We start from the raw sequence: 144,179 nt of genomic DNA on the forward strand, positions 1-144,179 counted from the left end.
GTGTAAAGAAGGTGGCTAATAGAATCACTCGTCGCAGCTATTCCTCAAAAGGGTAAACAATCAAACGGAGGCATATGATCGGATAAAAAAGAATGGAGGTGACAATAAGAACACGACCAAGGTTCAAAAGCTGATAGCTATGCGATTGCAAAGGTTATTTACCAAAGATGGGTTCATTTTTTAATGAGCTTGAACTCTGGGGGAACATATGCTCATTGCTAGGTTTATTTTTTAACGAGCTTGAACTTTGTGTAAACCTGCTCATGCTAGTCGTATAATAAGGATGTCTCTCATTAGTAGGTTCATTTTCTAGGGAGCTTGCCCCATGCAAAACTTTGCTTCGGAGCCTTTTGTATGCAAGCTAGGAATGACCAACTACTGTCCTAGGGGTTAAAGAACTACTGAGGTTAGGTAGGATAGTTTCTTGGTGGGAAACAATCTCCTTTACTTTGTCGGTGCCATTTGGCCCTTGCAAAGGTGAATGGTTGATCAGACCAATCACCTAACTTAAGCAGTTGAAGTTAGTAAAACTATGGGGTTAGAGTTACGCTGGTCACTTTTCACTTGCGTAAAAAAGGTTTGCATGCCCCCAGGTATAAAGAAGAGTAAAGTTTCTAGGTTACCATACGGAATTTCTTGCATTAGCAAGATTGTTTCATCCGCGTAGCGAACAAAACACTTCCTTGGCTTTATCCATCGAAATGGACAAAGGTGAATGTTGTCAGTTCCAATCACATAACCTTCGACGAGGAAATGATATTTCCAGACTGATCCCATTTTCCTAAACGGACAGGTGTGTCAGATTGGTCATATATCCTACGAGGAAACACATCTTATATCTGGGGTTTTCCTGCCGAAGCAGACCAGGGCACATGCCCCCTGGGTTTAGTCACATTCACCGAATCACTCGCACTCATCAGGTGGACGGATTGGAGGTTGATGAGACATTCCTTGTGCAAAGAGACGAGTCAGGGATGGCATTTGACTAGTAGCTATGTTTGAACCGGGGAATGAAAGCTAGTCTACTAGTTGGACCATTCGACCTTCATACGGAAAACACATCGCTCGAAAGAGTGAGGAAACAATAGCTCCCATGCTGTAAATGTAGTCACGCCCAAGGAGTAGATTTTAATCTAGAGGCCCTTGGACTACCATTACATTTAGATGAACGATTTTCCTTCTCAAAGTTACAGGAAAAATTGGAAGGATCCCTATAGGTCGACTAGTTCCTTTGTTGAAGCCTGGCAGATTTCGAATCTCAGGCAGAAGCAATGGTGAACCAAGCGCTTTCCAAGAAGTTGAGGAAAGGATACTCATAGAAGCCCCTTCATCTATGATAGTACCAGCCATGATCATTCTGTAAGCTTGTACTATGATTCAGAATGGTACATTAGACGGCAGGCGGGGTCTCCTTAGTAGATTCCAATCAAAGGAAACAACTAGATTGCTTAGAGGAGGGACCGAATAAACGACCGGATGAATATCTGACGAACTTCCTTTCTACGGTAAAGGAACGGGTAGATTTCCCCCATGTTCATTGGATTCTATGTTAACGAAAAGAATTTGAACGGTGTCGTTCTCATTCTCTTTGGTGACTGTATCATATGAAGGTGGACCTTCTGAAGACAAGACTGGGTCGACTGCCGTCTCGACCTATTGACTTTGGTCCGATGTGGACTCAGAGGGTTTATCTTCAATGATAGATGCTTCGACCAACAATAAAGGTGTGTCAGTCAGATTTCAACTAGCGATGGACTTGGCAAGAGTTTCTTGTATCTAGGAGGAAGTCGCTACTGTGAAGTAGGACGGTTATCCAAGACTCTTTAGCTTCGTCCAAGAAAGGACAACGGTGGAGGGCATGATTGCCTTCACACAGTCTACAAGGAAATTTAGATCTTTATGTTTGTCCATTGACTTCGTTTTCACTAGTTGATGGTGTGCTTTCAACATGATCGTCAGAGGCTGAAGACACCGGATTGTGCAAGTGGGGAGACCAGTCTCTTAAGATCTACAGGATGCAGGGACAATCTCGATGATAGTGTTCTCCCTTGCAAATGACACATGGAGATTTAGGTTTGGATGGTACAGTGTGTGGATTTTCGCCAGACGATGCATGGTTGCCCCCTTTCACTGTTGGCTTCTTCTTCTTCTCCTTCCCTTCTTCTTCTCAGTTACTTGGTTTTTAGCGTTGCTAGCTTCACCAAGAGAAGAGGAAGAAGGAGAGGGAGAAACAAACGAAGTAGAAGGTGGGGGACCGACTTCAATATCATCTGGTTGCTGATTTGATTTCTGAAGATTTATGGTGTTTTGAACGACAGAGGTCGAGAAAAGCCATATTGGCAGGCCAATTGTGAGTCCTGGAAGGGACAATGTAGCCATGTGTGGAGCACCAACATCTCCTTAAGAAGAGAAGGGACTACGATTCCCCCCAAGGAAAAATATTTGATTGGTGGACTCCATTTTCTCAACCTAAGACCAACGAGGGAACAATGATGTTATTCCGATTAAAATAAATTTTATGACGCTTTGACACAACTTTCTTTTTCAATTTTAAAGAGTCGAGAAAAAGCTAAAGATGACTCTAGTCGCCTTCGATTTTTAATGAGCCTAAAGTGACAAGTGCTCAGATGGACCTTTTCTTTTAAGGAGTCTGAAAAGGAACGAAAGTGACTACTCTGGAAATCTAGACAGAGGGATTACCAAACCAATCGCAAAACTGTAGAATACTTTTTAAGGTACGGCAGTCAATCTTCGCGAATGTTGTGTTCAGTGCATTGCGATCGATAGGGTGGCAGACATGGCTTCCTAAGGATAAAGGATATTAGCCTATTGTGGTCTCCCAATATATACTCGAAAGTACGTGGGAGCACAAGTCTGTACTGGCACTTGTCGTATCAAAGAGGAGGAATCACCCAACCTACGATGAAAACGATAGTTACTAGGCTCTACGACACTGGAATACATCTCTAGCCTAGACTTCTATATGTTGTGTGTTAGGTTCCAAATCATTTTTATGTTCATTGAGGTTTATTTTACAGTTGATATTTCTTAAGAAATTTTCCTTTAAGGTTCACCGTGTGATGTAGATATACAATTCATAAACATGCAATCTAAGATAATAAACAGTCGTTTACTTTCTTTGAGCAATGAAAATCCTAGCTACTAAGGAAAGATAAATAAAATTGTTTCAACATAGAGCAGAGAGCACACACTAGATGCACTTTTCCTAAATCAATTTCCACATGCAGTCTAAATGCAAATGCACATGCATGTATTTGTTTTTCACTTTCCTTAATGTGAGAATGACAAAAAGAAAACTAAGTACAGATCTAAACTATTTTCTTTCAAAGAAACAGTACTAACAATTTTCTCTTTTCGAAATGAAAGGAAGACTAAGACGACACTTTGCGATTTCAAATTTAAAACTGCTTTCGACACTTGAAATACTAATAATTTCAAAATCAAGTACAATGGAAAAAGTGTAATCGACTATCTAAAAGAGGAAGACTTTACGACACTCTTTTTCTTGACTGAAAACGACAGTTGCGACACTTTCAAATCAAAAGACGACAGTTCGATTAAGCTACTATTTGCAAAGGAGAACTGTAAATGATGAAAAATACATAAAAAAAAAACATTCACAATTCTTTATCAATGGAGGCTGAATAATGCAAAGGAAGAAGGTTTCAACAATGATATACTGATCATAGATAGCAAAACTACTGAATAAAGTTGAAGACAATGAAGAAAAAACTAAAATCTGGAGGCAGAAACAGTCTTACTCAATCATCGCACCTGTAACACAGGGAAACAGGGATGCATCTCACCTACAACACGCAGGAGGTGTGATGCATCCAGATTGCCAATGAGAGACAGTGCGATGGCCCAGGGACGAGACTGAGCTTAGTTTTCACTCATAGTTTGCAGCTAAGTTCAGGGGTTTAGGCTAAGCTTTTGATAGACAGTAAACACAAAGTATAGGGGCTGATCTAATGAGGGCACTTAGGATGTTTGCGAGTCAGATGTTCAGTTCATAAACTAACCTGGAGATTGACTAAAGCAGCATTGATCTACTTTGCAGTTGCATAGCAAAAGCAGTTCGAAGGCTAGCTGGCTTAACTTCAGGCTCCATCTATAGTTTATAAAGAAAACAATAGTAACAAAACAAACAAACTATTCTCTCCCCAGCTGAGTCACCATTTTGTTATCGGGAAAACTAGTTTCCGTTTAGAGCTACTAGTCCCACTAAGATGGGTAGCTATCTTAGAAACAAACAAACCAAAGTTACTTGTGTTTTCCTTTATGAGAGATAGATTAGAGAGAAGCAGAGAGTAGGAATCTCAGTCTTTCGCTAGTCTCCTTGTTTGTTTTCTCTCTCCCTTGATAAAGCTTTCGCCACTCCTTTCTCACTTGTCCCATTTCAAATAACACCTGTAGAGTCAAAGAAGCAAAATACCATCAAAGCATAGAGATCTATAACCATAAACAATATAGGATCAGATGTACATTAACCATACAAATGCATATATAAATACAAGATTTAGAGATATACAAGCATATGGAGGAAAACTCAAATAACTTTATTGATAGAAGTAGTAGAAGAGAGGATTACAACCAAGCTGTCTGATCCAGCATCATCCCCCCAGCATGAAAGCCCTCTTCACCTCATAAAAATCAAGATCACCCAACAATACAATGTCTCAAAGAGAAACCAACCACACTTCCTTACAAATTACAAAATTGCAGCCTCTAGATCTCTAGGATGAGGGATCCATATATAGATGTTTACAGGAGACTGAGTCAGCTTCTGGGATTTTGATTAGTGTCATTTCACTGATAGTTCTTGGTTCCACTTGGAGATTTCATGATCTCTTACTCATCCTTGGGCGAATTCAGAGAGGTAAGTGTCATATGAACAGTTTCTAGAAGATTCTTTGAGTTTCCACCTAGCAAACTGCCTCTGCCATTTGTCTGCTCTTGCTCATCGCACCCTACAAAAGGGCTTTTCAGTATGCATCGCACCCTCTATGTGTAGCTAGTGAGATGCATCGCACCCTTAACATGGAGTAGTCTGTATGGTCTAATTTTGACCAGTTCTGAGTAGTTTTTCAGGGAGAACTTCTAGGAAATGATGTAATCAGTTGACCTTGATCCTTTAGGGTATGAATCAACACTTTTAGGGGTTTGAGAGCCCTTTTTTTATGGACATATGTGATTGGGTTGCAGTGCCCAAATATGTCTATAACAGTAAGTTAGCAGAAAAGAATAAGAGATTGATATTTAAAGATAGCTCAAAGATATTAGACAATATCCTTAGCAACAAAACGTCTCCCTCCATCAATTTTGGTCTTGGATTTGATGAAAATTAAAAAGAAGAATGTAGCTCACAAGCTTGTGCAAGAAATCATATAAATATCAAAGCAAATTCTAAAAAACCAGATAAATAAGTGAACAGTCAATCAATCCAATAGCCAAAGAACGAAAATCTTCAAAGGAAATGATTTTCTCCTAACTATAAGTAACAAGAATGTTGAATGTTTTATATATCATAACTTTGGAGATGTTGTAGCCAACTACAGAAGAAGATCGTTTTGATCTCAAGTAAATAGCCACTTCACAATAAGATCGACTCATAGACATAAAGGATGGTTTTATGCGTATTGGTTTTTTTGTAACTCATTTGGGCATAAGGCCACTGATTGCAGGTCTATTATGCAGAACAAAACTAGGAGATGGGATAAGTCCCAACACATGGGTAGAAAGTGCAAATAGATTTGGAGGAAGAAGGAACATAAGTCAGAAACGTAGTGAAGATTGACTCATTCCAATCCATTATTCTTAAAATAATGCTTCTAACAGTGACTGCAGAAGTGGTTTGAGGTACTTGACCTCATAAGAACAACAGATGATTATCAAGTCCTCAGGATCAGCTATGTGTAATCTCAGGGGGAGTAATACATGTTATGTCTTGATGATGATTCCCATGATTTTTTTGGTATTCATGTTTATTATATTACTGATAGATAGTTTGGTGTAGTAACAATGAATAGGTACAGAATATACAAGCTCGGGAGGAGCTAAAGGTGTGAAATTTCAATATTTCACTTTCTGTACATGGATCCTATAAAGAAAAGTTGCATGCATACGCGAGTTATGAGTTGAAAAATCGTGTATATCTTGGTATGATGAAGAAACAGTGGGACAGACTCAGGAAAAGGGTTTGATATGCTTCAGTCAATTATTGTTTGGCTTTCCTATTTTGATGGTTGATGATTACAGTCTGTTGTTGATATTTAGAAGTGATTTTGGCCTTTATAAGTTGTTGATACCTTGATGGATGACTGGTTGATGAAGATAATTTGATGATTCTTACTAATATATGAGATGATATGATCAGATCTGACAGTGAACAATTGGCACAGGTTCAGGGGGAGCATTTTATATGCTTCTAATAATGCATTGTTGGCATTATGTTTGCTTTAGAATTCCTTCATACATAATGATGCTTATCAATGGTGATGTTTCTTATGTTGTTGAAGTTCTTGAATGATGATGCATGAGTTTCTAATCATGCTTGATACTTATCAATTGTGGAAAGAACATGTAGATCTTGCTGATAATGTTGCTATCATGGATGAGTAGTTGATTATGATATCTGCTTGAGTTGCATATTGGTGAAATAAGTTCTTGATGAAGTGGTGTTGGTGTGATAATTATTCTTTAATAATTTTGGCCAAGAGAATGATGTTTCTAATACATGGTTATTGATATGCTACTACTACATCTGCTGGATCATACTTGGAAACATGACATATTTTGATGATGTTGAATAATCATGCTACACTACCCTATCTTACTTTATGATGATATGTTGGTCCTCACTCATGTTGTTTTTGTTGTTGCATACCTAGTCACAGGTTGATGATATGGAAGCTACATTGTCTTATATTGTGAATTGATGATGGAAATGTACAGGTTGTTGTTCTTGGTGCTACTGACAGATGCTTATGGTGCACATCATACATGGAATATGATAGTTGCTTATGACTATCATAGTCTTATTGAGGTCTTTATCTTGGCTATAAATATCATATCTATCATTTGATGTAAAGGTCATGTAAAGACCTATGAAGTAATCATTTTCAAATTCAATCATGTATGGACTATTGTGGTCAAGTCCTTTTAGACATGTGATGTAATTTGTAACCCCACTATGCTTGGGAAGTTGATGTAATAATGATGTGAAATATGTAAACCCACTGTGACTGGGTTATTGATGTGAATTTGAGTCCTTTGTGATAGGACAAGTCATATGAGTCATAGAGTCATGTACTTCATTGTACATCCTTAAGAAATTTCAGCATGTGCTCAAGGGGAGCATGGTCAGTGTTCATACTCGACAGTTCAGATCTACGAAAGCCTTCATTCAGCATTGGTTAGCCCCTTTCTCTTGGTGTCAAAGGGGGAGAGTAATTTGGTGTTTGAAAATATTGGTGCTTAGATTGATGTGTTTTACAGGTATCTACACATGGTGGTGACCAAACACCAAAGTTGTTGCCATCAAGTCCAAAGGAGGAGATTGTTAGCATTATGACTGATGTGTTGTCCTTGATGGAAACCTACTTAATGAGTTGTCCTTTGATGGAAACCTACTTGATGAGTTTTCCTTTGATCGAAACCTACTTGATGAAGATGTCAATAGGGTGTGTCTACATATAACAATGTAAACTTTGAAACGGGAACTATAAACTCAAAACGAGAACTCTGGCCCAAAAACCCCAAAAAAACCACAAAAACAGTGCTCAAAACGAAAAGTGTGTATACTGGAACGATGTTTTTTTTTTAGGTGTCAATTTTGCGGTTGTTTTAAAAATGGCAGTGACTACGGAATTTTCTACGAAATTTTCCTCCAAAATATAGCTTCAGAACGAAAGTGTTGATACTGGAATAATGATTTTTTTTTAGGGTCAATTTTCATACTTTTTAAACAATGCTAATAAAACCAATTTTTTATGTCTCAAACAAAGTTAAATTTTAAGGAAAAACACATTAATGTTTCTGGTAGAATATCATTTTTCTTTCCTAAGTATAAATTTAACATGTTTTCAACCACAAAACTAAAAAAACATGACATTATGAACAAATTATATCACTGAATGAATTCAAAAGTCTTTATTTGTACACTGAATAAAACATACATTATATCTCTAATTTGATATTGTATTGTAGATATTTAAACAATAAAATTTATCATACTTAAGACATAATCCAACAACATAAAAATGCTTCATAACTTCTCATTTAACAAAATATGGAAAACATTAATTTTATTTGAAGATACGATGCATACATCAGTTATATAAACTGTCTTAAACAATTATTCAAAATCATTCATATTTTCTTGCACACCATCAGAATTCACATCTTCAGATGAGTGACTGGATGCTGACGAAGATGTTCCATATTCTTCTCTGTCATCAACTAGTGCCCCATCTGAGTCCACATGCATGCCCAAGATTCCAGGTTTCAAAAGTCTTCTAGATCTATGACTGGTTTCAGCAGAGTCCCATGTCAACATTGTTCCTTCTGGTAACAACCTTTTCAGAATCTTTGTCATCTTGAAGCGAAGAGTTCCTCTCTTTGTTAAATTGAAGTCATAAACAAGTATGCCAACATCCTTCAATTGTAATATGTCTGTGCGGCGACAATTTATATTTGTACCCTTTCTTTTTCTTTTTCCACCATTTTTTTTGTCAACTACCATCTCTGGCTTATACACACCATTGAATGGGTGTGTATTTGTGGCATACCAATTTACTTCAACACCTGTAACATCCTCATTTTCTGTAAAGACCTTTATAACTTTAGCAACCCAAAATGGATAGCCATTGGGATCTCCATCTGCTAGCACTGCAATCATGCAACCCTCCTTAATATCCTGTACTGAACCCCTATAAAGGTCTTCCATGGCTTCACGTTGTGCACGAGATCTTCTGGAACCTATATACATCTCTCTTTCCTCTGCCTGTGAAGAATTAATAATACCTTGAGATTGTTGCTGTTCAACAATGTTTACTTCCTCATGTTCATTCGACACATTTTGTGGCCAAATAAATGGATTTTTCAAAGGTATATCTTCATTTATTGTTGTCGAAATGAGATCACTTTGATTATTGAAAAATGACTCCCACCAAACTGAATCAGCAATGTCAAAGTACTCATATGTATATCTAATACATTTTTTAATTTCTTCCAGGCAATCAGAATAATTTATAGCCCTGTTCTGTCTACATGCATTCTGAACTTCACCAACTGATTGTAATAACAATATTTTTGATGCAAATATTGGATGATCTGGAATGAACTTCAAAAATTGCAATCCTAATGATGGTGCCCACTCTATAGTAGTTGAATACTTCTTGCCCCATATTAGTGTTTTCCCATCAATTTTTTTGATACGAAATTGATGTTGGAAGCTAATGTCATTAAGTTGTTCAATGCATTTCCCCTCACCATATGATCCCAGAATAAACCTTCGCATGTCAACAGTTTCTTCCAACACTTCAAAAGCAGGCTCTGGCATGTATGATTTCTTAATACATTCAATTAGTGATGGCAAGCTCCCAACTTCCTTCCTCCTCAATGTGACTGAAAAACGACTGAACATCTGATCAATATGGTCATGAGTGTGCCCAACAAGAAGGAAACCAACCTTTACCTTTTGAAAAATTCTCAAATCAACAAGCATGTTCAGATACCCAAAAACAACCTGATTTTTGTTTTCACGGCAAGTGTTGTCCAATTGTAGATACAAAACTTCAGGAAGATTACCAGACCAATGAGAAATCACATCATGAATTATGGTTATGGTCAGATTTGCATCATTATGAATATTTGGAGCTGTGAAGTACACCCTTGGCAACATTTCCCATTGAAGACCATACAACCGACCAAGTGAAACTGAATAAAATTTTCCTCTTGTAGATTTTTGGGTGTGCGAAAAAAATGTGGTAAAAGTGTTTTCTTCTGGTCCATACCATCAATTATCAAACCCAAATATTTATTTGGATTATCATAACACTTCTTTCGATGCTTGTACAACTTCTTCCTTTCATTTGTTTGTTGTTCGCGATGCTCCTGAAGTTCTTTGACAATTAAATCTACACAACATAAAAGAAATTCATTAAGAAATATGTTTTCATAGTTGATGACTATACAATTTTAAAAGTAAAAGTTATGAACACTTACCTCTTTCTGAGCCTTCACATTTGTCCCTTTTTGATTTAAGAGAAGCACATGTACTGCAAATCCCCATCCTTGTCTTCTTAGGAATACGAACATTATTGAATTCTTTCTTCCATATCTTCACAAAATATTGATATGTAATAAAGTGGCCCAGTCCCTCAGCACTTTCTGCATATTCTTTGTATAAGTTGTAGATTTCTCGTCTTGAAAAATTATCTGGAATATGTATTGTCTCTCTATTTGGCATACACTCTTCATGCTTTGAAAAGAAATCTTTCATCCATGACATTGCAGTATTTGATAATGGCCCAAACTGTCTTTTATAACGTACTTCTGAATAAAATGTGGGATCCTTTTCCAAATTTTCTTGAATTCTCGAGAGACGAAAATTCCCAATTGAATGAAACATTTTGAAAGCTTTTCTACACAATAAAAAACTCCTAATATGATAATCATAACCTGACAATGTAGATTGCATGCAGCCAACTAAATATGAGTTTTGCATGCTTTTATTCATTGACAAATATCTCTTCCTGCTTTCTAATGCAAATGTGAAATCCATACATTTCAAGCAATTTTTTTGGCAACATTCACTTGAAATGAGAGCGCTGATAGAACTTCTTCTCATCAGATATTCTGCTCTACCCCTTGTATAACTAGAATAGCTTGCATCGATACGAAAAGGTCTGCTCCTACTCCTCGATACAATATTTCTTGGCAACATCTCCATCATTGGATCATCATTTTTATAAGGACTTTCATCATCATTAAGAGGAACGTTATCCACACTATGATCTGCTCTGATTTTCAAATTTTGACTGAGAGGATACCCTTCATCTTCCCCTTCTTCAGTGCTACTATCATAGTCCTTAGAATTCAGACTAAATGGAAAATCTGACTCGATGTTTAATGGATATTCTTCCTCATGTACATTGTCAGTGCTACTCTCATAGTCCATAGAATTAGGACTATGTTGAAAATGTGGCTGCTTACTTATTGAAGATGCTACATCCTGTCCTTTGTCACTGCTACCTTTATACTGATTAGAATTAGGACTAACTGCATCATCATGTTCTTCATCACTGGTGCTCTCATAGTCCTTAGAATCAGGACTAAGAGGACATTGTGATACTCCAATGTTTTGAAAATCATCATCCCGTGCTTCATCACCGCTGCTCTCATTGTCCTTAGAATCAGGACTAAGAGGACATTGTGATACTCCAATCTTTTGAAAATCATCATCCCGCGCTTCATCACCGCTGCTCTCATAGTCCTTAGAATCAGGACTAAGAGGACATTGTGATACTCCAATCTTTTGAAAATCATCATCCCGCGCTTCATCACCGCTGCTCTCATAGTCCTTAGAATTAGGACTAAGAGGACATTGTGATACTCCAATCTTTTGAAAATCATCATCCCGCGCTTCATCACCGCTGCTCTCATAGTCCTTAGAATCAGGACTAAGAGGACATTGTGATACTCCAATCTTTTGAAAATCATCATCCCACGCTTCATCACCGCTGCTCTCATAGTCCTTAGAATCAGGACTAAGAGGACATTGTGATACTCCAATCTTTTGAAAATCATCATCCCGCGCTTCATCACCGCTGCTCTCATAGTCCTTAGAATCAGGACTAAGAGGACATTGTGATACTCCAATCTTTTGAAAATCATCATCCCGCGCTTCATCACCGCTGCTCTCATAGTCCTTAGAATCAGGACTAACTGGACACTGTGACACTCCATACTTTTGAAATTCATCATCATGCTCTTCATCATTGCTGCTCTCATAGTCCTTAGAATTAGGACTAAGTGGACACTTTGACACTCCATTTTTTTGAAATTCATTATCACATTCATCATCACTGCTGCTCTCATAGTCCTTAGAATTAGGACTAAGTGGACACTCTGACACTCCATTATTTTGAAATTCGCCATCATGCACGTCAAAACTGCTGCTCTCATAGTCTTCAGAATTAGGACTAAGTGGACATCGTGACCCTCCATTTTTTTGAACTTCACCATCACATTCTTCAAAACTGCTACTCTCATAGTCCTCAGAATTAGGACTAAGTGGACATTGTGACACCCCATTCTTTTGAACTTCACCATCATGCTCCTCATCACCGCTGCTTTCATAGTCCTTAGAATTTGGACTAAGTGGAATCTGTGACTCTTTATTAATTTGAAATTCTCCATCCCCTCTTTCATCAGTGCTGCTCTCGTAGTCTTTAGAATCGGGACTAAGTGGAAGAATTGACTTTCTATTCATAGTGGAAGAATTCCCGCTATATTCATCAATATGAATAGAGTTGTTACACGATGAAGATGTTGATGGTGTATAAACTGAAACTTCACCATCAGAGCAATCCATCACTTTCAAATAGAAAATGTTGAATGATACAAATGGAGTCTCCTAAGAATATTATATAGCTTAAAGAATGAAATATTCCCTCCAAATTTATTCCCTCCAAAACTTTTCGTGAAAATATTTCCCTCCAAAAATTTTCGCGAAAATATTTCCCTCCAAAAGTTTGTTAGATTTATTTACCTTTATTATTTTATTCTACAATTGATTGAAAAATGTAAACTAATTTATTTTTATGAAATAAATCACTAAAATTCAAATTGTAAATCACAACTTGTACATTAATTATTCTAATAGTTAAAGTATATAATATTTACTTAACAATTATTTTTTTCTAATTTTTATAATATATTCTAGAACAAATTAATCCCACATTCAATCAGTTGTAAAACAACTCTACAATATTCTCTCTATAATAATGTAAAACAAACTATCCCACATTAATCGTATGGAAAAACATCTTCGTAATTTCACTTATATAATAAATTTTGCTATCACTATTACTCGCCTCACATCTTGGTTTTCTGAAGTCCCTTGAAAGACTCGTGAATTTGTGGAGCAGTGATATTGCTATCAACAATATATACAACGAAGAATTGTCGCAATTGAAAGGTAAGTACAATTATTTTTTCGAAATTTTCATATTAAATTACTTTAATGAAAAATAATTTTTTTTTTAAGTTAAAAAATTTTCCAAGCCAAATTTTAATATTGCTATTTACCCCACCCTGCCCGCCACACCTCCCCACTTCTCCAACCCCTGCCCCCCTAACTCCCTCCCCCCCCCCCATATTTTTTTTTAAATTAAAAAATTTTCCAAGCCCACCCCACCCCGGGCCCACCCGGCACCCGCCCCCACCCCGGCCCCACTGCCCATCCCACACCCCACGCCGGGCCCACCCGCCACCCGGCCCCCCTGCCCATCCCACCCGCCAGCCGCCCCTCCTCCCTCCCCGGCACCCCCGCCTACCCTGCCCCCACCCGGCGCACGGCACAACCCCGCCCGCCCCTCCCCCTCCCCGACACCCCCGCCCTCCCTGCCACACCTGGCGCACGGCCCACCCGGCGCCCGCCCCCGCCCCCTCCCCGGCACCCCTGCCTACCACTCCGCCACCTGGCGCACGGCCCACCCGATGCCCACCCCCGCCCCGACCCACCGAGCCGCCCCACCCCCGCCCCCTCCCACCCCCGGCCGGGTTGGCCACCCCCGCCCGGGTTGCCCCTACCCCCCTCCCCCTCCCCCTCCCTCCCCCGCCCGGCCACCCCCGCCAGGGCCGCCCCCTCCCCCCCCCGGCCCCCCCCCCCCCCCCCCGGCCCGCCGCCCCACCCGCCTCCCCTCCCCCTCCCTCCCCCGCCCGGCCACCCCCGCCGGGGCCGCCCCCTCCCCCCCCCCCGCCACCCCCCGCCCGGGCCGCCCCACCCCCCTCCCCCTCCCTCCCCCGCCCGGCCACCCCCGCCCGGGCCGCCCCACCTCTCCCGCCCCTCCCCCTCCTGCGCCCCCTCCCCAGCCCCGCCGCCCACCCCGCCCGCCCTTCCCCCTCCCGCGCCCCCTCCCCGGACCCGCCACCCACCCCGCCCGCCCCTCCCCCTCCCCCGCCCCCTCCCCGGCCCCGCCGCCCACCCCGCCCGCCCCTCCCCCTCCCCCGCCCCTCCCCGGCCCCGCTGCCCACCCCGCCCGCCCCCTCCCCGGCCCCGCTGCCCACCCCGCCCGCCCCCTCCGCCCGCACAGGGCCGCCCCGCCCCGCTCGAGGGGCGGAGCGGGGCGGCCCGGGGGTGGCGCTGCGCGGGCGCGCCACGCCCGCGCAGAGCCACCCCCGGGCCGCCCCGCCCCGCTCGAGGGGCGGAGCGGGGCGGCCCTGGGGTGGCGCTACGCGGGCACGCCACGCCTGCGCAGAGCCACCCCCGGGCCGCCCCGCCCCGCCCGAGGGCGACGCTCCGCCCCTCGGGTGGGGCGGGGCGGCTCGGTGGTGGCGTTACGCGGCGCGCCGCCTGCGCAGCGCCACCCCAGGGCCGCCCTGCCCCGCCCGAGGGGCGGAACGGCCCGCGCGCGGCGCCCACCCCCCCGCCCGCACAGGGCCGCCCCGCCCCGCCCGAGGGGCGGAGCGGGGCGGCCTGGGGGTGGCGCTGTGCAGGCAGGGCGCCGCGCAGCGCCACCCCCGGGCCGCCCCGCCTCGCCCGAGGGGCGGAGCGTCGATTCCCGGAATCGACGCTCCGCCCCGCTCCTCAGGCGGGGCGGGGCGGCCCGGGGGTGGCGCTGCGCGGCGCCCTGCCTGCACAGCGCCACCCCCAGGCCGCCCCGCTCCGCCCCTCGGGCGGGGCGGGGCGGACCTGTGCGGGCGGGGGGGTGGGCGGGGTGGGCGACGGGGCTGGGGAGGGGGCGGCGGGGTCGGGGAAGGGGCGCGGGAGGGGGAGGGGCGGGGGTGGCCGGGCGGGGGAGGGAGGGGGAGGGGGAGGGGGGTGGGGCGGGCCGGGCGGGGGGGGGGCCGGGGTAGGGGGCGGCCCGAGCGGGGGTGGCCCGGTGGGGGAGGGAGGGGGAGGGGGGGGGGGTGGGTCGGCCCGGGCGGGGGTGGCCGGGCGAGGGAGGGAGGGGGAGGGGGAGGGGGAGGGGGGTGCGGCGGCCCGGGCGGGGGGCCGGGGGGTGGAGGGGGTGGCCCGGGTGGGGGGGGGGGGGCCGGCCGGCCGGGGGAGGGAGGGGGAGGGCGGTGGGGCGGCCCGGGCGGGGGTGGCCAGGGGGGGGTGGGCGGGGGCGGCCCGGGGGGGGGGGGGGGGGGCCGGCCGGGGGAGGGAGGGGGAGGGGGAGGGGGGTGGGGCGGCCAGGCGGGGAGCCGGGGGGTGGAGGGGGCGGCCCGGGTGGGGGGGGGGGTCGGCCCGGCCGGGGGAGGGAGGGGGAGGGGGTGGGGCGGCCCGGCGGGGGTGGCTGGGGGGGGTTGGGGGGGTTCGGCAGGGGGAGGGAGGGGAAGGGGGGTGGGGTGGCCCGGGCGGGGGTGGCCGGGGGGGTTGGGGCGTCCCAGCCGGGGGAGGGAAGGGAAGGGGGTGGCGGTCGGGGGTAGGCAGGGGCGGCCCGGGGGGGGAGGGAGGGGGAGGGGGGTGGGGCGGCCCGGGGGGCCGGAGAGGGAGGGGGGCGGGGCGGCCCGAGCGGGGGCGGGGGGGGGCCGGACGGGGAGGGGGGCGGGGCGGCCTGGGCGGGGGGCCTAGGGGTGGGTTGGGGGGCGGGTCGGGGGAGGGGGGGGGCAATTTTGATTATACAAATAAAAAATTTATGGTATATTTTTGTTGTTAATTTAAGTTAATATGTTTTTTTATTTACTAATTTATGTGTTTTTTTTTAGGAAAATGGCATCAAGGAAAATTTCTGTGAATCTTTCTGGAGCAAGGAGTCTTAAAGGTGTATCTTCAAAAAACCTTGGTGAACGAACTCCACCTGAGCTCATACCTACAAATATGTCAACTGCTTTAAGTGATAAGAAGCTAATATCAGATTGGAAAAGTTCAAAAGAGGTGAAATTTCCATCAAGAACCTAGTATGTGAAAGAAAGAGAGAGCACAACTGTGAATATATATCTATACATTGATACACGCAATAATAATGAAAATTTGGAGGTGATGGGAAAAGTCATAGATATGTGTTCGGTACCAAACACTGAAGTTGTTTACGTACTTACAAAAGCTGCCAAGTCACATGAAAGGATTAAATACCGACTATCATATTCATTATATGACAGGAGAGAGGTATCTACAAAGTTGTGTAAACAAATCGTAAATGATATGACACAAAACATGGTAAGTATTGTTATTTGTATTTTTATTTTGCGTTTTGAAAATGTCTCGCTATATTTTTAAACTTTGATTATATTAACATATGATATTTTGTTTGGCAGAATTTTGTTGAAAGCTGTTCAATTATGTTGGGAGGCATTCATTACATAGAGCATGATATCATGAAAGTTGTCAGCCATTTTTACTCAGTGTCAGAAGAAGATATGCAAAACATGGAAAATGGAGTAATTGATGATGCTACAAAACTACATCCAAAGAATCAGAAAAAAAGGCCTCTGGTGGATAAATCTAGCAAGGGTAAACAAGTTACTTTTGAGGACGATGAAGTTGAAATTGACAATGAAGCATATGTTGCCATTACTGAAGATGACATTGAAATTGTGGAAGGTCGTAAAAGACCAAAAGTAACAATGCCCAAGAATAGATCTCTTGAGAATGTTAAGACGAAAAAAAGTAGAGTTGAAGATCTTGAAGTAGTCATTACCAGCAGTCAAGAACCTAGTGAAAATTCAAAAGAAAGCAAAGAAATCATTACACCAGGAGCTGATTTAGGTGATGGCATTATCAAAACAAAACAAAATGCCATTCGACAGAATTTGACAAAGAGAAACTTAGTTGATGGTGGTCGTACATTTCAGTTAAATGTCACACAAACCTATAAGGCAAGTGAAGGACAATGCCAATATCAAGTCAGAAAGCCACATCATCTGCATGTTCACAACTTGAAGACATTGATGAGGTACAATCCATATGCTCATGTGGTTAGTTATGTGCTTCTTGTTGATCCACTTCAAGTTCCCAACAAAGAAGCATTTGATAAGTCAAAATGTTTTGAATACAATTATTATGTGCTTGGGGGGAACCATTCTGTTGAAGCTCAAAGACAATTGATGGAGGAATATCCTAATAACCCACGTTTTGAAACAATGAAATGTATCATTTATGCTGGTTTAAATGAAACAGAAGCAAAGTTAGTGGCATGGGATCATAATTCAGATAATGAATATAGGATGTCTATGACTTTGATCCAAAAGGTTAGATTTATTCATAGTGAATTCCTAGAAAAATGTGGTGGGGATAAGATCAATATTACTGCAGATTTCCGAAAGGAATGTTGTATGGAAATAGGCTATCAAATTGAAGATAAAGGCAATTCAAAAAATGGAAAAGACAACAGATCTAGCGATTTATTCAGAGGTGTTGATAACATTTTCCAATTGGCATTTAGAACTGGAGATATTTGGAATTTGATTGATGACATTTTTAGCATGTGGGAAGACATTCGCATTAAAAACCATAGGGTCAGAAAGTCTAAGCCATTGATATGTAGCAACAATAAATCAGCGCCTGAACTGAAGCAACTTCCAGACGATATGACCATCACGCCTTGGAGGGCGATGCAAGGAGTGAAAGATGAAAAAATTGTCAAAACAATATTATCTCGTGTGAAGTCGGGGGAATTATCATTGGAAGAAATGTCTGAAGAATTTCAAAAGTAAGTTTGTTGAATTATTTTTACTTATTTCTAGGATTATAGTTATCTTTTAAATAAAACATGTTGTTATTGGTAGTATTTGTTATACATATCAGTATATTAACTTTTTCTTACTTTATCTATGCAGTCACAAAGTTTACATGAAAATTCAGGAACAAATGGTTAAATTGTTGAATGAAGATAGTTGGGATGATGTTGTACGCAACTATCCAGATTCAAGTTCTACATCAACATTGAAAGCTTTTTATCTTGAATTTAAAAAGGTAACTTGATTTATACATTCAGTTTTAATCATCTGTGTACTATTTTTAATTTAAAACTTACACATACATTTGTTTGTTTGGTAAAAGATGAAGAAAGAAGATAAGGGAGCACCAGACAGTTTCAAGACTTTTATTGAAAAAATAAAGATTGAAAGACTGAGAAAGCAACGTATTAAGAATGTTGAACTTGATCCAACTCTTAATCATTTCATTTGGAATGGGCTAGACACTATTCAATATCAAGTAATACAAGGCGACTGTGAAGACATTGCGAAACTCGTACCAAAAAGGGATTATGCCCTGGTTATTGCAGATATTCCCCATGGTTTCAATATTCCAAACATTTGCTATGATATTGACCCTTATACTTATCAAGCTTTTAATAAAGTGGTGGCGAGATTTAAGGAAGTGACGTCATCACCATTATGGAGATTTGTGACATTTCATTCAGACACACAATTGGCAATGTTATTGTCAAGCTTCAAGGGGAAAACAAATTCAAGGATGCAGCTTACATGGTAAGATGTTTAAAGGTATATTTGATTAATGTTGAAAAATTAATTTATGTACAAGTTAATTGAACTTTTACTATTTTATGTTACAGGCAAAAGTCAAATCTTCTTGACAATGAAGATCAACAATTTATAAATGACTGTGAGTTCATTCATATTGATAGTTGGGCAAAAGATGATAGCCATATGTCTATGATTTTTAATCGGGTGGACAAAAAGAGTCATAGCCAAATACTGACTTATGATGTTGTTGTGAGAAAACTAACATATGAAGACAAAGAAATGAAAGGAGAGATAGTTAACATTTATCAGAAACCACAATTATTGATTAACTATCTTATAGACATATGTTCAAATGAAGGAGATTGGGTTCTGGATTTATTTTCTGGCTCAGGTACGTTTTTCCACATGGAATTGAATTTCAATATGTTCTTTTTTTTAATTAATATGTCATTGTACTAATTTACTTCATTATTTTTTTGTGCTTGATAATTAGGTACAACACTAGCATGCTGCCTTCAAAAAGGAAGAAATTGCATTGCAATTGAGAAAAATCCATTACAATGCAATTTCATTCAGCAAAGAATTAATGCTCTTCAATTTCTTCCAGATGCAATGCAAGAAATTGGGTTGAAGAAAGGGGACTTTAGTGAATCACGTGTGGCAAAAAAGGCAAAGGAACCCCAACCACCATTACATGGAATGTATGGAAAGACACATATTGGGGGATTTGCAGACATGAAAGACCCATTAGAAGAGGAAAATGAGCAAAATGAGAAAAATGAAACAGAAAATATTGTGGAAGAGGACAATGATGAAACTCTAGAGGACGAAGAGTTTGGATTACGTGACATTCTTGATTAAATTTAAGTTATGCTTGTAACTCAAGCTTTGCAATGTTTTGACTTTGACATTTTATGAGAAGAATAAACACTCAATTAGGGTTGTTATACGTTCAATATTGGTAATATGTGATTTTTGCATTGATTTTTAAGTTAATCATTTTTTTTGAAAAAAAAGTAGTTATTATTATCTTTTTGACATGAAATTCATAAAAAAAACTATTATTTGACCATTTTTAGTTAATATTTTTGTATAAAAATTGTGATTTTGACATGTTAATTCTAGCAAAAAATTATCAAAACGTTTAGTTTTTTTGTTATATTTATGTTAAAAATGGTTATTTTTTATGTCCATTGTTAAAAAATGTTGTTTTTTAGAAACAATTATTTCATGTGGATTGAAAAATTAATTAAGGATGTCTAAATATGTAGATTATCTAAAATTCAAACTATCGACTTTCTAATTTAAAAACGCAAAACAATAAAAACCCCACTAAAAAAAAAAAAAAAATTAAGATAGAGAACAAGAAAATATGAATACAATCACGACTTCAAAAACTATCAAATTTAGAAAATAATTTTTTACATTTCACACACTAGAAAATTTAAAGTCAAAAAATAGGTCTTTTAAAAAAAGGGTGTGATGTAGAATACTCACTTTTTAAAATCAGGATGAAAATCACTACCATTCACTACCATTCTAAAACTTAATGCACATGAAAAAAATTAAAGTTCCAAAAACCATGTTCTTAAAAAAACATGTGTATTCTGCATCAACACTTTTGAAAATCGGGTCATTTTTTTGCCACCTCTACAAAACGGGTAACAGTATCAGTTCCCGTTTCAAAGTTTACATTGTTATATGTGACAGAGAGTTTAGACAAAGGGATAATAGTTTAGAGGCAGAGGAATGACAAAGATGAAATTTCAGGACATATATGTGGGTTCTCTTAAGCAAAGTTGCGTACACACATGAGTATGAAGAAGAAAAGGCACGTAGAGTTTCCACATCATGGTATTCTAAATACCAAGGGTCCTTACCATGGTATTTCCTTGTGGTATTCAACCCAGAAAGAGATGTTTTGATACCTTCTAAGAAAACCATCAGCTGGAGTATGATTTTGACCTATGGTATTGGATAAGGGCTAAGCTATATAAGGAGATGAAGATCAAAGTGATATAGTGTGAAAGTGATGAATAGTTCATGAAGAGTTAGATCTAAAGAAAATATGCATGTAATGGGTTGTTGATGTTTTGCTTGATCTAAGACTAACTACGCACTCGTGAATTTGATTATGGATCACATCTAATAGATCTGAGATGACAATCTTGATTATGAGGAGTTTTGATCTATGTTGATATTGACTTGACATGTGATTTTTTGTGTATGTTGAGATCTGGGCATGTCTAAAGTTTTGTGTTGCAATGAAGGTTTGAGTGAAAAATTACATGTATGTACGCGAGTTTTATAACATGCAAGGTGAAAACACAAATGGGTGTGATATTGGTAAGTCATTTATATTTCCTGATCTATACGCGAGTTTGTTTCCTGAAAAGCACATATACATGGGGTGACACTTTAAGGAAAGTGTGTACAGAAACTAGGGTTTTGATGAAAAGGATGTCTGATCAGTTTAATTAGTTTTGATGTGTTTCTGTCATCTGTCAATGAAGTCTTCTTGATGATTTTGGCCTAAAAAGTGATGTTTTGATTATGAAATAATTGATTGAAGGATGTTGAAGATAGTTGTTGTTTGTGATTGAAGTTTCGTGAAGTTTCTATCATTATTTCATAATGATGTAGTGGTTCTGTGTATGAAACAATATTTAGTTCAAGATGACAGTGGTTCAGTTTCGAGTTTCAGTGATTTAAGATCTGTACGTAGGTATGCTTCATGAAAAGTGCACACACATGCAGGTTTGCTATTGTAAAGTAGAGTATGTATTTTGATATATGGTTGATCAGGGTTTGCAGTATCAGAATATGGTTTCTGTGAAGTGAAATATGTTGATTTTTATTTTTGTTACAGTGATCTCACTATTCTAGTTGTTTAAGCTTGGGTTTTAGTTGATTGGTTGAGTTCTGGTTGATTCGGTGATTAAGTTTCAGTTGATGGTTGATTCAGTTGGGTTAGAGATTGGTTGATTCAAATGGTGACTAAGTGATTTGTTGCAGTGATGAGTTTTAGTTTTGATATTTGGTTTTGGGCTTAAATGTTGGTAGTGGGTCCAGTCTGAAAATTTGATGAAACATGGCCTACAAGTTGTGTTGTGTTGTAGCAGGTGGATCCAGTATGAAAATTTATGAAAATTGGTCCATAGAGGTGTTGAGGGTTGGAGCCTTTAATGAGGGAGTTGAAGTTTACTTCCAGTAGTAGTTGGTAAATCATATCAGGGGGTTGGAGTTCCCTTTCGGTGAGTGTGGGTAAACGAGATCAGGGGGTTAGAGATCCCTTCCAGTAGGGTTTGGAAAATGAGTGAAGGTTATAGCCTTGTACAGGTGGTTGCCTCCATGCTGGTATGAGTCTGCGCTAGTACAATATTGTAAGAATTTTTTCTTTATAATAAAAAGAAGACAGAGACAACAACAGTGGTGGTTTTTTCCCACATTGGTTTTCCACCTTAAATCCTGGTGTTCATGTGTGATGATTGTGTGTGATGGTTTATTTTTCTATTAATTCACATGGTTACTGTTTATTTAATGCTTAATGAAGTATTGATGGCAGATGCACTAGTTTAAGATAAAAAAAAACATATGAATTAACTAAAAAGTAAGTTTACAAGATATATGCTAGTTGTATGAATAAAAATCGCATACACACGCGGGTTCCCTTCAGTAAAGTCACGTAGAGAAATGAGGGTGTGAAATTGAAAAGTTTATTGATTTGAAAATATTGATTCGCACCCCCCCGCAACTCTTGTCAGTATTTTTCCCAACAGTGCTTGCTAAAACTCGAAGGTGTTAGTAGATAGTTTTGAAGGACACAATAGGGTTTGGTTTTGCAGGCCCTCAAGTATTTATTTGTAATTTCTAGTGTCACATCTCGAAGTCCACAGACTCTGGATTGAAATTACATGTTGGGTCATTGATATAACATATATTGCAACCAACAATCTTGTTAGATGGTACAAACCATAGTATTTAGAATGTAGCACCTGTTACTTGAGTCCTCTTTTCACCCACCAATGAGCTCATGAGTTCACGATGCATTTGTCTTCACTTGACAACCAAAAACATGGCATAATATAGTGTCATCATTGAGCACTTGAACGAGGATATTTCCCTTGGAATATGTCGTTTGGTTATCTAACATGACTCACAACTCATAGTATCTCAACTGAACCAAGTTTTGTCTTAAGAAATCTTGTGTTACTTCATTACTATTTGAGGGTATGTCTCTTGGAATGACATTTTATTTACATTTCCTACATCCATATTCCTCAAGACTCTAATACACGTGCTCTTGGATTGAAATTTGTGACATTAACTCTATAAACCATGCATAAAATACCTTCATTAGCAACATCAATAAAAACATCATTAGAACATATTAATAAAAACACCATCAGAACTATCATATATATATATAAATATATATATCTCTCTCTCTCTCTATATCTCTCTATATATATATATATATATATATATATATATATATATCATAATTCAAAACAATTTTGTTTACATTATATATGTATCACATGGGAACATCAGTCAAAAAACACATCTAAGACCCATATTACTACACCAATACATATGCAAACCAAAAATTATGTCTTATGAATACTATATTATGAGGTCGATCATCCCAGTGTCGGTGATAACATAACATAACATGTAAAATATGCCATAGTAGGCCTCAACGATGAAAAAAGTGTACTCCCACGATGTGCCTATGAAAGTATGGAGGAATCTCATCCATAGATAATAGTTGTATCCCTAGATTCAACTCCTCGATTTCCATGGTAAAACTTTACTGAAACCAAAACTAATTACATCAAATCAAATAGGGGCATATAAAGATTTACTTGGTGAAAATGTATAAGAAAATATTATCCTCTAGACTTTGGGAACTTGATTTTAACTTTGAGGGTAAATGGGTGATTTTCTCTGCTCACTCCACTCTTAACACTCAAATGTGCAAATGAGTCCCTTCTTGGCCACATTTCCTCATATATACCACTAATGAGTTCACACATGTGGTAATTTCACCCATTATTAGTCATGTTTACCCTATTTCCATCCCTTTTATCCATGATTGTGGTCCTAATTGTTGATTTTTGCTCCACAAATGACTGTGTGCATAATTTTAGCATATTTTTGGTTGTCATGCTTGGAGTTTCTCATGGTTGCATTATTACATATGAAACTACACACCTTTCTCCATCATTTAATATATTTGTAGTATCAACATTGGTGTGGGTTTGTGTCCATTCTATTGCTTATCAACATGGAATATGAGTTATGTCTATTGAGTATGGAGGTGATATATCCTAATATTAATGGAAAGCATATGATCAACTCTCCTCATTGTTTTATCACTTTGAGGAACTAAAGATGATATGGATTGGATCATTATATTTTTTTTCATCCATCTCAATGCTTTTAGAGAGGAAGAAGGGGAGGAATTAGCTCATGAGACTATTTTATCGACGGGACCAATTTGGCAGATTGGGGTTTGAAACCTTCTAAGAGAATTTTGACGCATCAATTGACATTTTTGAGGGTAAAAATTTGCCAGTTTAGCGGAAAACCTTTTTCTTCATATTCTACATATTGAGATGTTTCCAACAACACAAGAACCACCTCAATTAGAGTTCATATGTAAATGTTATGTCACTCGAAAGTTGGCCTTCGAGAGGATTCCACGTCAGCCCAAAAAACTAATGGAAAAAGGGGCTAGCAACATTATTATGATGAAGAAGAATCTAGAAGAGTTCATAGTGTAACTCTTGTTAAGAGTTGAGTGAGTCAAACCTAACCATTAATAGGCTATTAGGCTATGATATAATCGACCCACAAGGAAGAAAAGGGGGTTTCATTCTTTTTGAGTGCATTTATTCCATAGACGAGTAGTGTAGCCGAGCATGGATAGGGAGACCGCACACAAAGAGAATTTGTGCACTATTGTAGCCCATGAGCCACATGACACCCTTCTTTGTACTTTCAAGCATTTTCTATTCAAAGAAAAGGAGTAGAACGACATCACCTTCCAGATGGGTTTTCCCTAAAAAGGGTTTATCAATTTATATCTTGTGTCAAATTGTGAGATTGTATTTCATTGTTCTCTATTTTCTACATAATAATAATTTGAATGCATACACAACAAACAATAATTTAAAGATCCAGAAATCTAAAGAGAAATAAACCCTCATAGTGTAGATTTCATAAGTTTTAAGTTAATTTATCAAATCCATTGTGATGAACTATCTAGTAGAATATCTATGACATTTTATTTTATGGATGAAAATCTAGGTAGTCTTCTTCCCTAATCCTCTTATAGATTTTTCCCTAGTCAGGGAAGGGGAATTGAGAATTATTTAAGGATTTTGTCTTTATATAAATTGATCTCATGGGTTAAACATCACATGTATACCATTAAATTATAGGAGCAAACTATTCTAAGGAGGAACCCATATCACTATCTAGTTGTTCCATAGGTTCAATTATTGGTTTCTTTCCTTTAAGTGATTGCTTTGGATTTCTAGAGGAAGTTCCTTGAGGAAGCATATTATTTGTATTTGAAAATAGGCATTAAATTACAATATTTTCATATTTTTTCCATTTATCTACGATCTATGAATTTATTCACTAATTAACAAAGAAAACTATATTTTGTATAAAAACAATATATCTAATTCAAATTTTAGCAAATTAAAAAGAAGTTTTTAGTAAGAAATCATTAAAAAAATAAGTTAATGAACACAAATCTCGTAAATTTAAACTTAAATGATAAAATTTTGAAACTTTACTACTCATGAAAACTCCGAAATCTAAAAGATTATAATGAAATCGTTCTTAAATAACTACAAACCAAAGTGAAAATCCAAATTTAATAGTGGATAATGCAAAAATTTTACTCAAAATATTTAAAAAAATCAAATAAAAGTTAATAACATGAAAGGTGTATAAAGGATTCAAACATATATAAATAATTTTAAATTTTAATAATTACTAAATTCGCTATCAAAGATTTGGCCAGATTGCAATCATTTAATTTTAGAAAGATATTTTAGCTATTAATTTACCCAATGCTCTTTAATTGCTATCAAAGAGCCATCACTTCACTTTGTTTTAGATTACAATTTCACTTTTATTTGTGAAATGTTAAATGAATAGGAAATGAATCATCAACCATGCTTACCATTTTCATTAATGAGAAAATTAAAAAATTTGCTTCTTAGAATATTTAAAATAACCATAATGTAATATTCTTTAAAGTTCAAGCTTTGTTGGTTTGCTTTCTTAGTATATTTAAAATTTGTTTCATAAGGAAGGAAACAAACTTTCTATCTAATCAATGTCCTTGAATATTATTGAAGAAGTTTAAAACCCCTCGTTGGGAACATTTTTGCAACTTTTCATTGGAGTAGCTTAATATTTCTCAATATGGTCAATTTTGGAATTTGGATAAAGGGAATTTTTTTTATTCTAATGGAATAAACACGTACTTTCATGTATGTGTTATCAATAAAATTTTAAACTTTCAATCAAAGTGTTTAAAATTTTCATCATGGTAAAGTTTATTTTCTCTTCAACAATCAAAAGAAGCTTCCTATTTTTAACTTTTTTTTTTGTTGTGGTTCACGGACATTTTGATCAACTAGTGGTGGCTACGTTCATGGAAAAATCTGGGTTGATCGACCCCAAAGGGAATCTAGCCCCGCAGCCCACTACCTAGGCCTAACCCCAAGGGCTTTGGAGAGAATGGACCCTGTGACCTCCCAATCGGCGAGGCACTGATTTTGACCAATTGAACTAACCCTTGGAGCTACTCCCACTTTTAACTATTTACACTATAGAGTTATTTTTTTTAATTTTACATAATGTTATTGGAGTTACTTAGAATTTTCGAAAATGAAAGTTTGGGCCACTTTTAATGAATAACATATGTTGGAGTAAAATTTAATTTTCATCAAAGTGTAAAGTGAACTTGTTACTTTGATGAATGTGAAAATTTCGTGTATTAATGCTTTATTGAACTTTCTTAATTAGAATTTTATATTATTGGTTATAAAAAGAAAATTAAACATAATGAAAACTTGTTTTCTATAAAATTTTATCAAACTTAAAAGAAAAATACACTGGTAAAGAAAGAAACCAAAACTTCAAAGAAAAATTAAAAAGTGGTAACCAAATTTTATTAAACTTTTTAAGGTTGGTTGAGGTGTCATCCATATAAAATGACTCCTTACGCTTATTCTTCTCTAAAGGAATAAGAGGATTTGGGTCTCCTCATTCATGGTGACTAACAAAAGGGAGGTGTTCGATTTTTAGAAAGAGAAATATGATAGGTGTTAAAAAAATAAGTGAAGGTGGAATAAGAGGATTTGGGTCTCCTCATTCATGGTGACTAACAAAAGGGAGGTGTTCGATTTTTAGAAAGAGAAATATGATGGGTGTTAAAAAAATAAGTGAAGGTGGAATAAGAGGATTTGGGTCACCTCATTCATGGTGACTAACAAAAGGGAGGTGTTCGATTTTTAGAAAGAGAAATATGATAGGTGTTAAAAAAATAAGTGAAGATGAAGATTGGATGGAAAAGGGAATATGAGCCGTCACACATTAAGATTATTTTTCAAATATAAATGGTTAATTTGAAGTAAATGTGTGAATTTATTAGAAACATCATAAAAATATTAACAATATATCTTTAATTTCTTTTAATACTTCACTATATATTATTGAAAAGCTCTTTTTGTCCATGGAATCAGTGGTTGCATAAGCACATCTTTCTAGAAATAACATGCAATTTTCAGCCTTAACCTTTTATATTTTTATCAAAATTTTAAACATAGATAAAATTAATTGAATCATGCAAAAAAATGAAGTGAAATGCATGTTGGTTATTACTTGGAATTTATACTCAAAACTAAATCAATGCTCATAAATGGTTACTACACAGGATAAAGTAAATGAATTCTCATAAATGATTACTACACAAGATGAAAGAGAGAAAGGATATGAAATCTTGCCAATATGCAAGTTATTTTATATTATTTTTTATAATTCTTTTTAGTGAATTTGTAAAATAGATTTATGAAACAAAGATAATAAAAAAGAATAATAATACCACTTACTTTTAGGGAAACTTTCTTGATTTAAGTGTTTTTTTATTTCTACAAATTAACTCAGGTTTAAATATTACTTTAACTAATATCATTTTAGGTAATTAAAATAGAAATAAATATAAATCTATAATACATTTAAATTTAAAAGAAATATTAATTTATGTTGTAAAAAAATGTGAAATCATTATGATTATTGTTTTTTGAAAAATTTGAGATATTTATGATTATTGTTTTTGGCTTAGTAATTGATTAAAAGAAAAAGAATATTTTGTTTAATATTTAATGCAATAAATATATATATGATAAACAATATATATAATATTAGAGTAGAAGATATAATACATCATAATGTATATAATATTATAGTGTTGATTATAGTATATCAGAATGTATATAATAATATAGGGTTGGTTATGTATTTGGGTTTCTTTATTCATCATGACTAATAAAAGGAATAATGATTAAGGAGGTATTGAATTTCTAGAAGGAGAAACATGATATATCTTGAAAAAATTAAGTGAAGTTGAAGATTAGATGGAAACATATAAGATGAATATTTACAAATTAGTTTGAGCTAAATGTACAAGCTCATTAAAAATACCATTGAATTGAAAAAAAAAACATATTTTTTTGTCTTTACCTATTTTACCTTTTATTGAAAAACCCTTCTTAAACTATGAAATCATTATAAAACTATTCACTACTAAATCACATATTTTTAAAAACAACATGCAAGTGAGCCTTATTACTTTATGCTCTCATCACAAATTGAAACATGAACAAAATTAATTAAATCATATAAGAGATAAAGTGAAATGCATATTGATGATTGTGGGTAAGTAATACTCAAAACTAAATTTATATTTCTAAATAATTCTTAAATAAGATAAAAAGAAAAATAATAAATCTTATTAATATCTAATATATTTTGTATTACTTTATAGAATTTATTTTATTACATTGGGAAAAAAAGTTTAAAGAAAAAATATAATTATAGTATCATAAACATTGTTACATGAAATAAAAAAAAGAATGGTGATACCAATAAATTTTGTGTATGTATTAAAAACTATTTTCTTAATTTAAATATTTTTTCTTTTACTTTTACATATTAAATTAAGCTTAAATGTTACTTAATATTACTTTAAATAATTAGAATAAAATTTATTCGAACAAAACACATAACTCTTTAACGTATTTAAAATTTGTGAAAACATATTGCTTTGACCTTTTAAAAAGATGAGATGCTTATTATTATTATTTTTAAAAAGGTGAGATTAAGAAAAAGAAATGGTTTTTTATTATGGTTTTTAGTTAACAATTGTTTAAAAAAAGAATAGGTCGTCTAATGTTTAAGATAACGTATTATATAACCAGCAACATAATATTATATAATGTTTAATATTATATAATATTATGTTGCAGTATAAGTTATGGTACATCACACTGTATATAATATTGCAGTGTGGGTTGAAAGGATTCATCATGTATGTATGACAATGTTTTGATCATAGACCCATAAAACCATGTGATTTGTTAGTGGATGGTTGGGATAACATGCTGAGCTGCATTGTTATATATTCAAATTTCACTCGGGAGAATTTATACATTTAATGGTTGTTCAATGATCTTCATAATCAATTAAGGATATGCTTGGTTGGATTGATTGGTATATATTCAAATTTGACTACCAACACATCGAATCAATTACCTTACCAGATGACTGTATATATTTATTAAACACATTATTGTCTTGATGCATGTAACTTTAATAAGATTTTAAATACAAACAATGGTTTTCTAATGATATCACTTATGTGCTTTTACTTTGATTATGGTGACCTTTTAATATTATATAACGTGCTTTTACTTTGGTTATGGTGACCTTTTAATATTATATAATGTTTTAATATTATATAATGTAATACAGTGAAAATATAATTTAGGCTTCAGATTTAGATTTAGGTCCGCTAAAATTAATATTAGCACAATCATATTAATAAATATAGTCGATAAATACTGATAAATGTATATCAATCATATTTATTATTAATTATTTATAAATATTATTATTATTATTATTATTATTATTATTATTATTTATTAGCAATACTAATTAACCAATAATTAAACAATATAACTAATATTAATATTAATATTAATAATTAATAATTAAAATAATATAAATATAATATAATATAGTTAATAATAATTATAATATTCTTTTGTAAAAAAGATAAATATTACAAATCAAATGAATTGATACTATATACCAAAGGGATACTATAATAGATTGATACTATAATATCAACTACATTATTAAATATGGTTGATATATATCAATAGGCATCAATATATATAGATTTAATATTAATATTAATAAATATATAAATATATAAATATAATAAAATACAATAAAATAATTATATTATAAAACATTATTATCATTATATTCTAAATGCAAAAATAATTATAACAATTATAATGATAATATATCCTAAGTATTGTTATATTATAATAATAAGATAATATTATAATATAATAAATCTTGATATTATTAACCAAAGGGATTGTTAATATTATACACTCAAAGCATTATAAACTTTAGGAAATAATATTAAACACAAAGGATTAATATTATAAACCTTTGGAATCAATCTTATAAATGTAAGTGACTATTAATATTATAAACCCAAGGAATTTATATTATAAATCTAGTGGATTATAAACCCAAGGGATTCATATTATAAACCCAAAGCACTAATAAACCCAAGGGATTAATGCTAAAAACCCAAGGGATTGTCCACAGGGTCTTAGATAAATGGTGATTGGGTGTTCTGCTAAGGCACTCCTTGATGTCAAGTCATAGGTTCAATTCCCTGCCTCAATCTAGGTGATTTATTAGACATGATGAAGATATAGTCCTGCTAAGCTTACAATTTAATTTTTATTAAACCCAAGCGATTAATATTGTAAACGCAAGGTATATAAACCCTAAGATAAATATTATAAACCCTAAAACAAATAGGGTTAACCATGGTTGACCATGGTTGATTTTTATATTGACACAATCTTTGTCACAATGCAACATTCGACCATGGCTGACCATGATTTATTTTCATATTGATAGAATCTTTGTCATAATGCGATGTTGGATCATTTTTTACTATGATTGACCATGGTTGATTTTCATATTGAGACAATCCTTGTCACAATGAAAAGTTGGACCATGGTTTACCATGATTGATTTTCATATCGAAACAATATTTGTCACAATGTGGTTAATAAACCCAACGAATTTATATTATAAGCCCAAGGGATTTATATTAAACCCTCAGATTAATATTATAAACCCTATCAAAAATATTATACCCTAGGAATATGAACCGTTATATTAATAAACCCAAGGGATTGATATGATAAACCCAACACACTAATAAACCTAGGGGATTAACACCCTAAACCCAAGGGATTAATATTGAAAAACGAAGGTATAGAAGCCCTACGATAAATATTATAACCATAGGGTAAACATGGTTGACTATAGTTGACCATGGTTAATTTTCATATTGAGACAATATTTTTTAGATTGCATCGTTCAACCATGGTTCACCATGATTGATTTTCAAATTGAGAGAATATATTATAAAGGGAAGGGATTAATAATATCAAGGAATTATAAGCCCAAGGTAATAATATTAAACGCAGGGGATTAATATTATAAGAGAAAGGTATATAAACCCTAAGATAAATATTATAAACCCTAAAATAAACATGGTTGACCATGGTTGATTTTCATATTTAGATAATCTTTGTCACAATGTGATGTTGGAACATGGTTGACCATGATTGATTTTCATATTGAGATAATCTTTGTCACAATGCGACATTGGACCATGGTTAACCATGGTTGATTTTCATATTGAGATAATATTTGTCACAATGTGATGTTGGACCATGGTTGACCATGGATGATGATGGTTGCCACAATGTGACGTTAGATGAAGAGACAATATTTGTCACAATGTAACCATTATTATTAACTATGGTTGATCATGGTTAACCATGGCTGATTTTCATATTGAGACAACATTTGTTACAATGTGATGTTAGACCATGATTGATTTTCATATTGACACAATCTCTGCTACAATGTTATGTTGGACAATTATTGACCATGTTTAACCATGATTGACCATGGATGACCATGTTTAACCAATGTTGACCATAGTTGATTTTCATATTGAGAAAATCCTATGATAAAACCTAAGATAAATATTATAAACCAAGGTTTATAAACCCTATCAAAAGTATTATACATTACTAATTATTGTTTGTGTTTTGGTTATAATAACGTTGTCATGGAACGTTATATAGATGCAAATATGGCTAGAGTTGTGGATACTAGAAAGTCCAACATTAGTTATTTAAATGCTTTTGCACGTGCAATAGTGACTTGGATGTCTAGAATATAGGAAGTAGTAACACTCTCTACAACAGAGGTAGAATAATTAGTTGACACAAAAGGTTGTAAAGTGATGTTGTGGATGTAGTGATTCTTAAGAGAGGTGGGAAAAAAATGTGTTGCAATGTGAGAATCAGAGAATCATTCTTTTAACAAAAAATATTAGCATATCATTTTATGACAAAGAATGTAGTTGTTTGATATAATTGGATTCTTTACAATCCATTGTATTTTCTCATGTTATTAGGTCCATGGTATTGTAATGAAATCTATTTGTACATTAGTGTGAATGAAAAGAAGCGGGTGAAATGTAATATTTTTATTATTATTGTAATAAAAAGCTCAAATCCCTTTCCTCGTGGGTACATAAATCTTGTATACAATGTATGTGTTAACAAAATGTTATATGTTTATTAATTAAATTTAAATATGAAAATTTGAAATATAATTTTGTGTGTGTGTTTATTAATTAAATATATTAAATTTTAATATATTTATCAATTATATGATATGAAATATCATGGTTAACAATACTAATTATTACTATTTAGATCTATTTTAATGTGTTTATTATGATTTTTATTAAAAAAATGGTTTCTAATTTTATTAATAAAAAAATACAATAAAACAAGTTGAATAAAATCAATTTTATTAATAAAAATAAAATTACAATAGAACAAGTTGAATTAAATCAGGTTATAAAGAGATGTTGTGGATGTAGTGATTCTTAAGAGAGGTGGAGCAAGAACATTGTTGCAATGTGAAATCAGAGAACCATTCATTTAATAAAATATCTTAACATATCATTTTATGACAAAGCATGTAGTTGTTTGATATAATTGGATTCTTTGCAACCCATGGTATTTTTTCATGTTTTAGGCCCATGGTATTGTAATGAAATCTATTTGTATATTAGTGTGAATGAAAAGAAGCGAGTGAAATGTAACATGTTTATTGTCATTGTAATAAAAGGCTCAAATGCCTTTCCCCATGCGTAAATAAATCTTTTATACAATGTATGAGTTAACAAAATGTTATATGTTAACTAGTTAAATTTAAATATGAAAATTTGAAATATAATTTTGTGTGTTTATAAATTAAATATATTAAATTTTAATATATTCATAAATTATATGATATGAAATTTGAAATATAATCTTGTGTGTGTTTATTAATTAAATATACTAAAATATAATTTGTGTGTTTATTAATTAAATATATTAAATTTTAATATATTGATCAATTAAATGACATGAAATAACATGGTTAACAATACTAATTATTACTATTTAGATTAATTTTAATGTATTATGTATATTATGATTTTTCTTTGAAAAATCATTTCTAGTTTTATTAATAAAAATAAAATTATAAAGAACAAGTTGAATTAAATCAATTTATTATTTTTATTGATTTTTACTTTTTTCTTCCATTGTTGGGTGCATTCTAAATTCTAGTGTGAGGGAGATGTGTATTTCCTTCAGTGTTCAAAAACTTTGTTCTTTGTTGATATACAAATATTATGATAAAAAATTCAATATGGTCATAACTAAAATATTTTCATATATAGGGTTAAGTAATATTAATTTGTATTTAATAATATACCAACACAACCATATAAATTAATCGCTGGTAAATGCCAATAGGAATCAATCCATATTAAGCATCAACTCACTTACACTTACATCATGATATGCCAGGTTGGTAAAATTTTGAAAACTAATAAAACTTCAGCAAATTATAACTTTAATATTATTAATTATAAAAAGAATTACTATATAAGTTAAACATATAACAAGATTCTTAATCATGGAGATTTACCTCAATTTTACCATCATGGACATTCTTAATTTGTTAATACCACATGGCCAAAAGACCATATATCACATCATATGGCATTTTCATAACTACTTTACATATAACTCTCCCTATAATTTGTGTATGTTGTTATCAATATTGTATTATGAATATTCTAGAATATTTTATGGAGGTTAAATCTCTACCATAAGTAAAATAATTATCGATAATTAGTTTAAAATATTAAAATCTCAACTCCAAAATAAAGAGACATATCATCAAGGTAATTAATAAAAGAAAAAATAAATAAATAAAATAATTTACCACCATATTAGGTAAAATATTTCAATGTTTATTATTTTAAAATTTTAAAAGCTCAATTCCAAAATAAAGAGACATATCATCGGGGTAATGAATAACAGAAAGATATATATATAAATAAAATAAATAAATAATACCACCATGTTAAGTAAAATATTTCAGTTTCTATGTATTCATTATACAGACCCATGTTAAGTAAAAGACTTCAATCTCAACTTTTTATACATTATAGAAGGCTAAAAAATACACTATTTATATATTAAATAAAGCAATTGAAAAAAAAAATCTTATGGTTAAAACATTTATCACAATTTTTCACTTGGAATAGCAAGTTTTATAGTTGAGGGGATCCATATAGATCTCCTCGATATTGTTGGCTGTAGGAATTGCACTTAAGAAAACTCCACAACGCTTAATTTTCAACCCGGGGGTTTCGTAAACTTAGAGACGAAGCACAGGCAATGTCAAAAGTGGTATGAACTTTTCCTATTCCTAATCCTAATTCTTAAAGGAAATGTTGCAGAATCATACAGAAAACAATTTTAAAGGCAATCGACACCAAAGAAACTCTAGTGTTGGAATGTAAAAGAATAATTTGCAAGGAAATCAAGTAAATGAACTTTCACACAATTGGAAGCAATCTTAAATGCTAAAATGAAATACTATGTTTATCTCCAGTATAGATGTCTCACAACTTGACAAGTGGGCCCTTACAGAGATCTGTTCCCCATGTGATTTTCCTTCTACACAAACAACCTATTCTTGTACTATTGCAATCTGCTTGCACTAGTGCAAGAACAATACTATTGTACAAAAGTATATTTTACCTTCCTTACTAAAGATTTATGTTTTTGTGGAGGTGTTCTAAGCCTTAGGGCTTAGAGCACTCTGTTCCTGTGACAAAAGACTAGCTCTTGCGCCGAGACAGAGCTTCCTTCACCAAAGTTTCCAATTTACTTTCGAAAGAATTAAAAGACGCGTTGAAAAGAATTGCAATTGAAAACTAAATTCTGAGATCAATTATCTAGGGAAAAGAAATGCTTCAATTAATTGAACTTGGTAATGAAATTAAACTTCATAAAGTGAAAACAATTTGGAATAATCAAAGTAGCAGTTAAAGTAATTTGCATGCATTAACTAGCTTCGGCAACCCGCTTGTAATGTTTCTGTTCTTTTTCTTAAGTCATAAAATGCAAGTATAAAGTGTTTATAATAATGTCCTTTCTTAATTCATATAAACATCCTCAGATCCTTCAAAAGTATGCTCTTAATGTTAAGAACGATTACTGGATTTAACAATACTTTTGCTTGCAGGAATGGTAAGCATAAATGTAACATTTGTTGTGAAGTAAATGAATAAACTGGAATGCAAGAAACTACATGCACTGGTACAGGAAGAATCTTCCTACACGACCCGAGTGGAAGTAAACCAAGACAAGAATTGCAGGAAAGGAATTACAAGAAAGAAATAAGCTCAATCAACTTCCAAACTACGGATCCGTTCACACTTAACTATGAAATAAATTTAGCTCAGAACATCTGAAATAAATACAAGAACCATTCAAACCATGCAACTACAAATAAATGTTTACACAGACCTTTTAAATGGTGAAAGCACAAGGGTAAATTAGCTGGGTTGGCTAGGCCCTAGCCAACCAGCTCATTTCCCGTTTAGGAAACGAAACGAATCAGCACTCAAGTACGCATAAAATATAAGTTAGACACAGCGTGTGAATAACATGGTGAGTTCCTTGTATTAACTTGATCAGCAAATATACATGATGGCACAAATCCAGCCTAAAGCCGAGGGCAATACAAAATTACACAGTGAATGAAATTACAACTTAGATCGCTCCTCTGGTTCTTCCTATAGTCTACATTTTATACAGTCTTTTGGCCTTAGCCCAATTCTGCTAATTACAGTATTTCCTTATTCAAGCCTTTTGGCTGAACAGACTAACAACCAATATTACAAAACTGGCTAATAGTTATAATGGAACGCGAACTTCGTTGGCTGTAGACCATCCTTGGCATGTATCCCTGACTATATTTCGCCGATATCCAACCTTAGTTAGTCTACAGTCGAACTAGGATTCGTGGATCAGAACACCCATGTGGAAGGATTCGAACTGTTACGGAGATCTCAGAGTAACATCATTGGCGGTGCAGGAATCTGCCTGCACTGATCATGCTAACTCATAATTAACACTTAGTTCCTCAATTACTTTTAGTAAATTAAACATAATTTACAAGAGATACTAATAGGCATGAAATCTATGTAAAATAATTAATAAAGCACTTAATAAATCTTAATTATGAAATACAAAGCATATGTAGGAATAGATGATTATCTTGGACTAGTGCAGGAATGAGAGGGTTAAGTAGAGATAAGACAGAGGTTAAAGTTTGTGGAAATGGGGTAAAAATAGAGCAATTTGGGACACCAACATCCTCCCATCCCTAAGTTGTTGTGTGTCCTCATACAACATTTTACCTTCTGCAAAAAATGTTCAAAAATGGGTGGCTAGCTCTCAATCCTATACTTCAATACTTATTCCTGCTTTTACTACCTTTGGCTTTTTATCTCAGGCTCTTTTCAGCTGATTAATCACCTTCTTGAGACATTTTTAGCATTTGGAAGCTTGAGACTTCCATACTTTTACTTGTTGTTTCCGCTTCTTGACCTCTGCGAGCAGCTCTACCTCGCTTTGCTTTTGCCAATTTTTCTCCTTCATGACCTGGTTCAGAGCCTCCAAGTCATGAACTTGCTGCTCCAATTCTACTATTCAGTTATTGAGGTAGAGAGTAGAGGGTTCCATGCTCAGATCTTCTGGTGTAAATACCTTCTCTGCAATGGACTCAAAACAAGTCCCATCATTGTCAAGATCAAGGTCATCCAGCGTTTGCATTATGACATCGCCAAAAGTTTCTGTGCTCGGGGTTTCCTTATCATCGAGGGTTTTGGTTCCCTCCACAGCCTTCATGCCAAGGGTTTCAATACCTTGCGCACTCAACTCCACAGGGTTTTTAATGCCTTGTTCTTCCAATTCTTCAGGGGATTCAGTACCCTGTTCATTTAAACCAGCAAGGATTTCAGTACCCTGTTCCTCAAAAATAGCAGGGGCTTCAGTACCCTATTCCTCAAGGGCATTGAGGGTTTCGATGTCATGTTCATCGAAATTATTGAGGGTCTCCATGTGTTGTGCCTCATCATCCTCATGACCCTCTGCTTGAACTTCACCTGCACTCGGTGTCGTCTTCCTCTTTCTTAATTTGCGAACAAAGGTAGAAAACAATATGTTGTCTTCCATGTTTTCCTCGTTTAACACGGTGTGAGCCACTGCATCTACAAGCAACGAAAGGTTATGATCTTTAGATGAAACTTGAGGTGATTCATCAATCACAATCGGAGAGCTTGACTGATTCGTCCCTAGAGAGACAGTCTTCTTCCTCGTCGAGGTTCTGTTTTTCTTTTCTTTGCTGAGGGTAGAGTGTTTTTGACATACCTCTTTTTTGCTAACACTAGCATTCTTTTACCTTTTTGCTCGACAGGGGATGATGTCTCTACCTTCCTTTTATTACTATCAGACTTCCCTGCACTCCTCGCTAGCTTCCCAAGTCACTCCCTTTTCTTCCAACACTTTCTTGACAAGGATTGTGATAAGCCCATGATGATATAGCTTATTTGCGACTTGGATTGCGTTCCCACGCTGCACACCATTCACTATTTTCTCGAGACTTCTAAGTAGGTAGTAAGGGAAATTAACAATTTTTCCCAACTCAAAGTACAACAAAAGCCGGAGGTGATACATGAACGCTAATGTATAACATCCCTCACATGTCACATATTTCTGCAATATGAATAGGAGGTCTTGCCATTTCCCTATCATGGCACTCTGCAGAAGTCCCTTCTTCCGATCAACCTTAAGTTTTCATTCAACCACAAACTAATGCCATCGTTTCTTCCCGAGCCACTCCTTTTTGAACCACTGCTCCCCTGTAGTTGGCAAGCCTATAGCTTGCGCAATAGACTCCTCTGTGACCTTGAATTCTAATGAGCTAACCCTGACTCGGCCTCCTTTAAATGTATTCGTGAACTCCAGTACCACAACCATGTCGAAACCATAGAAATTCTGTAAAAATGGAAGGAACCTAGATTCTTGCAATAGTGCAAGACTATTCTGGTATTCCGCGGTCTACTCGATCTCCTTCAAGGATGATGGCTCATTTCTTACGGGTGCCATGTTCGAATTACACTTCACAATTCTTGGTCACAACCTCAAAAGGATTTCGGTGAGTGATACCAACAATTGCTGAGAGCTTTATGCCAGAGGTTCATCCATCCTCCGTCTTTTCAGTCCCACCCAACCAATCATGATGAAAACAACTCCTCGGATTAGATGCAGATACGTATCAGCCTGCTACGGGTGAGCAATAATGATTGGATGTGGCAGAGGTTTATGCGGCGGTGGTGCAATGGTCATAATGATCGGGTTACGAGGTAAGATAATAATGAACAAGTAATGCGAGATTGTTTCAAGGGAGGTGAATACAGGTTATCAGAAAGTTAGTATTATCCACAGTCTACCTCATAATTTAATCAAGACATATTTCAGTACTTATTAAAAAAAATAGATTTCAGAACCCAATATATCTTGCACTTTAAAAATTTTCCTAAGTTAGTAAATGATAAAACAAAGTATTAATTAAAAAATATATAATGCTATGATCTATCAGTATTCATGTGTAGGGTAATAAAGTTCCAAAAACATCCTTAATAAGACACTCTTGGACTATGTGAAATTTATTTTACACTTGCTTCCATAGTTGGATGCGTTCTTGCACTGATCCTACTTGCACTGCACCATGATTGCACTACGCATCTTGCACCAGGGATTTTACAAAAACAAAAATTCTGATAGAACACAATTCTGTAGCTGGAATTAAAAAAAAAAATCCTCAATATATAAGAAAAGTTTTATTTGTCATCCTTTGGTGTTTCATGAGCATGCCTTCTGGATTGACTGCATCAAATTCTGCAATCAATTTATGAGGCAATAAAGAAGTAAGAAAAGGGTAATTTTTAGAATGGGAAGGAACATTATAGCAGGGATTTCGAAGAATACTATTACCAAGGGGGATAAACGAAATGAGATGTGGAAAAAAATCCATGGGAAAAGAGGGATTTTATGAAATCGGGTAGGGTATTTTTCTTAGAAGAAAGAGGAAGGTAATTCATTAGGGATGTTATAAAATAAAATAGTGCGAATTTTCGAAACGGGAAATAGAAGAAAGGCAGAGTTTTTTTACCTTGAAAATTTGCCTACACTGGTGCCGGAAAAAGTAATTGTAGCAGGAATTAAGCATTTACTTGGATAAAAGTTTCCATGCTAGTTATCCCAAACTTGGGTAAGGGCTCGGTTTCTCGAACCTGCTTCTTCTTGGTGGCAGCTAGCATATCCAAAACTCAAGTAACATTCCACTTTTACTAAAATTTTGATCTTCCTGCCAGCATGCTGGTTTTCAGGTTGATCCTTTTGCAATCATGTTAGTTAACTGATTTTCATAATTACAGGAATTTTTTTTTTTTTTAACTTCTTTTTTGTCATTTTTCCTTTTTATTTTTATTTTATTATTTTTAATAAGGACAAGAAGGAATCAAATATTCAACAGGTTGGTGTTACCACCTACCAACTCCTTTTCAAATTGCTATTGGACTTGCTGCATAAAATCTCCTTTAATAAGGGGATGAAAATATACCTTCAATCTATGCCCATTTATGAGGAACATAGAATTCTGTCCATCAATAGTTTTAATTTCTACCACTCCATTTTCAAACACTTTGACCACCTCATAGGGTCCCATCCAGCATGTGTGGAATTTCCCTTTAAAATATTTGAATCTAGAATCGTAAAGGAGTACCCAATCACCTGGTTGGAATTGCTTTTTTCTTAATGGACTTGTCATGCCACTTCTTGTGCTGGTGTTGAACCAAGATGTTTTGCTGAACATCATCCCGTCGAAATTCATCTAACACATTCAATTGTAGAAGACATTGCTGCTGTTCTTCGGAGAGATCTAGCCCCTATTGGATCGCAGTCCTGAAAGTATTAAGTTGGAATTCTATCGGCAAGAGGACTTGTTTTCCGTACACCATCTCATATGGTCTGTGTCCTGTGTTGTTTCTCCAAGTGGTTCGATATGCCCACAATTCTTCCGGTAATTTGTCAGCCCAATCCTTTCTATGAATATTTACCGTCTTTATGAGGATGGACTGAATCACCTTATTTGTGGACTCCACCTGACCATTTTCTTGTAGGTGATACGGTGTGGATTTCCTGTGTCGTATTTTGTACTGCTCCATCACACCCTGTACCAGATTAGAAATAAACGACGGTCCATTGTCAAAAAAAATTTCTCTAGGCACACCAAATCTAGTAATAATTTCAATAAAAAGAAAATCAACAACAACTCTTTCAGTAGCAAAAGAAACAGCTTTAGCTTCTACCCATTTTGTAACGAAATTTGTACAAACCACAATAAGCTTTTTATTTAATGATGTTGGATTTATTGGTCCTATGAAATCAATGGCCCATTTTTCAAAAGGCTCAATCATAACCTGAGGACATAAAGGCATTTCATTGGTTTGATTAGGCTGGCCAACTCGCTGACATCTATCACACCGCTTGACATATTGTTTAGCATACTTAAACAAGGAAGGCCAAAAATAGCCAGCTCGTAACACTTTGTATGCTATCTACGTATCGGCGAAGTGGCCCCCACAAGGTTCATCATGGGCATATTTTAAATTATCAAACACTTATTCCTCTCTTACACATCTACAGATAATGAGATCTACTCCAGTGTAAAAGAGGTCTCCTTGAATCCAGGAATATGCAACACTTTTCTATATGATATTCCGCTTTTCACGAGCGGATAAGTGAGGTGGTAATTTTCCAGTGACTAAATAGTTAGCTATGTCAGTAAAACATGGGGATTTTGTTGACATAGCAAAAAGATGTTCGTCAGGAAAATCATCATCAACAGGAATTGCTTCACCAGGATTGTTTAATCTTGAAAGATAATCTGCTACTACATTCGATTTTCTTGGTCTATCAATAATGGTAATATTAAATTCCTGTAACAATAATAACCACCTAGTCACCCTACCGCTAGTTAATGGTTTATTCATAAAATATCTTATTGCAGAATGGTTAGTATGTACAAAGACTTCATATCCTGTAATATAATGTCTGAATTTATTAATGGAAAAAATTACAGCTAAAAACTCTTTCTCAGTAACCGTATAATTTAGTTCAGTGGGTGACAAGTTTTTACTAATGAAATAAATAGCATAAGATTGTTTGTCTTCTTCTTGTCCTAAAGTTGCGCCAATAGCAGTATTTGAGGCATCAGAGGAAATATGAAATGGTAGGGACCAGTTTGGTCCTCTCAAAATTGGTGCCTGGACTAGTTTTTCCTTCAATGTCTCAAAGGACTGTTGGCAAGCTATGGACCAAGAAAACTCACTATCCTTAGCCAAAAGTCGGAAAAGGGGGGTAGCTATCCTTGAGAAATTCTCAATGAATCTCCTATAGTAGCCCGCATGTCCTAGAAAACCTCTCACTTCCCTTTGAGTTTTGGGTATAGGGAGACTCAAAATAATTTCTATTTTTGCAGGGTCAACCTGGATACCTTTGTCAGAAATAAGATGGCCAAGAACCACCCCTGCCTTGCACATTAATCTACATTTTTTGTCACTCAAGGCGAGATGAGCTTCTTGGCAGTGAAGAAGCACTTTTTCTAGATTCTTGAGGGCTTCCTAAAATGAATCACCAAACACAAAAAAGCCATCCATATAGATTTCTACACAGTCCAGGTCAACAAAAATAACCAAGGTTTCCCTTTGAAAGGTAGCTGGGGCATTACATAGCCCAAAGGGAAGCACTCGGTAAGCAAATGTACCCCATGGACATGTAAAATTGGTTTTGTCTTGATCCTCGGGTGTAATCTGTATTTGGTTATACCCGCTAAAGCCATCTAGAAAAGAAAAGTACTTCTTACCAGCAAGGGTATTGAGTACTTGATCGATGAAAGGAAGGGGGAAGTAATCTTTGAGAGTGGCTTTGTTCAGTTATCTGTAGTCAATAAAAGTGCACCATCTCCCATCTTTTTTTGGGACTAATACCAATGGAGAGACCCACTAACTATCAGAAATATGATAGATAAAATCAACATCCAAGAGTTTTTTCAATTCTTCCTTTACAACATCTCTTAGAGCTGGGTTCATTCATGTTTGGGGTTGTTGGATAGGTCGAGCTCCATCCTGAATAGATATATGGTGTGTACAAGTTTTAGGAGGGATTCCTTTCTTATCTTCATAGCCCCATGCAAAGGCATCAAGATGGTTTCACAACAAATTCACAAGCTTCTCTTGCTAGGAAGGATCCAAATCTGAACTGATATGCAAGGATTTACCTGGACTAATCTCAACAAGAGTGGTATCAGGCTCAAGAGTACACAAAGGTTTCGCTAGAGATGGTGGCAAGGGAGGTAGAGAGTAATATCTTTCCTGAAAATCTAGACTAAAAATCTGACTCAATGACTCAAAATTAGGCATGGTGTCTAGATTATTCAGGAAGTCTTGAATTTCACCCTCCTGTGAGAACTCAACATTTTGATGTATCAAGGAAATAGGATGAGTCTCCTCATCACTACTGTAGTCTAACCATAAAGTATCTTAGAGCTCCTGAATGGATATAGTGGGCGGATACGAGGTGAACTTCTTCCTGGAATCTCGATGGGAAATGTACATGTCACCAGAATGACATCCTACATAAGCATTGGTCGTGGCAAGCCATGGTCGTCCCAAGATCAAGGGATGTCCTCCCAAAGGATTCTTTGGCTGAAGCACTGTTGACACCTAATCCTTGTGATTGGGTAAATATATGTAAATAAATAAATGAGAAATATGAACAGTCATCAGGAGATGAATTGAACAGTCTCTCCCTCATGTATATAATAGACCTACCTGATGGAATAAAACACACGAATCAATTTCTGCTTTATGGAGTTACTACCTGGCCTGACATGGTATCAGAGCCAACTCCTTTTTTTAGCTCTTGTGCCTTGTAACTCCCTTATTTTCTTCTCTGCTCTCCATATAATTCAGTGACTGAGTGCATGTACGCCTGTCTGACACTGCCTGCATTCTGTATACCATATTCCTTTACCTGCACTCTTTGTCCATAAACGCTCCATTTAAAAGTGCTACTCCATACAATACGTTGCCCATATAATTGTTGGTGTCAGTTGTCTGACCTTTTCTATCAAGCCTACTATTGTGGCCAGCAACAACCCCCCCCTTTTTTCATTTAAGTGTTGTCCAAAATACTAAATGAATGGGGACCCTTAGTTAAAACTTTAGGAAATGCTAGAGTTTCCTTTCTTCTAAATAAGGTTACCATCGTAAGCTTAGGAAGATCTTTTGAATACTTTAAAACCTAAGTTTATGATAAGAAAAATCTTTAAAGTCGCATCATAAAATGACAAAAAAACTCCTCCATTTGGGTATAATCTTGGTATGTGCCAGATTCCCATACTAAGCGATATATCGAATCGCGATAAAGTAATTCCAATGGGAAAGCCTTCAAGGTTTTTCGATTTGCGATAACCCCGATCGCAAGATTGCATATCGCAGGAATGGGCTAACAAAAATATGGCAAGCATAAAACTTCTGCGATCTGCGATGTGTGCGATATTGCGATAACGCGATGGTGCGATAATGCGAGAGTGAGATGGTGCGATAATGCGATGTCACGATCTACGACGATTGTGAACCAAATCGCAAAATCACCCCATCGCGAAACTTTCGGGCGCGTTATTCAAGAAAAGCAACTTACCATAATCTAACTTAAGATCATGCGCTTTTAATGATAATAAATGAATTAGTTCTCATCTATTAAATGTAGACGCGTGCTTTTGCAAAGAATTACTTCACGTAAGGTGGCATATTTGATATATCTGCTGCATTTAAGACTCTTCCATCACCTTTCTTGATCAATCAATTTCCATTTGTGAGCTGCAGGAAAGAAGAACTAAAGCCGATACAAAGCCATACGCAGGAAGAAATGGGAAAGAAAAGTAAGGCTCAGAGCTCTGAGGTGAAGGAGATGGCACCTTTATATACAGACACAGCTTGTAACATAGATGCGGGGATATCGACGTGGGAAAGCATGTACAGACTGCTTGAAGAAGAAAACCCCATAATAATGAAGGTTACAGTTGTCGCAGATTCACAGGGCTCTTCCGAAGCATCCTTAGAAGAACTGGCATGCTCATTCCTTCATCGGATAGCAGCAAGGCCTAAAATCCTCCCATATACGGATATGATCAAGTGGATACTTGACAATGCAGAAATGGACGACAGACAGTTCAAAATCCAAGGACATGGGCTCATCGGGTCATTCGCTGCACAAGACTTAAAGCTCATGTATCATCTTCCTGAACCGCAGGCGACTTAAAATGAACAATTCATTAAAAAATTTGTGGCAGAGAACCCGGACCTATCAGAGACCACTAAAGATTGGTCCATAAAAGATGAGCCACTCAAAAAGGATAAAAACGGTATGTACAGCACTGGTTCCCTCACCTCTCCGTATTGTTTTGCTGCGGCCATGCTTTGTAGATTATTTGGGATGCCAAATATCAATAAGTTTTCATCTGAATGGTTACCATTGATTGATGCTGCCACAAATGTTGTTATTATAGATTGGGCCAAGATCTTTTCTGATAACCTGTTCACATCTATTATCAAATACCGGTCTAAGAGATCCATGTCTCAAAGGATCTATCCTCCTTTTTACCTATCCGCATATGTTATGGATTCTATTTGTTATGTGTCTAAATTTCCCTCTATGGGTTGGAAATGGACAACTCAGGACCCATTACCCATCCATGTTTATCACAAGATATTATGGGATACTCAGTTCATTCCGCATTTCTACCAAATTTGTCATGGGCTTATCTTACCCATGTATAGAATGATGTATGATAAAGAACCCCCGAGGTGCTCACCTGAGGCACAGATAGATATCATCCCCATCGCAAGATGGTTCGGGGAAGAATGGTTCACCTATATTAGAGTATTTGGAAGCACCGTCCCTCCTCATGTCCTACCTTTGTATATTCCTGACAAACTGCTGGCTCGAGAAATTGCATATCAAACCTGTTCAGAAGGTGGCCTAACCAAAGACCTAAAAGACAAAAAGAAGGCCATATGGCCCCAGTTTCCTGTAGCTTGTGGGGCCTTTTCATTGTTCGATGTGGGTCACGCGTTCACCGAAGTGGAGAATATGACGTGTCTACAATTATTTAAATTCCCGGCAAGGCCATTTGACCCAAATAAAGTTGCCCAAGATTTCACAACAAACGTCAAGATAAAGATATTCGTTGGAAAGAAGGATCTGTTTGATGATTTATTTCAGAATAAAAGCTCACTCCAGGAAATTTTGTGGGAATCTCAATTGCAATTGTCTCCAGATGACCTCCAAAAATTCATCGTATACAGGGAAAGAATACTAGCCACTGTTCCTCTAGAAAAGCTGCAACTACTTGCCAGAGAACCTACTCCAAGCATTATCCTTAGTGAGAATTCAAGTGCTACTGGATCTAAATCTAGGAGTGGACAAGAGATGCCTGAGCATTCTAAGAAATCCGTAAACGACCAAGATAAAGGTGAAGAGTCAGCTAAGGACACCGCGCAGTCAATGGAATTTCCACGGCAGCAAGTTATTGCCTCCCCGTCAAGGGATGTTACCCCTCTCATCGTTGAAGCACCACCCATCACAACAGAATTAGACAAATGGGAAACCTTCAACGAACTGATCAATCTTGAAGGACAGGCCCCAAAAGCACCTATGAGCAATACACAGGTAGCACAAGAAGTGGGCTCAGCGTTTCTCTTCAACGAGTGGGACGACCAAATCGAGGAGACAGAACAAGTAGAATGGAAGCTGAAGGCACAGGAAAAGGAAAAAGTGGTCCAAGCACTAGACAGGTTAAATTGGGAGTGTTACTGGGCATACTTAGTGAAGCTGCATAGTCAGCAGATGACTGTGAAATGTATCATAAATGCGGCCGAGAAAGTAGTGCCAGCTCTCATAGATTCTGTTTTCTCAGCCCAGCTCAAAGCGGAAGTCAACCAGCTGACTCTCCTCAAGCCCATGATGAATGCATGCAGTTTTAAGGATCAGATTCAAAAGTAACCTTGTTAGAATGTTGTTTTTCTTTAAAATTAGATTAGAAAAAGGACGGTCATTTGAAAACCGCATCCTAAATTTTGCAAATTAACTATTATTAGAATTAGGAAGTAGTATTTTAACCCTTCTCATGCATTTGGAGAAGGGTCCAGAAATTTGTCAAAAACTTGTCCTCAGAACATGCTCTTTTGCACCCTCAGAGGAGGTTTTGATGAATGGATGGATCGAGGTTTATTAATGTTTGCATTTGATGTCTGCTACTAATGTTGCACTTTTGTACTCTTAGTATATGTTAGAACAAGTAGAGATAAATCAATTTTGCTTGAAGCTTATGAGTAGGATCAGTCATAAATGGTACTTTTATCTCTTGGCCATTCTTGCTTATATTCTTGAAGTGATATACAGTTTTTAGTTGTTTATATGTTATTGCATGAATGCGTGAGTTACCATTTGGCACTTTTGTACGGTGGAGTCATTTATTTATGTTTGATATATGAATAACTTATTATGCGATATGCTGTTCACAACTGTTTTGCCTAAATTTTTATGCAAAGTGGTTCATCTTAATTGATTTCTATTCTTATGATAGCTGAATGATCTTTATTACCAGTTATTGTTTGAAATCTCTTTAGATCGCATAATAGAAGAAATACACCCCGAGTTAGCATAGATTAGATGTGCTTTTTTCATTAGATTACAATAGCATAGAATTAGATTAAAGTAGCTTAGATCAGAACACTTAGATCAGCATAATCCAACTCTGCATGCACACACCCTTAGATTGGGAAACTGGTTCCATTATCCCCAGTCGGACCCGCTATACCAAACAGATAAGGAGTTGCTAACCAAGGTCCGGACCGGGTGGGTATCCCCCTTGTTGTCGATCCGATTTTCAGGGCTTCAACATATTTGGCGCTAGAAGGAGGTCCTGAACATAGTGTCTGTTGGAATGGTTTTGAAATCGTAATCATTTGAATTAGGATGGCTGCTCACAAACTTCCCATTTGGAGTTGCATCCATGTTCGTGCCTATTCCAACACTCCACCTGAAGTGGTAAGACTCTTGTCTCAGGTAAAATTCAATGGTAAGAATAATTCTTCTGCTTTTAATCATGCTCTTCAATTTATTCAAAGAGTTTCAAGTTCGAACGTTCAAAGAATTGATGAAGGCGTTTTATGCAGAATTTTTACTCTTACATTCACGGCGGAAGCTAGAAAATGGTGTAGAACCCTCCCAGTTGCCTCAATTCACAGCTGGGACCAATTTGTCAAAGCTTTCATCTGTAAATTTGATTGCTATGATTATGATCAGGTATATGATGAGATTGAGTATCTACGAAAAGAAGATGAATCTGTTAGGGATTTTAATATGCGATTTCATCTTGATTGTTTAAAATATGATCTTGAAAATGAACTCATGAATGAAGAATCTTCAGGTTATTCTGAACATTCCCTACCTCCTATGTCTGATCCATCAGAAATTAGTTCGAGTCTTGTTTTATTTTCTTCTAATAGGAATGAAAATTCCAATTTAAATGTGCGAATCACTCATGATGAAGAAAATTCCCAAAGCTTAGGAAACATGCCTGCTCTAGCGCAAGAAGATAAAAGCGAAGATGTTGAAAGAAAGCCTGCCTTGGAACCAGAAGACAACTTGGGGACAAGGTTCGATAATATCATCGCAAGTCAAACGCCCAGGTTAGAACAACAAATTAATTCTCTTTCGGAAAATACGAACACGCAAAGGTATGATCTAAAGCCCGATGTCTACGATGAATGTGATGAACAAGAATTTTTTCACGATGATATCTTCAAATGCATTGTTCCAGAATCACATTTTTCTCTTTATCCTGATGTATTTAGTGATGATAATTTTTTCCCCCTCAGTATTAATGATATCTCAAAAAGTACAGAGGATTATTCAAATAAATCACCATTAGGTTTTCAAAATAAAGAGGCAGCTATAGAACATCCTTTGGTCATTAATAAACAAGAACGACTTGATCTTCCTTTTCTGAAAATATTGGATAAAAAAGAAAAATCTAGAGAGACCAGTAAAACCATCTATGATAGCTATTATGATGATGATGTTGATGTTGATTTATCTCAAGTAACTCAACAAAGCTCAGATAATGAAAGATATTCTAATTCAGCAATCATATCAGTTGATCCTCATTCCAGAGCGACAAATCATTTGCATGATTTTACTATTCAAAACAATGTCCCGATCTATGATTCGTATCATGACCAAATCCCTATGCCTGTTCCCAATCATAACTTGTTTTCTGATTCACAAGGCATAATTCAAAGTTACTCAAATCCCATAATTCTGGCCAGTTCTTGTGAAGAAGAAGATATTTCATGTCAGTCCCAGTTGTGCTGTAACATTAGCTGTACAGATAATCATTGCATTCTTTTTCGCTTGCGCTCATTTTGTACAAAATCGGATTGTGTTTTAAATTTTCAGACTTTCGATAGATTACTATGGTATATTGAGCACCTTATCAAAGAACATTCGAAAGATGTATTACCATTTTGGAAAACTAAATTGTGTCAAGGAAATACAGAACTTTTTCAATTCCGCGATCAATCAATATCAGCCTTTCGAAAGAAACTTCTGTGTCATCCAAAACATCATCAACAAAAAAAATTATTTTTGGAAACTTGCCAGCAATTCGCGTTAATTGATAAATCTCTTTCCAAAAATTTCCATCTATTCTTCATTAATTTATTTAATGATTTATATGTGGAAACTTTCCTTTTAAAAAAAATTGCTAAAAGCTTGACTTTTACGCATAGTAGATTATAGGCCATCAAAACTAAAAAATCGTATTCGCAATCTGGCTTGTCATCTTTCCTATTACGTGATCACCAATCGATAACAGAAATTCATTCTGATTTTTATGATCCAATAGGTATCCAATTGGACAAAATATTTCATAAGAAAGAAATTTCAGGCAGAATTCCAACTGAAGTTACATTTTCCAATCCTACATCCAATATTCACAGTCCGAGAAAAGTTTTAGTCTTAACACTAATGTTTAAAAGGTACATACATGCAGGAATAAAAATGAAAAGATGGTTCCACTGGAAATATCATTTTACCTGGTTAATTTTTCTGTTTATAGTTAGAATAGGAGTAGGGGTAGTTTAGCTAAGTTGTTAAATGGATAATTTAGTTTTTAAATATTGATAGGCAAAATAAGAGAAGAACTTATCCCTATCATGTACATAATCCAAGGGAATAGTTACCTCTCATTTCTTTAAATTTTCCCCTCCCTAATAAAATTTGCCCATGGTTAACAACATTTGACATTTACTAAAGACACCATTTCTCTATCAGATTTTGAACTTCTGCTCATATAAATAGCAAATCTTTTGGAAACTTAATCTTTATTATTAATAGATATAGTTAAAAACTTTAAACCAGATATGATACTAGTTTCAACTTCCAAAAAAATTGATGAAAGCAATCTTAGTGAAGAAATTGTTTTATATCAGTACAATGAAAGGTATCAATAACGAAATAAAGATTCCCTGTAGATCAGCCATGTCCAAAAAACTCTATTATTGTCGTCTAGAGCTTTCTTAAGGAAAGCGATGATATTCTCCCTGTTAAAGAAAATCGCAGCATTTAGAGAGACAATCCAAGAAACATTATATCTCAAAGAATAAGAGGTCTCATCACGAGCCGGCTTATCATGATCACAGATATTATAAACTTTGCTGACTTTGCCAAACACTGTCCATCAGAACAGGGCAATGACTCAAGATTATTGAAATCAAAATACAAGGGGTCTCATCACGAGCCAGCTTGTTCAGCAAAAGTGTAAATCAAGTGAATGACTGTGTCATAATTTGGCTACCAAACCAAGACATTGTTCTTCGAGAATAAAAAAGGAAAAAGTGTCAATATGGGTTTTTCTTTGAAAGTTGTAGATCACCTTAAGCAGGATAAAGGATCATTATTGGGTAATAGGTAACCCTGTCGAGGCTATGAACGCCTGCTGGCAGCAGAGGCTCTACCTGCGACAAATGAGCATATTTAAAAAAAAAAAACTGGTACACAGGGAAGACCTTATTTTTATTTTTTACAAGACCAAGTAATGGCTGATGTAAATGCAAGGACCAGCTGAGGAAGCAAATAATTAAAGTAGAAAGAGGTTGGAACGAAATGTCATTGACAGTTTAGGGTATAATGCACTTTATCTTTTTATAATAAAGTTTAATTTTCCAAAAAAATTTGTTTTGGAAATTTGATAAGTTCAATAGAAAATCAGAGATAACTGGTTCTCCCAAGTGAATCGCCAATTGTTGTGGCCAGCAACAACCCCCCCCCCCCCCTTTTTTTCATTTAAGTGTTGTCCAAAATACTAAATGAATGGGGACCCTTAGTTAAAACTTTAGGAAAAGCTAGATTTTCCTTTCTTCTAAATAAGGTTATCGTCGTAAGCTTAGGAAGATCTTTTGAATACTTTAAAACCTAAGTTTATGATAAAAAAAGTCTTTAAAGTCGCATCATAAAATGACAGAAAAACTCCTCCATTTGGGTATAATCCTGGTATGTGCAAGATTCCCATACTAAGCGATATATCGCATCGCAATAAAGTAATTCCAATGGGAAAGCCTTCAAGATTTTCTGATTTGCGATAACCCCGATCGCAAGATCGCATATCGCAGGAATGGGCTAACAAAAATATGGCAAGCATAAAACTTCTGCGATCTGCGATGTGTGCGATATTGCGATAACGCGATGGTGCGATAATGCGAGAGCACGATGGTGCGATAATGCGATGTCGCGATCTGCGATGATTGCGAACCAAATCGCAAAATCACCCCATCGCGAAACTTTCGGGCGCGTTATTCAAGAAAAGCCACTTACCATAATCTGACTTAAGATCATGCGCTTTTAATGATAATAAAGGAATTAGTTGTCATCTATTAAATGTAGACGCGTGCTTTTGCAAAGAATTACTTCACGTAAGGTGGCATATTTGATATATCTGCTGCATTTAAGACTCTCCCATCACCTTTCTTGATCAATCATTTCCATTTGTGAGCTGTAGGAAAGAAGAACGAAAGGCGATACAAAGCCATACGCAGGAAGAAATGGGAAAGAAAAGTAAGGCTCAGAGCTCTGAGGTGAAGGAGATGGCACCTTTATATACAGACATAGCTTGTAACAGAGACGCGGGGATATCGACGTGGGAAAGCATGTACAGACTGCTTGAAGAAGAAAACCCTAGAATAATGAAGGTTACTGCTGTTGCAGATTCACAGGGCTCTTCGGAAGCATCCTTAGAAGAACTGGCGTGCTCATTCCTTCATCGGATAGCAGCAAGGCCTAAAATTCTCCCATATACGGATATGATCAAGTGGATACTTGACAATGCAGAAATGGACGATAGACAGTTCAAAATCCAAGGACATGGGCTCATCGGGTCATTCACTGCACAAGACTTAAAGCTCATGTATCATCTTCCTGAACCGCAGGCGACTTACAATGCACAATTCATTAAAAAATTTGTGGCAGAGAACTCGGACCTATAGAGACCACTAAAGATTGGTCCAGAAAAGATGAGCCGCTCAAAAAGGATAAAAACGATATGTACAGCACTGGTTCCCTCACCTCTCCGTATTGTTTTGTTGCGGCCATGCTTTGTAGATTATTTGGGATGCCAGATATCAATAAGTTTTCGTCTGAATGGTTACCATTGATTGATGCTGCCACAAATGTTGTTATTATAGATTGGGCCAAGATCTTTTCTGATAACCTGTTCACAGCTATTATCAAATACCGGTCTAAGAGATCCATGTCTCAAAGGATCTATCCTCCTTTTTACCTATCCGCATATGTTATGGATTCTATTTGTTATGTGTCTAAATTTCCCTCTATGGGTTGGAAATGGACAACTCAGGACCCATTACCCATCCATGTTTATCACAAGATATTATGGGATTCTCAGTTCATTCCGCATTTCTACCAAATTTGTCATGGGCTTATCTTACCCATGTATAGAATGATGTATGATAAAGAACCCCCGAGGTGCTCACGTGAGGCACAGATAGATATCATCCTCATCGCAAGATGGTTCGGGGAAGAATGGTTCACCTATATTAGAGTATTTGGAAGCACCGTCCCTCCTCATGTCCTACCTTTGTATATTCCTGACAAACTGCTGGCTCGAGAAATTGCATATCAAACCTGTTCAGAAGGCGGCCTAACCAAAGACCTAAAAGACAAAAAGAAGGCCATATGGCCCCAGTTTCCTGTGGCTTGTGGGGCCTTTTCATTGTTCGATGTGGGTCACGCGTTCACCGAAGTGGAGAATATGACATGTCTACAATTATTTAAATTCCCGGCAAGGCCATTTGACCCAAATAAAGTTGCCCAAGATTTCACAACAAACGTCAAGATAAAGATATTCGTTGGAAAGAAGGATCTGTTTGATGATTTATCTCACTCCAGGAAATTTTGTGGGAATCTCAATTGCAATTGTCTCCAGATGACCTCCAAAAATTCATCGTATACAGGGAAAGAATACTAGCCACTGTTCCTCTAGAAAAGCTGCAACTACTTGCCAGAGAACCTACTCCAAGCATTAGCCTTAGTGAGAATTCAAGTGCTGCTGGATCTAAATCTAGGAGTGGACAAGAGATGCCTGAGCATTCTAAGAAATCCGTAAACGACCAAGATAAAGGTGAAGAGTCAGCTAAGGACACCGCGCAGTCAATGGAATTTCCACGGCAGCAAGTTATCGCCTCCCCGTCAAGGGATGTTCCCCCTCTCATCGTTGAAGCACCACCCATCACAACAGAATTAGACAAATGGGAAACCTTCAACGAACTGATCAATCTTGAAGGACAGGCCCCAAAAGCACCTATGAGCAATACACAGGTAGCACAAGAAGTGGGCTCAGCGTTTCTCTTCAACGAGTGGGACGACCAAATCGAGGAGACAGAACAAGTAGAATGGAAGCTGAAGGCACAGGAAAAGGAAAAAGTGGTCCAAGCACTAGACAGGTTAAATTGGGAGTGTTACTGGGCATACTTAGTGAAGCTGCATAGTCAGCAGATGACTGTGAAATGTATCATAAATGCGGCCGAGAAAGTAGTGCCAGCTATCATAGATTCTGTTTTCTCAGCCCAGCTCAAAGCGGAAGTCAGCCAGCTGACTCTCCTCAAGCCCATGATGAATGCATGCAGTTTTAAGGATCAGATTCAAAAGTAACCTTGTTAGAATGTTGTTTTTCTTTAAAATTAGATTAGAAAAAGGACGGTCATTTGAAAACCGCATCCTAAATTTTGTAAATTAACTATTATTAGAATTAGGAAGTAGTATTTTAACCCTTCTCATGCATTTGGAGAAGGGTCCAGAAATTTGTCAAAAACTTGTCCTCAGAACATGCACTTTTGCACCCTCAGAGGAGGTTTTGATGAATGGATGGATCGAGGTTTATTAATGTTTGCATTTGATGTCTGCTACTGATGTTGCACTTTTGTACTCTTAGTATATGTTAGAACAAGTAGAGATAAATCAATTTTGCTTGAAGCTTATGAGTAGGATCAGTCATAAATGGTACTTTTATCTCTTGGCCATTCTTGCTTATATTCTTGAAGTGATATACAATTTTTAGTTGTTTATATGTTATTGCATGAATGCGTGAGTTACCATTTGGCACTTTTGTACGGTGGAGTCATTTATTTATGTTTGATATATGAATAACTTATTATGCGATATGCTGTTCGCAACTGTTTTGCCTAACTTTTTATGCAAAGTGGTTCATCTTAATTGATTTCTATTCTTATGATAGCTGAATGATCTTTATTACCAGTTATTGTTTGAAATCTCTTTAGATCGCATAATAGAAGAAATACACCCCGGGTTAGCATAGATTAGATGTGCTTTTTTCTTTAGATTACAATAGCATAGAATTAGATTAAAGTAGCTTAGATCAGAACACTTAGATCAGCATAATCCAACTCTGCACGCACACACCCTTAGATTGGGAAACTGGTTCCATTATCCCCAGTCGGACCCGCTATACCAAACAGATAAGGAGTTGCTAACCAAGGTCCGGACCGGGTGGGTATCCCCCTTGTTGTCGATCCGATTTTCAGGGCTTCAACATATTTGGCGCTAGAAGGAGGTCCTGAACATAGTGTCTGTTGGAATGGTTTTGAAATCGTAATCATTTGAATTAGGATGGCTGCTCACAAACTTCCCATTTGGAGTTGCATCCATGTTCGTGCCTATTCCAACACTCCACCTGAAGTGGTAAGACTCTTGTCTCAGGTAAAATTCAATGGTAAGAATAATTCTTCTGCTTTTAATCATGCTCTCCAATTTATTCAAAGAGTTTCAAGTTCGAACGTTCAAAGAATTGATGAAGGCGTTTTATGCAGAATTTTTACTCTTACATTCACGGCGGAAGCTAGAAAATGGTGTAGAACCCTCCTAGTTGCCTCAATTCACAGCTGGGACCAATTTGTCAAAGCTTTCATCTGTAAATTTGATTGCTATGATTATGATCACGTATATGATGAGATTGAGTATCTACGAAAAGAAGATGAATCTGTTAGGGATTTTAATATGCGATTTCATCTTGATTGTTTAAAATATGATCTTGAAAATGAACTCATGAATGAAGAATCTTCAGGTTATTCTCAACATTCCTTACCTCCTATGTCTGATCCATCAGAAATTAGTTCGAGTCTTGTTTTATTTTCTTCTAATAGGAATGAAAATTTCAATTTAAATGTGCGAATCACTCATGATGAAGAAAATTCCCAAAGCTTAGGAAACATGCCTGCTCTAGCGCAAGAAGATAAAAGCGAAGATGTTGAAAGAAAGCCTGCCTTGGAACCAGAAGACAACTTGGAGACAAGGTTCGATAATATCATCGCAAGTCAAACGCCCAGGTTAGAACAACAAATTAATTCTCTTTCGGAAAATACGAACACGCAAAGGTATGATCTAAAGCCCGATGTCTACGATGAATGTGATGAACAAGAATTTTTTCACGATGATATTTTCAAATGCATTGTTCCAGAATCACATTTTTCTCTTTATCCTGATGTATTTAGTGATGATAATTTTTTCCCCCTCAGTATTAATGATATCTCAAAAAGTACAGAGGATTATTCAAATAAATCACCATTAGGTTTTCAAAATAAAGAGGCAGCTATAGAACATCCTTTGGTCATTAATAAACAAGAACGACTTGACCTTCCTTTTCTGAAAATATTGGATGAAAAAGAAAAATCTAGAGAGACCAGTAAAACCATCTATGATAGCTATTATGATGATGATGTTGATGTTGATTTATCTCAAGTAACTCAACAGAGCTCAGATAATGAAAGATATTCTAATTCAGCAATCATATCAGTCGATCCTCATTCCAGAGCGACAGATCATTTGCATGATTTTACTATTCAAAACAATGTCCCGATCTATGATTCGTATCATGACCAAATCCCTATGCCTGTTCCCAATCATAACTTGTTTTCTGATTCACAAGGCATAATTCAAAGTTACTCAGATCCCATAATTCTGGCCAGTTCTTGTGAAGAAGAAGATATTTCATGTCAGTCCCAGTTGTGCTGTAACATTAGCTGTACAGATAATCATTGCATTCTTTTTCGCTTGCGCTCATTTTGTACAAAATCGGATTGTGTTTTAAATTTTCAGACTTTCGATAGATTACTATGGTATATTGAGCACCTTATCAAAGAACATTCGAAAGATGTATTACCATTTTGGAAAACTAAATTGTGTCAAGGAAATACAGAACTTTTTCAATTCCGCGATCAATCAATATCAGCCTTTCGGAAGAAACTTCTGTGTCATCCAAAACATCATCAACAAAAAAAATTATTTTTGGAAACTTGCCAGCAATTCGCGTTAATTGATAAATCTCTTTCCAAAAATTTCCATCTATTCTTCATTAATTTATTTAATGATTTATATGTGGAAACTTTCCTTTTAAAAAAATTGCTAAAAGCTTGACTTTTACGCATAGTAGATTACAGGCCATCAAACCTAAAAAATCGTATTCGCAATCTGGCTTGTCATCTTTCCTATTACGTGATCACCAATCGATAACAGAAATTCATTCTGATTTTTATGATCCAATAGGTATCCAATTGGACAAAATATTTCATAAGAAAGAAATTTCAGGCAGAATTCCAACTGAAGTTACATTTTCCAATCCTACATCCAATATTCACAGTCCGAGAAAAGTTTTATTCTTAACACTAATGTTTAAAAGGTACATATATGCAGGAATAAAAATGAAAAGATGGTTCCACTGGAAATATCATTTTACCTGGTTAATTTTTCTGTTTATAGTTAGAATAGGAGTAGGGGTAGTTTAGCTAAGTTGTTAAGTGGATAATTTAGTTTTTAAATATTGATAGGCAAAATAAGAGAAGAACTTATCCCTATCATGTACATAATCCAAGGGAATAGTTACCTCTCATTTCTTTAAATTTTCCCCTCCCTAATAAAATTTGCCTGTGGTTAACAACATTTGACATTTACTAAAGACACCATTTCTCTATCAGATTTTGAACTTCTGCTCATATAAATAGCAAATCTTTTGGAAACTTAATCTTTATTATTAATAGATATAGTTAAAAACTTTAAACCAGATATGATACTAGTTTCAACTTCCAAAAATTTGATGAAAGCAATCTTAGTGAAGAAATTGTTTTATATCAGTACAATGAAAGGTATCAATAACGAAATAAGGATTCCCTGTAGATCAGCCATGTCCAAAAAACTCTATTATTGTCGTCTAGAGCTTTCTTAAGGAAAGCGATGATATTCTCCCTGTTAAAGAAAATCGCAGCATTTAGAGAGACAATCCAAGAAACATTATATCTCAAAGAATAAGAGGTCTCATCACGAGCCGGCTTATCATGATCACAGATATTATAAACTTTGCTGACTTTGCCAAACACTGTCCATCAGAACAGGGCAATGACTCAAGATTATTGAAATCAAAAGACAAGGGGTCTCATCACGAACTAGCTTGTTCAGCAAAAGTGTAAATCAAGTGAATGACTGTGTCATAATTTGGCTACCAAACCAAGACATTGTTCTTCGAGAATAAAAAGGGAAAAAGTGTCAATATGGGTTTTTCTTTGAAAGTTGTAGATCACCTTAAGCAGGATAAAGGATCATTATTGGGTAATAGGTAACCCTGTCGAGGCTATGAACGTCTGCTGGCAGCAGAGGCTCTACCTGCGACAAATGAGCATATTTAAAAAAAAAACACTGGTACACAGGGAAGACCTTATTTTTATTTTTACAAGACCTAGTAATGGCTGATGTAAATGCAAGGACCAGCTAAGGAAGCAAATAATTAAAGTAGAAAGAGGTTGGAACGAAATGTCATTGACAGTTTAGGGTATAATGCACTTTATCTTTTTATAATAAAGTTTAATTTTCCAAAAAAAATTGTTTTGGAAATTTGATAAGTTCAATAGAAAATCAGAGATAACTGGTTCTCCCAAGTGAATCGCCAATTGTTGTGGCCAGCAACAACCCCCCCCCCCCCTTTTTTCATTTAAGTGTTGTCCAAAATACTAAATGAATGGGGACCCTTAGTTAAAACTTTAGGAAATGCTAGAGTTTCCTTTCTTCTAAATAAGGTTACCATCGTAAGCTTAGGAAGATCTTTTGAATACTTTAAAACCTAAGTTTATGATAAGAAAAATCTTTAAAGTCGCATCATAAAATGACAGAAAAACTCCTCCATTTGGGTATAATCCTGGTATGTGCAAGATTCCCATACTAAGCGATATATCGCATCGCAATAAAGTAATTCCAATGGGAAAGCCTTCAAGATTTTCTGATTTGCGATAACCCCGATCGCAAGATCGCATATCGCAGGAATGGGCTAACAAAAATATGGCAAGCATAAAACTTCTGCGATCTGTGATGTGTGCGATATTGCGATAACGCGATGGTGCGATAATGCGAGAGCATGATGGTGCGATAATGCGATGTCGCGATCTGCGACGATTGCGAACCAAATCGCAAAATCACCCCATCGCGAAACTTTCGGGCACGTTATTCAAGAAAAGCCACTTACCATAATCTGACTTAAGATCATGCGCTTTTAATGATAATAAAGGAATTAGTTGTCATCTATTAAATGTAGACGCGTGCTTTTGCAAAGAATTACTTCACGTAAGGTGGCATATTTGATATATCTGCTGCATTTAAGACTCTCCCATCACCTTTCTTGATCAATCATTTCGATTTGTGAGCTGTAGGAAAGAAGAACGAAAGGCGATACAAAGCCATACGCAGGAAGAAATGGAAAAGAAAAGTAAGGCTCAGAGCTCTGAGGTGAAGGAGATGGCACCTTTATATACAGACATAGCTTGTAACAGAGACGCGGGGATATCGACGTGGGAAAGCATGTACAGACTGCTTGAAGAAGAAAACCCTAGAATAATGAAGGTTACTGCTGTCGCAGATTCACAGGGCTCTTCCGAAGCATCCTTAGAAGAATTGGCGTGCTCATTCCTTCATCGGATAGCAGCAAGGCCTAAAATTCTCCCATATACGGATATGATCAAGTGGATACTTGACAATGCAGAAATGGACGATAGACAGTTCAAAATCCAAGGACATGGGCTCATCGGGTCATTCACTGCACAAGACTTAAAGCTCATGTATCATCTTCCTGAACCGCAGGATTTGTGGCAGAGAACTCGGACCTATAGAGACCACTAAAGATTGGTCCAGAAAAGATGAGCTGCTCAAAAAGGATAAAAACGATATGTACAGCACTGGTTCCCTCACCTCTCCGTATTGTTTTGTTGCGGCCATGCTTTGTAGATTATTTGGGATGCCAGATATCAATAAGTTTTCGTCTGAATGGTTACCATTGATTGATGCTGCCACAAATGCCGTTATTATAGATTGGGCCAAGATCTTTTCTGATAACCTGTTCACAGCTATTATCAAATACCGGTCTAAGAGATCCATGTCTCAAAGGATCTATCCTCCTTTTTACCTATCCGCATATGTTATGGATTCTATTTGTTATGTGTCTAAATTTCCCTCTATGGGTTGGAAATGGACAACTCAGGACCCATTACCCATCCATGTTTATCACAAGATATTATGGGATTCTCAGTTCATTCCGCATTTCTACCAAATTTGTCATGGGCTTATCTTACCCATGTATAGAATGATGTATGATAAAGAACCCCCGAGGTGCTCACCTGAGGCACAGATAGATATCATCCCCATCGCAAGATGGTTCGGGGAAGAATGGTTCACCTATATTAGAGTATTTGGAAGCACCGTCCCTCCTCATGTCCTACCTTTGTATATTATTGACAAACTGCTGGCTCGAGAAATTGCATATCAAACCTGTTCAGAAGGCGGCCTAACCAAAGACCTAAAAGACAAAAAGAAGGCCATATGGCCCCAGTTTCCCGTGGCTTGTGGGGCCTTTTCATTGTTCAATGTGGATCACGCATTCACCGAAGTGGAGAATATGAAGTGTCTACAATTATTTAAATTCCCGGCAAGGCCATTTGACCCAAATAAAGTTGCCCAAGATTTCACAACGAATGTCAAGATAAAGATATTCATTGGAAAGAAGGATCTATTTGATGATTTATTTCAGAATAAAAGCTCACTCCAGGAAATTTTGCGGGAAGCTCAATCGCAATTGTCTCCAGATGACCTCCAAAAATTCATGGTATACAGGGAAAGAAGACTAGCCACTGTTCCTCTAGAAAAGCTGCAACTACCTGCCAGAGAACCTACTCCAAGCATTAGCCTTAGTGAGAATTCAAGTGCTGCTGGATCTAAATCTAGGAGTGGACAAGAGATGCCTGAGCATTCTAAGAAATCCGTAAACGACCAAGATAAAGGTGAAGAGTCAGCTAAGGACACCGCGCAGTCAATGGAATTTCCACGGCAGCAAGTTATCGCCTCCCCGTCAAGGGATGTTCCCCCTCTCATCGTTGAAGCACCACCCGTCACAACAGAATTAGACAAAGAATGGGAAACCTTCAACGAACTGATCAATCTTGAAGGACAGGCCCCAAAAACACCTGTGAGCAATACACAGGTAGCACAAGAAGTGGGCTCAGCGTTGCTCTTCAACGAGTGGGACGATCAAATCGGGGAGACAGAACAAGCAGAATGGAAGCTGAAGGCACAGGAAAAGGAAAAAGCGGTCCAAGCACTAGACAGGTTAAATTGGGAGTGTTACTGGGCATACTTAGTGAAGCCGCATAGTCAGCAGATGACTGTGAAATGTATCATAAATGCGGCCGAGAAAGTAGTGCCAACTCTCATAGATTCTGTTTTCTCAGCCCAGCTCAAAGCGGAAGTCAGCCAACCGACTCTCCTCAAGCCCATGATGAATGCATGCAGTTTTAAGGATCAGATTCAGAAGTAACCTTGTTAGAATGTTGTTTTTTCTTTAAAATTAGATTAGAAAAAGGACGGTCATTTGAAAACCGCATCCTAAATTTTGTAAATTAACTATTATTAGAATTAGGAAGTAGTATTTTAACCCTTCTCATGCATTTGGAGAAGGGTCTAGAAATTTGTCAAAAACTTGTCCTCAGAACATGCACTTCTGCACCCTCAGAGGAGGTTTTGATGAATGGATGGATCAAGGATTATTAATGTTTGCATTTGATGTCTGCTACTGATGTTGCACTTTTGTACTCTTAGTAGATGTTAGAACAAGTAGAGATAAATCATTTTTGCTTGAAGCTTATGAGTAGGATCAGTCATAAATGGTACTTTTATCTCTTGGCCATTCTTGCTTATATTCTTGAAGTGATATACAGTTTTTAGTTGTTTATATGTTATTGCATGAATGCGTGAGTTACCCTTTGGCACTTTTGTACGGTGGATTCATTTATTTATGTTTGATATATGAATAGCTTATTATGCGATATGTTGTTCACAACTGTTTTGCCTAACTTTTTATGCAAAGTGGTTCATCTCAATTGATTTCTATTCTTATGATAGCTGAATGATCTTTATTACCAGTTATTGTTTGAAATCTCTTTTAGAAGAAATACACCCCGGGTTAGCATAGATTAGATGTGCTGTTTTCATTAGATTACAATATCATAGAATTAGATTAAAGTAGCTTAGATCAGAACTATTAGATCAACATAATCCAACTCTGCACACACACACCCTTATATTGGGAAACTGGTCCCATTATCCCCAGTCGTACCTGCTATACCAAACGGATAAGGAGATGCCAACCAAGGTCCGGACCGGGTGGGTATCCCCCTTGTTGTCGACCCGATTTTCGGGGCTTCAACACCTACCTACACCATCTGTCAAGCCTGCTACTATTACACTGCTCACCTTGAATGCTGCTGCCATTCTCCAAAACAAACCCTATCAGACAACGCAGCGAAAAATAAAAAAAAAAGCGGTGATATCCTGTGTAAACATACTACATTTGGCTCCCATACACTGCTATGTTCCTTTGCGTTTGGAATCCCTTTCAAAGCAAAAACTATAGTTTTCATTTTTAACGCTCTACGCACATCTATGTTACATGCAGTGAGAAGCAGTCTCACTTTCTTCACTTTATTCATAGCCATCCGAGCTCATTCCACCCAGTTCTAGCTGTCCATCCTCATGTTTTCTAATATTTGGAACGTCTCTCCATGTTCCATCAAATTTTTTAAGATCAATCTCTACAACTCTACTATCTTTGGAGTTGAATCGATATTTTCGAAGAGTTGAACTGTGGAATATTGATGAATTGAGGGAGACCGAACCTTCCACGCACCCTGGTTCGAATGATTAGAATCAGTTCCACTGCCTCTTGTTTCTGTAGAGAAAGTGTGGAAGACCGGAGCAGCCATAGGGATTTGGAAAATCTTATTGCAGATATTTATTAGGAAGAAACATTTTTTTTTGCTTTAATCTCTTTTTAGTTCTGCGTTGAAATGGCACACAATGTTTCATCATTAAAGAGGAAAGCAATTGCAGAACGTCCTGCACAACTTGTGTAGCCAGAAAGACAAGTAACTTGTGACAATTTTTGCAGGTTGATGCGTTGATATAATTGATGTTTAATTAACTTTATACATCATATCAAGCTTATAATCTGGTGCTTGGCAGATTCTTATAGCTTATGAAACATATATCTGATTATGTTTGCATAAATGTGATGTTCTGCGTAATACTGTTGGGTGTTCTCCAAAAGGTAGTGCCGAATAAGTGTGTGGTTTTTGGATTTTTTTTTTATATCATTTTAATACATGTGCGCCGCTAGCCATACTGTCTTCCCACACCGCCTCACTGGCTGTGTGTGTTTTTTTAGAAAATGTTGAATGCTGCTGCAATAACCATGTGGGTTGAGCTTTTGTTAAAATAAATAAATAAATAAATAATCAAAAGCACATTTTTTACATCAAAAGCACATTTTTCCAGCATAAGTATTTTTATAGTACACGGATTTTTTCTAGCAGAATTTTTTGTTACAGAATGCATTCAATCATATCCATGGTGGGAATAGTTCTCACTGGCAAGGAGAACTATCTTGAATGGTCCCGGATGATAAAACACACCCTCATTTTCAATGAGTTATGGAAAGGAGTGTGTGTCAGAAACGGAGACAATGAACCAATACAGCCTACCTCAAACAAAGAGCTCGTCATTTGGGAAAACAAGAATAGAAAAGCTTATGCATTAATCACAGCATCTGTAAATGAAGAGGTGAGTCGCCATATTTCGTCATATTCAACTTCCTTTGAAGCCTTATAAAAGCTGAAAGAACTCTATGACTCACATTCTGCACTTGAAGTTGTTCAACTCATGATTAAACTCTTCACTCTTGAACTGTAAAATAATGATCCTCTTGCTCTTGCATCTGAAGTAAAGTCTATAATGCATGATATCAAATCCACTAAGGTTGAATTGGATATTCCTCTTATCGCTTTTCTCAAGGCACTTTATCCTACTTACTCTAATTATCTTGAGTCATTGCAAGCAAATGGAAATCTCAAAGATATAACCTTTGACTCTCTTGTGAAAAAGTTTACTAAAAGAGAGAAATATTTTGGAAAGAAGACAACCCTTGAATCTTCTGAAGAGACTGTGTGCCTTGCTCATAAAGAAAAGCATCCTGCTCAAGATTCTACAAGAGGAAGAGGTGGATGAAGAGGAAGAGGAAGATATTTCAGAGGCAGGGGGGGCAGACATTCTCAAGGAGAAAATGTAGATTTGCACTGCATTTGCTGCAAAAGAAATGGATCACATGATGCATCTACATGCAAGATACCATGGGACAAACTTGAGCAAAAAAGAAACCAACAGAAAGGTAAAACTAATGATACAGACAAAGGTAAAGCACCTAAATCCACTCACTATGTTGTGGCACAATGTAACATTGGAGTAAATGAAGATCTATTTAATGCTTCACTTGATTCTTGAAAAAATGATTGGTTGCTTGATTCAGGAGCAACCTGCCACATGACTCATAGAAAATATTTTTTTGAAGATTTCACTGACAATGTTGATGGAGCATTATCCTTTGCAGATCAATCAAAAATCAAGCCATCAGGGCTTGGCACAATCAGGCTTAAACTGCTTGGTCTTCCAGACTTTCTTCCGCATCATGTTCTATATCTCCCACAACTCAAGAGAAACTTGTTGTCCTTGGTCCACATCCGCCAGCAAGGTCACTCCATTCATATGTTTGATGGCAAGCTTGAGGTAAGAAAAGCATCTGACCACTCACTTGTCATGAGAGGAATAGAAGAAGAAAGGCTTATCAAGCTGCAAGGAACCTCTACTCATGCACAACATTTCTCATACAATTCTCATCATGAAGAAGGTACACTTCCATCAAGTTTATTATGGCATGCTAGATTTGGACATTTGAACTATGACAATCTCCACTTATTGAAGAAAAATGGTGTTGCTGGTTTGCCTACAATTCCTAGAAAGCTTAAGCAATGTGATGCTTGCATTCTAGGAAAGCATAGCAAACAGTCTTTTCATGATTCACGTTCAAGAGAACATAGGAAACTTGAAGTCATTCATTTAGATTTATGTGGTCCAATGCCTGTTCCTTCTGCAAATGGAAATAAATATATCATGACATTTATTGATGACTACACCAGAATGTGTTGGGTTTATTTATTGAAGAACAAATCTTATGCTTTTCAAACATTCAAGAATTTTCATAAATGGATTGAAAATGATGCACAATCTCATATTGGGTCTATTCGCACTGATAATGGATAAGAATACACATCAAATGAATTTGAAAACTATCTTCGCCAACATGGGATCAAACATCAAACAACTGTGCTTTATAATCCCCAACAGAATGGTGTAGCTGAAAGAATGAATAGGACAATCTTAAATATGGTACGATCCATGCTTTTCTTCAAAAATGTAAAGATAATGTTTTGGGTTGATGCTGTTCTCTGTGCTGCATATATAAAGAATAGATGTTCATCTAATGCTATAAGAAACAAGACTCCATATGAAATGTGGTATGGACATGTTCCTCCGGTAAAGCATCTCAGGGTATTTGGTTCCAACTGTTATGCTTTGATACCAAAGGTACATAAAAAAAAACTTGGTGCTAGAAGTCATAAGTGTATCTTCCTGGGATATTCAAACACCTCCAAAGCATACCGCCTCTATGATGAAGTAAATAAGAAATTTGTTGTATCTAGAGATGTAATTTTCCTTGAACCATCCAAAACTGACAAAGTTGTTGAGCGGCAACTTGATCTCTTGGATAGATTCACAAAAGAAAAATCATTTCAAGAATTTGATAATCAGATTCCACATCTTGAAGGGGGATTCCTATACTAGATCAACATGTGGAATATTCTTCTGAAGAACACTCTCCCCCGCATGAAACTCCAACAACGGATGATGCTTTAAGTGATGTAATTGATAGAATTGGGAGACTCAATCTTGATTCAGTCCCAACTCAATCAACGGAGCAGCCTGGACCATCTAAAAAAGGTCCCCCAAAGTGGGTGACAAAGACACTTGAAAGTGTTCATCCTGATGAAATTGGAAAGACAGGAACCAAAAATTCAAACCGGCAAAATGGAGGTGATGTAGATGACTCTAATTCACCTATTGATATGGATGTTTCTTATGATTGTGAATTGAACTTGTCTACAGATTTTGAACCAACTTCCTTCAAAGAAGCTGCTTCTCATGATGAATGGAAAGAAGCGATGCAAAAGGAGTATGATGCCCTCATAAAGAACGACACTTGGAAGCTGGTTGATCCTCCATTAGGAATCAAACCAATTGGCTGCAAGTGGGTCTACAAGAACAAGTATAAAGCTGATGGCTCACTTGACAAGCACAAAGCTAGGCTTGTGGCAAAAGGTTTTGCACATAAGGAAGGGGTCAATTATGAGGAGACTTTTTCCCCCATAGTAAAATGGGCTACCATCTGGACACTCTTTGCACTAGCAGCTCAGAACGGTTGGAAAGTCCATCAAATGGATGTAAAAACTGCTTTCTTGAATGGAGATCTAAAAGAGAATGTTTTTATGTCCCAACCTGAAGGATTTGCTGTGAAAGGACATGAACATAAAGTATGCAAACTTGTGAATTCCTTGTATGGCCTCAAACAAGCACCGTGAGCCTGGTATGAAAAATTGACTGAGCATCTTCTGAAACTCAATTACAAACATTTTGATATTGATGATGCAACTTTATTTGTCAAGAAAGTTGGAAAAACAGTTGTATATCTTGTGGTATATGTAGATGATCTTTTGATGACAGGGAACAATGAAAGCTACATTGCATCCATAAAGAAGGAATTGGGGAAAAGTTTTGAAATGAATGATTTGGGCTATGTTCATTACTATCTTGGCATTGAAGTAACCCAACATCCAAAGTCCATATTTCTTTCTCAAAAGAAATACATTGGAGATCTGTTGAACAGTTTTGGCATGACAGAATGCAATCCTCTTACTACTCCAATGGAACAAAACTCAAAGCTCACATCTATTGAAGGAAAAGAATTTGAGGATGCAACAAAGTATAGACTGCTTGTAGGAAGTCTCAACTACCTAACTACTACCAAACCAGACATTTCATTTGTTGTTGGAATCTTCTCCAGGTTTATGCAAAAGCCTTGTGAGGGACATTGGTCTACTGTATAAAGAGTTCTAAAGTACTTGAAGGGAACTCAAGACTTTGGAATCAAGGATACACAGGTGGATGACTTCAGCTTGATTGGATACTCTGATTCAGACTTCGATGGAGACAAAGAAACTGGGTTATCTACTTCAGGATATGCTATGAGTCTTGGATCAGGAGTTGTCTCCTGGAGATCACGCAAACAATCAGTTCCAACAGATTCCACAACAGAAGAAAAATACGTGGCAGCAGCTGAAGCAATAAAAGAAATTGTGTGTCTCAGAAAAATTCTTGAAGATTTGCAGGTAAAACAAGTACAATCAACTCCACTCATGATTGACAATACCTCTGCAATAAAGTTGGCCAAGAACCCAAAGTTCCATGATCGAACGAAGCACATCAATACTAAATATCATCTGATTCGACATCATGTTGAGGCCAAAACAATCCATCTCCGTCATTGTTCCACAAATGAGCAAATTGCAGACATCTTCACCAAATGGAAGAGAAAAGCTTGAACGATTCAGAATGATGCTTGGACTCACCAACATCCCTTCAGATTAAGGGGGGGAATGTTGACACCTAATCCTTGTGATTGGGTAAATATATGTAAATAAATAAATGGGAAATATGAACAGTCATCGGGAGATGAACTAAACAGCCTCTCCCTCATGTATATAATAGACCTACCTGATGGAATAAAACACACGAATAAATTTCTACTTTATGGAGTTACTGACTCGCCTGACAAGCACAATGAAATTTGCGGGATATTCCCAAGAGTTTAGGGAAACAACCACATCATCCAACGCCCCTTCCGGCTTGATTTTAGATCTATCAGCTAGTTCGAGCAGTGTAGTGGGAGTAGGGTGAATATGGACCAATCCAAGTTGATCCATGGTTTGCTTGGTCATAACGTTAATGGTTGCCCCCAGCTCTATAAGTACATTGGAGATGAAGACATCACCTACCTAGACAGAGACAACAGGGCTTCCAGGGTTGGTATATTTCTCCATGTGCACACACCCCATCTTTAACTCTGCTGTTCTACCAACAAATTGAATGGTTTTAGGTTCTAATATTCTCATTCCTTGCTTCTTGAGACAGAATTCCCTAACGATTTTTGTGCAGATGAGAATCTCTTTAATAGCTTGGAGCAAAGGTACCCTCATGAAAAGGTTCCTAAGCTCAGAATCCAGGCTAGACTCAGGAATTGGGTCTTTCTTCTCCACAACTAACCTCTCTGGATAGGGAGGTCGGTTGGAAGAAGATGACAAGGGCTCAGAAGGTACAAGGATAGGCTGAATGGTGTCATATTTTTCAGAATGGTCAGGAGTTTCCTCCTCTCCTTTCTCATTGATAATCACCATAGGCTGCTTTTGATTTTCTGAGGTTACTATCTTCCCTGATCTCAATTGGAGATCATTGACTCCAACTGGCATAGACTGATATCTAGATGAAGAAAGCGGGTTCATAGAATGGATCATTTGTACTGCTTTGTTATTGGGGTTAGGTAAAGGTTGAGCAGGTAGCTGAGAAGGTCGAAATGTTGGAGGTAAAGGTAGTGGTGGAATTAGCTGACTCAGCTGAGGTAATGATGGTTGTGGCATTGGGTAAGGTGCATACGCGGGAGGGTATGAATGTATAGGTGCAGGATAGGAATGATGTGTGTTGTCCCTTAAGAAACCAATTTCCTGGCTATGTAGAAATTATTCTTGAGACATTAATGTTTATAATTATTGTCACTTGTTTGTCACTTAATTGTATGTTGTATTCTCAAATGAAGGACCTGAAAGAATTGGTTTTTAACCCTTAATACTTAGGTGACATGAAAATCTCAGAATGCCATTTGATTGCTGAATATAAATGATGAATGAAGAAAGCTTGAAGAAGTCAGAGACAATATGTTGTTTTACATAGAATCTACTATCTGTGACACATGGAGAAGTTAAAGATAATATGTTGTCTTACACAGAAACTATTATCTGTAACTTAGAAGAATTGTAGAGGTAGGAACTTCAAGTATAGGAGCGCTCTTTTAAGGGATTTTAACTTCATTTCCATAAGCAAATAAAGACCTGTAGCTTCATTACCATACTTAAAGGAAGAAAACATATGGTGACACATAGCAGAAGTCATAAAATCATACCCAACAATGTGTGGAAAACTTATGATTCTTTCATTAATCAACGGTTTAATCAAGAATACGGTAGCCTAGTCTCCAGGTTCTCCAAAGTTCGAACCCTTTCTTTGTAAATCTTCCTCTTTTTATACATTATGAGAGAGTTGGTAATTACCAAAAGTGTCAAACTGCTTAACTATCTACTAACTGTCTAAAGTAAAAATCACTACAAAATATTACATTAGAAGGTAAAAGACACCTCATTCTCAAGAAAATAAAATAACAAGAAGTAACAGAATTTAGAATGGTTGTTTGATGTTCAGATATGTGACATGGCTGTTGATGAAGTTTCTCTGTAGATGTTTTGATAATGGTTAAACTGTTTTAACACAACAAACTACATTTTGACAAAACTCTATGTGTGGACTTGGGCCCATGTATGTATCAGGAGTGTTTCGAATAGCGGAAACACAAAGAAACCCAACCAATTAACGTTGCCAAAAACAAAGGAATAAAGCCCCAAATCATTACATATCAGGTCCACCTGAGTCGTTAACCCTCATGCACATTTGAGCGCGATCACCGTCTGATCACTCATCCAATGGACAATTTGATCCTTCCGAACTTAATGGGACTTTAAGTCTTTTGAGAAAAACCTTATCACGTACATTTTTTCAACTGCCCTTTGACTTCCACATGAACCCGATAAGAAATAAAACTGCCAGTTAAATATTTATCTGGTCCGATTTTAAAAATAAAACCCGATTACTTTTCGATGGGATATCCGTCAAATCTTGTCCCTTTCGATGAATGGCTGAAATTGATCTGGACTTCAACGTATTAGACTGCATTTCATACATCATCACATCTGATTTCTAAAATACACCTTGTCCATGTTATATGCGCGACTACCGTCAGATCTATGGCCTGTTTATCAGACGACCCAGATCTTCTTGAGGGTTTATCACTTTCAAAAGCCATTAATAATATAAAATCAACCATTTCTTTCAAATATCCGCATTTCCTTTTATTTCTTTTATAGCATAATATTTGGTTTTTTCTTTCATATTTTTTATTTTCTTTCATTTTGTGATAAAACTGAAAATAAACTTAAATAACAATGGATGCTACAACATCTAGCTCCACCTGGGGATAGTGCTTTTGCCACAGAAGCACTAAGAACCGTAGATCAGTGCCTTCACCTCAGGCATGGAGTCACATATTGCTTAGCCAATTAAACTTCTATGGAATTTGTACAATGAATTCACTCCAGTATCTACAATGACAGGATTCTTATGCTTCAGAACTGGAAGTAATGTTTGAGGTACTGCCCATTGACAGACAACTACAAAGATTCACCATCAAGATTCTCCAAGAAGAATGTATTATTTGTCCTTGCTTCTATAATTCTGAATGGGCCATACCAGAGAGGATCAAACTTTCCATGCTTACCCTTATCTTCTCTTCTAGTATCCCACCTTAATACCAAGTCTCCAACTTTAAAAGCAATCTCTCTATCTTTTCTGTCAAAAATACTCTTCATCTTTGATTGATACATAATCAAGTTGTCTCCTACCTTATCCCTGTTTTCACTCAACTCCACTACCTTATTCATTCTTCTTATCAGAGCATTGAGCTCTTCTTTTGCCTCCTGGAGCATTGCAATCACAGCCTTCACAAGCTAACTGGGGAACAAAGCTTGAGTCCCATACACTAACTCAAAAGGTGATTTGCCTGTAGACCTTCTTGTAGTCACTCTAGAAACCCATAGAGAAAACTTTAGCTTAGAATCCTAGTCTTTTTGGCTCTTTGCAATAGTTTTCTTAAGGATCTTCATCAAAGTTTTGTTAGTGGATTCAGCCAATCCATTTCTTTGTGGATGATAAGATGTTGAATGGGATAAAATAACATTATGTTTTTGAAAAAGAGAAATAAACTTACTTAAATTGAAGACTTGAGCATTATCTATTATGATTTTGACAGGGCATCAAAATCTGCTGAAAATATTCTGCTCTAAGAACTTCATCACCACCTGGTCATTTGCCCTTTTAGTAGGTATAGCTTCTACCCACTTGGTGAAATAATCAGTAGCTGTGAGAACCCACTTGAAGTTGGGTTAATCTCTCCAACAAAGTCCAGTCCCCATTGTCTGAATGGTTCTTCTATGAAGACTAGGATCAAAGGCAAGGGAGCTAACCTCTTCTTCTCAGCAAAAGGTTGACACTTCTAACAACTTCTAACAAACTTATATGTATCACCAAATAGAGCAGGTCAATAAAACCCTACCTGGAGGATTTTATGTGCAGTAGACTTCCAACTATAATGTACTCCACATAACTTCTCATGATAATCTTTAATGGTCTCTGTAAATTCATCCTCTGTTAAACATAACAAAAAAATTCCTACAAGATACTTCCAATACAATCTGTCCTCAACAATCACATATGATTGGGCTTTGATCTTTAATTCTCTATACTTTGTTCTATTCAAAGATTGAGGACAAGAGAGGAAACACAAATAATGGACTATGTGCTTGTACCATTCTGAACATAAAAACTTATACCTGATATTCATACCTGAGTTTGATTTTTCTTCACCTTCTTCAATTATTTCTTCATTCACAGGTGTCAACAAGTTGATTCCCAATGCTTGAATGTTTGACTCTTTCAACATCTTCACCAATCCTTTCCCTTTCACCAGCTTTGTGGGCTTTATGTCCAAGTCATACTCTTGGATCTTGGTTATCCATTTTCCTCTTTTGCCTTCTACATCACTCTAAACTAAGACATCCTTTACTGCAGCATTTGGCACATAAGAAATGATCTGTGACTATAGTACGTAAGTCCTGAAGGCCTTTAGGGCTTTTACCAATACCTGTTTTTTCAAGAATATTATACTTTAGTTCAACATCTCTGAAAATCTTGCTAAAGAAAGCAACTCACTGCTCCTTTTCTTCATCATTTTTCTGCAACAAGACAACAGCTATTGAATTAGGTGATGCAAATGAAAAATATTAGAAAGGTTTTTGATAATTAGGGCTTATTAGGACTGAAGCAGCTTGCAAATGCTTCTTTAATCTTGGAGAATGACTCTCTGGCTTCCTTGGTCCAATGCACTTCATTCTCTTTCTTCAACATATTAGTAATTTCTTTTACAATTTCTGCATAATTGGACACAAACCTCCTTAAAAAGTTTATTTTTCCTAGAAATTTCTGAATGTCCTTCTTATTCCTAGGCAAAGGTAATTTCTACATAGCTTGCATCCTTGCTGGATCTATCTTCACTCCATCTCTAGAAACAATGTGCCCCAGTATCTTTCCCTCCTCCATAGCAAAAATGGACTTCTTAGGATTCAAGGAAAGCCCAACTCTTCTAAATTTCTCCAAAGTCTTTTTTAGATGGTCCAGATGCTCCTCATCAGACTGAGAGAAAACAATGATTTCATCCAAGTATATCACTACAAACTTATTTCCCACAAAAGTAATGTCTATAGCCTTATGAAATGTAGCACCTGCATTCATCAACCCAAAAGGCATTCTAGCATACATAAAGGTTCCCCAAGGAGTTGTGAATGCAGTCTTCTTTTGATCTTCTTTATCCACAACCACCTAGTTATACCCAGAAAACCTATCCAGCATTGACATCCTGAATGATCCTGTTACCTTCTGTAGCACATGATCCATTTTAGGTAACGGATGGTTATCTTTCAAGGAAGCCCTGTTGAGATTTCTAAAGCCTACACATAGCCTTATCTATCCATTCTTCTTCCTTACAGGCACTAAATTTGATACCCAGTCAGAGTACCTGAGTGGAACTATAATCTTGGCATCAAGCAACTTTTTAACTTCTTTCTCAATCAATGGTAAAAGCAAAGGGTTTATCTGCCTGAGCTTCTTCTTGAATGGTTTAATCCCCTCTTTCAAGGGAATATTGTGTTGAATAATACTTACATCATATGTTTTAAGATCCTCATAGGACCAAGAAAAACATCAACATAGTCCTTTAAAAGTTTAATATATATCTACTTATAATTAGGTGGAACTCCATTGAATAATTTTACTAACCTGGGCTCCTCCTAGGTTCCAATATTGTGATCTTGAATCTGCTCATCCTGTGGAATTTTCTGTGAACTAACAACTACATCATTGGAGTTAAAAAGTCTTTCAAGAGGGACAAGTCCCCTTGGCAGAGTATTATCTTTTAATTGAATAATTTTTTGATTAACTATAGAATTTTTCAAACCACTTACTTCTGCACCTTCTATTGCTTCATCTTCATCCTGATCAATCTCTGTGCCCTGAAAATATTCAATCATAGTAAAAAATTCTTTAATCTGCTGATCATCTTCAAAAATCTGCCAGTGTTTAATATTATCAGGAACAGAAGGCCTATGCCTCATTTCAACCTCATATCTCAGCTTTGGATTAATAGGAGGCCTAAAAGTACTAGCAGCCACAACCAAAGAATCTACTAATCTGTTTCCATCTCTTGGAATGAACTGAATGTTGAAAGATTCAAAGAAGTTCTCAACCAAATCCCACACTTCGTTTTTGTATGCCCTAAGCCTAGGGTGTTTTGTTTGACAGTGGTTCTTTATTTTCTTTATAATTAGCTCTGAATCTCCAAAGGCAAAAATTGACTTGACTCCCATTTGTTTTGCTGTTTGCAGAGCAATGATCAAGGACTCATATTCTGCCACATTGTTTGTTGCTTCGAACTCCAATTTAAAAGAAAAATGGAACATATTACCTCCAGGTGCAATTAGAAGGAAACGAACACCTGTTGCTTCCTTAGAATAGGCTCCATCAAAGAAGCACTTCCACACCCCTTCTACTTGCAGCTCTGTATTTACACTGGCAGAAGTAAGCTGCCTCTGATTATCTTCATCTAGCTCTGCATTATCATGCAGCATGAAGTAGGCAAAGTCATCTTTCTTCTAGCTATATACAGGTGAATTACTTGCTCCATTTTTTGTATTTTTTTCACAAATCTAGTTTCTCTATACAACCTCCTTTCTTCTCCACCAAAAATTGGTATAACAACATATGTAAAGTCTAGCTTCAAAACACCACCCAATTTGGCTCCCCATGACCTAGATAGCAACATTCCAAACCTAGCAGGGATATCTGCTACCACTACATCCACTACCAAGATTCTAACTGGGATATGGGCCAATGACACCACCATATCTTTAATGACCCCCAGACAATTGGCTTTATTTGAATCAAAAGAATACAAGTCTCTGTAAGGTTTAGTAACTTGTAGGTTTAGTTGTTTCATCACTGATAATGTCATAAGGTTATGTGAGGCTCCTGAATCAAACATACAATTTTGCAAGAGGAAATCATGAATCAATAGAGAAATGTAGAAAGGAGGGGTTGAAGAATCTACCTCCTCCACATGTGGACCAAAAACCACTACTGGTTTATCTTCTTGCAAGTTCACAGTGTCATTTATATTTACATTCTCCTTTAGATTGATAAACTCAGTAATCTCTCTTTGATAAACTGGTGTTTTGACTAACTCTATGAGGGGAACTTGAATTTTGATTTTCTCTAATTCTTTAGTTAGACTAAACACATGACCTTGTTTAGTATTCCTTTCATTTTCATCTTCACCTCTCTTCATGATTGAAATCTCTTGTGGAATGGAAACAAGTTTTTCTAAAGGAATTTTTTCACTTTTGTCTTGAGAAGACTCACCTTGAAGCATTTGAGTCTTGCTACTTGTATTTTACTGCTACTTTCCTTTATTCAATTGTTTTGCAGGCTGTGGTTCTTGTGGAGTTGCCTTCTATAAGGGAGATGTAACTCGCTGCTCACCTTCATCTTCTTGACTTCTAGACCTTTTCCTTGATCTCAAGTCATATTTCTTATGTAGTTCCACCTGCATAAAATCAGAAAACTGCATCCAATACTCATCAATTTCATTCTCATCATAAATGGCATTTGTTTCAGCATATTCATATTTTTCTCCATCAACACCTAGTTCATCTTCATCTACTACATACAAGGTGGAAATATGATCATCATGATCCCTAGAATGCTCTGGTATTTCATCAGGATATGCTTCTATATATAGTGGTGCTTGAATCTAACCTTGATATTTTCTCTCCTTTTGCAAAATTTGTAGAGGTTGTCTTCTATATTGAGGATTAAAATTTCTATTCTGTTGTGCTTGCCTCTGAGAATTCTTACTTTCCAACTCTAATTTAATCAATTTATTTGACAAATTGTTAATTACATTACTCATATCCTCCAATGTTTGACTTTGAGACGATTTTATTTTAGCCTTTCCCTTATCTTGGATAGGTTGTGACTCTAGTGTTTTACCTGCATCCACCAAATCTTCTTCTACCTCTAATGCATCAGTTTGGATCTGATCAAGGGTTGGGGATCTCCTCTCCCTCAATGTAAATCCAAAATCTGATTCGAAAGCCCCTGCAAAAGTTATTTTTGCACCAGCATGAGGGGGCTTAATATCCATTGGAAGACTATTGTACAATTTATTAAACCTTCTGATGAATTTAGCAACACTTTCATTAGATTTCTTCTTGATAGCATTAAACTCTGTGAGTGAATTCCCATGGTTTCTTTTCTCTCCCCATCTCTGAGTGAATAGGTGCTCCATCTCTTCCCATGTAGGAATAGAGTTATTAGGAAGACTTTTAAACCATTTTCTTGCTTATCCATCCAAGGATTGGACAAAAAGTCTTAGAACAACATCTAGGTGTTCAACATTTAGGTTTTCTGCAAAATTACAAAATAATGATATATGATTCTCTGTTGTTTGTTCATCCTCCCTTGTGAAACGAGGAATAATATTCAAGTATTCTTGTGGCGTTTGATTCAACTGTTGTGGCAATTGAATAGGTGCATACCTATTCATCAAGAATGAAGGTGCTGATATGTTTGCTCGTGAATTTACTGAACCTTGATTACTAGCAGATGTGGAACCTGATTGAGGAGTATATGGAATATGAGAAGGTGGCAATGTAGTGATAGGTTCAGGTTGAATAACTATAGCGGATATTGAAAAAGAAACAGACTCTAGAGACTGTTCTTGACAGTTGGGTTCTTGAAATGAATTGGATGTAAAAGGTGACTCTTGGTCAGATGGATGTTTGGATGAAAGATGTGATGAACTGCTGCCAGGTGCAGATAGTGTAGGACTTGGTGTAACTGGAGTTTTTGGCCTTCCAACCCTCTTGGAAACTAGCCTCTCAAGATCTAAAAGGGCTTGAACTTTCTACTGTGAGGTATCTGACCTTGTATGAGGCCTCTTTGGAGCCAGAGTTATTGCTTTTGTTCAAAATAGCCAAATATTTCCTCCTCGCTAAACAACCAGAGGAAAATATTGAAAACCCAGGGAAAAGTGTTCTTGTGTTCTCTCCCTGGCAACGACGCCAATTAATGTTGTCCCTTAAGAAACCAATTTCCTGGTTGTGTAGAAATTGTGCTTAAGAAATTAATGTTTATACTTATTGTCACTTGTTTGTCACTTAATTGTATGTTTTATTCTCAAATGAAGGACCTGAAAGACTTGGTTTTTAACCCTTAATACTTAGGCGACATGAAAATCTAAGAATCCCATTTGATTGTTGAATATAAATGATGAATGAAGAAATCTTGAAGAAGTCAGATACAATATGTTGTTTTACACAGAATCTAATGTCTGTGACACTTGGAGAAGTTCAATATAATATGTTGTCTTACACAGAAACTACTCTATGCAACTTCGAAGAATTGTAGAGATAGGAAATTCAAGTATAGGAGCGCTCTTTTAAGGGATTTTAACTTCATTTACATAAGCAAATAAAGACCTGCAACTTCATTACCATACTTAAAGGAAGAAAACATATGATGACACATAACAGAGAAGTCACAAAATCATACCCAACAATGTGTGGAAAACTTCTGATTCTTTCATTAATCAACGGTTTTATCAAGAATACGGTGGCCTAGTCTCCAGGTTCTCCAGAGTTTGAAGCCTTTGTCTATAAATTTTCCTCTTTTTATACATTATGAGATAGTTGGTAATCACCAAAACTGTCAAACTACTTAACTATCTACTAACTGTCTAAAGTAAAAATCACTACAAAATATTACATTAGAGGGTAAAAGACACCTCATTCTCAAGAAAATAAAATAACAAGAATTAACAGAATTTAGAATGGTTGTTCGCTGTTCAGATTTGTGACTTGGCGGATGATGAAGTTTCTCTGTAGATGTTCTGATAATGGTTAAACAATTTTAACACAACAAAATGCATTTTGACAAAACTCTGTACGTGAACTTAGGCCCACGTATGTATCGGGAGTGTTCTGATTGGCGGAAACACAAAGAAACCCAACCAATTACCATTGTCGAAAACAAAGGAATAAAGCCCCAAATAATTACATAGCGGGTCCACCTGAACTGTTAACCCTCACGCACATTTGAGCACGATCACCATTCGATCACTCATCTAATGGACGATCTGATCCTTCGAAACTCAACGAGACTTTAAGCCTTTTGAACAAAATGTTATCGTGTCCGGTTTTTTAACAACCTTTTGACTCCCACATGGACTCAATAAGATATACAACTGTCAGTTAACAATTTCTCAGGTCTCATTTTAAAAATAAAACCTGATTACTTTTCAATGTGATATCTGTCGGATCTCGTCCCTTTTGATGAACAGCTACAATTGATCCGGACTTCAACATATTATACTGCATTTCATACACCATCGCATCTGATTTCCGAAATAAACCTTGTCCCCGCGCGACTACCGTCAGATTTGTGGCCTGTTGATCAGATAGCCCAGGTCTTCTAGTGGGTTTATCACTTTCAAAAGCCATTAATAATATAAAATCAACCATTTCTTTCAAATATCCACATTTCCTTTTATTTTTGTGATAACATAATATTTGGTTTTTTCTTTCATATTTTTTATTTTCTTTCATTTTGTGATAAAAACAAAAATAAACTTAAATAACAATGGATGCTACAACAATGTGAATGGTGTGGATGGTTTGGCCCTCTCCATCCTTGTTTTCAAGATTGGAAGGGTTGTCGATACTGATATTGGTTCCCATAATGCCAATGTTGAGAGTGACTAGTGTTAGGATAGGAATATGAATGTGCATTATAACCAAAAAAATGTGATGGAGGTTCAAGAGCCATACCTGCACTTACCTGAGGCCAGTTTCTTCGTGCTCCCATAGTATGCAGTGATTCGACTTCAGGTTGTCCTCCCTCAAGTACAGCTTTCAACCCAAGTATGGAGGGACATTTTTCTGTGGCATGGTTATTTGCACAAATTGCACATTTATTAGTTTCTTTAATATCGAGAGGACATTCTCTTAAAATATGCTTTCTTCTACATTTTGGACAAAAAATAGGAAACAACTCTTGTTCCTCTACCAGTTGTTGCTGAAACTTCAAAGAGTCTATTTGTTTACTAATAGTATATTTCAATTTTCATATTGTCCATTTTTTTTCCTAATCCAATAACCATAGCATCAGTAGATTCGGTTTTCTTGTTTCTATTCCGAATTCCTTTACCGGATCTATATTGGTTCCTTGAGAATTTCCTGCACAAGTCACAGATTTGAGCAATATCCCCTTGTCCTAACAGATTTAAATTATTCCTAGCATCATCAGTAAGCCTACGTAATAACAAGGTTCTAATGGTACTTGGATCAAATTTGTGCTTTGACCTTTGAAGGATATATATGAATCTCTCCAAGTACTCCTCTAGAGTCTCATCATCATTTTGCATAATAGTAAAGATTTCATCTTGAATATCTCTAGTTTTACAATATTCCTGATATTTTGACAAGAACACTCTCTTCATTTTCTCCCAAGAAGATATAGTGTTTCCTCCTAGTCCCATGAACCAACGAAGTGTTGCGTCCTTGAGAGTTGCAAGAAACAACTTTAACTTCTGGGCATCAGATGAATAATCATAACTTCTACACAAAATATCAAACTCAAATAAGAAAGATTCTGGGTCTTCATGTACCTTACCATAGAAATGAGGAAGAGCTGATGGTGAAATATTTTTCATTTGTACTTGTGTATCAGGATCCACAATTGGGAATCCAAAAGTGGATTATTCCTCATTTACCTAATTTTCACTAGTTCCTTCTGCATGGTCTTCCTGATCTGCCATTGTTGTTTTTCCATGCGAACCTATCTCAACAGGCTGAGAAGGATAACTATGGGTTCTAATAGCCTCCTTCTTCCCCTTTGTGGGTTGCATCACACCTGGACTACTGCTACCAGAGCCCAAATGGATTGTTCTTGCATGATGAGTCTGAGTTTGTTTGGACTTTCTGCTTGCAAAATAAGGCCCAATGTGAGATTTGGTTTCATATTGATCAGTATTTCTTTGGCCCCTAGTGGGCTTCAGAACCCTACCTCTTTTAGGCATTCATTTCAAAAAAATGACAAAACGAAATTCAAATAAAAGCTGCAAAAAAATAACTCAGCACCTATAAATTCCTCCAAAAAATAGAAGCACACTGCAGGGAAAAAATAAAAGCAGACTTACCCCTATTTGAAAAATGGAAAATTCTTACCAATTCAAATCACCTCCCCGGCAATGGCACCAAAATGTTGGGTGCATGAATTGCGCTTAAGCAAACTCCTCAACACTTAATTGTCAACTCGGGGGTTTCATAAACTTAGAGATGAAGCACAGGCAATAGCAGAAGTGGTATGAAATTTTCCCATTCTTAATCCTACTTCTTAAAGGAAATGTTGCAGAATCATACAATTTTTTTTTTTAAAGGAAATCGACACCAAAGGAACTCTAGAGCTGGAATGTAAAAGAATAATTTGCAAGGAAATCAAGTAAAGGAACTTTCACACAATTGGAAGCAATCTTAAATGTTGAAATGAAATACTATGTTTATCTCCAGTATTGATGTCTCACAACTTGACAAGTGGGCCCTTGCAGAGATCTATTTCTCAATTGATTTTCCTTCTACACAAACAACCTGTTCTTGTACTATTGCAATTTGCTTGCACTAGTGCAGGTACAGTACTTTTGTACAAAAGTATATTTTACCTTCCTTACTAAAGATTTATGTTTTTGTGGAGGTTCTCTAAGCCTTAGGGCTTAGAGCACTATGTTCCTATGACAAAAGACCAACTCTTGCATCGAGACAGAGCTTCCTTCACCAAAGTTTCCAATTTACTTTCGAAAGAATTAAAAGACGTGTTGAAAAGAATTGCAATTGCAAAGTAAATTATGAGATCAATTATCTATGGAAAAGAAATGCTTCAATTAACTGAACCTGGTAATGAAAGTCAACTTCATAAAGAGAAACCAATTCGGAATAATCAAAGCAGTAGTTAAAGTAATTTGCACACATCAACTAGCTTTGGCAACCTGCTTGTAATGTTCCTGATCTTTTTCTTAAGTCATAAAATGAAAGTATAAAGTGTTTATAATAACGTCCTTTCTTAATTCATATAAACATCCTCAGATCCTTCAAAAGTATTCTCTTAATGTTAAGAACGATTACTAGATTTAACAATACTTTTTCTTGCAGGAATGATAAGCAGAAATGTAACATTTGTTGTGAAGTAAATGAATAAACCGAAGTGCAGGAAACTACATGCACTAGCATAGGAAGAATCTTCTTACACGACCTGAGCGGAAATAAACCAAGACAAGAATTGTAGGAAAGGAATTACAAGAAAGAGATAAGCTCAATCAACTTCCAAACTACAGATTCGTTCACACTTAACTACGAAATAAATTTAGCTCAAAACTTCTAAAATAAATACAAAAACCATTCAAACCACACAACTGCAAATAAATGTTTACACAAACCTTTTAAATGGAAAAAGCACAAGGGTAGACAAGATGGGTTCGTTGGGCCCTAGCCAACAAGCGCATTTCCCATTTAGGAAACTAAATGAATCAGCACTCAAGTACACATAAAATATAAGTTAGACATAGTGTGTGAATAACATGGTGAGTTCCATGTATTAACTTGATTAGCAAATATACATGATCACGCAAATCCAGCCCAAAGCCGAGGGCAATACAAAATTACACATTGAATGAAATTACAACTTAGATCACTCCTCTAGTTCTTCCTACAAATTTTATACAATCTTTCAGCCTTAGCCCCATTCTGCTAATTACAGTATTTCCTTATTCAAGCCTTTCGACCAAACGGACTAACAACCAATATTACAAAACTGGCTAATAGTTATAATGGAACGCGAACTTCGCTAGCCGTAGACCATCCTTGGCATGTATCCCTGACTATATGCCGCTGATATCCAACCTCAGTTAGTCCGCAACCGAACTAGGAGTCGTGGATCAAAACACCCGTGTGGAAGGATTCGAATTGTTACAGAGATCTCGGAGCAACATCGTTGGCGGTGCAGGAATCTGCCTGCACTGATCATGCTAACTCATAATTAACACTTAGTTCCTCAATTACTTTTAGGAAATTAAACATAAGTTATAAGAGATACTAACAGGCATGAAACCTATGTAAAATAATTAATAAAGAACTTAATATATCTTAATTATGAAATATGAAGCATATGTAGGAATAGATGATTATCTTGGACTAGTGCAGGAATGAGAGGGTTAAGCAGACATAAAACAGAGGTTAAAGTTTATAGAATGGGGTAAAAATAGAGCAATTTGGGACACCAACAGATATACCTAGGTTTAAAAGTTCACAGTTATTTACACCAACTACTAACTCCCCTATATGACACTATAAATCCCTTCCTCAAGTAAACATACCATGTTATTTCCTTAATATATATATATATATATATATATATATATATATTCTTTTTGTTAGATTAACATTACTAATAAATGATATTTGTTTTCTTATTTTTTCAAGGTTAACATTACTTTTAAATATAGACTCTGATTTAAAAGTAATGATAATTGATTTTTTTTGAAACATAATTATTTTAGAAAAACTCTAAGTAAATGATTTAAAATAATTAAATTTTATTTATATACCATGATTTCATTATCAGATAACTATATAAACAAATTATTTCAAATACTTTAATTTATTTAAACACAATTATGATGTAATTTTTTTTTTTTAATTACATGAATAATAAAGACCAACAAACAAGATAAACCTTTAAATATAATAAATTTTATTTGAACTTAATTATGATTATTTTTACGCCGTAAGGCGTTCCCTCTGAGATGAAATTTCCTGTGGTCTTTGCTGTCATCGTTATCGTCCGTCTGATTTGATGTTAGACGATTCGAATAATTGCTACCGTTGGATCAAATATCCGGTTGAGGTGAAGGTGGAGCGTTATGGGTTGTGAAATTGAAGAGTTTTATTTTTTCAGTATTTCTGTGGGTAAATTAGCTGCAACTCCATTCGCAACAAAACAGACTCGTCTAAGGGCGGATTGACACTCGCCTCGTTGATACCACCTCGTCTCGTTGATACAAATTCGTCATTCTGTTTTTGATTTGGTAAACTGCTCACCCTATAGATGTCTGTTCAGAAAAAAATCGTTAAAATATGGCGATGACCCTGGAAGAAGTTAATGCTTATTATTTCTTATTTCGATTTCAGACTGAACCTGTCACAAATTAAAAGGGTTTACTATTGTGCGGAAGGGTTTTACTATTTTTTCGATTTCAACGTATTTCAATACACAGGTATGTGTTTTAATTTTAATTTTTCTCTATTTTCCTTTGGCAATTATTGGTTATTAATTTGGTCTAGCGAATGATTTGAAATAAGCTCCGATTTGCAGTAGGTTAAACAAGAGGATTTACTATTGAGAAAGTAGATGATACGAGGGATGCTTTTGTTTCAATTTAAAGGGCTGACATTTTCTTGCATACGTTTTGTTCGTTTGGGCTGTTTATCTCATTTATATATAATCAATATGGTGGCAGATTCTGATTGTTTTCTAATTTTTGTGCGTAGCCATTGAGGAGATGAGATGATGTTCGAGTGAAGGAGAAACAACGAATTTGTATGTAGCCATTGAGGAGATGAGATGATATGCTAGTGAAGGAGAAACGTCGAAGAATATGGTTAGTTACTTTTCTTGGATGAACTTCCTTTGCTTCAGCTGCTAGACAAAACTAGGATCACATGGAGGGTTGCCACTAAACCTTCTCGACAAAATCACATCAACTGCTAGATAATGACATTATGGAGGGCTTTTACTATTCTTCAAATATCATTTTCAGATTGATGTCTAAAGGGACCATCCCTTCTCATAACTGCATCCTCTATTTTTATTGGCTTCAGGGCACCTCTTATGAAGGTTTCAAAGAAATGAATATATATTCCTTATTGATTTGCAAGTTGGCTCGTCAAGGCTATGTTGATTGCATGACGAGACTACGTTTTCAACGCCCATCACGACCAGAAAATCTTCATATGCATTAATCTCGAAAATTATACAGGTAGACTCAAAACCGTGACATTCTGGTGTATTGCCCACAATGCGGTCGATGCTTTTTAAGTGGTTTTTCAGTCGCCCTAAGGTTTCAAATTTTCATTATTTGTCTTAAAGTGACTTGTGTGGGTTTTTATGGATTTCTTTACAGTTGGATTGTTTTTTATATTTGTAGAACTTGAGGTCAAATCATAAGAAGAAAACATATAATGTTTGACTGTGTTTTAAGAAATTCTACATTATACTTGTTTAGCGGTTTATTTAATTTTGTTATGAGTTGAGTTTCCATGAAGTGATTATTTTTAAAATTAAAAATATTTTGTTCTTGTGATAAAAATATAATAAAGTTATTTAAATTTCTCTTCGATTGACAAATAAATGATTTGCGCAACGATTTAGGTGCTATGATTAAGAAACACATTTAATAAAGCATTAGAAATTGTGAAAATGGTAAATCCAGCAAAACATTCAACCACTGGATGTGCTGAGTGAAATTTGCGCAACGATTTAGGTGCTATGGTTAAGAAACACATTTAATAAAGCATTAGAAATTGTGAAAATGGTAAATCCAGCAAAACATTCAACCACTGGATGTGCTGAGTGAAATTTCATAATTGGTGCTGATAGAAGGAAAGTACAACATCAAAGAAAAGTACTTTCATAATTGGTGCTGATAGAAGGAAAGTGAAACATCAAAGAAAACTACTTGTCCGAAACTCCACTGCCAAGTAACGAAAAGCACGATCATAGAGAACACACATGGAGATTGGTTTCACAATCTGAGCTTCATCACCGGATGAGTTGCATGATGCCATTAATGAATTCTGAATATTTAATACAAACCCAATAAACCATGGTGTCCAAAAGTCGAATTGTTCTTCTAATGCAGTGTTGATTTTAATTCAGAACCACCCAGAAAAAGACGATGAGAATGAAATGGATCGTGATTAATGGAATATTTTTCACTCTAATCATGTCTTATTTATTAATACTAAATTTGAATGAATGTTATTTTTAGAAAATAAAAATTAATCTTGTCTTACTTATTCATACTAAATTTGAATGTATGTTATTTTCAGAAAATAGAAATTAATCGTATCTTATTTATTCATACTAAATTTGAATGAATGTTATTTTCAGACAATAAAAATGAACAATGGCATCATATGAAAGGTCAATTACTCTGTCCACTATTTAATTTCCAGCTATTATGTGATTGATGATATGGCCTGAAATTTAATTTCTGGTTAATTAAATTCAGCAAGTTATTTGTTTAATTAAGATCATAAGGGCATTAGTCATCCGGCCATTCTTACTGTAGTGTGCCTTACCCTAATGGCAGTAACCCTCAAAGGGATGAGGCCAGCGATCATGCATGTTGGATTTTGAGAAGTGCAAGTGTGTCCGCTTTCTAATATTAAGCAGTCCACCAGGATTTCATTTTTCACTATTGTGTCCATTGTGACCTACCCAAATGGCAGGAGTCTCAAAGGGCAGAGGATGTGTGATGGTGCATATTAGATACTAGGCAGTCCTCTTGAATTCCTTTCTTGTTGTAGTCTGCCCTAAACTAATGGTAGGAGTTTCAAAGGGATGAGACTATGCGATGGTGCATGTCAGACACTAAGCATTCCATCAGTATTCAGTTCATAATGTAGTGTGCCCTGTCCTGATCCCTAACGGTAGGAAGTCTCAAAGGAATGAGGATGGGAAATGGTGCATATTCATTTTGAGTAGTGGGTGTGTCTACTTTTTAAAAATAAACTGTCCACGAGGATTCCATTCTTACTGCATTATGCCCTATCCTCATGGCAGGAATCTCAAAGGGGATGAGATTGGGGTAACGACGCATATTGGATACTATGCAGTCCACCCATATTACATTCTTACTGTAATGGACCCTACCCAAATGGCACGAAATATCAAAGGCACGAGGCTGGGAGACGGGGTATAATGTATTTTGAGAAGTTCAGGCGTGTCTACTAAATCTCGAAGGTAAGAGGCTGGGTGATGGTGGATACTGAATCCTAGGCAGTCCCCCAGGGTTACATTCTTGTTGTAGTGTGTTCTATCTGAAGGTAAGAGTCTCAAAGGGGTGAGGCTAGGTGATGATGCGTATTGGATATTAAGCAGTCCACCAGGATTGCGTTCTTCCTGTAGTCTGTCCCACCCTAATGGCGGTGGCTCCATGGATTACTCTGTCGACGAGGTCTTGAATCTGAAGAAGAAGACAATTCGAATTGGGTTGGACATCGGAGGAGGAACAGGAACTTTCGCCATGAGAATGAGGGAGCAGAATGTAACAATTATTACGACTTCCATGAACTTGAACAGGCCCTTCAACAGTTTCATTGCCTCCATAGGGGTTATTCCCATGTATATCACTATAACACACAGGCTGCCATTCTTTGAAAATACTTTGGACATTGTTCATTCTATGCATGTTTTGAGCAATTGGATTCCCACACAGCTGCTCGAATTTGTACTCTATGATATCTACAGGATTCTGAGGCCTGGAGGCCTGTTCTGGCTAGATCATTTTTTCTGTACAAAGGATCAGCTGAAGATCTATGTGTCCATGATTGAGCAGCTAGGGTATAAGAAGCTGAAATGGTCTGTTGCCCCTAAGTTGGATAGAGGGCCCGAGCTCAAAGAAATGTATATCTCTGCTCTCTTGGAGAAGCCACTTAAGAGGCAGTGAGCAGGCTACTTGTAGATGCAGTTTTAAGTTTCATGGGCTTAAGGTCCCTTAACTTAAAACAAATAAACATTTCTCTCCGTAATGTATTTTAATTTTCAATTATGGGAATATATATGATGCCCTTGCCTGTCTTTAAGATATTTGCCACTTTCAGTGTATGGTTCATGTATCTGGGTTTGATTTAGGGCTCCAAGATTTTCATATTCATATTAATATATAAAACAGATCTGCAATTTGAATTTCTGGATTTTCTACCGTGCCGTGGTTTTCATTAATTTTTGAAACAATGTGGATGGTTCGTCTGTAATGGTCAAGGGCTGAAATTCAATGGCCATGTTTAGTAGGTTTTGACTGCAATGGTGAAACTGCAAATTAACTGGAATTCATCGAGATTGAATTACGAATGGAATAACAAGCAGATACGGTATACAGTAAAATCACGTTATTTTTATCGCTGTGAAATGTAGAATTTGTGTACTGTGTCCAAACTCTTTGTATCAGTGATAAGGACTTGGCCTCTTCTTCAATACACAAAATAGGGTTCCTTGATTTTACTAATATAGATGGCATAGGATGCCCACTGATTGTCTTTTCAAGGCTTGGAAATATATGCATACAAAATCTCGACTTCCTTAAATTATGAAGGGCCTCAGAACTGTCCTTTAAAAGATTCTCCGCTTCCTTACAAATATGTGGAATGACAAGTCCACCACCTTTCTTCTTTTATAGCCCGGAGATCAAGAAATCACAACTCCAATGACCTATACTGGTCGGCCAAATTCACAGAGCATGATAGTATATAGCAGTGCTTTATGTGACATAGGCTTCTTGGCCTTATTACAAGCACAAGGAATAAGTAGGCATCTTCTTAGATAAAACAATTGACATTAACAAAACTTTTTCTCTTCAATAACTCAGAGAACAAAGAGGCATGAATAGATCGGATTCACTGTCTGAATTGAAGAGCGAGAGAGAATATACGACAGCAGGGAGAGACCATGCAGAGCAGATATGTACATTCATACGGATCTAGGCAGTTCCATGTAGTTTACAAAATAGTTCCATATGTTCATGCAGATAGGGCCGTGCAATCCATAAAGCAACACAGTCCAGACATACAGTATGCCGTATCTCTCGGGCCAACTGTACTGCTCAGTTTAGGGTGATTTGTTGACCATAGAGCTGCTGGATTTTAGCACACTATGAAGGTTTCTTCGTAAGTGTTTTTGAAAGAATGAAAATCTGATTTTGAAGGAGAAATTACCTCTGTATGTGTGAAACTGTTTTATGCTTCCACTATTTAATTTCCAGCTATTATGTGATTGATGATATGGCCTGAAATTTAATTTCTGGTTAATTAAATTCAGCCAGTTATTTGTTTAATTAAGATCATAAGGGCATTAGTCATCCGGCCATTCTTACTGTAGTGTGCCCTACCCTAATGGCAGTAACCCTCAAAGGGATGAGGCCAGCGATCATGCATGTTGGATTTTGAGAAGTGCAAGTGTGTCCGCTTTCTAATATTAAGCAGTCCACCAGGATTTCATTTTTCACTGTTGTGTCCATTGTGACCTACCCAAATGGCAGGAGTCTCAAAGGGCAGAGGATGTGTGATGGTGCATATTAGATACTAGGCAGTCCTCTTGAATTCCTTTCTTGTTGTAGTCTGCCCTAAACTAATGGTAGGAGTTTCAAAGGGATGAGACTGTGTGATGGTGCATGTCAGACACTAAGCATTCCATCAGTATTCAGTTCATAATGTAGTATGCCCTGTCCTGATCCCTAACGGCAGGAAGTCTCAAAGGAATGAGGATGGGAAATGGTGCATATTCATTTTGAATAGTGGGTGTGTCTACTTTCTAAACTAAACTGTCCACGAGGATTCCATTCTTACTGCAGTATGCCCTATCCTCATGGCAGGAATCTCAAAGGGGATGAGATTGGGGTAACGATGCATATTGGATACTATGCAGTCCACCCATATTACATTCTTACTGTAATGGACCCTACCCAAATGGTAGGAAATCTCAAAGGCACGAGGCTAGGAGACGGGGTATAATGTATTTTGAGAAGTCCAAGCGTGTCTACTAAATCTCGAAGGTATGAGGCTGGGTGATGGTGGATACTGAATCCTAGGCAGTCCCCCAGGGTTACATTCTTGCTGTAGTGTGTTCTATCTGAAGGCAAGAGTCTCAAAGGGGCGAGGCTGGGTGATGATGCGTATTGGATATTAAGCAGTCCACCAGGATTGCGTTCTTCCTGTAGTCTGTCGCACCCTAATGGCGGTGGCTCCATGGATTACTCTATCGACAAGGTCTTGAATCTGAAGAAGAAGACAATTCAAATTGGGTTGGACATCGGAGGAGGAATAGGAACTTTCGCCGTGAGAATGAGGGAGTGGAATGTAACAATTATTACGACTTCCATGAACTTGAATGGGCCCTTCAACAGTTTCATCGCCTCCAGAGGGGTTATTCCCATGTATATCACTATAACACAGAGGATGCCATTCTTTGAAAATACTTTGGACATTGTTCATTCTTTGCATGTCTTGAGCAATTGGATTCCCACACAGCTGTTGGAATTTGTACTCTATGATATCTACAGGATTCTGAGGCCTGGAGGCTTGTTCTGGCTAGATCATTTTTTCCGCACAAAGGATCAGCTGAAGATCTATGTGCCCATGATTGAGCAGCTAGGGTATAAGAAGCTGAAATGGTTTGTTGCCCCTAAGTTGGATAGAGGGTCCGAGCTCAAAGAAATGTATATCTCTGCTGTCTTGGAGAAGCCACTTAAGAGGCAGTGAGCAGGCTACTTGTAGATGCAGTTTTAAGTTTCATGGGCTTAAGGTCCCTTAACTTAAAACAAATAAACATTTCTCTCTGTAATGTATTTTAATTTTCAATTATGGGAATATATATGATGCCCTTGCCTGTTTTTAAGATATGTGCCACTTTCAGTGTATGGTTCATGTATCTGGGTTTGATTTAGGGCTCCAAGATTTTCATATTCATATTAATATATAAAACAGATCTGCAATTTGAATTTCTGGATTTTCTAGCTTCAGAATGACTGGATGGAAGGACTGCTAGCTTCTGAATTCTGATGTAGAGGTGCCAAAGGGATCAGATCTTCAAACATACTGTTGACTGCTTTATCCAATGAGAAGATTGGACTCAGATCAACAAATTCTTAAAACAAAACTCTTCATTGACTTCTTATCATGACACGTGGTTTAGCTGCTGAAGGAGGACTTTCCTATTGTAAGAACATTGAAATATTACCTCCGCAAATAGCATATCAAAAGTACCTAAAAAAATTAAATTACTGCATTAAATGGGTAATATGCATTAAATTACCTAATCCATGATGAGGAGGGGTCCTTTGCATCTAGGCATCCATATTCATAAGACCGTCTTTCATAAGATCCTAGCTCAACGCATCAAATTGCCCAATGCCCTAATCAAGATGCCAAAATCAGGGTCCTCACAGTTCCCTCTGCTCATCGTGCTCGCCAAGACATAGGATCAGCCATGCACATCCTTGTTCCAATGTGTTCTTCATGAGGCACCCTTAGAGATACCATACCTCTGATTTTATGTTCATACAGGCTACTACAGGGGTCTGCTCCAAAGTGCCTCACACTTCTTCTATCTTCCAGACTTCCAAGGGTACTGTCACCCTTATCCAATGGTGCCAACACAAAGGAGCTGCATACTTTTCTTGGATGAACTTCCTTTGCTTCAGCTGCTAGACAAAACTAGGATCACATGGAGTGTTGCCACTAAACCTTCTCAACAAAATCACATCAACTGCTAGATAATGACATTATGGAGGGCTTTTACTATTCTTCAAAAATCATTTTCAGATTGATGTCTAAAGGGACCATCCCTTCTCATAACTGCATCCTCTATTTTTATTGGCTTCAGGGCACCTCTTATGAAGGTTTCAAAGACATGAATATATATTCCTTATTGATTTGCAAGTTGGCTTGAATGGAACAGGCTTTTAACACTTGTGTGTGTGTGTATATATATATATATATATGCGCTTGTAACATTGATAAGGACTTGGCCTTTTCTTCAATACACAAATAGGGTTCCTTGATTTTACTAATATAGATGACATAGGATGCCCACTGATTGTCTTTTCAAGGCTTGCAAATATCTGCATACAGAAGCTCAACTTCCTTAAATTATGAAGGGCCTTAGAACTGTCCTTTAAAAGATTCTCCGCTTCCTTACAAATATGTGGAATGAGAAGTCCACCACCTTTCTTCTTTTATAGCCCGGAGATCAAGAAATCACAGCCCCAATGACCTATACTGGTCGGCCAAATTCACAGAGCATGATAGTATATAGCAGTGCTTTATGTGACATAGGCTTCTTGGCCTTATTACAAGCACAAGGAATAAGTAGGAATCTTCTTAGATAAAACAATCGACATTAACAAAACTTTTTCTCTTCAGTAACTCAGAGAACAAAGAGGCATGAATAGGTCGGATTCACTGTCTGAATTGAAGAGCGAGAGAGAATTTAAGACAGAGTTCATCGAGCCATAAAATTTCTGCCTCCATACCACAAGATCGAGAACAGAGTAATCCTTTCTCCAAGGTTGGCTTCATGAAATGACCTTTGGCATATTCTTGTGTTCTTGCACTTTTCTTGGCCTCTTAGGAGAATAAAGTTATTTTCAAAAGACTTATCCAAAAGCATACTTATGCCCAGAATGTAAAAGAGAGATAGCTCCATTGCATAGCAGACCTTTATTGTTTCTTATGCTCAGAACAATAGGAACACTTGGCTCCTTCTTAATGGTTCAGAGAACTAGGCCAACAACTTGGTTCTTCATTGCTCCATAGGACTCTCTTTAATTCATTGATCAAATCCAAATAAATATATGTATCCCTAGAGTCACTTGTTTGATCCTCAATAACTTTGCTTGTTGGACATCTTTGTTTACAAGACTTGAACTTATGTGAGCACAGGTCACTGGATGGAAGGACTGCTAGCTTCAGAATTCTGATGCAGAGGTGCCAAAGGGATCAGATCTTCAAACATATTGTTGACTGCTTTATCCAGTGAGAAGATTGGACTCAGATCAACAAATTCTTAAAACAAAACTCTTCATTGACTTCTTATCATGACACATGGTTTAGCTACTGAAGGAGGACTTTAACATCTTCAGATTTGATTAATGGCCTTCATGAGCTATTTAGCCCAGCTCTTGCATATACCTAGACTTGTATTATTTTTCGAGACCTCTCATGATTTCTAAGGCTTGCAACAAGATACTTCAAATACATTAACAGTCCACTGCTTCATCTCTTGAGATTGCATTCCTCCTCTTGCTTGGGCTTGACCTCAGCTAGCTCTAATACCATGTTAATTTTTGAGTTAACATGTTCTTTGCTTAGGTCAGAGGTCAGTTACTTCATTAATCCATTAGCCCATTATTAATTCCATTAATCCATTAGCAATCACGTTGACCATTATCACATGACAGTAACTGATGAAAAAACATCAAACATAAATGCAAAAGACAAGCCAAGACAAGAGGACACCATGATTTAAACTTAAAGCTAGGGCAAAACCCGACAAGGGGGAAAACCCGCAGATCTTTTCTTCTTGATAATATCAAATGTTCATAGAGAGAGAAATCCATAAGTACAATGATACATTAGTCAAACTCAATATATTGACTTGACATAGATGATCCCAATCAAATGTCCAAAAGTCAAAGTCACATATGCAGAAGTCAACAACAGTCAAAGCTATCCTAACCAATCAGCAGTCAACGGTTAACAGCTCAGTCAAATCAGCCCAATCTATTTGGTAAAAGGAGAGAGAAATTCACCCTCTCTAGGTAGTCAAAATGCAGTCAAGGTAGCCTTCAAAAGTCTGGTCAAAACTTGGTCAACAGTCTGCAGTTAAACCTGCCTCAGACCTGTGGTCAAACACCTCAGTTTGTGATCGGTTCCTCTGCTCACAAGTGCGACCTAGCTGGCAGAGTAATAATCCATCAAAGTCGCAGTCAAACAGTTGGTCAAAGTGCCTAGTCAATGCTGCTCTGTGTACTAGGAAAGTCAACCGCAGAAAATCATAGGAAATCCGTCCTCCAGAAATTTGCACGTATGGGAGAGAGATAGTTTCTCAAAGAAAGTTGAATCCATCATGAGAGGAAAGAGAAAATCATGTGTGCTGATGCCAAAATGGAGTGAACTCATCTTATATTTATACAATTCAATGTGGGTCAAAGGTCATGTCTTTTGGGCTTCATGAGCGTACATGACTGTGGGGCTGACCTTGACCAAAACCAACATTGTGGGTTTGACTTCAAATATACATTTTTGCCTGTGAGAATCCATCGTACTTTAGGTCAAAATTCGTCCTCTCGAGAAGAGGAATCCAATGCCATCATCATCTCATACAAAGGAGCCGTCCATAGTGGAATTTGACCTTAGTTGACCATTTTTAACAATTGCCTATACAGAACATCTAGTTAAAAGACTAATTTTACTCTCAATAAACATTGGACAAAAACTTCTCTCGATCCAGTTTGACTCTGGTAGTATCAAACAAAATTTTCATTCCATAGATGAATCAACTTTTGTATTTCACAAGAGTTCAACGTTTTTGTGGAGAGGTATGTTCATGACACCTCACTTACAAACTGGTTTGTTGTAAAGTTCGTCTTAACAATGATTGATTCACTCAAACGAAATAAAGTGGGCAATAGATCCACATACACATCCTACACACATGGACACATACATAAATATTGTGGGAAGGACAGGAAGATGTGCTGACCTGACTTGAAAAAGAAATTGTTTCAAACCAATGTTGTCAGACTTGGACTCTTCTAAGACTCGGCTGGGCTGTGACTCAAGAAGACTCAGCAGAATCTTTCAGACTTGGCAAAGAGAAAAAAAAAATACTCAGAATATGTGTTTGCAAGTTTCAGAGGAGTCTGGCAAGTGGGGATTATGACAGAAGAGTGTCTAGGAGTTACTCCTTTCAGTGGCGACTCAGTGGACTTGGCAAGATTCAGGAGTTCGAAAAGAGTCTGACAACATTGTTTTGAACAAGCATCAGTCACAGTCGAAAAGAAAATGAACGAACAAAAATCAGCACTCTTAATAGAAAGGATACATGTGTAGAGTTCTATTTAAGAGTTCAAGGCTAGACTCCAGTATAAAAGTAAATTCTGTTTGCTGCTGGAAACTGTAAAGTAGACAAACAACAAGCTAAGTATTTTATTTAGCTGAACCTGAAAAGCTTTGAAAATGCTCAAACGTTAAAATCAGTCAAATTCCTACCATTTATCTTGGACCTAATTTCATACATAAGCATGCTAGGAAACCACACTCCTCTATAAAAATATACAAGTTGTCAGACGATTATATAAACAATCATAGATTGAAACAATTTTGAGCAAAGGAAATGTTATTTCAATATATTGGCCCTGTTCAAGTTTTGAATGATTTAGAAATTAGCAGATCTATTAGATAGTGGAGGCAGGAAATTTGCACTTCTTTTCTGTCAAACCTGGTAGCTGATAAAAGATGAGAAACAACTTAATCACACACCTGTTGGTAAAGGCCTAATACTAAGAAGGCAGGTAGAAGTGGATGATTAAGATTGTTTATAGGTTTAGCCAACAGTTTTATTGGTAACATGCTTAGTTTGAACTTTTGGTGATATTGTTTCATCACATAGCCTGACTATGGTTTGGTGAATTGTTACTGGAAATATACTTAAATCAAGATAAAATATAGGTGATTTTCATTCACATGCTTATTAGAATCGCTGGCTTCTTGAATAGGGCAGTCATGCAGTTGACTATGTGAGAGGGGTTTGTAGAACACAATATCTAATGAACTCTTATGTAGAGGCAAAAAGTCTCACTCATAACCTGCTCAGGGCTTCAGATGGGAATTTCTTTTATAGACTGATCAACTTATTAGAACCACTGCTGCACTTTCTTCATCCACAGAAGCCACTTGAAAATGCTTGAAAATAAACTCTCTGTAAGGGCCATTGTCAATAAAAATATTTGCAGTGGAGGCCCTCAGCCCAACAACCATTTTAGCCAAGCTTGGAAGGCAAATAGTTGAGTTCAAACATGATGAAAATTTAATTCCCTGTATACAAAAGCATGTACTAGGTGTTGATAATGGCTAGAAATATGCACTGAAGATGTATGTACCTCCTTTTGTACAAAAATGAACAGAAGAGGCAGAGGTATAAGGTTCACCTCGAATTTTCTTGCAAGTTCAATCCACTGTAGGATGTGAAAGGAAGTGTCATAATGCTAAGAGTGAAAAAGAGGGGAAGGAAGAAACTAATAATTTCAGAAATTCTAGCTTTCTATCCGTACCTTGATTTGTTCTAATAAAATAAATATTAATTGTTTGACGACATCCAGGGAGCTATCTGGTAATAATAATAATATTTTATTAGTATTATAATAATAATAACAACAATGGAAAGGTGGGGAAGGAAGAAACTAATAATTTCAGAAATTTGGACCTTTTATCCTAGCTTTATTTGTTCTTCAAATAAAACTAATATTTTGTAGATCCAACTTGTGGTGAACCAGTAGCTTGAAAGCCAATTGCAAGTCATTCAGCCAACAACAATCTATCACAATAGTGATTCGACTGTCATATTATTATTCCCCACTTGGACAGAGCGATGACACAAGGGATTTCTACATGTTGACCAACCATGTAAATTGGATCTTATAAATTAAAATTCTTATTTTCTAGCCTTCTATTTTTGTAGATATCAATTGTGTAGTTGATGGCATACTTTTTATAAATTCTTCCACAAACTATTATTATTTACAAAATATTCATTTTCAGAATACACATAACTAACTATTGCAATTGTAACTCAGTATCATCCACCCTTGCTTTCAACAATGTCCATTCACATGTCCCTATTCTTCCCCACTCTATGCTATTCTTCCCCACTCTATACATGTCTCTATTCTTCCCCACTCTATGCCTTACGGCGTTTCCTTTGCAACATAAGGTGCAAATGCTAGTTAAATAACAATTCTACATATTTTCCCACCCGTCACAAATTATAAATAATGTCACACTATATTTACCATAATTGGAAATGGCGTGACACTAAATTACCAAAATTGGACATGCCGCTCCTTTTTAATTTATTATTTTAAATCCTTTGTCTCATCCTTTTATCGAAGAATATCATAGTGTAGGTGAATTCAAAATTGCAATCAGAGGAGATCAATTAACATTGTATTCACCTTGAAAGTGTACGTTAATGATTCTTTTAAGCTTGAACCAACTCATTAAAATTTTTCCTTGAATTAAGTAAAATTAATATGAAAAAGTTTTCCTCAAATTAAGTAAAATTAATTTTTCAAGTAAGGAAAATTAATATGAAAAAGTTTTCCTCAAACAGCATATAACCCAGTAAAATGTGTGTTTTTTCTCAATCATATTAGGGATAACTTATTCCACACATAAAATTTACCAGGAAATAACTTAATAAGTGAATAAATATATTTACTTTTTTAATTAAAAAAGTTGAACATAGATATAATTCCACCTATTTGATAAAAACTTTGAAGGAATTTTGAATAATGCAAAACACGAAAATTAAAACATGTGGACCTAACCATGTAATTTATAATTTATTATCGGAGGAGATCGCGGCATAGTGAGAGTTGAGTCAACGTGTTTTTCTTGTAACATGTTTACCCACTAAAAACCCAAAGAAAAACATTTTTATTTTTGTTCCATAGAAAAATTCCTTTACAAATACCAAGCAGAATTACAACTATAGTTAAGTTATCCATCTCAAGGTAACTGTGATTTTATTACTCGAATGATATACATACACATCACATTAATTGTGCAATGGTGTAAAAGGATAAGTCTAGATTACACATTGGTATAGTTTGCACCGTCATATTTTAATGTGTTCTATATGACATGGTAACGTGGCTTGATTTCTAGTGTGTGGTACTATTGTTGGTGCCTAGATAGACAAGATAATTGGAGAGATAGCTGGTCTCAGTTTCATTTCCAAATTAACACGACACCTTGGGTTTCTCCCAACCCTAGGTGGTACACCTATAACTAGTGTTTTAAAAATGGTCGCTTTAAACCAGTAACCGGTCAAACTACCGGGTTAGCTAGCCCACCGGGTCAAACCGGCAGAAAAACTTGGCTTGATCCTTCATTACACCCAAAAAAGGGAAAAACCGGTCCTAACTAGCCGATTTAGGATGGAACCGGCCAGTTTTTTGTCAAACCGGCCAGTTCTGTCCTAAACCGGTCGGTTAGCTTCCAAGGCCATGGAGGACCCACGCAATACGGTTTTACAAGTTTGTAGGGTGTTTTGGACGGAAACTAAGGGTTCTTTCCCTCCAAAAACACCCTCTCCAAGCCTATAAAAGGAGCTCAACCCCCTCATTTGCCTCACACATCTCATTTGGAGTTTTTGTAAGTTTGATTAGGAGCTTAGAGAGTAGTTTTTGATGGAGTAGTGGAACAACAGAAAGTTTGAGCTAAGTAGTAGTCATCAGGCCACCAAAAGCAAAGGATACTGCATGGGCTCATTGTGATATGATTGATGGAAAAATGATCTGCAAATATTGCCAAAAATCTATTGGAAGGGGTATTAGCAGGTTCAAGCAACACTTTCTTGAGATAAGAGGCCATGTAAATCCATGTAAAGTACCAAATGACTCAATAGGGAATATTAGGGCAGAATACCTTCAAAAGTTTGAGACTCAAGTCACTGAACCAATAGAGAAGTTTGTGACTCAAGTTGTTGGAAAGTTTGGGAGTCGAGGCTTAACCAACTGAGTTTGATCATGATGACTCATGAGAAGTTTCAAGTGATAATGGTGATCACTATTATCATATATGTAGACTTGTAGTAGGCCAGTGGCCTCATAGTTTGTAGGCTTTGTGTTTGCACTCTAGAGGCCATTTAGAGCATCATTGCATATGTATTTTTTCGATGATGTGTATTGCACTCGGTGCCATTTTGATATATTCACCTTTACATGGTATATAAATGAGCACTCTTTGCATATTTTGTCTCTATTGGCTTGGTATCATGGTTTTAATTCTTAAAAATGGTTTTTTTCATTAAAAAAAATTATTTAATCTATTTTTTTAGAACCGGTTCATTTAGACCTAATGAGTCCCAGTTTGACCGGTTCTAGTTCGAAACCTGGTTCATTAGGTGGACCGGTCTAGTCACTGGTTCCGGTTTTTAAAACTATGCCTGCAGCTTTCTCTACCCTACATCTCACAAGGGCTTAATCCGACGGTTTTTCACGGTTTTGAATCATTTAGGTTACTTCTGACTTTTCGGAGTCGAGTTATCCATCATTTCTAATTTGCATGGTCCGAGAAAAAGGGCTCTGCTAAAAGCCCTAGTAGGTCGTATTTTTCTTTCTTTGACACCAAGTAGTCATTTCTACCTTTCTGTAATAACAATAATTGATTCCCATGGTGATAATGTTATTTTTTCCACGGTTGATGGGCTAACACACCACTCTTTTTCCTAGGGTTCTTGACAAAAGTGAAGAAGGAGAACTATTCAATTTACTTCGCTCTAGCTTCTATATGCATAGATGGCAATTTCAATCTCCTTTCAAGGGTTGATGTTCATCCCTCCTAATGGTGGCCAAAACTCATATCTCTAGACAACCACAGGTGAGTTACTGATGTTTAACACCTAATCTTCTTCAAGGTTGTTTACATTAACTTATATTTTTTTTAATGTATTAATCCCCCTTTTCCTCTCATTCTGGTGGTTATGCATGTAGGGTTTCTTTTACCCTTCCTCAAATATATCCCTTCTTTCTTGGACACATGCAAATAGGGTTTTCAAGGTTGTTTGCGAAGTTTTCTGTATGCCTTTACTCCAGGTTTCTTTGAACTTATTCTAACCTTACTTGGGAGTTCTCATAGTTGATTATGTTATCTTAGAGTTGATTGGTTGTAAAGCCCATTTGGATATGTCGAGCCTTAAGGCGACTTCTCCATATTACAGAAGTTATCGCTTTTGTTTGGTATTGCCAAAAGATACCGACACTTAAACTTAGTCATTTCAGACATATATGTGTAACTGTTTGTTTGTCACAGTGAATTGTGTATATATTTTAATGAAATAAAGACATTGTTATGTGAGATGTATTTTTGTTATCTTGGTTTATACACACGAGGTTTCATCATATGCCATGGAAGAAGGTTATGTTATGATTCTAGAAAGATGCCATATGCACGATTTAACATTAGGAGACTTTTGAGGCCTAAAATGGCCCTCCTAAGAAAAATGTACAACCAAAATAAACTTTATAAGAACCAATAGGATTCAAGATGATGATGTCAACCATGGGGGATGATTCACCTTTTTGGAATAAAAAAAGTAAAAATATTTAAAAATAATAAAATAATAAAACTACTTTTTCAACTCGTATTTTCAACTTATCTCCCTAAGGTTTTACTCAAATTTCGAACGAGAGTGCTCGTTTGCAAAATTTAATTCATCATCTAAGGAGTACCCATATTTCATACTTTTGATGGACCTAGCTAGACAAAAAATGAAAAATACATGAAAAAACGTGATTGTAATCACATTTTTCATATATTTCTCATTTTTCATGTAGTAGGTTCCATAGAAAGTATGAAACATCGGTACTCCCTGGATAAAGAATCAAATTTTGCATCCAACAAGTGTTTCCTCTCAAAATTTGAGCAAACCCATAGGGAGATAAGTTGAAAATACGAGTTGAAAAAATAGTTTTTTCTTTTTTTCCATCTAAAATTTGATGACGTAATCTACTCTTATTTTATTATTTCCACTATTATTTTATAATTTCCTTAGGATGCCCGTTTTAGACCTCAAAATTCCCCTAATGAGGAGGCTAAGCCTTGCGCAGAAAATTGCATTTTCTTTTAATTCCTTAGGGTCACATAACATTATATGAAACATCCTTCTTATTTTACAACCTATCTAAGCCAGACTTGTGATACAGATGTCCACACCCAGTATAGGTAGAGCTTCGTTCTTGGCAGATAATTATTTTTATGGAACATGTTGCTTCTCTTTTTTCCCCCTTTTTTTTGGAGGTTAACAGAACAATTGTAATGTAAAAGATTTTTCCTTAGCATAAATTTAATAGTCAGGGGTTGTCAAGTTATACTGGTTAAATTATTTGTAATGCATGAGATATATATATATATATATATATATATATATATATATATATATCTTTCATGGATGTTTCTTTTATGGGCCTTTCTATTGCAAATCATAACATGAGTTTTAAGACAGTAACAATTTCTTATTTGTGACACTGTCAGTCTTCACTATATATTTATTTCCTAATATTTTGGTTGTAAAGAAATGAGGATTGTATTGAGCGCTTTTTCTTTTGTTGCTCATGGTCTCCCTTTTTCCTCTACCATAACCATATTCTTGTCAGAATTTTCGAACACATTTATTTTGAAGAATCTAAAAGGGTAAATATCAACAATTATTTTGTTTCTCATAAAACAAAGGAAAGAAAAACCATTACCTCTTTTCCATTTACCCGTGAATAGTTACTACACAACTTTCTTTTTCTTATCCAGCTTAAGGACTATGCAATCTCGTTGGCTTCAGGCCCGTAGGGGAGAACTAACCCTTCACTGTTGCATTTTCCTTCATTAAAATGGAACCAACATCCTAGGTCAATTATTTCCAAGCACATTCATATATAAAATCCAATTATTTTCTATCTTTGCCATATTCCAAAATGCACCCTTAAAAAATAAAACACAACTATATTATTTTCCATTCTTAATTTATGCTAAGGTTTTCTTTCGTGCCTTTCTCTAGATATTTTTCCAGTCAAACGATAGTAACCCGAGCACTTGTCTGCTCAATGGGGATTTTGCACCAGTATCTATCTCCCAACGGTGGCATGTGTAGCATTATCGTTTTCTCCCATAGTGCCATAAGGATGAGAATTCTACCAGTTCAATGGCCTTTTTCTCTAGTCATTAACCTTACAAAAACCCTCTCTCAGTTCCTTCCTAGTTTGATCGACCTTTTTCTCCCACCTCCCTCCTTTTCCTTTTTTACCCATTTTCCTCCTTTCCCCCGCAAGAAGGACTAACATACAAGGAATTATTTTTTTTATTAACGTTTCCTTTCTTGAAAAGTAACTAATTATTCCTAAATGTCCGCTAACTGGAAGAAGATCCTAAAATCGCTCGAGTGGCCTCAACCCGCTCCTCCTGTTTTAGTTAGATATTTCTTTCCTGTTATATCCATTCACCATTTCAAATTATATATATATATATATATATATATATATATATATATATATATATATATATATATATATATATATATATATTTCATATAAACAAAAAACTAATTACATTTAACTAACAACAAAAAAATGCATAACTTTTATACTTTAGTTATCTAATGAGTTCAACTTCAATTATACAGTTTGTTTTTAAGTCTTTCCATAATGAGTTCAACTACAGTTATATGGTTTTTTTAAGTCTATCCACCTAAGGCGGGAAGAGGAATATCGACATAGTTGCGGGATGGAAAAGGACACCATGAACATTAGAGCTAACACGTAACCAATTTTTTATTAAAATATTTTTTCTAGTTTGTAACCCTTCACACTCCTCAAATATGAAACGTAGATGACATGTTCAGACGAAGTATATTCTCTGGACAATAAATCAGGACCATCGGTTCAAAAAGTCAACAAGTCTCCATCTATCTAAAGTTAAAATATATATGTCTACAGCGAACAAAGCTAACTTGACACTTAAGTGGATTGTGAGATATAATTTTTATTAATTATCAATTCAAAATTTCGCTAGCTAAAGGTAATTTTCGATTATGTTTTAATATTGAAGATTGAAGGATTATTTCATCTAACATTTCAATTTTATTTTATTTTTTTATTCTTTTTAATAAAGTATACACCTTTTTTAATACATTTATATAAAGAAATACTTAGAAGTGATATCTTCTATGTGCACTATTTAAGCAGTTATAAGAAGGAAAATTGGTTTATAATTATATGAATTTTGTTGAAAATAGCAACAAGAAATGTTAAAAGTAGCATAAAAAAAAATCTTAATTTAATTTGTCCTTGAATTAAATTGGGAACTAAATTGTAATTCCACATATCATGACAACTTGTAATAGTTAACTAAGTTAATTTGACTTAGTTGACTCGGTTAATTCTAGTTGGGAGTCTATCTAGAGTCATGTAGAGTTGTTCCTTAATTTTAGGGGCTAGGTGGAGTTGTAATTATTTAATTCAATCTAATTGAGTTAAAGTTAGTTAAAATAGTTCCAACTGTTGGAGGAATTAGTGGGAGGTCCAGTAGTGGGGTGTAACTTACTATAGTAGGTTGTAACTTATTGTAGTGGGGTGTAACCTGTAGTAATGGGGTGCAACTTGCAGTGCTCAATCAGTAAACTAAAGATTCACTTGTAATTAACACATGCATGTCAGATCAGAGAAAGACCCAATTGAGATTGGAGTTCAGGGATAACGTACTATCACTTGTAAAATCATCTAAATTAAACAAATGGTGCATGCAATCAGAACAAGACCTAAAATAAATCATTCCTTAATTAGAAAACTTGCTAATTTTAGACTTTCAAATTTCCTTTAAAAGGAGGAATGGAGGCACATGTTTAATCATTGATTTAGTGAGCACGAGTTGGTGAGACCAAGCAATAGGAAGCACAAGTTTGTGCATCGATCTTGTGAGGGAAACGAAGTAGGAGCTTGGAAGCCTACGAATTTATCAAAGTATTGGCCAAAGGGAGTCAGTGAGGAAGAGGATAGAAACTACTTGTGCAGGTTGAGCTCAAGACTGAGCAGAGCAGATTGTATTCATCCAAGACTTGCCTAGGAAGCAGTGAGATAGTGTAGAGGTTGCTCGGGCTTGAGAAAAGCATTGTAATCTTATCATATTTTCTGATTAATTCAATATATAGGCAGCAAGGGTTTTTAGTTGTGGATTTCCCCATAAAATTATTGAGTTATGTGTGTTTGAATTCTTTCTCTTTTATGCTTCGTGATTTCATCGATCATTTATTGTTTCTTCTGATGACTAGAGTAGATTCAAGTCAATTTTTTTAGCATATTACAATCTTCAATTTGAATCTACAAGGAATTTATACATGGTATCAGAGCTAGATTTGTAGAAATTTCTACATGGTATCACAGCTGGATTTGTAGAAATTTCTACATGGTATTGGAGCTAAAATCACAATAGAAGAGAAGAATTTGAACTGGTCCTTGCTAATTTATGGAGCTCTAGTTTAGGGCAGATCCAAAGATCCTAAGTGAAAACTTCTTAATGGAGAAAGAAGGTTGGTAGCCATGGGCAGATAAATGATCCAATGTTTAGTGACACAAAAAGGATTTTTGATCATTGATAGTGGTATATTAAGGAGTAGTCTCGATTTCCCACAAGGAGATCGAGACTTAGAGGGAATCTAGCTTCAAAGGGAGCAACCCTATGGAGCCTAGTGCTTCAAGATTTGGGGAGATCATACTCATTATTGCAGTAGTTGTAGTATTAGTGTAGAAGAAACAACAAAGCAGTAACAACAATAGTGTGAGTAGATCAGAGTTCACTTTGCATGCAGTTATACCTCCTAGTGTGAGGTGGGGCGATGTGAAGCAATAGTCCCAAGAGTTACAAGAATTTGGGCAAGGTCCATTGAGGTTTTTTTTCTCATGGATCATCACCTTTCTACGGAGACCCACAATATTCAGTAGCAGGAGGATCAATTCCAGTCAGATACTGAAGAGTTCAGATCAGTGTTAACATCAGAGTAGAAGGCTTAGTAGCATAGTCAACAACAACAAAATTTTCCCAGTAGGCAGGGATCAATGTCACTCAGATACTGAGGAGTGCAGAGCAGAGATTATAGCAGGGAAGGAGGCTCAGTAGTAGAGTCAGGAGTAGCACAATTTTTCCCTGTAGATAGTTGCAAACACAGTTGATTCAGTTTATTTTGTTTGGATGCTTTTTTTTGGTTGCAAATGTTGAAGTAGCAATAACAATAGTGACAAGTGTTGCATGCAGAACATTCTAAAGGTACCATATCAAGATAGAGTTGAATTCCTTTCTTTTTGAGAGGGATTGTTGAAAATAGAAACAAGAAATGTTAAAAATCGCATCAAGAAAAATCCTAATTTAATTTGTCCTTGAACTAAATTGGGTATTAAATTGTAATTCCACATCTCATGACAAAGTGTAATAGTTAACTAAGCTAATTTGACTTAGCTAATTCGAGTTGTGAGTCTATCTAGAGTCATGCAGAGTGGTTCCGAAATTTTAGGGGCCCATGTTGAGTTCTTTTGAGTTGTAATTATTTAATTCAATTTAACTGAGTTAAAGTTAGGTAAACTAGTTCCAACTGATGAAGGAATTAATGGGAGGTCTAGTAGTGGGGTGTAACTTACTGTAGTGCGGTGTAACTTATAGTAGTGGGGTGTAACCTGTAGTAGTGGGGTGTAACCTGCAGTGCTCAACCAGTAAACTGAAGATTCACTCATAATTAACTCATTCACATCATATCAAAGAAAGACCCAGTTAAGATTGGAGTTCAGGGATAGTGTACTATCAGTTGTAAAATCATCTAAATTAAACCTATGGTGCATGCAATCAGAAGAAGGCCTAAAATAAATCATTTCTTAATTAGAAAACTCACTAATTTTAACCTTTCGAATTTCCTTTAAAAGGAGGAATGAAGGCACAAGCTTAATCATTGTTTTGGTGAGCATGAGTTGGTGATACCAAGCAATATGAAGCACAAGTTTGTGCCTGGAGGTTGTGAGGGAAAGGAAGTAGGAGCTTGGAAGGTTAGGAATTTTGCTAAGTATTGGCCAAAGGCAGACAGTCAGGCAGAGAATAGAAACTACTTGTGCAGGTTGAGCACAACATGTTGTATCCATCCAAGACTTGCCTAGGAAGCAGTGAGATAGATAGAGATAGTGAAGAGGTTGCTCGAGCTTGAGAAAAGCATTGCAATCTTCTCATATATTTTGATTAAATGCAATATACAGATAGTAAGGGTTTTTAGCTGCGACTTTCCCCAGAAAACTATTGTGTTATGTGTGATTGAATTATTTCTATTTTATGATTCATGATTTCATTGATCATTTTTTGTTTTATCTGATGAGCAGAGTAGATTCAAGCCAATTTTTTAGCATATTATAATCTGCAGTTTGAATCTACAAGGAATTTCTACAAATGTCTCTTATAATAAAATGAGCAATAATATTAGTTAATATTTCAACATTTACTTTATATAATGTTGATATATTAGGTTAAGGTTATTTTCATTATATAATCTTGATATATTATGTTAAAGTTGAGTTATATTTATAATTTTTATTTTTCAAAGAATATGTTTGATTAAATATCAGACTATATCACTTTTATTTTTTAAGTTGGATCATTAATCAATACATGAGTTACTAAATCTCTTTGGGTGGAGATTTATTGAGAAGTTAAAATCTCAAAGCTCATAGTTACAAAATGAGTTATTGAGCACTTTTTTATCCATTACATCTATAGGTTTACCATAAATAAACTCTATGTTAGAATAGAGTAGTAAGATAAAATAATCTTCACACAAAGTAACAAATCCAAACATATATGATAATAATAAAAACATTCGTTTTGCAAAGCTTCTAAAAATTTATGGTATTTCACTCAAGAGGTTGACCATTTTGTTATACCTTTTGGTTGGAGCTATTATCTTGCACCCAAAGGAAAAGACATTAGGAATAATGGTTTTCTTTTGTGTCAAATCTTCCATTGTGATAGAATCCTCTTCTACAACATGTACCTGTTACCTTCATTTAACTTTTTCTCAATCCTAAGGAAGCCTTTCACTCATAACATCATCAAGTTATTTCTTGAAGTGACTTGTTCAACCCTCCCATGGAATCTCCACGTAGTAAACCTATGACATAGCATGTGTTTACATGAGATATTAAATAATACCTTTGATTCCACTAGATGTTAATCAATAACTCCTGAAATACTTTATTGAACCCCCACCCAAAGCAACATGCTACTTAAAGAAACCTCTATTTTCACGAAATATCTCTTATTTTTACCATATACCCCTTTTTGTACCCCCAATACTTATAAGCCCCCTCATCCTCCACATTGCAATCCCCCACCCCCACACAAACCACTTTGTTTTTCATGATTTTAAAACATTTATTCATAAAGAACATAATAAAATATTGGTCAAGAAGGTGAAGCCCCTATGAAACCTCCAAATTTTCAAACCTCTAATTTAACTTATAGAAGAACTTCACTTGATAGTGGTTCATGATCTTAATTGTTGTACAGGCATTATTGACCCATACCTAAGACTCTTGAACCTTGTTTTTTTAAACCTATATTCTTTTTTATTCAATTCACAAGTTCAAATCATAAAACATTTATCTAAGATTCTTGAACTTAATATTTAAACATATATGTTTTTTTATTCAATTCACAAGTTCAAATCATAGAACATTTGAATTCGGTTATGTTGCTTAATTTAAAGACACAAAACCATGAATAGAATGGAAGTAAATAATGAAGAAGATGCACACAAATAAAAATTTAATGTAACAATGTTGCATACTAGGTAAATGTTTTGTGCTATGTGAAAGATAAAATAGCATATAAAAGAGTTTAACTATTTTATAGTCTATGCTTAATATTCTACATAATGCATATAAAAGTATGTTTTAGTTATAAGATCAACCTTAAACTATTGAAGGCATTTTGGTTTTGTGATTAGTGATGGGTTAATGTTCTTCTTGGCACATTATGTGTTGGTGGTGGTGCATATCATTATTTTGGCTTTCATATTTTCCCTAGTGATAATTGGCATTCGTAGTGCATGTATGATTTTCTAAGTGTGCATGGAGGTTGTCGATCATATATAAAAGTTGTTGAGTGTGCGTGCACATTAAGATTTTGGAGTTATGTGTATAGGGTTGTTTGTACAAAATTTTATTGATATTTTGAAGTACCATCCCTCAATCTTGTAAGGGGCACTACCTCTTCATCTCATAAGGGGTGTTATCCCTTGATCTTATATGAATCCTTTGTGATAAATTTTTGAAATAAATTGATAACAGTTTTTTAATTGAATCTTTATTTTATTGGGGCTTAATGCTACCTAAAGGTATTATACAAAACGACTCTTTTAGATGTCAACATTTATGAAAAGGTGATTTCTATAGTCTAATACGAGGAAGATATGTAATTCAAATGCTCAACACAATATTGATATGTGTCATTAAAAAATATATATATTAATAACAAAAATAAATTAATTAATATTCATCATAAATAAAAAAATTCAATATTATACACACACCGATGTGTGTGTATAGAGAGAAACAGATCATAAATAAAATATTTCAATGCCAAGGTTAAGTAAAATATTTCAATCTAAATTCTTTCTCTCTCTCTCTTTGATCTAGAGTGGGATAGAGTATGTACACCTCCATAAACTTTCATAGTTAAAATGTTGTGTTGAGGCTAGTTCCTTGTATTACAAACAAAAGGGTATCACACCAATTTGGAGTATGACTTGGACAAGACCTTAAAATTAGACTTATTATTTTTATTATTACTTCTTATGGGTAAACCATTTCAATGGTGTGTTGCTAAAAATAAGAGAGATGTGTAATTCCATCAATACTCAATACGAGGTTGACACATAGTATATATATATATATATATATATATATATATAGATATAGATATATATATATATATATATATATCAAGAACCAACATAAACTCATTTTAACTTAAGATATATCATATGCCAAGTGGGATCTAATAAATCATATAGAAATCCTTCTTGAAGTGCATAATTAAAAAAAAAAATTGCATCTAAAAAAAGTTGATCTCTTTAAACACATGGTAAATTCAAAATTAAAATAAATATATACTATTTGTATACTGAACCTTATCATAAAAATATCTTAAATGTAAAGATTACATAAAACAATTATAGCTTCTTCATTTATAGCTTCTTCTCTTGAAGATGAAACTTTACTCCATATGAATGGTATTCATTTGGGTAAAACATAATAAATCATCAACCATTATTAACGATAGTATAATTGAAAAATGTTTTTAAATAAATACATTCACATTAAACTCTTGTGGTAAATATTTGGTTGTCAAATAACCTAAATAAATTATTAAGGATGATGATACATTTATCGTTTAAATGATTGTGCCGAGAGGTGCTCTCCAACTCATTATGCTAGAGATGTTGTAATGTAATATTTAACATTTTGACTAAATTGAATTAAATAAAAAATTTAAATAGAAAAAATTAAAAAGATTAATGTAATGCAATATAAACCTTTTAACTTAGTCAAAATAAAATAAAATAAAATAATTAAAATAAAAATAACCTTACAAAAATAAAAATGGCCCATCCTATATTAAGAACCCATGGTATTCATGTGGAATATTGATCAGGTTCTCAAAAGTTGCTCAAAATTAAAAGTTGTCGAATCGGTGTGGAACTTGAAAGATCGCGTACTGCTCGTCATCTTAAATCTGGCACAACTCGTTTCACATGAAACAGGCTCCGTATGCTCCTAGAAACATGTTATGCTCACTTTTTCGAACAGGCAAATTTTAAAACAAATATGCAGGCAACCCAATCAACAGTTCGTATTGCCGACATGGAACTGACTAGGCATGCCTACATGGCAGGGTGACTATGCATTGATTTTTTTCCTCTGATAAACTAGGTGGTGCCAAGTGGCATGATTTTATTGGCGCTGATTTGGGAGATTTTCATTGGGGGGTTGGTGGCCAACCATAGGTTTCCATGTGGCCCAACTGGCGGCCACCACGTGCCAACATGGGGCCAACAAAAATCTTGTTAAGAGTCGAATGGATCGGGCGGGGGTCGAACACCAGACCTTTATTCAACAAATAATGCCATCTACCGGCGCGCCACTATGTGTCTTGTTATATTAAGGCATGCGAACTATATTTAAACTCTAAGGCTTGCACCATTCAGAAAAGTGGCCATACACGAGAGCCAACCTCTAGGCATGTGCAACCCAATAGCATGGCAGGTGGAGTGGAGTGGGGTCCCCACCGGTGGGGGTGGGTCGTTGGGCTTAACCCTGGGAAAGTGGCCCCCCCATGTGGCCTGATTTTCGGAAATAAGGTCGCATTGGGCATTTAGTCCATCCTACAAATTCACCTAGAATATGGCAGAATCAATGCCTAGTTAGTGGAAATTAGGGCAAATTTGTAGGATGGTGCCAGATTTTGGGGAAATTATAAAGAAAATAATGCAAGAGCTAGAGGAAGCCATAACTTCTTTAGTTTTTTGCCAATGTGGGAGCAGAAAGATGCTAGACAAGCATTTTTAGGCATTCTGGAGCCATTGGAGCAAGTTTCAGAGATGTTTGAACATTGTAAACTGATGTATTCAAACTTTTGAGCATAATAGAGAGGGTCGAGCCATTGGAATATGGACCAAAGAGACGTAGCCTAGGAGGGGTGAACTCCTTCATCATGTGTTGTTGTGATACTGTTTTGGTGATGTTCTTGTATGTTGTATGTTATTGTTGAGTCATTTTTTATGTTAATTTGTACAAGAAATTTACATAAAAACACTCAAAAACTCATGATAAAACTTGCAATTAGCCTCATGACTCCTTAAGCATGCTTACATATTCTAAAGAGGACTTTAGCACAACAAAAATAATTTTCCCATTCAGATCAAGTTTGGTATCAGAGCTCTTGATTTTCTTTATGCAAGGAGGATTTAACTATTTGAAAGTGAATGTGATGCTTACAATGTTGAATCGCAAGAGAGGAGAAGGAAAGCTGGTTGAAGGTCCTAAAGTTGGGTCAAGGAGAAGGAGAGAAAGTTTGCCACAATCTCCACCACCAGTTCTACCTCAAATTGCAGTTGAAGCTTCAGTAAGCATGTCACATGAAGGAGAGCCTGCAAATATGTCAGAGGATGAGAAGGTTTTTAGGAAGGATTTCTTTGACATGACAGAGATGGTGAAAGTCCTCTATGAAGAGAGGAATACAAGACTACAGGGTGAAAGCTCCAAGCCTCCAAAAGGAGAAGGTTTTTCAGGAGGAGGAGGTAAAGGAAATTGAGGTAAAACTCCACCATCTCCACCATCTCCACCATCTCCACCATCATCTTCATCTTCATCTTCACAAGCATATTCATCCTCTTCCACTAATACAACCCTTACTCATACTCATCAACATACCTCAAAAGGAATTGGTAAAACACCCTTGTTAAAACTTGATATTAAATTTGAGTTGCCTATGTATAATGGTGAAGTGAATGCAGAGAAGCACGACAATTGGTTTGTCAGTTGGAGGTCTATTTCAGAATTCAAAACCTTCAAGATGATGACACAAAGATTCAACTAGCTTCCTTGAGACTGGAGGGTGCAACACTAATATGGTGGGAAGCCAAGACACAAGAAGAGATAAAAAAACATGGTAAGATCTCAATTTCTTGGTCTGATTTCATTGCTGCAATTAAAAGAAAATTTTACCCTCTAGCATATATGCAGAAAGCCATCATGAATTGGTAGAACTTTAGACAACTTAAAGGTCAAAATGTGCAAGATTACACCCAAGAATTTAGAAGAAGGTCTCTAATGTTAGGTGTAGATTTGCAATCACAAGACATGTTGCTGAAGTATATAGGGGGTTTACACAACTACCTAAGGCATATTATCCTTATGTTTAATCCCACTAGTCTAGATGAGGTTTGTGTGCAAGCCACCCATCTAGAAGCAAGAGGGAAAAATATTCCAGAAGAGGGTAGAAAAAATCCATTTAAGGGTAAAGGAAAAGAAAAGGGTTTCAAAGGGAAAGGAAAGAAAAATGCATCCATTAAGAAGGAAGGAGAGAAAATAACATGCAAACATTGTTCCAAAGAGGGTCATGATGAAGCTCATTGTTGGAAGCTTCATCTTGAGATGAAACCAAAGAAATTCAACAACAAGGGAAAACAAAAGACAACTGCAACCACTCAACAGGATTTGGGATCCGATTCGGGTGATGAAACTAAAATTACAACCATGGGTATGAAAGGAAAAGAATCCATTTCTAGCACTAGTACTTCAAATTTACACAATGAAACTCCAAATGAAAAGAAGAGGATACAACTTTTCCACATAAGGGTAATTTAAATACATAGCAAAATTGATACTTTTTTTTATAGTGGTTCTCAAGCCAATCTCATCTTTGAAAACATTGTCAAAATTTTAAACTTGGAAACCATTCCACATCATAAGCCATATCCATTAGGATGAGTGTGTGACAATGCACAATTGCAAGTAACTAGAAAGTGTAGACTAAAATTTGTCATTACTCCAAATTTCATAGATGAAGTGGAACTTGATGTTGTGCCATTAGACATGTAGTATAGTTTTGGGCAACCCATATCTCTATAAAAGAAAAGCTATCTTCCATAGTCATGAAAAAAATACCATTTGTTCAAAGATGGAGTAGAAAACATTGAAAGAGCCCATAGCAACAAACTAAATCTCTCACTTGTAAATGCAGGCCAGATGAAAAGACTTGTGAATTCTAACAAGAATTTTTTGCTTCTAATGATCAAAACCAAGAATGATATTGATAATGAAGCTTTTCAAGGTTGTGACTCAAGATTGAAATCTGAATTGGTTGATGTTGTTAACCAATATGATGAGATGTTTCAGGAACCGGAAGGATTTCCTCCAAAGAGAGGAATCCAACGTGAAATACAATTGCAACAAGATTGTCCTCTTCCGAACATTGGCATGTACAGGATGTCAGTGATGGAAAGTGCATAAATTAAAAATAAAATTGAAGAGTTGTTGGATAAAGGGATAATCAGGAAAAGTTCTTCGTCATGTTGGGCACCTATTGTTTTGGTGCCAAAGAAGGATGGAACATGGTGCATGTGTGTGGACTTCCATGCATTAAACAAGATTACGGTAAAGAACTATTACCCACTTCCTAGAATAGATTATTTACTTGATCAATTGAAAGATGAAAATTATTTTACTAAGTTGGACTTAAGGAGTGGCTACCATCAAATTAGAATTGCTAAAGGAGACATTTGGAAGACAACATTCAAGTTAAAACAAGGTTTGTTTGAATGGCTAGTTATGCCTTTTGGTTTATGTAATGCTCCTGCTACCTTCATGCGTGTTATGAATGATGTGTTTAGGCCATTTCTTGGTGAGCTTGTTATAGTATACTTAGATGGCATCTTAATTTTCAGTAAATATCATGATGAACATGTCATGCATGTGAGAAAAGTACTTGATGTCTTAAAGAAAGAACATTTGTATTTAAAGATGTCAAAGTGTGAGTTTGGAAAAACTTCTTTAGTTTACTTGGGTCATATTGTTGGAGGAGGTGAGTTGAAAATAGATCCCTCTAAGGTTGATGTCATTTTGAATTGGCCAAGGCCCAATACAATTACTGAGGTAAGAAGTTTTTTGGTAGCAACCCAATATTGGATGAAATTCATTGCTAACTTTTCTTCTATAGCAGCGCCTTTGCATGCATTGATTAGTGTGAAAAAGATTTTTCAGTGGGGAGGAAAACAACAAAATGCCTTTGATGCATTGAAGGAAAAGATCAGTTCAGCCCCAGTACTTCTACTTCCAGACTTGAGACAGTCATTAGAGATCCAGATTTATGCTCGTGACTATGCCATGGGTGCAATCCTCATGCAACATGATAAGCCTATCTATTTTCATTCAGAAACTTTCAATGGTGCAGTGATTAATTATCTTACATGTGACAAGGAATTGTATGCATTGGTGCAAAGTGTGAAAAAGTGGAAACACTACTTGATGGGTAAGGAAATAATAATTCACATTGATCATCAGCCATTTCAATACTTGCAATCTCAATCTAAGTTGCAGCAATCAAGGCACTTCCGATAGATGGGTTTTCTTCAACAATTCCACTTGGTGATAAGGTATAAGAAAGGTATCTACAATAAAGTTGTTGATATGATTTCTAGGCCTATTATAAGTGCAGTTACTTTACTCAAGTGTAATTTTTTTTTGCATGAAAGTTATATTGAATAGTATGCATTAGACAATGACTTTCAATATGTTTATGCAAGCTTGATTCAAGGTAAGCAACTAGAGGAATTGGATTATCATTTGCATGATAAATTTTTGTACCATCTTACGGGGAGAAAGAGTCAACATCATAAGACAGGAACATACTTTTCTTATTACTGGTCATTTTGATGTAAGTAAGACGGTTGCACATCTACAAAGGTATTGTTATTGGCCTCATATGCTTGAAAGTGTGTCACGTTGTATTAAAGGATGTTCATTATGCGCAGTTAGTAAGCCTAGCAATAGGAAGTTAGGGTTGTACACACCACTTCTGGTACCTTCATGGCCATGGGAGAGTGTTTCTATGGATTTTGTAAGAGGTCTTCAATTGTCAAAAAGGGGTCATGATTATTTGTATGTAGTTGTGGATAGGTTTAGAAAAATGTGTATTTTGATGCCATGTAAAAATAAAATTATAGTTGAACAAACTGCTATGTTATTCTTTCAGAATGTATGGGTGCATTTTAGATTTCCCACATTCATTGTTAGTCATCGAGATTCTCTCTTTGTTGGGAACTTTTGGTCAAGCTTGTGGGGATTCATGGACACTAAATTGAAAAGGAGTACATCATTTCATCCACAAATAGATGGTCAAACAGAGGTGGTGAATAGGACAATGATACATCTTCTTCGTGGGTATTGTAGCAAGCATCCTAAGCTATGGGGTGAACTTTTGCACTACATTAAACATGCTTACAACTGCGCCAAGCACTCTTCAACTCAAGCATCACCATTTAAAGCATGTTTCGAATACTTGCCTAAGTCTCCTTTGCATTTTATTTTTGGAAAAGATGTTGCTATTGATGGTCATAGTGACATAAACAAAGAAAGAAGGTGCATTGAACAAATTCAATTGGTAGACCAAAGAGTTCAAGAACAACTGGAAAACAGCCAAGGTAAGTACAAGTCAAGGCATGAAAAGCATCAGGTAGATCACAAGTTCCAAGTCGGTGATGAAGTTTGGCTTCACATTAGCAAAGAGAGGCTCCAAGGAGAAGGTAAAAATCTGAAACCAATTAGATATGGTCCATTCATAATTTTGGAAAATATTGGTGACAATGCCTTCAGGTTGGATTTGCCTTCATATATGCAAATTTATGTTGTTGTTAATGTGGAAAATTTAAGGTTGTATGAGCCTCCTTTGATTGAAGATCAAGGAGAGAATGTTCAAATTCCTTCCATTGAAGATTTCTCTCCTGAATACCTTGATGAACTACAACAAGACACCATTCTTGACAGAAGAACAAGGTCTTCAAAATGAGGGAGTGTGGACTACCTTCAAGTGGGGCTCAAAGGAACAAATCCTTCCAAGGCCAAATGGATTGAGATTGGAAAGGTGAGGGAATTGTACCCTCACCTGTTGAACAACTGAAAGTGATATTTTGGGGTCCAAAAGCTTCCAGTGGGGAGGAATGATTAGGTGCTAAAAAATTTGCTCAAAATTCAAAGTTGTCGGGTCAGTGTAAAACCTAAACTACCACGTAGTTCTCATCATCCTAAAGCTGGTGCAACTTGTTTCACGTGAAACAGACTATGTATCCTCCTAGAAACATGTTATGTTCGCTTTTTCAAACAAGCGAATTTAAAAAAAGTATGCAAGCAACCCAGTCAGCAGCCCATACTGCTGACGCGGCACTAAATGGGCATGCCTACGTAGTAGGGTGACTGTGCATTGACTGTTTTCCTCCAGCGAATTAGGTGGTTCCAAGTGGCACGATTTTATTGGTGTTGATTTGGGAGATTTTCATTGGTGGGTTGGTGGCCAACTAGAGGCCACCATGTGGCAGCATGGGGCCACCAAAAATCTCGTTAAGAGCTAAATGGTCCGAGCGAGGGTTGAATACTAGACCTCCATTCAACAAACAGTGCCATATACCGTCACACCACTATGTGTCTTATTATATTAAGGCATGTGAATTATATTTAAACTCTAAGGTTTGCGCCACTAGGAAAAGGGGTTAGCCATGGCGGCCAGTGATGAGCCCCAAAAATGGGTAACTTATTGGGCTCATTTTGCCTATTGTTCTTCATAAATCCACCATTTTTCATAGTTTCTGCATGTTTTTTGAGTATATTTATGTTAATAGAACGAATGAGGATAGTCACTTGACCAAGAAATCTAACATGTGGTTATTGCAAATTTTTGGAAAAATTTTGGACCAAGGCCAAGCATTTATGAGCCAGATGACAGAAAAGCATGAAGGAACAAGGGTGAGGATTCGTAGGAAGGGTGTCTCCTACACTAAATGGCCCGTTCCTCGAATTCTCCACCCTCAGCTTGGAGTTCAGCAGGCCACCGAAAAGGATTCCCAAAGGCAGTCGAGCAGTTTTGTGTAAAGTGTCTGATCACTCGCAGTTCAAGCAGACGAGCCCCTCGAGTTAAGGAGGGCTATTGGAGAACCTAGTGCTGCATAAATAGGAAGGCTTCCAGCCTTCGTAGGTTACTTTTTGGAACAATTTTATTATGCACTATAGTGCTGCTAGTTTCTCAGCTCATTTTGTAGCTTCTGTTGTACAACTTTCTTTGTGACATGGTTATTTTTGAATAATGGAAAGCAGTTTCATTTTGCATCAGTTTTGAGCTTTTCTTAGGAGCTTGCAGCTCTTAGAGTTGGGCCCAACCCAAGTGCCAAGGCCTCCTTCAAGTACTGTTATATGTTTTTAATGTTTTTGCAAAATACTTAAGTTAAGTAGATTACAGTCTTGCTTGGTTACCTAGATCATTGTTGATGATTAGAAAGGATTTTCATGTTTAGATTGATTTGATAGGTTAATAACAGAGAAGATATTCAAAAAAAGGCCATCAAGCACCCCTGATCTCACCTCTCCTCTATGGAACCATGAGCTGAGACCAAGGTGTCCTTGCTGCCCCCAAAAAACACTATCTTTGCTTCACCATGCAATTGTTAGTGTTAAATTCTCATTTGCAGAAGTTGATAATAGTTGTGGTTACACGTTCAGGTTCATGATTACTTAGTTTTCATAGCTATTTCACATTATTTCGTTGCAATAAACTTCTGTTCATTCTCTTTGCTGATATTTAGGTCAGATTAGGTTAAGGTAGCTAGGTCTTTGGTTTTTTTCGAGTCCTTGTTTGAATAGTTTGGAAAATAACTTGCAGAGCACCTGTAATACCTTTTTGCATACCCCTACTCCCTCTATAATGCTTGCGCTACCCTCCAACTCTGATTCTTGCCTCGCATTTGCCACGTTCACTCACTTTGACCTAATTGCCATATTTTTGTGCAACATTGCTCTAACCCTCCTTGAACAAATCCAGCCATCCTTATCACTCACCCGCTTCATTCGCCAAGTCTTAGACCTCATCACACCCTCATCTCAGCTCCATACCCACTTCTCCACCTTTTTTTCACCATCAACCCTTCAAAACTCCCTTTTGGAACATCCTGTAGAAACATCTTGTAGAAGCCACAGAACATCCTGTAGAACCCCTGCAGACTTCCTGTAGAAGCTCATGAAAGCAATTCCTTGAGATCCGAGCACTGTGAAACTCTATGGAAGGGTGCTAGGGACCCCTTAGGTCCTATTCTAACCTTCCGAACCTCCTGCAAGTGCCTACTCCATTTCCTTTCGCCAATCAACCTCTGCACAGTAAAAAACAGTTAAAGCACATGCAAAATAATTCTTATAAAGTACTCAAAAATGCAAAAAGATGTTTTCTTTATATTTCCCTTCAGAAGTAGCTTAGTCACATGCATTTTACCTTTTTAGAAGTCAATGGCATCCATTTCTGTAGCTTTCATCCTTTTACTTGCATCAGTAGGGTTAGTTGGTAGAACTAGGGTTTGCGTTCGTTTTTCACTTTCAGCTTCTTTCTGCAAATAGACTAGATTCCTTTGAGTTAGCTTTCGTCCATCACTATTAAAAGCTTCTTTTGAGAGCTCAAAGAAGTTGGCTTAAGTTCCTAGCGGACTTATGCCAGTTGATCTAGTGACAGCAGCGGCAAGAGCTAGTACTTGTGCATATAGCACCGTCGCTTCCAAGTTTTCTACGAACTGCCGGGTTGATAAAAGTAAAGAAGGGAGTCCCAGGAGTTGCAGCATTATTGCTGCAATACTAGAGCCAACCATTATTTTTGGCATCGTTGCCGGGGAAGCATCAAAGTATTTGTGATTGCTGCTTTTCTTCTATTTTCTACTACAACCTTCTGCTAAGTAGTTTATTTCATTTCCATTCTGCAAATTCATTCCTGCAAAAGTAGATTACACATTTCCTGCTTTCATAGATTAGCATTTCAATTCTGCAAGCGTAGATTAGCATTTCAATTCTGCAAGCGTAGCCTAGCATTTCATTCCTGCGATTTCATTTCAGAAACATAGATTAGTCATTTCCTGCTTTCATGTCAATTCCGTATTTTCATTTCAGCAAGATAGATTTTAGCTAGTTGAAATTCAATCTCTTTCAGTTTTTCAAATACAAGCAGAAAAAAGCACAAAAGCAAACAAAAATATTCCATTTTCATGCCTCGTAGGAATAGAGACAATACCGGAAAATTCCTACCCAACACCCCCACCACATCACTGAGTCACCCTTCTCTCTTCTTTGGTGGTAGTGATCCAAAAGAACCTATAGGTGAACCTCCTGAGGTATCCGAAGATCCTATAACAGAATAAGAGCAAGAAAACATTCCTTTTGAGACCATGGCTGAAAACAAAAACGGTAGAGAAGATGAAGAGAGAATAGAAGGTGCCTTTCCCATCCGAGAGACCAACGGGGACATGAAGATGAAAAACATAAGTCCCTCAGCCTTACCTCATTTCCATGGATTGACCACTGAAGACCCTGATACCTTCATGTTTGAGTTTGTTGTCCTTTGTCGAACTTATGACTATGCAGAAGATGAGAAAAAGTTGAAACTCTTTCCCTCTACCCTCAAGGACACAACACTACGCTGGTTCATGGGGCTACCTGGAAACAGTATCAAAACTTGGGCTCAGATGCAGCAAACCTTTAACAACAAATATCAGGACTACTGTAGGTCAAAGGAAACAAAGGGAGAGATCTTTCGGATGACCATGGGAAGCGATGAGTCTTTAGAAGACTACGAGGAAAGGTTCCAACTTAGCTATAAACGGGCCAGGTGCACGCTTGACCCTGAATCTCTGAAGTTGGTTCTGCTCCGAGGAGTCCCCAAAGACCTTCTAGATACCCTCCATCTGCTAACTGGAGGAGACATCTACCAACTACCTTATGAGAACATAAAGACTGTGTTTAGAAACCACTCTAGGGCAGCTCGGAAACGAGGTAGGGGGAATTCACTCTCAACTAGTACCACCTTCTCTAAGCATGAGTTTTCTAATAAGATGGAAGACCTCAAAAGTGAGATGAGATAGACCATTACTATGCAACTGGATACCTTTCGAATCCAACAGAAGAAAGAGGAAGCTGAGAGGGCTTTGGCCATTTTTTGTCCCAGATGTACCAGGAAGCATCCTAAGAATGAGTGTCCATTGCACTCAGTGGAGGTATGTTTCATTTGTGAGGAAGACCACCCCACGAACCCGTGCCGAACCTTACCTGGACTTAAAGCCATGTACCAAGGGGCTAAAGGGGCCATTGAGCCGCTCTACTTCCTCAACGAAAGGAGGCCGCATGGGTCCAGACCTTACCAGAAGGGGATGCAAGGAACATCCCAAACTTATTACAACCCCAACCAATGCGCTCACATGCCTTCTTGGGGGCCCCTTGCTCATCCTTCCTAGTCCACACCTCCTCCTTGGTCTTATCCATCTCAATACCATACTCAACCTGCTGCTCATTCGTTTCACTCTCATGTCCAACCACACCCTCAGTGGAATGCACCTCAACCGGGGTGGAGGCCCCAATACAACTCTCCTCCCGCTATTTTGCCTCCACCTCCTACTCAACCACAACCATTACCTCCTGCACCTCCAATACAACCCTAGATGCCTGCTCAACCGAACCCGAACTCCAACAATAGACATGCCCAGTAGGTATACACTGGGGAGACAACATGCCCTACCTATGTTGTGGAGATTCAGGAGATCAACCTACGTTTTGGAAAGGTCCTTCCAGATCGCCAGCCTCCAGAGGAAGAGGAAGAGAAATAGAAAAGTGAACCCAAAGCCATTCCACCCTTTCCTGAGAGACTAACAGTAGCCACGCAACCAAACCTAGTGGAGATTGAACTTCTAGGAGAACTTAAACAGTTGTGTGTGAAAATCCAACTTCTCCAGGCCATAAAAGATGTACCAATATACAAAAAATTGATCAAGGAGAAGTATTTTAGGCACCTAGGCAGGCTCAAGAGAGATGCCCCGACTATCAATGTCATAGGACAACTGTCCGATCTGATGTTCGAACAAGTAACCTGTCCAAAATATTTGGACCCTGGGAGTCCTGTAGTTGATGTCCACATCAATGGAACCATAATCCCTCACACCTTGATTGATCTAGGGGCTGCCATTAATGTGATGACCAGGGACACTATGCTTAAACTTAACCTTCAGAGTTCCTTAAGAAAGACCTCGATAGTATTGCAGTTGGCAGACCGCTCCACCGTGACTCCTGAAGGGATTGTGGAGGATGTCCTGGTCTCTGTGGATTCTTGGGAGTACCCTGTAGACTTATTGGTCCTTCAACCAAAGGCAAAACTCATTGGATACCCCTTCATTTTGGGAAGGCCTTGGTTAGCTACTGCGGATGCTTACATCAATTGTCGAGCTGGAAGCATGACCATCAAGAATGGGCCTATTTCCAAACAGTTAGTCGTATACCCTCCTGCCCAACCTCTGTTAGAACACGACTTACCGCTCTGGTTGGAGGAGGAAGATGAGGGTGAAGTCTACTTTGCACCATTGTGCATAGTAGAAGCCACCAGGGGAGGTCCTCTGACCGAGGATGACTTGATCGAGAATTTGATTCAAAATCCACCCCCAGTGCACTGTCATTAGAGGAGTTAGTGGAAGGTACCCCAGCCAGCACTTTAGTGGACCTCTGTGTGGCCGATCTGACCTCACCCAGAGTTAAAAATGTGGAATTTGGCCCTGAAAGAACCTTAAAGATCAGCTCATCCCTATCTTCCTCTCAGGAGAAGGATCTCTGTAGCTTATTGAGCCACCATTTGGATGCTTTTGCCTGGAGCTATAAGGAAATGAAAGGAGTCCATCCGTCGGTCTATAACCATCACATTTACATTAAAGAGGATTGTAAACCAGTCAGGCAGACTAAGAGGAGAATGAATCCAGCCCTTAAGGACATCGTTAAAGAAGACTTGCAAAAGTTGTTGGATGCAGGATTCATCTACCCCATCTCGGACAGCGAATGGGTGTCTCCTCTAGTGATTGTACCTAAGAAAAATGGGAAGTGGAGAACCTATGTAGATTATCGAGAACTTAACAAAGTCACCAAGAAGGACCATTTACCTTTACCGTTCATAGATCAAGTGCTAGATGGGCTGGCAGGGAAGAAGTTCTTTTCTTTCCTAGATGAGTTCAGCGGGTACAATCAAATCCAAATCAGCCCGGAAGACCAAGATAAGACCACCTTCACTTGCCCTTGGGGAACCTTTGCCTACAGGGTCCTTCCCTTTGGGCTATGCAATGCTCCTGCCACTTTCCATTGGGCAGTATTGAGCATATTTGCTGAGCTGGTTCACGATTCGGTAGAAATCTATATGGATGACTTTACTCCTTATGGGTTTAACTTCCAAGAAGCATTGTCTAACCTGCGAAAAGTTCTAACCAAGTGCATTGAAATGAACCTATCCCTTAGTCTGGAAAAATGTGAATTCCTGATGACTGAAGGGACCATGTTAGGTCATACCATTTCTCAGCAAGGATTACAGGTGGATCCTAAAAAAATTGCGATCATCCAAAAGGTTCCACCTCCACAAAAGGTAAGGGATGTTCGAAGTTTTCTAGGCTTAGCAGGATACTATAGAAGATTCATTAAAGATTTCAGTAAGCTAGCCTAGCCATTGTTTGGCCTTTTAGGGAAATATGTTGAGTTTAAATGGACTAACGATTGTCAAGGGGCTCTGGATGAGTTGAAGGATAAGATGGTGTCCGCCCCGATCTTGAGAGGTCCAAACTGGGCCCTACCTTTCCACATCCATACCAATGTCTCGAATAGATCCATAGGGGCAGCCTCAGGACAAGTTGTAGAGAAACTACCATATGCCATATACTTTGTCAGCAAAAACCTGTCCAAGGCATAGATGAACTATACTGACAGAGAAAGAGTTCCTGGTTGTAGTCCATTCCCTAAAGAAGTTCACACACTACATCACTGGTTATCAAACATTCGTACACACTGATCATGCTGCGATTAGATATTTAATGAATAAGCCTGATGTAAATGCTCGTATCATTAGATGGTTACTTTTGCTGCAGCAATTTGATTTGACCATTGTGGACAAGCCATGAAAGGAAAATGTTGTTGATGACTTTCTGTCTAGATTGGATTTGCTTGTAGGTGAAGAAGGGATAGTGGATGACTGGATGCCAGACGAACACCTGTTTGCTATTTCAGTACTCTCTCCATGGTTTGCTGATATAGCAAATTACTTGGTCTCAGCACAGTTCCCTCCACACCTATCCTCAAGAGAGAAGAGCAAAATTGTGAGGAAAAGTGCCCCCTTCACTTGGATCAGGGCAACCTGTTTAAACTTGGCCCAGATCAGATCTTGAGGCGTTTTGTTAGGGAGGAGGAAGTTTTTGACATCCTACTGACCTGTCATGATGGGCCCTGTGGAGGTCACTTTGAAGCGAAAAGGACTGCCTTCAAAATTCTACAGGCATGCTACTATTGGCCCACTCTTCATCAAGATGTCAAAAGATACATCAACCAATGTGACCGGTGTCAAAGGATGGGGAAACTAACTCCAAGGGATGAAATGCCCCTCCAACCTCAAGTGACCTTCGAGCCATTTGAGAAGTAGGGCATGGATTTTGTGGGTCCTATCAACCCTCCTTCAAAGTAAAGGTCTTACATCATAGTCTGCATAGACTACCTGACAAAGTGGGCAGAAACCAAGGCAATCAAGGAAGCGACAAAAGGAAAAGTGGCTGAGTTCTTAAGGGAACATATCTTCTACAAATTTGGCTATCCAAGAGAGCTGGTCACCGATCAAGGAAGTTAGTTCACCTCCAACCTGATTGAAGACCTACTCGCTCATCACAAGATCAAGCACAAAAATTCCACCCCTTAGCATCCGCAAGCTAATGGGCAGGTGGAAGTTACTAATAGATCGTTGGAAGAGATTTTGACTAAAGTGGTGAGCAGCAGTAGGAAGGATTGGGTAGATCGCTTGGTTGAGGCCACCTGGGCCTACAACACCACTTAGAAAACTACAATAGGTTTCACACCTTATGAGCTGGTCTACGAGAAGAAGGCTCTGCTGTCCATAGAATTTGAGTACAACACATTAAGGATGGCAGCTCAGCTGGACCTAGATCTCAGCCATGCACAACGGGAAATATTACTGCAGCTGAATGGATTAGATGAACAGAGAATGTAGGACCTCCTCCACTTATAAGTAGTGTTATAGACATTTTTGTGCCTTACAGCATGAAGCATGAAATTTCAATAATCTAAGGGATCCAAAGTCCCTAAACATGTTGTTCCTACCCCTAGAGGAACAAGGTCAGCAAACCACAGCACTAAATATCAGTTCTCCACCTAAAAACACTCAAAAACAAGCTTATTTTGGATCATGTCGACTGCTACACTGGCTACCTGCACTGAATGTCAACTGCTACACTGGCTACCTGCACTGAATGTCAACTGCTACACTGGCTACCTGCACTGAATGTCAACTCCAACACTAGCTACCTGCGCTGAACGAGTTTGGACATGTGGCAGACTCATTCCTCAAGGTGTCAGAACCCAGGAAGCTTCCAAAGTGACACTTGCATCAAGGAATTCGACTGGTGATGAGTAAGAGGGTCTAGATCTCCAAGTGGAAGCAAGAACCTCCAAGTGGACTCAAGAACTGAAGAATAACTGAAGTGGGAGAGGACACTAGTCAGCTTCATGCCAGCTACAAGCTGACTCATCCTTTCTCCAAAACTCCTATATATAGAGCTCTCTCATGAGGTCTGGGAGGCTGGAATCTTGTGAATGTAAGGAAGTGCTGTTGGTTTGTGCATAGAACTATTGGGTGATTGCTTTGAAGGAGGTGAAGAGGATATTTCTTTCTGCTGGGAGGTGTTGCTGGATTGGGCCACTTATGGTTGTAACACTCTCAGAACTTTACTTCTTCCATTAATAAAGCATTTGAGGTTCTTCTATATGCATGTGTCTCAATGGTGTATTGATGCTTGTATATTTGATTTATTCTAATCTTTGAATCAATTATGGATGTATGCTTCTTGTAGTTTCCCTTTCTTGTGCTTTTGCAGGATCTTTGTGTAGCTGGGCCAGTGAAAGAGCAAGGAGCTGGGAGCAAGCAGCAAAGAGGGAAGATTCGATCAACCATTAGCGGAAGACAACGGTTAGTGGATCCTTTTCTCCTCTCTCTTACATCTCATAAAGAAGTAATCTTGAATAGTTTTGTATTCAGTTGTTTCTGAGGTACTATCACCCTTAGAGTGGGATAGGGTCATTCCGTATTGGATACTTTTCCCAACAACAAATTGGCGACTCCGCTGGGGATCATATCTTGCTGGTTGTTTGTGTTTTTGCTATTCATTTCATAAACAAAGGGAGTACCGAATCGAACTGTATTTGGATCCTTCAAATACAAAGTAGAGGGCAACTCCTCTAGCTCAGTTTCTGGGCAAGTTTATGATTTGAAGAGCTGATCCACAAGGACTCTAATAAGCTCTTAGTGATAGCTTTTCATCCTCCTTGTCATCCCTTAGTGTGTCCTTGACTGATAGCTTCTGATTTGAGCAAAAACTATGAATTTTTGAGCAATCTGTGACCCGGAAACCAAGAGAAACGAAAGTTTCGTTATTCAGTGCAGGCTGTACAAAGGCTGTCTGCATTTCAGCGCAGTTCCCGAAGGGGCTACCTACGCTGAAGGTCAAACAGACAGTGTCCCACCTGCGCTGGACCAGTCTTGCTTTGTGCTACTGGGATTTCCTGCTGTTTCTTGCCCTGTTTTCACTCTTGTTTTGCTGCCTGTTACCAGTCAATGTGCCTATCTGAAACCAACTTTCCTTGCCACTATTCCGCCTCGGTTGTATAAAGAAACTGTGTTTGTTCTTTGTGTATTTCTTATATCATTTACAGTTTCCCATAACGAAAGTGAACTAGTCTTGTTGTGACCTCTTAGATCTAGGCCGGTGATAAAGTGTCGTTTTGATCTTAAGAGTTAGTTTGTTTGCTGTTCATAGCTGATTGAGCTTTTGCTTTCGTCATTTGGTTTGAGTTTATATATTTCTAGTGTCGAAACAAGTAAATCTTAAGCTGTCTTTTGATTTTGGACGAACTTGTTTGCTTTCACTTGAAATTGAATTCAAAATTATACAACAGCTTTCTTTTTGTGTCGCACAAACATTAAGAAAAGGAAAAGAAATACTTGCATTTTTGCATTTTGCATATAAGTTTGTATGTTGATTTAGGGAAAAGTGCATTAGCAAGTGCTCTTTGATCTGTGTGAAAAGATTTTGTCTCTCTTTTCCCTCAGTAGTTAAGATTTTCATAAGTCAAAAAGATTGAAAAAGCTTGCTTCTCATCTTAGACTGCATTTAGGAATTTGTATCAAAACATCTCGTGGTGAACCTTGAAAGGAAAACTTTAAAAACATCAACTTAAAATATATTGAATGAACCTAACAACGCTTTGAAACATAACGCAAACACATAGAGGTCTAAGCTAGAGACGTGTTCCGGCGTCGTTAAACGTAGTGACTGTCGATCTCGAAGAAGGTGGGTGATTCCTCCTGAGAGTCGGTGGCACTAATACGGACTTGTGCTCCCACGTACCGTCGCGTATATGTTGGGAGACCCCTATAGGCATATATATTTTATCCATAGGAAGCCGTGTCGGCCGCCCAACTGATCGCAATGCAGTGAACACAGCATTCACGAAGATCGACCACCCGTACCGTAAAACGTATTCTGTGGTTTTGCGAAAAGTTTGGCACACCCTCTGCCTAGATCTCCAGAGCAGTTTCTTTTGGCATTTTTCAAACTCTATAACTGAAAAAGTCCATCCGAGCATTTGTCACTTCGGGCTCGTTAAAACATCGAAGGAGACTAGAGTCATCTTTAGCTTTTTCTCGACTCTTTAAAAATGGAAAAGCAAGTTGTGTCTAAAGCGTCGTTATAAAATTTATTTTAAGCGGAATAATCATCACCTTTCCCTCGTTGATCTTCGAAGTTAGTCTATCACCAGTGAAGTTCCTGTAGAATCGCTAGGCAATCTATTGGATAGACTCAATATGTCTGAACAACCGTCGACATCTAGGACTGTGTCGTCCGACACAACAGCGGCAGAGCCTCCTGCCGCTACTCCAACGATGTTCGCTGGTATACCATCTGTCCTGGCAAATTGTCCTCAACAACAAGCCGGAGTCCCATCAGGGACGACGACATGGTTAGTTCCTATTTCTTCATCCGGATTATCATCTGGTATTTCTTATGTTGAAACTCAACAAATTGATCCAATGTGTCTTCAAAGGCCAATTTACCCTTTAAGTACTGGATTTCCACCATATGGAGGGCAGTATGCTCTTTCATTGTTCCCTCCCAGAGAACAACCATATGGGAGTTTACAACAAAGTTCAGGTCAAACTGGAATTAAATCCAGCGGTTGGATACCAATACTGCCTCAACAAGCAGGGGTTGTATATTCAATGCAACCAGTACACCCTGTGTCGAATATTCCCACCACGCCTGCTATCGTGAATGCGTCGCAAGTACAAGCGCTACCTGTTGTATGTCAACCCCAGATTTCTCAGGTTGCAATACAACAGCCTCTTGTCTCAACGACTCAATCACGATCTCAGGGTAGTGCCTCCTTATCTGGAGCGACTCAGGCTCAAACAAGTACTGTGACTCCTCATCTTGGTCAATCATCCAGTATTGGTCAACAACAAATGGTCCAACAACTAGAGCTGGTTCAATCTCAACAACCGCCATTCCAGCAATCATATCAAGGACCTGAGCAACAAGTCTTTGCAAGTAATGGGCAACCATACTATAATGGTTATGCCCATCAACCTTGTCAAAGTTGCCAGCATTATGCTGGTTTGCAAAGACCCATTGCTCAGGCGATCCCATCTTATCCTGGATATGCTTCGCCTAACCTAAATCAATAGTTGCCATTTGTAGCAACTCTAGAATTACCAGATCTAAACCGGCTGACGAATGATCCAATTGCTAATGCCCCTTGGTGGCCAGCGATTCCGCATAAACTTCCGTCAGATATTCCTAAATTTAATGGAAATCCGGGTGAAGATCCGTCGAATCATGTGATGACATTCCATCTATGGTGTTCATCAAATACCTTGAATGATGATTCGATAAGACTTCGCCTCTTTCAGAGGACGTTAACGGGTCCGGCGGCAAAATGGTACATTGAATTGCCTAGAGCTTCGTTCGACAACTTCAGTACCTTAGCCACAACCTTTTTAACCCATTTTCAATTACCGATAAGGTATGAAACGGGAACAGAACTCCTTACCAACTTCAAACAGACGACTGCCACCCATATATCTGATCATATACATGAGTGGCGACGTCGTCGTAGGATGGTAAAAACATACGTTCCCGATTAGCTATTAGCTGAATGGTTTATCAAGTCATTACTTCCTGCCATCACGGAAGATGTGGCAAAGGGGGGAGTCGTAATGGAAGAGCAGGTTATCGCTCGTGCGCAATATCTGGACTTAGTTTATACTCAGTCCAGCACGCTCTACGACAAAATACCTGACGCCCCTAGACCGGAATTCTCAATTCCTCCTCCTCCTAAATCAAACAATGACTCTCGCGCCGGTGATGGCGTGTTTGGCAAACACAAAATTTCTACTCAAAATGCAAATGAAGAACTTCTTGCCTCGGAAGTAAATGCCATGTCGACCGACAAGGGCAAACAACTGAAGCAACCAGGGGGCAAGAAGAAAAAGACGGGGAGAAAAAGGAAACCCCCGGCAGGGTGTCATATATGCGATGAGGATCATTGGACAAAGGATTGTCCACATATAGCTGAATTTAAGAAACTCTTCAAGAGTTCAAAAACCCCAGCAGTATTGACTGATCCGTTTCCTAATCCAGGTCAAAATCTGGTTGCTAATCAAAATGTTTCCCGATCCCAAGTGCTTATGTTGTCTACCTCAAAGCAGCAGAATAATGCTTTGACAAGGAATAAAGATTACGGGAATCCACGGCTGTCGAATAACAAGGCTAATGAACAACCTAATAGTTCGACGAGAACTTTGACCAAAGTTGTGCCACCCATCATTCCTGAACCAATGATAAAGTTGCCAAAAGGAGTAGTACACAAATCGACATTTAATCCTCGTGCCAAAATAGCACAGAATTATAATACAATAGAGGACCTGGCCCAATCGCCGTCCGCTATGTCAACACTTGAGGTACCGCAAAATTGCCCCTCCCAAGAGCAAACTTTATTATCAGCAATAGGTGGGATTGGCCCAATGGATTCCAATCTTGTGGCCTTTGATCATAAAGGATATGACCCTAAGTTACCAGCTCAACTAGCTTTCCTTGTTCAAGTGAAAGCCCTCAACAAAACTGTTCATCGAACAATTATTGATGAGGGGGCATCTACATGTCTTATGTCGATGAGTTGCTGGAAAAATTTAGGCTCACCACCCTTGTCGAAATCGTCAACGACCTTAAAAGCATTTGATGGACGATCATACACTCCATACGGGATTTTAAGTAACTTGCAAGTTGAACTGGGGGGCAAAATAGTAGAAGTCGATGTTGAAGTAATCGATGGAAACCTCGATTACAACATCCTACTAGGAAGGCCCTGGATATATGCCATGGCCGCAGTCGTGTTGACCTACTTCAGGAATATTGCATTTCCCTTTCAAGGAGGGATTACAGTCGTCGACCAACAAACTTTCCTCCCCGACAGTTCACAAGTTACGGGAAGCACTCCAATGATCCATGGAAGCGATCATTCGCTTCAAAATATTGGAGTAGGTCTCCTACAAGACGCTGCCTTAATGGGTACTTTTGCCCTACCGCCTACAAGAAATCTGGCAGAAGTGGCCACAGTGGAAACCTACAATATGAAATCTTCTATATCTAATGGATTCAGAAGATTCCTAAACATTTTGTCAGCATGGATCATCGCCCTAATGGAAATACTGTAAATACAGTGGGCTCCGAGGACGGTTCTTATCTCATGTCAACCTCGTTAAAAAATGAAACAAGGAGTCAGAGGACGGTTCTTATCTTGTGTCAACCTCTTTAAAAAATGAAACAAATCCCCTTTCTCAAAGGTAAACCTTCATTCCAACCACCGAGTTGAATGCAATGAAGCTTGGGGGGCATGCACCTCGATTTGCGTTATTATGCTGGGGGCATGCGAACTTATCACCGAGCAGTTTTAGCACATAGTTCATACTCGTTAAAAAAAATAAACATAAGATTGAGCAGTGTTTTGGCGCATTCAAGCTCGTTAAAAAATGAACCCATCCCGGTAAATAACCATCAAGTATGTAACCTGATCAACCATAAAAGCCTTGGTCGTGTTTTGCACCTGCCACCTCCACTTTCATTTGGCCGATCGTTCACCTCCATATGATTGTTTACCCATTTTGAGGAACAGCTGCGAAGAGTGATTTCACCTAGCCATCCTTGTGACACTGCCGTGATTGGAAAATTCCAACCTGTACCTGGAATCAGCTGCTATCCCTGTTCATCACTCGTTCCTCAAAAGACGAGTCTTCTTTAAGCTCTTTTCAACTGACTCATAAAATATGAAAAGATTGCCGAGTTTTGACCTTCCAGCTCGTTAAACGGCCGGAAGAGCTATCCCTCCTCTAGATTTTAATCTTTTTGGACCTGAGGGATTATTGCACAAAAAGATCGAGCGCTTGTTTTGTTCGGCTCGTTAAAACTATCGAAAACTCATCCCTTCTGTATTGTTTTATACTTTTTCGGACTTAAGGGATTAGATGACGAAAAAGGAATTTTGGAGTTAACTTTATGTACCTTTTCAGACTCCCTAAAAATGAAAAGGACCGAGTTTTCCTTGTCGTTAGACTCGTTAAAATGATTAAATAGTGACAAACTTGTCTTTAGACAAGAACGAGTTTCCCTATCGCTAGGCTCGTTAAAACATAGCGATGGGCTTGCCCGAAGGGCAGGTTATAGAACAAGCATATGTTATCCTCCTCAAGCTTGACAAAAATAAAGAGGTACTGGTCAGAAATGACTGAGGAAAAATTGGGAGAACCTCAAAGCTTTAATGGTAGCAAGTCACTCTTGAACATGACACTTTGTCTTCCGTATCACATCGGGTTGGGTTGTTTCATTCACCGGTCTCATCACCATGGTCTTCGCCAAACCATCCACATTTGGGGTAATGCTACCGATCCATCACATCAGTGTCATTATATGTTCAAGAGATGTTGTTCAGAAAGAGTCAACCATGTCCCATCCACTGCCATACATTATCCTTCATCCACCCATGATCGCCACCCTGAATCATATTTCACAGATTGTTTTCACCTCCACTAAAATCATTAGCTCCGTTCCGTGTCAATGACGTGGGATTCATTAAGGCCCTCCTTTGACGGATCGCTTCTTGTCGACTTCAGCTCATTATCCAAGAAGTTGATCTAGGAACAACCCCTTCAGTACTTTGAAGCTTGCATGCCTCAATGGAAAGTTTCTCACTTCCGGCGACAGGTATACATCAATGACCTTCGACCAGAAGATTTTGCGTGGTGTTCGACGCCAAGTCCTTTATTCACACCACGTGAATTGTACTGCAGTACCTTGAGGGTCATTATCATTATCGGTGATTCCTCTTGCGCTTGTTAATGGTTTACATTATTGACCGGTAATCAAGCGATGTCTTTCCATGTTCGACTTCAGCGCAATTCTCACATGGATCGACTTGTACTTAGAGTGAAGATCGAACGAGTTTGAAGACCCCGGATCTAGTTTCATCCATCCGGGCTGCGATATATATTCAGGAAATATAAAGACATTTGACATGTACATCATTGCAGCAGATGATCATCCTACTCAAAGGATGATAATTTCAGCAGAGAATTATCAGTCCACCATCAGACGATCGTCTGTTCTATGTACCAAAATGAATTTATAAAGCTGAGCATGGGAATGCCCGCCTCAGCTAGATCATGAAAGCAGAATGAAAAATAATGTATTGTATTGTATTCTATTACAGGTCACCTCTCAGCGATTGAATGAACTTCGGATCCTCCTGATAAAGCATTTCACCCGATAAACGACCTCATACTTTAGGGGGCAACTGTTATAGACATTTTTGTGCCTTACAGCATGAAGCATGAAATGTCAATAATCTAAGGGATCCAAAGTCCCTAAAAATGTTGTTCCTACCCCTAGAGGAACAAGGTCAGCAAACCACAGCACTAAATATCAGTTCTCCACCTGAAAACACTCAAAAACAAGCTTATTCTGGATCATGTCGACTGCTACACTGGCTACCTGCACTGAATGTCAACTGCTACACTGGCTACCTGCACTAAATGTCAACTGCTACACTGGCTACCTACGCTGAATGTCAACTCCAACACTAGCTACCTGCGTTGAACGAGTTTGGACATGTGGCAGACTCATTCCTCAAGGTGTCAGAACCCAGGAAGCTTCCAAAGTGACACTTGCATCAAGGAATTCGACTGGTGATGAGTAAGAGGGTCTAGATCTCCAAGTGGAAGCAAGAACCTCCAAGTGGACTCAAGAACTGAAGAATAACTGAAGTGGGAGAGGACACTAGTCAGCTTCATGCCAGCTACAAGCTGACTCATCCTTTCTCCAAAAATCCTATATATAGAGCTCTCTCATGAGGTCTGGGAGGCTGGAATCTTGTGAATGTAAGGAAGTGCTGTTGGTTTGTGCATAGAACTATGGGGTGATTTCTTTGAAGGAGGTGAAGAGGAGATTTCTTTCTGCTGGGAGGTGTTGCTGGATTGGGCCACTTATAGTTGTAACACTCTCAGAACTTTACTTCTTCCATTAATAAAGCATTTGAGGTTCTTCTATATGCATGTGTCTCAATGGTGTATTGATGCTTGTATATTTGATTTATTCTAATCCTTGAATCAATTATGGATGTATGCTTCTTGTAGTTTCCCTTTCTTGTGCTTTTGCAGGATCTTTGTGTAGCTGGGCCAGTGAAAGAGCAAGGAGCTGGGAGCAAGCAGCAAAGAGGGAAAATTGGATCAACCATTAGCGGAAGACAACGGTTAGTGGATCCTTTTCTCCTCTCTCTTACATCTCATAAAGGAGTAATCTTGAATAGTTTTGTATTCAGTTGTTTCTGAGGTACTATCACCCTTAGAGTGGGATAGGGTCATTCCGTATTGGATACTTTTCCCAACAACAAGTAGTTCAACTCCAGAGGAAGATATGGCATGATCGGCACCTTAATGAAAAGAAATTCCAACCAGGAGATTGGGCGTTGCTGTATGACTTAAGATACAAGGATTTCAAAGGGAAACTGAGGACAAGGTGGTTAGGACCATATACAGTGGATAAATGCAACGACAATGGTTTAGTCCTCATCAGGACCATTGATGAAGAATCCATCCCCATGCTCGTCAATGGGCATCGATTGGAAATCTACAGGAAACCCCTTCCAAGGCGGGAGTTCATTGAAAATTTGGAAAAATCAGTGCTGGTAATGGAGCAGGGCCCTGTCTCTACTCCACCCACACCTTGAGCATAAAAAAAAAAACAAAAAAGAGAAATGAAATAAAAATATCCCTGGGTGAAAACTTCTTAGAAGTGCTTGGGGCAGACAGTGAGGGTGAAAACCTCATGGAGGCACCCCAGCTGTCTCTCAAAAAAAAAAAGAGAAAAAAACATGCCTAATCTCTGTGGAATAATTGCAGGTTGCAGGGAATATATTGCAGGTTAGGAAGGTCACGCAAGACAAGGACAGGGGTCCACACCAGGTTACAGGACACCCTCACAGACACTTCCTCCATGACCACTCGCCTCTCCAGGATCTGATCACATTCGGGGGCAGATTTCACCTTTTATAGGATGTTCTACCTATTCTACAAGCAGTTTATGTCTTCTACAGGAAACATCTTGTAGAACCTTCGGGCAAGTCAAAATCGATCTAGGAGGGGAATCTGAAGGTTGGAATCTATTTGTTAGGCCTGCAGACAACCCTATTTCTACCCATCACCATATGGCACCCTATTCCATCTCTTTACACCTCCGTCACCCACCTGGTTATGTGTTCCTGCACAGTCATACAAGAAACCCCGTTTTCCTCAGATTGACAGCAAGAATTTTTAGTGACAAGTCAAGTAACAAAGTCTCACTCACCCTGCCTGTCCAAACTCCATCTAGATCCATCGTCCGCAATATAGCCTTGCTCGTTTAGCATGCATCCCAGGAGGAGAAGCAGCTACAAGATATCCTACAGGAATCCTATAGGAGCTGATCCCTCTGGAAGACATACTCTGGAGGCAGGGACATCCGAGATCAACAAAGGGAATGTGCAAAAGGCTCCTCTTGGACATGAAAACATCCTCATAGCCGAAACCCAGCAGAACCTGTGCATGCAACGTTGATAACCGAAGGATCGGGTTCCAAAACCCGTGCATACAGCATCAACAAATGAAGGAATGGGTTCTAACACCCATGCGCGAGGTAGCAACAAGCGAAGCAATGGTTCCAAGGCCTAAAGTCTTCATAACGCATCCACGGCTGCGCAGGTAAGTTTCTAACCTGATTCGTCAATTGCATAAACTATATTTCAAAAATGACATGACTGTGAAAATGGTTCGGATTGGATGGGATCGATGGCCAGTCAACTGGCCACCCTCAGCTAGTTACAAAGCTTTGTGGGATCCGAACAAGCTCAGTTACATTCAAATTTTTCGCCGAGACATGCAACCGACACGTGTGGAGTGTCCAGTCGGGGAAAATCAGCGGGACTGGTAGTGGTGGCGGTGGTTAATGGCAGAGGGGAGGTGATGGCGGTCAGAGACACGTAGAAAAATGATGGCTGTGATGTTGGATCAACGGTCCAGTCCGGCCACCTCATCCCCTCACCATGAATTATGCCGCAGTTAAAAGATACTCGGCTGAAGACTCTCACCACCGCTGTTCATTTGCATTTGCAACATCCTTGGCTGAAGTACTTGTCTTCTGCCTCTAAAATCTGTTAACCCGTCGTCCTCCACTGAGTTTTTCGGCATGTTAAAAAAATCTCCTGCGTACCAAGCTCGTTCAAAGGCGCAGTGACATCCTACAGAAGCTGGCAAGAGTTCTACAGGAAACAGTTCTACAGGAAGTCCGGCACAGCTTTCCGGAGCAGAGAAGCCTGGACTTTTCTTCGTCAAATTTGGAGTTCTGAGAGAGGTAGGCTCGAAAACACTCTTCCATGCATGGTATGTTTCGAAAAGGTGGTGAACTGAGCTATTTCAAATTGGGGAGACTGAGAAAAATCCACCTGTGAGTTGAAAATAGCAGATTGTCTGTGTGTTAAACAATATTCCTCATTTTTTTTTGCATCGAAATTCTTCTCCACGTTTTCTGTTGCTAAAATTCTCTTATAAGGAAGGCATATGCAGCTGTGAGAGCCAGCTTGTGGATGAAAATTTTAAAATTTTCATATTTGAATGGGTCCTGAGAAGAAAACTTGGTCTCTGCCCTCTGTCCGTAGAAGAAAAAACTCTTCCTTCCATAACCAGATAGCTGAGAGCCGAGTCACAACGGGCTTGAAACCAGAGAATTGTTGCTCATTAATATTAAACAGCCGAAGAATTCTTCCTTGAGTCCAGGGGGAAACCATAAACATCATCTCCTTTTCTGACCAAAGCATAAAAAAGGGAGCACTCTCACCATGCCAGGAGGGTTTATCAGGAAAGAACCTTCAGATCCTAGCAAGCTGCGTGAGAATCTAGAGGTGGTAGACCTCTTCACACGTGCCAATTGGATGAACTTTTGTGACAAAATTCAGGGTCATGATGATGAAATAACGGAGGAATTCTTAATGTCCCTAAAACCTAAATCAAAGACACAGGCCACAGTGAATTTTAGGGGTTTGACCCTAGAAGTTACCCCTGAGCTCATCAGTTGTGTTACTGGCCTCCCATTAGGGCTCCCTTGGAGCAAAGAAGAAAGGTCATTGGGCCAGGCATCCAAGAAAGCATTCTTCCTGCCTGAAGAACATCCTGTAGAGCACAAAAATGGGGTTCGGAGAACCAGCTTACCTCCTCTTTGGAGTGAAGTTAGCTTCCAAATCATGAAATACATTACCTGTGAAGGGAGGTTCAGCATTGTCTACGGCTATCATTTTAGGTTGCTGAATGAACTAAGACATGGAATGGATTTACCTCTGGAAGAGAAGTTGAGCATCCCCTATTTTCTTCTACAGTCATTAAGTGAATGTGGCACAAAATTGAAAGAAGGGACACCGGATCAGTTAGCCCATCATGGGCTCATCAAACTTCTAGTGGAAGATGCCCTCCACACCTACACTGTTCCCCTCTCTTGGGAAATTTTCCGAAACATGACCAAATATGACGATATTAGAATCCTGGCCGAGGAGCTCACCTCATCCCGCAGTGAAGAAGGGGAACACACTGAAGCAGGAGAGAAAACCAGTGGTAAAGAAATCCAAGATAAACAAGCACAAGGAGGACAAAAATAGAAAGAGGGGGAGGGCCAAATTGATGAGCCTAAAACAGAGCAAGGAACAGCAACGCAAACACCAAGGGAAAAGAGAATGCAGAGGAGAACAGAGAAGGCAGAAACATCCCAAGTAAAGGCTGGCACAGCCACAACAGTCACACCAAAACAAAAGGCAAAGACAGATCCGAAAATGACCTCAATATAGGTAGAAACAGTTGACACAGAGGCCTCTACAGGAAGCACGAAAACAGAACAGCCAAAAGGGAAATCACCAGAAATATTGGCAAGAGAGGCAGCAGCTGTGCTGGCTACCTTAAAAACACCTCCAAAACAAAAAGGGAAGCGAAAAAGGCAAACCTCCATGTACTTTAAAGCAAGAAGGAGCACTCGGATCAAAGTAGGTAGACCCCAGCCGCAGTCAAAGGAGCCAATTATTATTGAGGACACAACCCCTAAGCCAAAGGAAGGGTCTCCCTCAAATATTTCCGTCACCTATGAGCGAGGAAGCCCAAAAACTTCCACCTGGAGAGAAAGACTAAAGACAATGGACACAAAGATTGTTCTACAGGAAGCTAAGAAAGCTCTACAGGAAACTAGGGCTAAGCTAAAAGAGACTGAGAAGTTGGAGGAAAAGGCGACCAAACAACCACAAGAAGAAGAAAGGACAGAGGAAATATTGGAACCAAGTCCTCAGCTCAGTTTGGGCACATACTATAACTTGTTAGAATGTGGGAAAAGAATTCCCCAGAAATTTACAGTACCACTATTTTTTGCACTGGAGGAAGAAAGGATTAGGACTCATACTTAGATGAGGATCGCCAAGTCCAAGGGTGTGGCAGACATAGGCCCCCTAGAAGAACAACTCAGAGAGTCAAGGAAAGAATTGGCCATGGTGAAGCATGTGGAAATCATTAAGAGGGCCAAACTACATGAAGAGAACGAGCTGCTAAAACAACAGCTACAACTATAGGGAATCCATAGGGAAGACATGCCCTCCATTCTAGGAGAACAACAACAGCAGGAAAATCCTCCAACAAACAAAGAAACCTTGGATGAACAACAAAGAAAGGATGGGCTGCAGGCTGAGATCGAGGCACTAACAAAACAGCTACAGGAGAAAGAGTTACATGCAGCAGAAGAGATACAATTGCTAAGGCAACAGGTACATGAGAAGGAAGCCCAATTGGCCTGCATTGCCAACTGGGCAATAGAGGCCGTACAGTGTAGGTAGCCTGCCAGGTCATACGCTTTGTACCTTAAAGATCAATGGTTTCAGTTCCAGATCAACACCTTGGCCCAAAGGGGCACTACTCCATTTTGAAACTATCATCAATTCCTGGCTTTATGTGAGAGTAGCTCATCAGAGGAAAAGGCTAAATTATCAGAGTTTTATTTGCACAACTTGGCCCTTCCAAATATGAATTCATGGGACCCCAACACTATGGTAGGAGATGTCCAACCTATGGCCATGGCCTCTTGGCTGAATCATGAGGAAAAAAGGGTAGCAGAGGTCTGAGATATTATGAACAGGGAACTCAGTGAACCACTAATGATCATAGCAGAGCCGGAGGATCCCTCAGCATTGATAAGCGCCCACCAGCACTTGGCCAACAACCCTCAGGAGTTACCAGATTACATTGAGTGACAAGCTCAAGCTATTGCCCACTTTGAGGACATGGAGAGACTGTTGGGGGATAACTGCCTCCATGCTTGCACAAGGAGGTGGAACACACTGCCCCACAGTTTGAAGATAAGGGAATACCACTCTCCAACCAGGATGAGGGAGGCCTTGGCAAGGGTACCCCTCTATAAACAGTCAATGCAGAATCTGCAGGCCAATTGGATCGCCCTAAAGTTCAGTCGTCCCTTGCTTTTGGGATTGCTAGAAGGAGTTAAGGAAGAAGAGGAAAACAGGCAGTGGGAGGAAGTGGAAAGAAAAGCAGGATTTCATGACCGGGAAGAAGACATCACCTCGGAGGCCTAGGACATGAGAGAGGCAGTCAAAGCTATCAAGGATGATGAGCTAGACTAGTTGCTCAGAGGATGAGCAACCCATTTAGCAGGGGGGTGATGATGAGCCCCAAAAATGGGTAACTTATTGGGCTCATTTTGCCTATTGTTCTTCATCAATCCACCATTTTTCATAGTTTATGCATGTTTCTTGAGTATATTTATGTTATTTGAACGAATGAGGATAGTCACTTGACCAAGAAGGCTAACACGTGGTTATTGCAGATTTTTGGACAAATTTTGGACCAAGAACAAGCATTTATGAGCCAGATGATAGCCAAGCATGAAGGAACAAGGGTGAGGATTCGTAGGAAGGGTGACTCCTGCACTAAATGGCCCCTTCCTCAAATTCTCCACCCTGAGCTTGGAGTTCAGCAGGCCACCGAAAAGGATTCCCAAAGGTAGCCAAGCAGTTTTGTGTAAAGTGTCTAATCACTGGCAGTTCAAGCAGCCGCGCCCCTCGAGTTAAGTAGGACTATTGGAGACCCTCTTGATGCATAAATAGGAAGGCTTCCAGCATTCGTAGGTTACTTTTTGGAACAGTTGTATTCTGCACTATAGTGCTGCTAGTTTCTCAGCTCATTTTGTATCTTCTGTTCTACAACTTTCTTTATGACATGGTTATTTTTGAATAATGGAAAGCAGTTTCATTTGGCATCAGTTCTGAGATTTTCTTAGGAGCATGTAGCTCTTGGGGTTGGTCCCAACCCAAGTGCCAAGGCCTCCTTCATGTACTGTTATATGTTTTTAATGTTTTTGCAAAATACTTCTGTTAAGTAGATTACAGTCTTGCTTGGTTACCTAGATCATTGTTGATGATTAGAAAGGATTTTCATGTTTAGATTGATTTGATAGGTTAATAACAGAGAATATCTTTATAAAAAGGCCATCAAGCACCATTGATCTCACCTCTCCCTCTGTGGAACCATGAGCTGAGACCAAGGTGTCCTTGCTGCGCCCAAAAAACACTGTCTTTGTTGATTTGATAGGTTAATAATAGAGAATATCTTTAGAAAAAGGCCATCAAGCACCATTGATCTCACCTCTCCCTCTGTGGAACCATGAGCTGAGACCAAGGTGTCCTTGCTGCGCCCAAAAAACACTGTCTTTGCTTCACCATGCAATTGTTAGTCTTAAATTCTCATTTGCAGAAGTTGATACCAGTTGTGGTTACATGTTCAGGTTCATGATTACTTAGTTTTCATAGCTATTTCACATGATTTCGTTGCAATAAACTTCTGTTCATTCTCTTTGCTGATATTTAGGTCAGATTAGGTTAAGGTAGCTAGGTCTTTGGTTTTTTTCGAGTCCTTGTTTGAATAGTTTGGAAAATAACTTGCAGAGCACCTGTAATACCGTTTTGCCTACCCATACTCCCTCTAGACCACCTACGTCGCCCTCCAACTCTGATTCTTGCCTCGCATTTGCCACATTCCCTCACTTTGACCTAATTGCCATATTTTTGTGCAACATTGCTCTAACCCTCCTTGAAAAAATCCAGCCATCCTTATCACTCACCCGCTTTGTTCGACAAGTCTTAGACCTCATCAAACCCTCATCGCAACTCCATACCCACTTCTCCACCTTTTTTTCACCATCAGCCCTTCAAAACTCCCTTTCGGAACATCCTGTAGAAGCCACAGAACATCCTGTAGAACCCCTACAGACTTCTTGTAGAAGCTCACGAAAGCGGTTCCTTGAGATCCGAGCACTGTGAAACTCTCTGGAAGGGTGCTAGGGACCCCTTAGGCCCTCTTCTAACCTTCCAAACCTCCTGCAAGTGCCTACTCCATTTCCTTTCACCAATCAACCTCTGCATAGTCAAAAACAGTTAAAGCACATGCAAAATAATTCTGATAAATTACTCAAAAATGAAAAAAGATGTTTTCTTCGTATTTCCCTTCAGAAGTAGCTTAGTCACATGAATTTTACCTTTTTAGAAGTCAATGGCATCCATTTCTATAGCTTTCATCCTTTTACTTGCATCAGTTATGTTAGTTGGTAGAACTAGGGTTTGCTAGGGTTTGTGTTCCTTTTTCACTTTCAGCTTCTTTCTGCAAATAGACTAGCTTCCTTTGAGTTAGCTTTTGTCCATCACTATTAAAAGCTTCTTTTGAGAGCTCATAGAAGTTGGCTTAAGTTCCTAGCGGACTTGTGCCATCTGATCCAGTGACAGCTGCGGAAAGAGCTAGTACTTGTGCATATAGCACCGTCGCTTCCAAGTTTTCTACGAACTACCGGGTTGATAAAAGTAAAGAAGGGAGTCCCAGGAGTTGTAGCATTATTGCTGCAATACTGGAGCCCACCAGCCAGCCCCTGGGCGCGTGAAACCCAATAGCACTGCAGGCATAGTGGAGTGGGGGCCTGGTCAGCGAGGGCAGGTCATTGTCCTTAGCCCTAGGAACGTGGCTTGATTTTCGGAAATAAGGCCTCATTGGGCATTTAATCCATCTGATAAATTCACGTGGAATTTGGCGGAATCGGCGCCCAGTTAGCAGAAATTGGGGCACATTTGTAGGATGCTGCTGGATTTTAGGGAAATTGTAGAGTGAATAGTGCAAGAGCGAGGGGAAGCCATAACTTCTTCAGGTTTTTACCAATTTGGGAGCAGAAAGAGGCTAGACATGCATTTTTGGGCATTCTAGAGCCATTGGAGCAAGCTTCAGAGTTGTTTGAGCATGGTAAACTGATGTATTCACACTTTTGAGCAGAATAGAGAGGACTAAGCCATTGGAAGCTGGACCAAGAAGACGTAGCCCAGGAGGGGTGAACTCCTTCATCATGTGTTGTTGTGATACTGTATCGGTGATGTTCTTCTTTTTTGTATGCTATTGTTCAGTCATTTGTTTATGTTAATTTGTATAAGAAATTTACATAAAACGCTCAAAAACTCATGAGAAAACTTGCAATTAACCTCATGAACCCTTAAGCACTTTTACATATTCTGAAGAGGAATTTAGCACAACAAAATTAATTTTCTCATTCAGAACAAATATAGTCAATTTAAAGGGGGAAATTAACCCAACTTAGATCCATCTTAACTTTGGATCTACCAAGCTTTAAGAAGGATGAAATTTCTTGATATGCAAACTTCTTTTAGAGTGAAAATAAATTTGAACCCTCTCGCCTGTTGTAGATCTAAAATAAGATGGATATAGGCTAATCTTATTAGAAGTAACACACATTTTACATTATTATTTAAATATGATCTTATTAGGAGCAACATTTTTGTATACTTTAACTTTATTACACAATTACAATTTCAAGAATGGTAGAAATATTGCATATAATGTCTAACATTTATCATTTAAATGGAGAAATGATATTTTAGGAGCAACATTTTGGCATACTTTGACTTTATTTATACATATTTGAAGGTCATAGATATGTTGAATATAAAGTTCATTAATAATCTATATTAAAAAAAAAATTATTTGAGAATTTCAATTTTTTTTAATAAATAATAAAATTAAAATATTATATATATATATATATATATATATATATATATATATATTATTATTTTTTTGGCTAGAAGTGCTAAATGTTATAATATCTTATCGTGTCCTTATATTATGTAAACAAAAATAATAAAATAAAATAAAAACCCTACATTAAAATAAAAATAACTGTAAACTAAAATAATAAAAATAAAAATTCTAAGTTATTATATTTTTGTTTCTAAAAGATTCCAACAACTACCACTATAACCTCTAACTATGAGCACAAGTGAATCTTTTATGACTCATTCTACTTTATTATTATTATTATTATTATTATTATTCTTTGTTGGTTAGTTAAGGTAAACTTCACTTCGTCAAGTTACTCATGGTTTTTGAACTCGAGGTTTATGAGAACCTATGGTATTGACCCACGGTATTCATGTAGAATATAGTCTATTTAAAGGGGAAACTAAACAAGCCTAGACCCATATTAGTTCTAAATCTATAAAGAGCCTAGGAGAATCAAATCTCTTTTGCACTCAAAAAAGAGATTTGCACTTGAAAGGTTTAATCCCTCTCAACACTAAATATATCTGGACTTAAGATAGATCTAGACTACTTATATAAAATTTTCACGAAAACTTGTATATATATATATATATATAAAATATGTAATAATTTACTTATGAAAAGAAATAATTCTGTCAAAAAACCTATTCAATAGCTACCCAACTTCTTAGCGGTACCAAATACCTTTGTATCATTGTATTTTTTAAATTTAATATCAATATAATTAATTTAATTTTAATTTTAATAAATTTAATTTTATATTTATTTATTTTTTCAAAAATAAATATATTAGATAAAAGAGTTAATTATATACGGGTAATAATTTGTATGTGAGAAAAAGATGGTTTCAAAAAAAGCCATGTGTATTACTACACAACAGTACCACTAATTAGATCAAACCATTACAATTCATTAATTTTGTACGTGAGAAAGAGGAGGGTTCAAAGAAATCCATGTGTATTACTGCAGAACAGTACCATTAATTAGAGGAAACCATTACAATTCATTAATCTATTTCTGGTCACTGCAGTTACATTGGGTAACGTTTCAATTGCGGTTAGTTGAAAATAACTAATCTTAATCCACCTACATTCACTTACATTTATTTTGTTATAAAGTCAATTCACACCCATGTTTAAAAGAAAATAAATATCTAAATCCAATCCTAAGACAACACAGAAATTGTAAAAGATGACCAGGTAAAATGATCCACACAAAACCTGTGATAGCCAAAACAAGTGGATAGACAGTGAGGTCCCCCTGACCCTCAGCTAACAACCATAACAGCAGAGTGAACATTACATCAAGACTGCCATGAACCCCTTATAAGGGCCCACCGTTTCATGGAAGTAACTGCATCAGAAGGTGTGGGCATGTCTTATTTATTTAATATCATTAAGTATCATTAAGGTATTCCTTCCGCACAATGATGAAGACGTATCTGACAAATCTCATCAAACATAATTGAAAGTTGCTTAAAGCGAAGGATCTTAAAATCATTGTTCTGGTTCTGTGGAGGATTTATGTGGGTTCTGATTTATGTGGAGATTGGGTTCTGATGTATGTGAGAAAGAGATGGTTTCAAAGAAAGCCATGTGTATTACTGCACAACAGTACCACTAATTGGAGAAAACCATTACAATTCATTAATTTTGTATGTGAGAAAGAGATGGGTTCAAAGAAATCCATGTGTATTACTGCACAACAGTACAACTAATTAGAGGAAACCAATACAATTCATTAATCTATTTCTGGTCACTGCTGTCACATTGGGTAACGATTTCAATTGCGGTTAGTTGAAAATAACTAATCTTGATTCAAATTTTGTTATAAAGTCAATTCACACCCATGTTCAAAAGAAAATAAATATCTAAATCCAATCCTAAGACAACATAGAAATTGTAAAAGATGACCAGGTAAAATGATAGCCAAAACAAGTGGGTAGACAGCGAGATCCCCCTGACCCTCACCTAACAACCATAACAGCAGAGTGAACATTACATCAAGACTGCCATGAACCCCTTATAAGGGCCCACCGTTTCATGGAAGTAACTGCATCAGAAGGTGTGGCCATGTCTTATTTATTTCATAGATGAAGTGGAACTTGATGTTGTGCCATTAGACATGTAGTATAGTTTTGGGCAGCCCATATCTCTATGACAGAGAATATATCTTCTATAGACATGAAAAAAAATACCATTTGTTCAAAGATGGAGTAGAAAACGTTGATAGAGCCCATAGCAACAAACTAAATCTCTCACTTGTAAATGCGGGCCAGATCAAAAGACTAGTGAATTCTAGCAAGAATTTTGTGCTTCTAATGATCAAAACCAAGCATGATATTGATAATGAAGCTTTTTCAAGGTTGTGACTCAAGATTGAAATCTGAATTGGTTGATGTTGTTAACCAATATGATTAGATGTTTCCCGAACCGAAAGGATTGCCTCCCAAGAGAGGAATCCAACATGAAATACAATTGCAACAAGATTGCCCTCTTCCTAACATTGGCATGTATAGGATGTCAGTGATGGAAAGTGCATAAATTAAAAATAAAATTCAAGAGTTGTTGGATAAAGGGATCATCAGGCCAAGTTCTTCGTCATGTGGGTCATCTGTTGTTTTGGTGCCAAAGAAGGATGGAACATGGTGCATGTGTGTGGACTTCCATGCATTAAACAAGATTAAGGTAAAGAACTGTTACCCACTACCTAGATAGATTATTTACTTGATCAATTAAAAGATGAAAAGTATTTTACTAAGTTGGGCTTAAGGAGTGACTACCATCAAATTAGAATCGTTGAAGGAGATTTGGAAGACAGCATTCAAGGCAAAATAAGGTTTGTTTGAATGGCTAGTTATGCCTTTTGGTTTATGTAATGTCACTGCTACCTTCATGGGTGTGATGAATGATGTGTTGAGGCCATGTCTTGGTGAGCTTGTTATAGTCTACCTAGATGGCATATTAATTTTCAGTAAATATCGTGATGAGCATGTCATGCATGTGTGAAAAGTACTTGATGTCTTAAAGAAAGAACATTTGTATTTAAAAATGTCAAAGTGTGAGTTTGGAAAAACTTCTTTAGTTTACTTGGGTCATATTGTTGGAGAAAGTGAGTTGAAAATAGATCCCTCCAAGGTTGATGTCATTTTGAATTGGCCAAGGCCCAATACAGTTACTGAGGTAAGAAGTTTTTTGGTAGCAACCCAATATTGGAGGAAATTCATTGCTAACTTTTCTTCTATAGCAACTCCTTTGCATGCATTGATTAGTGTGAAAAAGGTTTTTCAGTGGGAGGCAAACAACAAAAGGCCTTTGATGCATTGAAGGAAAAGATCAGTTCTGCCCTAGTACTTGCACTTCCAGACTTGAGACAATCATTTGAGATCCAGACTTATGCTAGTGACTACGCCACATGCAACATGGTAAGCCTATCTGTTTTCATTCGGAAACTTCAATGGTGCAGTGATTAATTATCCTACATATTACAAGGAATTGTATGCATTGGTGCAAAGTGTGAAAAAGTGGAAGCACTAATTGATGGGTAAGGAAACAATAATTCACATTGATCATCAGTCATTTCAATACTTGCAATCTCAATCTAAGTTGTAGCAATCAAGGCACTTCCGATGGATGGGTTTTCTTCAACAATTTCACTTGGTGATAAGGTATAAGAAAGTTATCTACAATAAAGTTGTTGATATGCTTTCTAGGCCTATTATTAGTACAGTTACTTTACTCAAGAATAAATTTTTTTTGCATGAAAGTTATATTGAGTAGTATGCATTAGACAATGACTTTCACGATGTTTATGCAAGTTGGAGTCAAGGTAAGCAAGTAGAGGAATTGGATTATCATTTGCATGATAACTTGTTGTACCATCTTGGTAAGCTTTGTATTAAACAGGGATAAAGAGTCAACATCATAAGAGAGGCACATACTTTTCTTATTACTAGTCATTTCGATGTAAGTAACACAGTGGCACATCTACAAAGGTATTGTTATTGGCCTCGTATGCTTGAAAGTGTGTCACGTTGTATTAAAGGATGTTCATTATGTGCAGTTAGTAAGCCTAGCAATAGGAAGTTAGGATTGTACACACCACTTCCGGTACCTTCACGGCCATGGGAGAGTGTTTCTATGGATTTTGTAGGAGGTCTTCAATTGTCAAAAGGAGGTCATGATTATTTGTATGTAGTTGTGGACAGGTTCAGTAAAATGTGTGTTTTGATGCCATGTAAAAAGAAAATTACAGCTGAACAAAATGCTATGTTATTCTTTCATAATGTATGGGTGCATTTTGGATTTCCCACATCCATTGTTAGTGATTGAGATTCTCTCTTTGTTGGGAACTTTTGGTCATTCTTGTGGGGATTCATGGACACTAAATTGAAAAGGAGTACATCGTTTCATCCACAAATAGATGGTCAAAAAGAGGTGGTGAACAGGACAGTGATACATCTTCTTCATGGGTATTGCAACAAGCATCCTAAGTTGTGGGGTGAACATTTGCACTACATTCAACATGCTTACAATCGGGCCAAGCACTCTTCAACTCAAACATCACCATTTAAATCATGTCTGGGATACTTGCCTAAGTCTCCTTTGGATTTAATTTTTGGAAAAGATGTTGCTATTGATGG

General features: G+C 37.6%; 2 protein-coding genes across 2 annotated transcripts; both read left to right on the plus strand.

Annotated features, from left to right (window-relative positions):
• Positions 1 to 38,777: 38,777 nt before the first annotated feature.
• LOC149233584 (putative methyltransferase At1g29790) lies at positions 38,778 to 86,028 on the plus strand. Its single transcript, XM_089382232.1, has 3 exons — positions 38,778 to 38,878; positions 85,143 to 85,275; positions 85,390 to 86,028. Exons 1-3 carry the CDS (start codon positions 38,778 to 38,780, stop codon positions 86,026 to 86,028), a joined length of 873 nt encoding a protein of 290 aa, XP_089238358.1.
• Positions 86,029 to 88,321: 2,293 nt separating this feature from the next.
• On the plus strand, positions 88,322 to 88,834 carry LOC149233585 (putative methyltransferase At1g29790). The gene has a single exon (XM_089382233.1). It carries the CDS (start codon positions 88,322 to 88,324, stop codon positions 88,832 to 88,834), a length of 513 nt encoding a protein of 170 aa, XP_089238359.1.
• The last annotated feature ends 55,345 nt before the right edge of the window (positions 88,835 to 144,179 follow it).

Source organism: Pinus tabuliformis, chromosome J, assembly GCF_031772625.1.
Source record: "Pinus tabuliformis cultivar Carrire ecotype Pingquan chromosome J, CPIR1, whole genome shotgun sequence".
Classification (NCBI taxonomy): Eukaryota; Viridiplantae; Streptophyta; class Pinopsida; order Pinales; family Pinaceae; genus Pinus; species Pinus tabuliformis.

Excerpts from the sequence above, each read along its gene's own strand:
- LOC149233584 (XM_089382232.1), top strand. The coding sequence starts at position 38,778 with ATGCAGATACGTATCAGCCTGCTACGGGTGAGCAATAATGATTGGATG. Across the intron at positions 38,879-85,142 it reads CATAATGATCGGGTTACGAG|GAATCTCAAAGGGGATGAGA; the intron begins GTAAGATAATAA and ends TCCTCATGGCAG. Across the intron at positions 85,276-85,389 it reads GCACGAGGCTGGGAGACGGG|TGTGTTCTATCTGAAGGTAA; the intron begins GTATAATGTATT and ends TTCTTGTTGTAG.
- LOC149233585 (XM_089382233.1), top strand. The coding sequence starts at position 88,322 with ATGGATTACTCTATCGACAAGGTCTTGAATCTGAAGAAGAAGACAATT.